The sequence below is a fragment of the Bos indicus x Bos taurus genome, chromosome 13, assembly GCF_003369695.1.
Source record: "Bos indicus x Bos taurus breed Angus x Brahman F1 hybrid chromosome 13, Bos_hybrid_MaternalHap_v2.0, whole genome shotgun sequence".
NCBI lineage: Eukaryota > Metazoa > Chordata > Mammalia > Artiodactyla > Bovidae > Bos > Bos indicus x Bos taurus.
In genome coordinates this window covers 29,675,355-29,777,026 of record NC_040088.1, presented here as the reverse complement: position 1 = coordinate 29,777,026, position 101,672 = coordinate 29,675,355, and the positions used below count along the sequence as shown (strand labels likewise).

Sequence of the window (101,672 nt, the reverse complement as noted above, 5' to 3'; positions counted from 1 at the left end):
ACAAATTAAGAGATACCACACTACACCAATTTGGACCGCTAAACTCCATATATATGACAGTATCAACTGGTGCAAAGTGAGGAACAACAGGAACTCTCCCTCACTGCTGGTGGGACACATGCACAGCCACTTTGTAACACAGTTGGGCAGTTTTCTCCAAAGCTAAACAAGCCTCACTTTGGGATTCAACAAAAGTTCAGTTCAGTTCAGTTGCTCAATCGTGTCTGACTCATTGCAATCCCGTGGACTGCAGCACACAGGCTTCCATGTCCATCACCAACTCTGGGAGCTCACCCAAACTCATGTCCATCAAGTCCATGATGTCATCCAACCATCTCATCCTCTGTCGTCGCCTTCTCCTCCCTCCTTCAATCTTTCAAGCATCAGGGTCCTTTCCAATGAGTCAGTTCTTCGCATCAGGTGGCCAAAGTATTGGAGTTTCAGCTTCAGCATCAGCCCTTTCAATGAATATTCATGACTGATTTCCTTTAGGATTGACTGGTTTGATCTCCTTGCAGGAGATCAATAGTGCTTTCAGTATTTAGAAAACAGCTTTGAAAGTCCATGCCCAAATGCAAACAAGATTGACTTATGCATAGCAGCACTATTCAAAATAGTTAAAAACTTGAAGAAATCAGGATATTCTTCAACAGATGAGTGCATAAGCAAATTGGGGTATGTCAAGGCAAGTAGAGAAGGCAATGGCACCCCACTCCAGTACTCTTGCCTAGAGAATCCCATGGATGGAGGAGCCTGGTGGGCTGTAGTCCATGGGGTCGCCAGGAGTCAGACACGACTGAGTGACTTCACTTTGACTTTTCACTTTCATGCATTGGAGAAGGAAATGGCAACCGACTCCAGTGTTCTTGCCTGGAGAATCCCAGGGACAGGGAAGCCTGGTGGGCTGCCATCTATGGGGTCGCACAGAGTCGGACACGATTGAAGTGACTCAGCAGCAGCAGCAAGGCAAGTAGAATATAAGTGTTAGTCACTCAGTTGTGTCCGACTCTGCAATCCCATGGACTGTAGCCCGCAGTTTCCTTTGTTCATACAATTATCCAGGCAAGAATACTGGAGTGGGTTGCCATTCCCTTCTCCAGGGGATCTTCCACACCCAGGGATCAAACCTGGGTCTCTTGCATTGTAGGCAGATTCTTTACCAGCTGAGCTACAGAGAGGAACCCAAACAGAATATGTCACCCCAAAATATGCCTCTCTGGTGTAAGGATTTTTAAGTCAGCTTCACAAAAAAAAAATCTCAGAAAACTAAGTAGCAACTGCCCTTTTATGAAGGACATTTTCAACAAAGAAATCTCCATATTTAAGGGCTATTGTTCTTTGCATCAAAAATACAAGGATAATTAAAACTCAAGTAACTAATCAGTGGAGAGGTCCCAACTTAAATCTGCAAACAATCATACCCTTCTTTACTGTGTTTTGCATAACCTGCCATAACGGACTTCACCTCCCAATGCCTTTCTCCTGTTTTTAGCTGAAGATATTATTTAAGGTGATGGCTTTGGACATTTCAGGGAGTAACTCAGCTTTACTTGTTAGCAACTTGTATGCAGGAGGTATTTGTTGTTGTAGTTGTTTTAGTCACTAAGTCACGTGTGACTCTTTTACAACCCCGTTGACTGCGGCCTGCCAGACTCCTCTGTCCATGGGATTTCCCAGGCAAGAATACTGGAGTGGGTTGCCATTTCCTTCTCCAGAGAATCTTCCCCACTCAAGGATCAAACCCATGTCTCCTGTATTGCAGGTGGATTCTTTACCACAAAGCAGCCTGTGAAACAGCACTTGGATTATCTCTTTAGTTACAGCATCAAATACATATGGCACTGACTACGTACAAAATATTAATCTGCTCCAGTACTAAAAATTATTATCCCAATCATGCTCATACTGCTGCAGTATCAGTGAAAAGCAAAAAAAGAGCAATGAGTTTTTCTCCTTTCCTTTCCTGAGCACAAAGAAGATAGAGAGAACAGTGAGCAGGCCTGAACATTCCTAGTTCCTAACTCTGAATGTGTGTAACTGAGTTTGCTTTTCTGCCCCCTAACTCTGCAGGAGCTACAATTCACATTTTTTCCTTGGACTCTATGCTAAATACATCCCCTATCTGGTGTTCACCTTTACAACACCCTTCCCCTTGTAGTTACGTATCAGAAAGAAGGCTGCAGAGCCACTGAACTGCCAGACTCAGCTACTGGGTTACTGAAGCCAGTTTATGACTGTCTTTGAAAAAACTGCAAGAGAAAGAAATAGAGATCCCATCACCTTTGTTTCTCATCACCAACTCCTGACTGTGAGCCCCTGCCTTATATAAGTACCTAGATTCTTCATGAGGTGCCACCATTCTTGAGGCACGAGCCTACTGTTGCCCTCTCTGCCAGCTGAGAATTAAAGCCTCCTTTCTACTTCCTCCCAACTCTGTCTCAATTTCAGTGGGGAGAGAAGGCCAAGATTTTGGCCAACAATACCACTAACCTGATTATCAAAAATCACATAATCTGAATTAACATCACCACTCACAAGCCTACTCTTGCTTAAACAATTCAATGATAACAAAGTTCCAAAAGGAAAGCTGAGGTTCTGGGCTTTGGCTTGAGACAGATACTGGCTTGGGGAAAATAGCATGTTCCATTCACTGACAGCCTACGGCACAGCCGAGGGACATGAAGGCCAAGGAAGGTTGACTTGAGTCAGGAGCTGCAACCACCTGTCCAATGCCCTTGCAGTCCTCCCACAACAGCAAGAAGCCCTTCACTTGCAAAAGCCACAGACCTCACTCATGTCCCTGGTGGTGGGGGCACAGGAGGCACACCTGCCCCCGGCTGCATTCCTCACCCAGGCCCCAAGAACAATATTGCTCATTTATCCAGTCTCCTCCCTACTTTACAAAGAGCAGAGACTACATGCTACAGTGGTAAGGAAATTCTTGCTCAGTGACGCCGTGGGAGGCTCAAGGGTTACTCCATTTCATGGAATCCAGGATTGGCAGCTCTCAGAGCCCACATGGGTGCGTGTGGCTCCCTAAGACCAGCAAACTGCAGTGTGAACCTCCCCTGGAGAGGCCCAGTTGCTCCCATAACTTTGAGTCTTTAATGAGTGTCAAAAGTCTGTAACAACTGGGAGGCCAAAGGATTGCAGGGCCACAGAGCGCTGGATGGTTGGTGTGAAGGGGGATACACAAATGCTTAGAGTATTAATGTCTCTCTTGGCAAGCCACAAGGCTGTGAGGGAAAGTCTCTCAACCACGAAGATGCTGGTAACTGAAACATACTGGACCACAACTCTCGGACCCGACCTTAAATCTGGACCATGGCCCTGGCCTGACCCCCAGCCAACCCTACACCTAAACCCCACCCTCACCCCTATGGCCCTATAAGATATGCTGCCATTGTCCGATTATCTTTTATTTAATATTTTCACGATATGGGAAAATCGTACCAAAAAACTAACCAGACACTCTACAGACACCTATGTTCACATAGTCTGACTTTGTCTATTCAGACTTCCTGTGTTTAATTACAAATCAGGCCCCCCAAGAGTGCTAAAATGGTACAGAATTCAGCAATAATACAGTGAAAGAAAACACATGATCCTAACTTTTTAAAGCTTACTTTAAAAGATTTTTTGAAAAAAAAAGTAGCCAAGAATTTTAATTCCACACAGGAAACAAAAGCAATTCCAAGAAGGCTAAAGTGTCTTAATGACCTTTATTGGAATCTTTTGAATATCAGCTCATTAAAGTCTTCGTTTCCTATTTCTTGCATTAATCCCCTGAAAGCTCCAGACTGGCAAAAATATTAAGTACACAGCTGATTTCTATACAACATACTTAATATATATAAATTTATTATTTGTTTTGCACATGTCTATGGCTTTACTACTTTCAAGACAAAAGTCACATATAAAAATACAGACTACTCAAAACATAAAAGTCAGCCAATGTCTATGGTTTACAATGCAAAGCTTGCAGACAACACAGACTATATATAATTCATCTGTTTGTGAAAACAGAAAGCACTCATACTGAACTCTAGAGAAAGGTGCTGATACATGGGGAAGCTCACTGATGACTCTCTTTTATGTTTATAATATAGATCAACACCAAATTATTTCACATATACTCAGTATCTATCTATCTATATATATTTTTTAACCAAATTCTGGTGTAAAAGTCACAAACCAACATGTAGATACAAAATGTTAGGAAGGGTTTAACATATATAGGGGAAAATAATGTCTTATGCATTGTAAAGAGTTTTTACAATCCAGCATGAAGGCAAATGTGGTTGAAAAAATAGGGAAATCCATACACAATGATAGAAAAAAATTCAGTCAAGCCACCTAACAACACCAGATTTCAGATATCACTTATTTAACATTATGTCCAAAAATGTCCATGTGCTGCAGAGGTCTCTACAAATCAATTAGAATAATGTCAACAAGATCTGCAAACAGAAGCCTTAGCAAGTAAACATGACTCATGCTTCTATCTCTGAAAGAATGAGGCTTGACTTCCAGTGAAAGGCAGGTAAGCACAGCAATGAAAAAGCCTTCTTTATAATAGCTTAACTACCAATTTAGGGCACTGTACACATTTCCCCAGCTATGCGTGCACAAAATATTCTATGATAAAATGATTCAATTTTTTTTTTTAAAAAAGCATAAATTAAAAAAAAAATAGAACTCAGTGAAGCTAGTGAAACCACAAAGGCATTGAACTCCAACAACATTTCAGAAGCTAAGGGATAAAATTAATCGTAAAATCTGGATGATCAATCTTCCATCAGCACTATGATTTTGGATTTACTATTAAGATTTTATACTAGTCTTTGGATAAAATTGCCAAGTCTGACAAGAACCAATGTTTTGGAAGAAGCAGTGTCACCTGTAAACATCCTGCCACCTGACTAACAGGATGGCCTCTGCTTCAAGACCCGGGACGTGATAAGACAGGAAGCTCTCGACATACAAGCCTGGAGAAGACGGACTGCACGTATCACTGCTGAGTGAAGCCACTCTACTTCGACAGAGCTACTGATCACTTATGTTTGTTCTTAAAAAAAAATTACAAAACTAACCAATCTTTTTCTCCAGAATTATAAAAGATAAAATCTATGAGTCAGTACTATAATGTGATTACAGAAAAATAGCCAACAGAAGAAAAATCCACGGCTGTCCACATCATTCCCAATCTACTTTCTGTAGCCAGTACCTTCCATGTGCTCTGAGGACAGAGCCTCAGAAACTGTCACCTCAAAGCTGAATCAATGACCATCTCTGTCACTGTGGCACAAGCAATGCAGCTTCTTTCTTAACATGACACTGATTTCCTTCTTCAGGACTTTCTTTGATGGTATTACGCAACACCGGTTCTTTTAAAGGTAACAAAGGTATCACAAAAAACTCCTTGGAAATCTTCTGCAATTCCACAAAGAAACCTGGCAATTTCATACTTTCATTCCTCCCCCCATCACAATTTTTCTTTTTCTAAACTACAAGTGACAACTCACATAAGATTTCATTAATTTACTTAAAATAAGGGAAGGCTTTTCCGTGTCTCCCCACTCGAGATAACTGAAAGATTTAATGAAACTTTCACTCCATTTCACTTATTTAGTGAAACTCAGTGCCAATAATTAAAAGGTTGATACTATAAAATTCAAACTTGGGCACAGGCGTGTCCCACTCAGAAAAGATTTTATACAGTTAAAAACTTGTGCTTTCTGTCTCACATTTTATAAGCAACACAGGTTAATTTCAACTTCAGTTTTCCTTTTTGATGCAGTGTCTCCCGTGTAAGGAACAGTGTCCCAGCAGCCTCCACACACAGACCTCAGTGATCCCTGAGAGCGGGAAGTCAGTGCCTCCTCCAGGGGACTCTCGCCCTCCTGAGAAAACATTCTTAACTTGTGCACTGTGTTCACGGAAGTCAGACTGAGGGACGAGCGCTCTAGAGGACAGTCAAGGACAGACGAGCTGCAGAGAGGAGCCCCTCGGTCCCCAGTGCGCCTGCTCCGGTGGCCCTCCAGGCAGACTGGGTCTCCTCCCCTGAACCACAGACCTACTTTTCTCTGTAATAAAGCAGGTAGTACTTCAGGGGGTCTGGCAGAGGGAGGCTCAGGACCTTCTCACGCAGGAAGTTCACCGGGGCCTCAGGCTTGGCGTCCGGTGGGGTGGTCGCCTCTTCTTCCCGCCGCTCCTCCTCCAGGTCTCCAGAGCTGTTGTCATCAGAGGGGTTGGAGATCCGACTGGCAAAGACCTCTTTGTCCAAAAAGACAATCGTTTCCAATCGGCGGCGGCGAACTCTCCTTCGTTTAAACCTGGGAGTGTTCTTCAGTCCATTTCCATTTTTGTTCACTGCTTCCTGGTGAATGACCTTCTTAATGGTGCCCCGGATGGCGATGCGTGCCAGGTCCTGGAGGCTGCGAACCGCCAGCGGTGCTGCGTGCAAAGAACAAGACTCAGCCTCACCTTCGTGATCACAAGGTCTAGACAGCTGAGAAAATTATAACCTCATCTTCATTCACTGGCATATTTACAAACACATGACAAGACCAGGAGACGGCTGGAGACAAATGTTATCTGTGCTTTAATTTGCATTCATATGGTATTTTTCACAACATATTTTCAAATAAACTGGCCCTTAAATCAGATAAGAAAAGGAAGCAGCACTGCTCAGATAATCAATCAGTGGAAGAATCAGAACCAGGGTTATAGGGTTTGGTCCTTTGGCATCTGGCTTCATTTCTCTATTTGCTGTGTTCACTGATGCATTCTCTCATCTAGCAGAAATACAGAGACCACGGGCTCCAGCATTCTTTTATCTATTTTAGTATTTTCACAGTATTTCAGAAATTTAAGTATTTGTTCCTTTTTTATTAAAGTAGAGAACAAGCAGTTCCAAAACATTTTTAGGAACAAAATTCCCAAAGCACATCAAGGAAAAATAAAATCTGGTAATTAAATTACATGGCAATATAAGGGTTTTTCTGAGGGGAGAAGAATTACTAGCGATTATGTTTTAAATACATTAAACTGAAAATGAGCTTCACTTTCTACCCCCCGAACCTAACTTCTCCAAAAAATAATAACCCACACTATAGAGAGGGCTCCAGTTGCCTGCAGTGTCTCTTACCCAAACCACAGAGGCCCTCACAGAACTGGCTCTGCACTCGCGGCCCCACAGGGACCCCAGGCTCCTTTGTCAGCACACGGGAGGGGCCCTGGCACTCACCTGCTCCTAGACACCCCACCACAGCTCCTGTTCCAATGCCACTCGGCGTTCCTCCTGCTGTGACCCCCAAGGATGCCTTTTCAGACCTCCCGACGGCCAGCTCTGGCCTCCAGCTCACCCCAACATGCCACTGGTGGAAGCCACCTCTTCCCCCTGGCCCCAGCCTCTCCTGCTGCCTCTTCCTCTTCCACCCAGCCTGGCATGTTCCCTAAAGAGGTTCCCCTCTGCTTATGCCTATTGATGACTGGTTTGACATCCATCCCATGGCCTCAGGTAACACAGAGCAGCCAGAGGCTCCCTGGGTTCCAATCCAAGCCTGACTGGGGTCAGAGCCTCCCACACACCCACCTTCACAACATGCCAGCCAGCTCTGACTCCCATATCCTTCCTCAGAAAGGCCCTGCATGCCTCCTGAGTCCCTGACACTCTGAAGCCCAGCATCTTAGCTTTGGTCTTTATCTCCTGCCTGGAAAATCCCAAGGGTCTCCTGACTGGCTCCTGCCCACAATCTGATCCATCCAAAAGCTGACCCTCATCAACGTGACTCTACTAGTCTAGGAACCTCTGGCCTAGGAGATACAGTTACAAATAACTGGAAGGTTCACTTCAGGAACCCTAAATAGCATCATAGTTGTTCACTGGGCCACATTTGCTTTGAAGCCCTGGCCTTAAACGCTGCATCTCTGGTGCCCTCCACCCCATCATGATCCTGTCCAAGCGTGACCAAGACACTGGTCTCAGGTCCGGACTGAGCCCTCACCTTCCAAAACTCTGCAGAGGCTCTGGACAGCAGTGCCCTCCCCACTGCAGGTCACATCTGCCTACTTGTTCTGAAGGCATTTTCAGGGAAGCAAGCACTCAATAAAGTCATCTTCCCCTGACCACCAGGGAGTCCAGAGGTGCCACATCTTTTATTTAAAATACGGGACAGGCTCCACAACCTACATGATGAACTCAGGTCTAAGCACCTGCCCAGCCAGTGCCTCCCACAACCTGACTGCACACATCAGGTCCTCCAGCTGAGTCACCTGCCTCAGCTCATGCTTCTCTTCTATTTCTTCTCTTTCTAGAGAGCGTCTTCTCACCCTTGAATATTAAGCACAAATGACCTAAAATAACTCAAAATAAGCTAAAAACCGATTATAATTTTTCAATGATTTCAAGTGATTTTTAAAAAACCACTTGTAAAACTTTAAGGCTTCAGTGAGTGGAAAAATGGTCTTTAATATTAAAAGGTTCCTGATGAATTTTGTTTCTCTCAAATTCTGGAAAGAGTAAAAAGATTTAAAAGGTAAGGAAGAATCTCTGCACTCACGTAACTGGACGAGCCTCGACTTCCCGGACTCGGACTGGCAGGGCTGGATCAGCGGAGCAAAGGAGACAGCCAGAATCTTCTTGGTTTCCCAAGCAGAAGGGCCAGTGCGCGTTATCTTAGTCAGCTGTCCCAGAGGTTAAAATGAGAATATTCAAAAGATTTGACTACTGGTAGTTTATATCTGGACTTCCCTGGTGGCTCAGACGGTAAAGCGTCTGTCTACAATGCAGGAGACCCGGGTTCGAGCCCTGGGTTGGGAAGACACCTTGGAGAAGGAAATGGCAACCCACTCCAGTACTATTGCCTGGAAAATCCCATGGACAGAGGAGCCTGGTAGGCTACAGGCTACGGGGTCGCAAAGAGTCGGACACGAATGAGCGACTTCACTTCACTTCACTTTCACTTTATATTTAAATATAATCACTCCTATATACAATCTAAAAATCACAGACACTAAAGATGAAAACACCCGACAACACAGGCCTCTGATGTGACATGACCAGAACGACACCTAACTCAGCGATATTCTTGCAAAAGTGCTCCAGTTCCTAGTACAGAAGTTAAGGAAACAATGAGAGAAGGAATGTGGGGAATCTGATAAGACAAGCTTCTTATAGACTCTCCAAAGAAGTCACTGTTGTAGGGAAAATATGGGGAGACCAGGGCGATCCTAAAGTAAAAGTCATTCAAGACACAACCACCTGCAACCTTCAACTAGACTGAGTCCTGGCTGCTGTTCGTGGGCATGGCGGTATAAGAAGAGACCATCTTGCGCCCACCGAACAGCAGCTACCATCACAAATCAGCGCTGCTTCCTCACAGGTGAGTGGGCCACCCTGGATGTGGGTGCCTGGCCTCACTCTCGGAGGTGCACATCGATGTGTCTAAAGTGCTTCCAGGGATGCAGCCCCCATGGGACACAGGGCTGTCTGGCTGACATGCTGCAGTGTAGGTCAGCCAGATGGTTCCTGTGAACCACAGTACAAGGAGCACCACGAGAACGCGACTGGACAACACGGCCACGCATGTGCTCCATGACTGTGCCAGGTTCTGAAGGGCCTGAACAGCTCACAGTAGGATTTCTGGTCAGCTTTGACAAGCCACGATGATTGCGCTCTCATCTAAAAATATCTAAGCTAGCAAATCCTCTAAACACTAAGACTCTGTGTCCTGGATCTCAGAACTAAAAGAACTAAGTACCCACATACCAGACAAACATCAACAACTTACCACATTCCTTTATACCAGCAAAATCTTTTTGCAAAAAATTTTTAAAAGGAGAACGTCTAGTTATAATGGACGTGAAATATTTGAATATAATCAGTAAACTATGTGTAAACCTGTAAACAAAACTATAAATCCCTATTTCACGTTTAAGTATTCAGCTGCATGAATACTGAAAAGATGCCTTCAATCCCTCATTCATCTAGATGTTAACACAATGTATTTCTGCAAGACAACACAGACTTCTAAACTCATCCGTATAAGTAAATACGTATTTAAAACAATACTCTGAGAAAGAAAAGCAAACACAGGGACGTCTGGCCCTATCCTGCAAACTACTAAAACAGCAATAAGAACCGGCTCCTGGCGACCTGCCTCTGAAATGGCCAAGGTTAAACAGCCTCTGGTCAGGCGCTCCTGCAGGAGGTCACAAATTCAGACAAAACCAAGGTAATGTCTGTGCAGGCTCTTCACAGCAGCACTGTTTCTAACAGTGAAAGGCTAGAAAGAATTCAAATGCCTATCCGAAACAGCCACAGCCTTATACACCCCTATTCGAAACAGCCACAGCCTTATACACCCCTATCTGAAGCAGCCACAGCCTTATACACCCCTATCCGAAGCAGCCACAGCCTTATACACCCCTATCCGAAGCAGCCACAGCCTTACACACCCCTATTCTAAACAGCCACAGCCTTATACACCCCCATCCAAAATACCAACAGCCTTACACACCCCTATCCAAAACAGCCACAGCCTTATACACCCCTATCCGAAATAGCAACAGCCTTACACACCCCTATCCAAAACAGCCAAAGCCTTATACACCCCATCTGAAACAGCCACAGCCTTATACATCTCTATCTGAAACAGCCACATTCTTATACACCAACAAAAATTTTAATAAACAAAACAGAGATTAAAAAGACTTTCTAGCTATAAGGAACATCACATTTTTAAAAAATAAATGATGTATAAAACTTAAAATTATCAGCTCTCATATGTATGAACGGGTGGGTGGAGTGTAAAAGTGTGTACCCTCACTGAAAATTTTTTTAGCTTCTACTTTTTTAAGGAAAGATAAACCAAAACAAACAAAAAACAAGTCACCTACAGGTGAAGGGAGCAGAGAAGAGGGGACATACACAGAATAAAATTCTGAGTATTGCTTGCTTAGACTTTGGAATCTTATATAACTATTTTACAAAGTTGTGATCCCCAAAATGGCAACCTCTCAAAACTGAAAGAAAAGAAAACAAACGAGCAGTTCTTTGGGGCTGGCGCCATAACTTCACACAGAGGTGTAATTCCCAGTAACTTAAAACACAGTAATTTAACGTCTCTAGTGGAATATAAGGACAATACAGTGGGGTCCCCAAGCCACTCCCTGACAAAACAAGAAAAATCCTGCTCTAGTTTCAGAAATCAAGATTGCTGCTGATGACACCATACATTACAGATAAACAGTAAGCCGGGTGGTTGGGGATCAGGACTTTTGGTTTGAGAAAAAAGTGCTACTGATATAACACTAAAATGTGAGGAAAAAAAACCCTGGTCCTGATCTTGATTTGGAAGTATTGATATGAATTCATGGTGTCTTTTCTCTCCAAAACATCAAAGCAAAAAAAAAAAAAAAAAAGTGTGTGTGCTGGGGCGGTGGGTGGCGGGTGACTCCCAAGCATTAGTGGTCCATCGGAAAAACGAACACGGATCCACGATCGCCTTCAAGATCCCAACTGTGGTGTCTAAACACCAATTCCCACCAAACTGAAAACGAACAGGGATTATTCATTTTCAGAAAGAGTTAATTCCAAGTTTGTGGTTAAAAAAAAAAAAAGTACACAAAGTCTGGAACGTCTTCTTACCAGAAATTAACAAAACCATCAAAGATTCTTGAGGCTGCAGAGCCCAAGAGCCAATGTGGAGAGGCAGCCATGGCCAAAGCGAGACAGTCTGAACTCTGATAAGGGTCACAATTTTGCATGAATTCATTTTGCTAAAAAAATCAAGCAAAACCTCACTGGTCACTATCTTTGGCAGATGCCAGAAAACCAATTATTGAGAAAAACTGACAAAGGTTAATAAGAATCAGATTTATCCTGCACTTCCTTTTATAAAGTATACCTCAGGGTAAACAAACAACTAACGAGGGTGTTTCTCTCCCCCTGTATATTCTGGCTACTAAATGAAGAGAAATGACAGAACGAGGAGGTATCATTCTATGGCCCTTAACAAAACAACGGATCAGGGCCAGTCACACTGCTGGCATCAGAAAGAAAGAACAGCCAAGATCTTAAACAAGGAAGGACTCTGTAACCGCTGGCAAGTATTCAGGTGTCCTTTCTCTTCCAAAATAAATCAAATCAGAACCTAGGCGACTGGACCCGCCCCACCTCGGCAGTCTCTCTAGCCTGTTTACTCATCTGCGAGAGGAAGGGATTTGTAACAAGAGTTACAAGAAAAAATGCCTGTCAACTCCCCGGAACAGACCTCAGCAAACAGCTGAGTGCACAAAACCACCGGTTACAAGAGGACCTGACCTTCTCTTCCAGCGGCATGACCAGGATGCCCCCGACCTTGAGGAGGCTCTTCATGTACTCCTCATGTTCCTTCTGCACGCCTGCCCCGCAGTACACCCGGTCATACTGAGAACAATCTGGAGAAATCTCCAGGCAATTGCCAGTAACAAAGGATGGTTCACAGAAGTCAAACCTGAAAGCAAAAGATGTTTTCCACAACTAAGTATATCATGTCATAACAAGTCTATATAGTAAATCTACATTAAACATAGGTTATGTTTTCACTGTACAATCCCACAGCGACATAATAAAATTAAGAGTCAGAAGCTGGGATATCAGACTTCTGAAAGAACTACGTGAGTAATAAACAGAACTCTAGAAATTCCAAAGAAAATATTATGAAACTCAGTATCATAAACACAATCCAAGCTTAAGTCACCCAAGCTCCAGGCATATCACTATCTTTGCTGTTATGATTATCTTATTATCTTTCATCTTCATTATCTTCTACTATCCTATCTTGCTTTTATATCTTATTCAAGATCCACTAACAGAGTAAAAAGAGAAAAAAATATACTTGGTTTTTCTAAAAATTTTAATCCCTAAAATAAGAACTTAAACGCCTTGTTTTAAAATGGCAAGAGCTAGTTGCGCGGTACATTTAAAGACAATTGCAACAATTCCATTTCAGAAACAAGTACATGATAAAATGCTATCTCTATTGGAAACATGAACATTAAGAAAAAATGAACATTCTATTTCCTTCTCTTACACTGGTGATAAATTACCTTTATTTAGGTGTCATAATTAAAAAAAAAAACTTAAGGTCCTTAAAAACATAAAATATTTTTAAAATAACTAGAACATACACACACATATCACTTAGTCACCTGCCACACTTTAACCACAACTGCCAGAACATGAACAGTAGTGAACTGATTTCTTTCCACTTAATCCAAAGTTTAAGTTATAACTGACACCCAGACCCATGGACAGTTTTGGTCTTACTTGTCAAAGCTGTCGCTTGTCCTGATGAAGAAGTCCAGCTTCTGCTTCGCATACTCTGTCACATCTGAATGGAGTTCTACCCCGTGATTCACTCCAAAAGGGCCTAAAACGTTTCAGAATAAGAAAACATATAGAAACAGGACAAGAACCCCTACTCTTTATTTCTATTTCATTGACTGCAACACATTTGACTGGACATGTATAATTACAGAAATTCACATTTATTGGGCCAAAATCACCCAATCCATTCTTTAAATATGCAGACTAGCCTCTGCTCACCACATCATCAATACTCCTTATATGGCACTACCAACTCACAGCTTCCTAGAGCCTTGACCGTTCTGTCCTCAAACTTTTAAAGAATCATCTGAAAAGGTAAAATGGCCAAGGTCTGAAACCAAGAGTTACAAGTGCCACTAAACCAGTGAATCTTAAAGGTAATCAACCCTGAATATTCACTAGAATGACTGATGCTGAAGCTAAAACTCTAATACTGTGGCCACCTGATGCAAAGAGCCAACTCACTGGAAAAGACCCTGATGCTGGGAAAGACTGAAGGCTGGAGGAGAAGGGGACAACAGAGGATGAGATGGTTCGATGGCATCACCAACTCAATGGACACGAGTTTGAGCAAACTCTGGGAGATAGTGAAGGACATGGAAGCCTGGCGTGCTGCAGTCCACGGGATCACACAGAGTCGGACACAACTTAGCAACTGAACAACACAATGAATTAAAGAAGAAACGTGTCTTTGCAAAAGAAAGTGGACACGGGTCTTTTTTCCAACAAAGGTCTCTGCAAACACTCAGATGTGGTATTTAATTCTCACAAAATAGTTTTAATCATCATCAAAATAAAACTGTAATTCCAAAGTCACAATGAAATATTTTTTAATCAAAATAAATTTATCAGGGACTTCCCTGGTGGTCCAGGGGCTAAGACTCCACACTCCCAATGCGAGGGGCCAGGTTCCATCCCTATTCAGGAAACTAGATCCCATATGCCGCAACTAACACCCAGCACAGCCAAATAAATGAAAGAATGAAAGAAAAGAAAGAAATTTATCAATAACTGGAACTAAAGTTATGGGAAAAGTTAGGAGCCCACTTAATAATAAAAGTGCTTCCTCCACATACAAATGCCTCTGGGTTAAATCTCAGTGAGAACTACTGACACGAAACAGCTTCATTGAATCTCTGGGTTTTAAGAATCCATTTGTATAAAGGTCAAAACAGGCAACACTTATTTGTGTGATGGAGGTGAGTATACTTCCCCCTGGAGGGGGTGGGGTCCTACTATTGGAGGGGTGGCCATGGGAATCTCTGGGGCACAGATTCTACTCTGCATCTTGTTCTGGGTGGTGCTTACATGGAGGAGGATGTAAAAAGTCACCAAGCTTCACACTTCATACTACATTCATACATGCTTCATGCAACTTTGTCAAGTTACTATGGATAAGTTATACCTTGATTTTTAAAAAATCTGCATGAGAAAATGAACACGGCATGTAGGGCTTTTATTTAGAAAACATACATATAAAGCCACAGTGTAACACTCAACCCTACATCCAACAGAAATACTGGTAAATGCAGCCATCTGTGCACTGCACACACTTCTCTGCTTCCACTGTTCACCTGGCCCCTTCCCAGTGCAGCAGCTCCCCCAGGTGCAGGCTTCCCTGCCTCTACCAGACGACTCACCCACTCTCCTTTCTCAACACCTCCCACACAGAGTGGCTGCTAAAACCGCCTATCATCAAAACACAGCCTACTTGAGAAGTCACATTTCCACTGTTTATGACACCACATCCACATTACTTCCTGTCCAATCCCACTGCTCTCTTGGTCACTTGCCAGAGATCAAGAAAACATGCATTTACTTCCCCCTCATCATATTCTCATTAGCCCCTCAGCTCTGTTAGACTCTTACTGAGGACAAGAAACTTCACACCAAACAAAGTAACGACACATATCCCCTGACCCACTCCAGTAAAAAGATGATTGAAAGAGGAGGAAGTACGGGACGGGTCAGAATGGTGGTACCAAGGACACAACCCTGAAGCTGGTCCCACAAGGCCCCCCAGGCACAGCAGCTCCCACGTCACACAACAACGTCAGGTTAAGCTCACAACTGCTGTATCTCCCCCTGCCCCCTGCCATCCTGCCAACTGGAACCTCGAGAAAGGAGCACCCTCAGCAGGGCAAGGAGTCGCAACGTAAGCACAGCAGAGTGGCACAGAGGCAGCAGGGCAGAGAAAATCAGGACCGCGAGCCACCTTAAGTCACGTGAAAGACTGCAGGCCCTGGGAGACCAGCAAAGTCTTCACCTCGCAGTGAGCAGCACGAAGCTGAATCAACCCCAGAGGGAGGCCTACGACACACGGAGTGAAAACGGTCCAGGGCCTGTGTCCTCCTCCCTGCAGATCCGAGACTCTACCCGTGAAATCAGACCCTCAAGTTACCGCCTTCAAATACATCAAAGCGGCACGCAGTGTCCATTACGACCAAAAACACAGCTTTCCTTCCTTCACAACTCTCCTCCCTGTCATCCAGCAAAACCCCCAGAAAAGAGAAAGTGGGGGCTCAGAAAAGACAAGTAACAACATCCGTCATGAGCTGTTTCTTTATGACTTCTAGAGAATGTCAAATGTACCAGGTCGGTTGAAGATGACTTTAAGTCATCCTTTCCTAAGCATTTCATTTTTAATAGCATTTCCAATCTAATCAGGTTGATAACCCTCCCCCTCCCCCCAAATACCACCTTATCCTTAGCTCCTCCAATTTCCAGCTCCAACAGCGGGAATTACAATTCACTAATTCCAGAATGATGAAAAACCTGAGCTCTCTTTGCAAAGCAGTCTCAATCCAAGACAAGTTCAAAAAGCATTTAGCCTAAAAAAAAACAAGAAAACAAAAAACTACACATTTAATAATCCGAGATATAGCCCAAATTTATATTTTATAGCCCAAAGTCAGATGATCAGAATCTCAAAACTTTACCAAATTCTGAAGTATATGAACTTATAAAGCAACCAAAAATTTCATTCCATACCCACAAAAGCAACTGTGACTACTAAGATTTTCTAAAGTGCCTGTAATAACCACAGAGAAACAATGTTGTAATGTACTGCTAATGATTACACTTGACTTTTAAGCTGTTATCACTTGAAATCACCAATATACAGAATCTTACACTGACTTGATAACAATGTTAAGATACCTAAGCCAAAAACTTAAGATATTTAGCAAACCTTGTCAGTTCCAACATCCACGCGTACCAAGACCCTAGCAACCTCGGGCCAGCCGTGTCTTCCTCCACCCAGGGGCACCAGCCCACTTCCTCCACAGTGCCCTTTCCTAAAGCACAGAGCAGCTCCTGGCCTTCCTCTCGCAGAACTGTTCACCCGACTCTTGAGTGAAAACAGACACCTGTCCCCTACTACCGCATTTAACATGAGGTAGGAATCTTTAAAATCTTCAGTAATCAGATAATGATGTTTCAGTATTAAAACGGTCAGCTTCCATGTATAATCTCACAACTTATTTGTTTGAGCAAACAGGCTAAATGGCTTCAAATACCATAACTTGTGAAATCTTTCCTACCCCTGGAATACATTTGAAAATAACTTACTAGTATTAACTCCTTTAGTATTAAAACAACAAAAAACAAAAACTGCTTGGAAAAACTTTAACTGCCAGGGACTTTAAAGTTAATTATTCCAGTTTAGAGACAATGACAGGCACGCTGAGTGATTATATTAATCGAGAAATCACCAAAAGGTCCAGATTTATACAATCTCTAGGTCCTCTGCTGTCCAAGAGGAAGCTGTGCTGGTCAGATGCTGGAGGTACAGGTGGGGGCAACAGGAAGGCTCCAGAGGGACTCTTCTGTTCATCACGGCAATTTCTCCATTAATATCATCACTCTCCAACCCCTGTGTGGATACCATGATGGCTGGGCAGGCCAAGGGCAGTTACAACTCGGCCCCCACTAAGGACAAACTGCCAGCAGGCTCTCCCTCCTGCACGTGAGACCGAGCCAGACTCACCGAGGATGAGCCCCACCATGGAGCTGAGGTAGCCAGTGCCACTGCCCAGGTTCAAGAATGAGAGACCAGGCTGCAGGTCCAGGGCCTCCATCACCTCCGAGTAGATGCACGGAGCAGAGAGGTGGATGTTGCCATGCTTCCACGCTAAATCTTTATATGCGTTCTCTTTAAACTCTTCGAGGTAATAGTCTGCACGGTCAATAGCTCGGAACGCCTGCTCCACCAGCTCAGAGCGGATGTACTGCGCCTCCTTCAGATTGTCTATCAGCTCGTCGTTGTCCTCACCAGCACTCACCGCGCCTCCCATCCTTGAGATCACGCTCAGGCAAAGCTGCAGTTTTAGAATTTTCAAAAGAGCTATTCACATTAAAGGTTAGAGCAGAACAATAAAAGTCCTAAACACACACCAATTTCAGATTCTGAATTCTAAAAATAATACAGATGGAATATACTTACTCAACACCCAGCCCCTTACACTACCTCCCTCCACGTCCAAGGATGCCAGATACAGAACAAAAAAAAGGTTAAATTTCAAATTTAATTATATTCATCCAAAAATAAGTTGTAACTTATAGTATCAACTGAATACAAATGAACATGTGATACCTAACACACAGCTGACAACTTAAAAACATCATAAAAGAATTCAAGACTTTACTAAAAGTCATCATTCTGGAAAGTCAAGCAATTAGGATTAAAAATATCTTGCTTATACATCTCTTAACAAGGATATTTCCACATATGGAAAAATAATTGAATGTAAACATGAAAAGAGGGCAGATATATTTACTAAAAAATCATTCTAAGAGGGATCTTTTTTGAATATTTCAAGTGCTATAGACCTTTTGTAAATAAATCTTTAAAAGCAAAAAAAAAATTTAAATTCAGGTCAATAAATACTAAAAAGGTATTCACTGTTACTTTGAAATTCAAATTCAACTGTTGTCTTATATTTTTCCTGCTGCTGCTGCTAAGTCACTTCAGTCGTGTCCGACTCTGTGCGACCCCATAGACGGCAGCCCACCAGGCTCCCCCGTCCCTGGGATTTTCCAGGCAAGAACGCTGGAGTGGGTTGCCACTTCCTTCTCCGATGCATGGTCCCACACGCCCATAAATATCAAGTCAAGCAAACCATTCAACCTTTGATTTGGATGTTCTCATGTAAAACTTCAGGCCAAAACAACATCCACAAAACTCTCTTCCCCCTGGAATATACTGTGACAAACACCTCATTTTAACAAATACAGAACTGTCTCAAGGCTGCAGCTCAGAAGCAGGAGACTCCTAGAATTCCCTCAACTCCTGAGAAGTAGCTACCATACCACCATTTCACCTCTTCAACAATAAAAAGGACATTTTTGCTCTCTTCCAAACTGCCTTCAAGAAGAAAAAGTAACATGTCCTCCTCTCTGAGTCAAGTACTAAAGTACAGGGTATCAGTACATGCTTCCCTCTGAGCCAACTACAAAGTACAATGTATCCTCATCTGATTCCTAGGGAAAATGATCCTGCATCTGTAGAGGTTTTACTCTTCCTGAACAACTCCAATTTTATACTCACCACAGGCAACTTTCACTTCACATAAAATGGTAAATGCTTTACAAAACACTTGATATTAACTGCTGGGGTGGTGGGGGGGGGGACTGACATCACAAAGGCTGCTATGTTTTCTGAAACAGGATGATGTCCATAATGTTACATTTTTATTATTACAAAGTTTATGCTTGCTTCTCCCTCACAATCCTGAGGACTTCTAACAGCAGAATGAGAATCACAAATACTGCCTCTAGAAAAATTCCATACACACACGACACACACAAAACTAGCAACTGTGGTGGGAGAGCATGCCCCAGGAATGAAAGTTACTGACCACATGCATGAATCTTCAGCTTCTCACAAGGACACAAAGTGTGTGAAAGGTGGGGGCTTAACACAAGCACTCTTCCATTTTATGACTGGAGCAATTCATCTTCATCATCAAGATTTTAAAGCAGAATATGAGACTTCTCAAGTCACTAGGATGGCCCAGTTATTTGATTCTCACCCTGTTTTTAAGTTGTTTCAGAGCCCTTGGTGGTTACAGACCCTAACTCAGCCAGAGAGGATAAAGTGTTAACGAGGTCAAATTCAATCCTGGATAAACTACTTAGTTCTGAGGCTAATGCCTATACCCCTAGGCTAGGACAATCATCTTAAGATTTGGGTCACTGGTTAAAAGTGGAGTCCTGTTTGGTTGCTTCAGGGAAAGGTCTAGCTCTCACACATCCTCCAGGGTGGAGGTGAAAGCCACCTCTTCACCCAGAAGCCCCCAGAGTGTAATGTTCTATCCTCAGAAAGCAAACACCAAGTATATGATGGGTATGTTTCACTGTCTACCAAGTATTTACCCCTTATTTTCAACTTTGCCTCACTTTAAGAGTTTAATCCACATGCAAAGGCTAGCTTTTTAGTAAAAATAACTACAATCTTTTTACAGGCACCACCTGCCAGTCACGACCTCATTTTGGCTTCACAACATTGTGAGGCAACTTGGGACTGAAAAGTTACTTTGCTCATGATCACACACCAGTCTGTAAGGAGAGCTGGCATTCAAACACAAGCCTGTGTTTTTTACCCTACACCAAAGCAACAGGCCAAATCACTATGTGGTAACCTTATCTGCTGCCACTAGTGGGCTGCACGTGACCATTCGTAGGCTCGGATATTTGTTATTAACCTTGTCTGGCAACCTAACACTTCCTCACACTGAAAACAATCATTGTTTATTACTAACCATCAATGTGATCAGCTCTCATGCCACCAAAAACACCAACAACAATCTCAGAGATGGCTTTGACAAACCAAATCTAGACTTAGAATCCACCCTAATCCAAGTTTTCAAAGTAATGGCATATCATTTTCTGGATACTTGACTGGTTACACTTTGCAACCCTTAATTCAACACTCCATGTAACTGGGCACTGCCCAGCAGGACAACCTCACTCTCAGGCTGCTCCTTACAAAACCAACACCAAGGGCACAGGGAGGAGGTGGCTGAGCAGGAGTAGGAAGGTCTCAGACTGGTAGCCCAAGACGCTGTCACAGGGGCCAGTTAACCCAGAATGAAGCTCCGATAAGGGGGCCAAGATTCAAGTCTACACTCATCCAGCTACTTAGTAAGGGCAACATGGACAAAGTAACTCAGGTGGAAGATAATAAGCTAGGGAGAAGAAAGCAAAATCACACCTCCTGCCGGAGGAATAAAGGAAGAAATGGTTTTCATTGTGAAAACCAGAACTCCTACAAGGAATGCAAAGGATTTGTTTTCAAATACTTGAAAGTCTGCCATATACACACTATTCATGGGCCTGAGAAAACCAGAGCAGTGGGACACATATCGGATGGAGAGAATTTCTACTTAACACACAAGAGAGCTTTCTAAAATCGAGGCTGGAAATACAGACACACTGTCAGAACAAGGAGTCTCTCCCGGCCAAGTGCAAGCATAGAGAGGCCAGGCGCTGGTCTCAGGAGCCTCAAGCGTCCTCCCATACGAGAGAGGCAAGTTCGGACTTGAGTTATAGGAACCTGCCGGTCTACCCAACACTAAAAATGCAGTCCCTTACTTCAGCCCCTCCCTGGCCAAAAAGACGCAGAAAACGTCAGCAGGCACATAAACCAAGTGGGGATTTAGAGAAAGGCCTTTTTTGAGGTGCAAACATCAACCTGGGAGAGACAAGCCCTGGCAAACACAAAACACAGGCACCACAGCCAGGAGAGCTCCCTTCCCAACTGAAGACCTCTTCCAGGTCTTGCCTGAAGCCAAGTCACTCTCCCTTAACAGACTCTTGCACCTTCTGAAAAGGCACAACCTGTTTCGAACCTCGGTAACTCTTCACGTGCCGCGCTAACGGCAAATGTTTCCTACTCAGTAATTTAGGGACCAGCTGCGCGTCTGGAGAGTTAAGTCAACCCAAGGGGTGTGAGCACTGCGCACGGAGACAGACCTCGGGACCCCCGGGAACCCGCGCCGGCTGACCCCCGAGAGGGCGGGAAGGGGGAGGGGAGCCGCCTGGGATAAGGAGGGGCGTTCATGCTGGGGTGGGGACGAGAGGGCAGCGGAAAAGGACCGGAAGACGCGGAGAGGAGGAAGCGCCCCCGGGGGAGGGAGCTGGAGCCCGCGCCCAGCGGGAGGGAAGGTATGGCGAGGAGGCAGGAAGGCAGAAGGGGCCGAGGAGACGCACCGCCCCCCTACCCGCGCAGGCCGGGCCGAGAGCCGCTACAGCGGCTCTACCTCCCGCTTCAGCCGAACCGCACCTGCAGCTCCTCCACCGCCCCTCTCCCGGGAGCCCCTCGGCCCGCCGCCTGCCGATTCGCAGCGCCGACCTCTGCCGCTGTAAACATCCGCCGCCCCACTGCGCCTGCGCGCGTAACGGCCCTAATGCGCGTGCGCCGCGGCCCAGCGCCTAAAGGGGCAACCGCGCAGCTGGAGTTGCATCCTGAGATTTCTACCCGCCCAGCGAGCTGCTCGAATGCGGAGGTCAAAGGGCAGCCGCAGGTGAACGCTGTCACTTCCAGGCCCCAGCATGGGCCAAGACCCAGCTGTGAGCACGACTGGCAGGGCTCACACCTGTGGAAATGACCTTCCAGGAGGGGGCCGACAGGTGAGGAAGAAATGAAAACAGAGGCGATGGACAGTAACTGGCACGGTAGTGGCTACTGTGGCTTGAGTGACCCGGAAGGGACATTCGAGCGAAGATCTGCAAGACAAGAAGCATCCAGCTGTGCCAAGAGAAGTCCAGTGGCTTCAGGCCAGGGAGAGCTGAAGTGGCCAGGAGCCCCTGGCGTGCCCACCCCTGCTAGGGGTCCACTCCCATACCTGCTCACCCACCCTCACGGGCGTCACTGCCGCCTTCACCCGCGCCGCATCTTGATCAGCCCTTCCTGGGAGAGTTGTCCCAGCGTCAGTCAGGATCTTTCTGCGTCTCAGAAGTCGCCTGCCCAGCGTCCTGGCCCACTGGCAGATCCTCCAGGTTACCTCCCACAGCCACCCATGCAGCCCTGGGGCCTTCTGCCCCCTGATGCCACCCATTGTTGTGGGCTACCTGCCTGGCCCTCCCAGTAGACTCTGTGAGATCTGCCTCAATCCTACTTTTGCTCAGCACAAACCTCACATAGGTTTTCCAACTAGTTTTTGGCAACAGATCCCTTTGTTTAGACACAGCCCTGTATTTTACCTGTTTTTCTACAGCTACAGGCGTTGCTGCCTGGGCCCCTCCTGCCCCCACTTTCCTCCCCAGACTTGAGCTCCACTCAGAGCATAGTTTTCACCACTTTCCATGGTTCCAGGGAAGGCCTGCTTCCCTTGGTGGCAGCGATCCTGAGGTTGCTGCCAACACTGTGACACTCTAGCTCTCTGACCCTTTCCTCCCCAAGTGCCTGTGATTGTCTGCAACAGAGGCCCTGAAGCCATCCTTGACCTCTCCCTGCTGTGAGCAGATACCCCCTCCATACACCCCAGCCTGCTTTGGCCTTGCTTCCCTCGTGTCTCCTACCAAGGCCTCTTCACTGGCCTCCCACCTCACATCTCACAGCCTTCCCTGGGCTCTGTCCAGTGGTCTTCCTAATATATATGACAGATAACGTACCATCAGTATTAGTCTTTGTAGAGCGTCATGCTGAGCACTTTACAGAGCTTATTTCCTTGCAGTGGATACTAGCATGCCCTCCAGAAAGGAGAGGAGCAGCCCGGATGGCGGGAGTTGGCCTAACTCACTGCAAGGCCCCGTGGTTGTCCTCCTGGACATGGACACCTGGCAGAGGAGCTGCGCTGTGATAAAGGCCACGTCACAATTGTGTCCAGGCACAGGCCAAGACCAGGTCCCTGTGCCACCAGCGTGCCCTCTCCCGCCCCACAGCAGTGAGCCCCACTCCTCTGTCAGCACAACTGAGCTTCCCTCTGCCCTGCCACTCACCGGTATCACTGGTTTAGATGCCCCTGCTTCTTGATGGCATCCAGCCCATGCAGTTTCCCTGCCTATAAAAGAAATGTCATTGCCCTGCCAAGGCTACCCAGACACATCAGTAGTTGGGTAAGCTGGGATTATTCTTGGTCCCAGGGGTTGGGGTGGGACCACTCATAGGGAGTGACCCCGTGAAATCCCAGACACTCCACTCTCAGACCCTAGTAAAACAGAGCCCCAGGCTCTCCCTCTCCCACTCTGACCTTGCTGTGTGACCCTGAGGTTTGTTATGTACCCTCCAGGACCTGTGAGTGATAAATCTTGTTCCTCAGAATTCCCTCATGCATGGTTTTTGCTGAAGTGCATCCAGTGATCATATACGAACCACAAGGGGCAGTCCAGCCACAATTGCCCCAGCAGCAGGAGTAGAGGGGATGTCTCTGGGGCTCACTACAAGTAATACACACCCAGAAAGTTTTAAGGCATTCCTAGCTGAGATCATTACCATCAATAGGCTGGTCAGACATGTCAGAGTGAATTAAATCCAAAGTGAGCAGAAGAAAAGAAGCAATACAAATCAGAGCAGAAATAAATGAAACTGAAAGCAAATCAATTGAGGAAATGAGTGAAATCACAGGTGGTTCTCTGAAAAGATTGATAAAATTGATAAGCCTCTAGCCAGGCTAATCAAGAAAAAAATATACAAATTATTAATTATCAGAAACAAAATAAGGATCATCACCATGATTCCTATTAACATGAAGAGGATAATAAAAGAATATTGTGAACAACTCTAGCTTACAAATGTGATAATTAAAAAATGAACCAGTTCCTTTTAAGACACAAGTTAACGAACTCTTACAAGGATATATAGATCATCTGAGTAGTCCTACATCTATTAAGTCAATAATTAATAACCTTTCAAAACAGAAAGTACCAGGCACAGATGGATATACTGGTGAATTTTACCAAATACTTAAGGAAGGAATGATATCAGTTATATGATCTCTTCTGGGGAATAGAAGCTAGGTAACACTTCCTAACTCTTTCTAGGAGAGCAGAATTGCCGTAATACTAAAACTAGACAAAGACATTACAAGAAACAGAAAGCACAAACCAGTATCTCTCAAGAACATAAACATAAAAATCAAATGTATACAAATTTAATCCAATATGTATAGAATGAATTACACACTATAACCAAGTAAAGTTTATGCCAGGGATGCAAAGCTAGTTTAACATTTCAGTGTAATCCATTACATCAATAGGCTACAGAAGAAAAAGTCTTAGGATCATATCAATAGACACAGAAAAACATCTGACCAATCCAATACCCATTCACTATAAAGACTCTAAGCAAACTAGAATTAGAGGGAAACTTTCTCAACTTGATAAAGAACATCTACAAGAAACCACAGCCAACATCATACTTATTGGTGAAAAGATACTTTCCCATAAAATGGGTAGTAAGGCAAGAATGTTCTCACCACTTGTACTGTGAGCTCTAGATAATCCGGTAAGACAGGAAAAGGAGAAAAAAGTATACAGATTTGGAAGGAAGAAATAATTGTCTTTGTTTATAGATGACAAGATTGTCTACATAGAATGTACACCAAAATCTATTAAATATAAGCAAATAAAAACCTCCTAAAGTCATAAATGATTGTAGCAAGGTTCCAGAATACAATTTTAATAGACAAAAATCTGTCTTTGGAATGTCCCTAGTGGTCCAGTGGTTAAGAATCCAACTGCCAATGCAGGGGACATGGGTTCAATGCCTGGTCTGGGAAGATCCCACACGTCTTGGAACTACTAAGCCCCACGCACTGCCACAACTGAAGCCCACAAGCCGCCGAGAGCCTGTGCTCTGCAACAAAAGAAGCCACCACAGTGAGAAGCCTTCACACCAAAACTAGAGTATCTCCTGCTTGCCACAACTAGAGAAAGCCCACAAGCAGCAATGAAGACCCAGTACAGCCAAAAATGAATGAATAAGTCTTTAAAAAAAAAAAATCTCTCTTTCCTATTTACCAGCAATGGACAATTGGAATTTGAAATAATAAACATGATAACATTTACATTAGCACCCAAAAAAAAAAAACCCTTAGGTATAAATCTTACCCAAAAAAGTACAAGATGGATAAGAGACAAACTATAATACTCTGATTAAATAAATTAAAGAAAATCTAAGTAACTGAATAGAGATTCCATATTTACAGGTAGGAAGACTCAATGTTGTTAAAATGTCAATTCTTCCCACTTTGATCTGTAGATCCAATGCAATCCAATCAAAATCCCAGCACACTATTTTGTGGATATCAACAAACTGATTTAAAGTTTATGTGGTAAGGGAAAAAAAGAGAATATCCAACACAATATTGAAGGAGTAGAATAAAATTAGAGGACTGACATTGCTCGACTTTAAGACTTACTTTGAAGTTACAGTAATGAGTAATGAAGACAGTTGTGGTATTGATCAAAGAATAGACAAATGGGTCAATAAAACAGAACAGAGGGCTCAGAAAAAGATCTATACAAATACAGTCAACGGTTCTTTGAGAAAGGAGCAAATCAACTCAATGGAGAAAGGGCAGTCTTTTCGACAAATAGTCCTAGAATAGCTGAAACACACACAGAAGGGGATCTGCACACAAACCTCACAGTCATCACCTTAAAGTTCTGGAAGAAAATCGGGGAGACCTTCGGCTTGGCAATGATATTTTATATATGGTATTAATGACATGATTCATGAAAGAAAAAACCAATAAAGTGGATTTCATTAAAGTTCAAAACTTCTGCTCTGTGAAAGACACTATTAAGAGAATGAAAGGATAAGTCACAGACAGAAACTATTTGCCAAACACATAACTGATAAAGGACTTATATCCAAAACATATAAAGAACTCTTAAAACTCAACAGCAACAAAAACTAAATAACCCAATTAAAAGATGGGCCAAAGACCTGAACAAACACCTCAACAAAAAAAGATACACAGATGGCAAATAAGCATACAGAAAGATGTTCAACATCCTATGTCATCAGGAAATGCAAATTAAAATAATGAGATATACTCCACACCTGTTACAATGGCTAAACCCCAAAACACTGACACCACCAAACGCTAATTAGAATGGAGTACTGGGAACTCTCATTCATCTCTGGTAGGAATCCAAAATAGTACAGCCTCTTTGAAATACACTTTGGCAGTTTCTTACAAAGCAAACCAGTCTTATCATTAGATACGGCAGTTTCCTTGGCATTTACCCAAAGGAGCTGAAAACCTGTGTACACACAGAAATCTGCACAGGAATGTTTATAGCAATTTATTCATAATTGCCGATTTTTGTACACAACCGTGGTACATCGCAACAGTGGAATATTATTCAGCACTAAAATGAAATGAGTTACCAGGCCATGGAGAGACAGGGAGAAACCTTATATATGCTTATTTCTAAATGAAAGAAACCAGTCTTAAAAGGCTACAGATTGTGTGGTTCCATACATACTGTATAACATGACATTTTAGAAAGAGCAAAACTGTAGAAACAGTCAAAAGATTAGTGGTTTCCAGGGATGGGGTGGGGGGAAAGTGAAAGTGAAAGTCGTTCAGTTGTATCTGACTCTTTGCAACTATACAGTCCATGAAATTCTCCAGGCCAGAATACTGGAGGGGGTAGCCTTTCCCTTCTCCAGGGGATCTCCCCAACCCAGGGATCAAACCCAGGTCTCCCGTATCGTATCATAGGCAGATTCTTTACCAGCTGAGCCACAAGGGAAGCCTTTGTGGGGTAGGGGGAAGGGAGATAAATAAACAGACCACGCAGGGTTTTTAGGGCAGTGAAGCTATTCTGTGTGATACTGTAGTGGTGGCTATAGGGCATGTGCATTGTCAGAACTCATAGAATGTACAACACCATGATTGACCTTAACGTAAATTGTGGACTTTAATAGTGTATCAATATTGGTATATCAGTTGTAACAATGTACCACATAAATGCAAGATGTTAATAATAGGGGAAACTGTTTGCAGGGAAGAAAGGATATATGAGAAGTCTCTGTACTACCCCCTCAATATTTCTGTAAACCTAAAACTACTCTCAAAAATGAATTATATTAGTTTGTTGGGTTTTTTTTAAAAAGGAGACAATTTTTTTTTTTAGAAATACAAAAGCTAGAAGCAGCAGACCCACACAGGAAATGATAAAGCTAGTTTTTCATACTGAAAGCAATAAGAGACGGAAACACAGATCTACACAAAAGAATGAAGAGCTCTAGAAATGATAATTATGGAGGTAAATATGTAAGATTATTTTCTTAGTGCAGCTCAGTCCTGGATAAGGGTGTCACCTCTTACTTTACTTACTGCGGTGTTGTCTGTTTTTACTATGGGATAGAATTGCTTTTGCAATTACAGTAACTAAAATACGCCTCCCACTCTTCACGCCCCAGCCACCAGCCTCACTTCCGATACCTCCCCAGGTGAAGGAAGGGCTCTCACCTACTCTTGGCATCTTGGGCCTCTAAGTGAGTTTACTGCCCACAGATGCATCAAACTTCACTGCAGGGGGTGGGTGGGTGGTCAAGGTGGGGACCACAGCCCAAGTGAACACTGTTACACCTGGACCATCTGGTGATCAGAGAAGTGAGCCAGGAGGGGTCCACACCCTGGTTTCAGGCCACAGCGATGACAAGATGCAAAATTGACCACAAGGCGTCGCCACTGTGTGCTGAAAGCATCCAAAGTAGGTTGTGTGAAGAGAAAAAAATTTTTAATCTTCCTCATTTTAAGCCATTTGTAATGAAATTAACCCGGAGAAGGCAATGGCACCCCACTCCAGTACTCTTGCCTGGAAAATCCCATGGACGGAGGAGCCTGGTAGGCTGCAGTCCATGGGGTCGCAAAGAGTCGGACACGACTGAGCGACTTCCCTTTCACTTTTCACTTTCATGCGTTGGAAATGGCAACCCACTCCAGTGTTCTTGCCTGGAGAATCCCAGGGATGGCAGAGCTTGGTGGGCTGCCGTCTATGGGGTCGCACAGAGTCGGACACGACTGAGCGACTTAGCAGCAGCAGCGGTAAAATTTACCACGGTTTTAGACATGAGTCGAAGCTTCTCTGCTATTTGTCCTATAAGGTGACCGCATTTTAATTTTGATCTGAAAATACTGGTGAACTTACACGTATTAACATATGTAAAATAACTGGAAAGGGATTCTTAAAAATAACGTCTCATCTTAAACCACCTTAAAAAAAGGTTAGAAATGCCTGGGCACAGGGAAGGAATCTGCAATGATTACTTTTCTATGTCCACTTGACTAAGTTATGGTGCTTGGATATTTTGTCAAATACAAGTTAGGTATTGTTGTGAGGGTATTTTTAAAATGTGGTTAACATTTAAATCAGTTAATTTTGAATAAAGCAAATTATCTGTCAAAATGTAGGAAGGCCTCATCCATGTATCTGGGGCCCTAAGAGCAAAGATGGAGATCCCTCCCCACCCCTCCACTCCCATCCCTATCCCCCATCCCCTACTCCTGGGGCCATGGAAGAAGGGATTCCGCCTCCAAACATCACCTTTTCCCAGGTCTCCAGATTGCTGGCCTGCTCTGCAGATTTCAGACTTACACCCCCACACTATGTGAGCCAGTTCCTGAAAACACATCTCTCTTGATATACAGATATAAATGTAGGCCTACAGAAAGAGACACAGCTGATACAAATATTACCTCTTGGTTCTGTTTCTCTGGAGAACCTTAGAACTGGGTCCTTCCACAGAAGAGATGCCAGACCAGGTCCAAAAGCCTGTCTGCAGGATCCCTGCGATGGAAGCACACCCCCCCCCTCAGAAGCTGACACCCCCATTTCTTAGGATGCTTTTCCCAGGTTCAAGGGTCCCCTCCCCCTTAGCCAGCCCCTTAGCCACCCCACACTATGTTTTGTGACTCATGAGAGGGAAAGCTTGAGGGGAGAGAATGAGTGAGTAACAGCCTTAGAGTCACGGGCTGGTCTGGAGAGAGCAAACTCCAGAACCTCTGGCTGCAGCTGTTGGTGGACAAAACCAGGTACTAGGGAAGGGCGACAGCAGCAGACAGCTTCAACCTGTGGTCACCAGGTGGGTGGCACAGCACTGCCCCGGGTGGCACCTGCAAGCCCTGAGCTTAGCTGGCCATGGTGATCAGATAGCAGGGGTCTGACCTTGGAGCCAGGAATGGTGGCTGGTGCTGATGGGGTTGCAGGAAGGGGAGGTGGGCTAGAGGTGTTCACAGAGTGTCAGAAGTTGTGTGTGGCCCAGGGTCTGGGCTCCCATCACTCCCTCACACACCCCTTCAGCAGCATGTGCTATGAACCAATTTATAAAGAAGGAAGCTGAGGCATAGAGGCCGGAAGTATCCTGTTCAAGGTCCCCAGGTGTGAGGTGGGCCTGAACTCACACCCTGAGAGCTGACACCTGTGTAATGTAAAAAGTTGGTTTGGGTTTTTCATAAGATGTTATGAGAAATCATGATATAACCATATCAGAAACCAGGAGCCCTCATGAGCGGGTCTCACCCAGCACTCCTAACTCACCTCCATGTGTTGCTCCTTGCACCTGTCCAGATATGATTCCTGGGCCCTCCTCCAACCCACTGAGCATGAAGTCTGTGCTTGGCTCCACATGACCGCACCAGTCCTGACCCTCAGCCTCTGCCCAAGCAGCTCAGAGGCTCCAGGTGACACTCCATTTAAAGGGTTCATGTGATTGAACAATGTTTGAAGGTCACCAGTTCTGACCCACGGCTCCAACACACGGCAAGGTGTTGGTGGGGGGTGGGGGGGGCAATAGAATCCCCTGCCCCAACACCACTGGTTACCCAGGGGTGCATAAGCCTTGTGGAAAGTGCCCCCAGGGCACCTCCAGCAAGAGTGAGGAGTGTGGATGGCCTCTGGAGCAAAGCTCCGTGGGCCGGGGGTGAGCTTTGAGATCTGGGGCAGACCACCACCATTATTACCCTCTCTCACAGATGCATCTGAGCTGGCTTCCCAGGGACCTGCAATAGAAGGGCTGGGACGTCCAGATGTTTCAGAACGGCCTGGTCGCCACTGCAGTGAACTCATGTCTCAGCCTGTACGCCCCCTGAACTGACAAGGAAACTGCCAGACAGAGGGGTTGACTTGCCCAGGGTCTGGACTGCTCTAGTGCCATAATCACAGGACACGTGGGGACCGTGAGTGGGGACGTGTCCCCTCTGCACTGAAGAATCTGGAGAGGGCCATGGACCAGGTACAGAAACCCCTGCACATGCACATGTCATTTCTCAATTTCAAGTTGTTCTGGACTCTAAAAGGCCCCAGTACTCAGCACTTCACAAAGGAAATGTGTCTGTAGGTCTAGTCATGATCCCAGACCTGAGTTTGGTGGGAATCACGCAGGACAGACCTTCTCCTCGACCCAGGGTCAGCATAGGGGATGGAGGCCAGGAGCCTGCCATACCCTCCAAGAATAACGTGAATGTGGAGGGGCCTCCGGGGAGGGTACAGTGTGGAAGCAGTTCTAGAATAATCAGGAAAGTTCTGGAAAATGTGGTCCCAGGGCAAGGACCATGTGTTACTCCTCTCTGCTTATGACCAAAAATGTGTGCATTGGAGGAGACCACCTCATGGACAAGCCTGGCCACTGTGTGGGAAACCTATGGTCACTCCAGTGACAGTGAATCCTCACTCAAGAACAGAAGAGGGGCCTCTGGGCCTTCCTGTTCATGAGGCCACTCCGGCAGCAGATGTGAGCTGCCTGGTGGCCGCCACCATTCCCAGCTTACAGCGAAGGTGGACCCTCTCCAGGAGGATCCCGAGAGCAGATCAGAACATGTGGCTGGTCCGCCCTCCTCCCTTCGGAGGACATGGACTGTGTGAGCCTAGAAATAAAGCTGCAGACCCTCTATGTCCAGGAGGGGCCGCCTGAGGCTACATCACCATCTTTGTCCAAGACACAGAGGTCGGCTTCCACCTGGCTCTTCCCACACTGCCCTGGGCATCCAGGTGCCTCAGGCCACATTACAGACATGCTGATCTGTAATGAGCCTTCTCCTCATCCTAGGAAAAAAGACTCAATCTGTTATGAGCTCAAGGTGACAGGAGACAAACACTGTCTCTTTGTGGCCACTCTCGCTCAGTCGTGTCCGACTCTTTGCGACCCCATGGACTGTAGGCCACCAGGCTCCTCTGTCCATGGGGATTCTCCAGGCAAGAATACTGGAGTAGGTTGCCATGCCCTCCTCCAGGGGCATCTTCCCAACTCAGGGATCGAACCCAGGTTTCCCGCATTGCAGGTGGATTCTTTACTGTCTGAGCCACCAGGGAAGCCGCCTTCACATTTTAAACCAATGCTATTTACAAATCAGAAGCACTGATTACTTTCCTCTCAGGCCCTCAGCATCTGGAAGGAGGGACCAGAAGGCGGGGGGCTGAGGCTGGAGTTCACCCTGGAGCCCCCTATCAGGAGGGTTAGGCTCAGGGTCTCTTGCTTGATGCTCCAAGCAGGTCTGGAGACTTCTTAAACCTGGGGCTTCTGCCAGGCATGACTCCCACCTTTAAGCTGCCCCAGCCAAGATGTCCAGGGACACAGCTGGATCTTCCTAATTCATAGCTTGGGCCCTGGGCCCTCCTCCTGCCCAGTGCGGCCATCCTCCTGCCCACTCTGGCCTGACAATGGGCACCCTGATCAGCCCTCCTGCAACAGGTAGGACATTCAAGTGGAGACCCAGAAAGTGCTAGGCTGGGAAAGGCAGCCTTAAGGAACAGCGCAGGCATTCTCTGCACATGGCACACTGCTGTAGGGAGGGTGAGAAAGAGAGGGCAGAGGCCAGGGGGTGACCCAGGGCCACCTCTGCAGGGTGCAAGGGGACAGGTTGGAGGAGGGCCCAGAGACCGAGGGATGGGCAGCCATAAAAGGTGTCGGGAGGGGTGAGGCCAGACTTCGGCAGCCCACACACCCTTGACATGAGGGGACAGGGAAAGGGGCGAGGCTAGTGGGGGCAGAGGGCTGGGGGACAGAGGAGACCGCAGGGCCTCTCCCAAAGGCCAGCTGCCAGCACTCGTAGGATGCCTACAGTCACGGGTCACCTGGCCCTCTGTGTGGTTTAACCTGACAGGCACTTGGCTGATGTGGGGACTGGAGTTCTGTCGGAGAAGTCACGTACCATTTCGAAGGAGGAGCAAAGAGAAAGGAAGCGTCTATAACACTGGCTGACCTTTATGGCAAGTTTGGACCTATATTGCCCAATGTTAGGAACCCTCCTCACCCACAGCTTTAACAGCCTCTACAGAGCCATTAGCCTTAGGGGCACAGTGGTGAAAGGAAGAAAGTCTCTCCTGCAATCAGGCAGCCTCCACACACAGCCAGGTGTTCTCCACCTGTGGGTCCAGGTAAGGAGGGCAGGTAGACTCACCTATCTACCTTGGCACCCTCTCAAGATCTGGCTAAACTGACAACTTTTAAGGTATAAACTGGCAGGAATGGGAAGATGGAAGAGGGGACAACAATGTGATTTAGAAGCCAAAACACACAAACGTGTAGCGAATGACTTCTAGACCCAAAGGCAGGATTACAGCCAGAGTGTGGGAAGTTCAGGACCGAGGCAGTCCACTCCTCAGGAAGCCAGAACTGGCAGATTCAGGTGATGCTGGAGAAGGCAGAGGGGGCCTGTAACAAAGATGACTGGCACTGGGGAATGTTCCCCTTCCTCCGGATAAAGCCTTGAGTTGTACTCTCTGGAAAGTGTAAAAGAAGGGGCTGCAGGCTGGGAGAGGAGGCCTGGCTATGGATGAGGTCCCCATACCAAAAATAAGTCCTGAGCAGCATATGCCAATGACACCAAGACCCTCCTCCAACCCTGGAGGTAGACCCTTCAAGCAAGAGGTGGAAGCAGCTTTTGGGGGTGGACAGCTAATGTCATCATCAGACTGCAGAACTATACAACCTCCTAGCATCACGGTGATGCTGCCTCTGCTTGAGCCCCAGGGGGGCTACTGTGGTCCCTCTGCCCACAGCATCAGGCACAGACACCAGTGGGTGAAGGCAGAGCCCCATTCAAGCTCAGTCTGCTGACCCCACAGTGAACAAACCCTCCAAAGCCCAGGACATAATGGTGGATAGAAGCCGAGAGCTTCCAAAGGAAAGATACTGAGGACCCAGAACCCCGAGACCAGGCTCCCTAGTACATCCCAGAACTCTGGCAACTGAAACAGAGTTGGGAAAAGCTACAGGTCTTACAGCCCCTCTGTGCCATAGGTCTTCAATATCAGGGTCCTACGCACCAACATTCACGCTCAAGGTGCTCAGTGCTCCCTCTCCAGCAAGCCCTTCCTCCGACCCACAGGCCACATCCCACACACAGCTTCTCTGAGACGTCTTCCGGGATCCCACAGCAGGGGGTGCCACCCACGTTCCAGGGGCACACCCTTGGTGCACCCAGCCAGCCGTGGGCCGGAGCAGCTCTGAAGGGCAAAGTTGAGTCCATCCTGGCTGGAGCCCAGGCCCAGGGCCCGTCCCGGGTTGGTTTGGAACTGATCTCTCCCCGGCTGCCCTCTCACCATGGCCCACCTGTCCCCAACTATGCACAGAAGTCTTTACTGAGATGCGGCTAGTGGAGAGAGCCCTGCTCCAGGCCTGTCCCCACCCCCCACAGCCCCTTGGTCCCCCTACATATGCATACTCACCTGCTCTGGAGGCTGACCTCCGGGGCCCTCTTCCCAGTCATGCCGTCTTCCTGGGTCTTCAGACCAATCAGGCTTCACAGAGCCCACTGGCAGAGCACCCCACGATGAAGCTGGCTGGGGGCCAGCATGGCAAGCACACCTGTGCCCGCACACTGCCGCCTCCACAGGCATCGGTGCTTCTCAGGTGCTGGAGGCCTCGGAAGCACGCGCTGAGGCCACACCCCGTGGCTCTGGGCAGAGCTTCTGGCTAAACTGGTGCAGGGTTGGGGGCAGGCAGGTGGGTCCCCTGAAGTGCAACATTTCAGAGTCAGGAGGCTAAGCAGCCCGCTAGACACTTGGCAGGGAGCAGGCGGAGCCCTGGGAGAGGGTGGGAGCAGGACGATGCAGGATGGATGTGGCCATCCGCCCGTTCCTCCAGTCCTGGCCTCTGCTCGTCATCTGCCATCAGGCAGCCAACTTTCATGGCCCCAGAATGCTGTCACCCCAGCACCCATGGATGGGTGCTGACATGGATGGGTATGACCTGGACCACCAATCCTCCATGCCCTCCAGGAGCCCCTCCTCGAGGCTGCACAGGTTTCACACTCCCCTCCATGCTGCCACCTTCTCTGGTCTCCACAGCCAGCGCTGGAGCCCTCCAGATCCTCAACCATCCAACTTGGACAGGGCTTGGGAGTAAGGCCCAGAATTCCTAAAAGTCTCCCTTTATTCACAGGTCAGGTGGGGAGCTCCAGGTTGCCCTCAAGAGCTAGATGCCCAGGGAGGTCAAAGCATGTTGACAGTTCAGGGTGAATGTTGACTAGAAGCCCCAAACCTGAGTCTCACCTGGGAGAGCCACAGCTGACACAAAAGTGTAAAGCAGTGAGGAGCCACTGCAATCATAGCCGCCTTCACATATGGCTGAATGCAGGAGCTCTGAAAAACCACCAGAGAGGTCTCTCTGCCTCCCCCTCCCACTTCCACTTGTCTCTCCCCTCCTGTCAACTCTGCCTCCCTTTGGAATGTCCAAACGCTCCCCTGCACAGGGCTTCCTCCTGAAGCCAGGAGAGGTGGTCTGGGGCAGCCCTCATTTCACACCCTCCAGGCCAACAACGCCAGCAGGAAGACTTCTTCTGACCCTAAGAGAAAACTGTGATTCACACACGCGCGGTCTGTGACTCAGACCTCCAGGGAGGGCGGTTCCGCAAAGGAAACGTGGCTCCCGCGTGTGCATCACGGAGGACCCGCCCACCGCCCTCTCTCCAGGAAGGTGACCCCCAGAGCTCCCGGGACAGTGTCGGCGTCCCCACCACAGACACGGCTCCCACTCACAGTCAGAGTGGACTTTTATTAGGAAATCACCCTGCAAACACACTGAGAAGTGCTGTGCTGTGGGGTCAGCGTTTCCTGAGGAAGGAGGATCACAGTATCAGAGCTGTCAGAGGACAGGAGCCTAGAGCCGGAGCTGCTCAGGGCGGCCTGCAGCCAGCGCCCCTCACAGCGATAGGACTCAGCCATCAAGAACCGGCACACAGACGCAACACAAGAGACACGCCAGAGCACACAGCTGCACTACACTTAAATAAACAATAAGCACAGAATGCCATTTGCTGTCGTCCGTGCCTGAAACAAAAGGAGCCAAAGGGATGAAGAGAACCAAACAGTCTTTCTTTCCATTGGACCAAAGGGGAAATATCCCCAAATTATCAAAATTCCTCAGTTACAAAATACTTTTTAAAAACTCCATTATTAAAAGAATAAATAACAAAATATATAAAAAATAACTCAGTTGCATCAAAATCATAACTAGAGGTTACAGCAAGATTTTTTGTGGCCCTTCTCATAGTCAAATAGTTAAGTTTGCTTTGATTTCATTTACTTCCCTCTCATACGTCCTGGTGTGGGGTCTGGGTTAAATAGTATAAAATTAATAAATAAAAATGTTAAATAAATAGCCAACATTAACATAAGAGGTTGTGAATATAAATACTTACATTTTGACAAAATTAAATAATTTACAGAATAATTAAACTAACTACTTTCTCATTTCTTCCAGGAAGTGCAATTTCTCTACTTTTAAATACTAACTTGGAATCGCAGTCACAGTTGGCTTGGACTCTATTTACATGTTAGGAACATTGTGTTTTTAACACATTAAATCAAAATTTATCTTCTTTTGAATCTCAAATGGATCTAAAAAGAAGTGACACCTTGGTGGTTTCCAGTCAGGAATTTATCGCCTGACCTTGCTGTCACTTCCCCCACCTCGGTAAAGCTCAGCCATGACCCGGTGATGGGCAGTGGTGGGTCACAAGCCAGGTGGGCACATAGACAGCCAGAGGTCCTGACCTTGACCCCGACCTGGGTCTAAAGGCTGCAGCCTTGAGGGAGCCTGACCCTGAGCGCAGGGTCTGCGGGCTCCACCAGCGGTGCTTCCCTGTGGAACCAGCGCTGTCTTCAGGGGTTCCCGGGCCAGCTTCCTCCAGGCCTGTTCCTAACCTACCCTCTGGAACGCTGCTCTCTTCCACGCTTAACATAAAAGTGAATTAAAGGACAACAGGAAACACACTTGTCACAGCGGCCTCACCGCGTGGGCGCACTGGCCACTCCAGGCTGACTCGTCACACGCACCACCCGCCCGGCCAGGCTGCCCTCTCGGCCTTGACAGACAAAGGAATACTGTGGTTGCAGCTCCAAAACTTCCCTGAGAACCTTGTCCGTGAGTTTCCATTGGAGACTTCGAGCTTTCAGAAGCAAAAATAAATCACTTTGTAATACTTCACGCCCCGCACTCACATTGAGAGGTCAAGGCCTCTGGCCTGGCGCGTGAGTCACATCGAGGGAGATGAGGATTTCCAGGCACTCCTCCGGCTAAACGCTCCCACCCCCTCGCCGAGGCCACCCTGGGCTGCCAACGAGAAGTCGCTGTGAGTGGGAATCTCCACTGGGAGGGCAGGGCTAGGGAGGTAAAAGATAGAGGTGAGTCGGGGTGCCCTGGGCGCCCCGAGTCAGCATGGTGGCTCCTCACACAAGGAGGCCTAGACCTGGATGCCCCTCACGGCCTGCTTGATGCTCTCGAGGAGGTCCTTGTTCTCGGGGTTCTGGTAGCACTCCTGGTTGGAGTACATGTCGGTGAGGGTGCTGACATAGGCGTCAAAATTCTGCTCACATATCGGCTCCTGGAGAACACAACTGGTTTAGCGAGGCCCATCCATGCAGGGGACCCAGGGTTTCCAGAAGCAATGGGAGTGGATGAGGGAGCCTCAGACCCAGGAAGCCCACGCCGCCAGAGATGAGTGCACAGACCCACCACAGGCAGCACTTGGGCTGAGACTACCATGGCGCAGGCTACCCAGGATGCGACAGCCACCACGAACAGCAATCTGCCTGGTGTGGGGCCCTTCCAGAAGCAGAGGGGTGCCTGCCCTCCCCGAAGCCCCAGGATATGGGTGCCAACTCAGCTGGGGAGGCCACAGGGCTGCTAACTGCTTACCATGTGCGGAAGGCGGATGTTGGCAAGACTTTGGATGAGGGCCTGGCTCAAGCCCGACAGCTCCAGAAACAGGGCTTCGTTCTGCTCCTCGATGAGTTTGTTCTCCTCCTCGATGTTCTTCAGGCTTTTCTCCATGGACGAGATCTGCCAGACAGAGACGGGAGCTGCTGCCTGGAGTGTCCTCCGGGGAGCAGGCCGGGCATGCCCGCTGGGCCGTCTCATGTCCCTCCAGGAGAGGGCAAAGAGGCAGGAGCCCTGCCACAGTGAGGGTTGGCAGTGCCCTGGTCCCTGGGTGGAGGGGGGGGACACGATGACCTGAGCTAGGGGCTGGGGGCCATGGCTTTCTGAGCCCAGCTGTCCTGTGGGGTAGAGAGGAGCACAGAAGGAGACACTGGGTTCATGTCCCAGCCCACCACTGGCTTCCTGCTCTTCCTCTGTGGCGGAAACACTGTTCCCACCTGGTGGAACATCCCCACCAGAAAGACCAACCAAGTGCCTCATCAAAACCATGAAGGCAGCAGAGCAGACCACTGCCACTCTCAGCTGAGTGGACCAGCACATCAACGACCATCCTGGGGTTTCCAGCACAAACATGTCTTCTCTGGACCCAACAGGGCACCAGGAGGGAGTCCGAAAGTTCTCCAGGGGCTCCAAGGCTTCCACATGCAACAGCAGAGGACAGAGAACAACTCCACTGGGCTGTCTCACCTGCTCTGGGTGCTGCAGGCACCACAGGAGTCTCAGAGTGTCAGAGCCCTGGGGGCAGGGTGGGCAAGAAGCTCACCCCGGGGCCTGGCCTGGAGCAGACATGCTTGGGAGGGCAGCCCCCCGCCTCACTCAGGGCAGAGGCAAGCTCATCAGTGTGGACGGCGCCTCAGGCCATCCCTGGGGCGCAGGAGCCCTTTTAGGAGGGGCTGGGGAGGAACATCACATTCTCCTTACCCAGTGACAAGCCTTTGGCTTTAAAAGGTTTGAGTAGAGGTCCTGAGCCTACCTTCCCCTGCCCGAGCTCTCCAGCAGGGCACATAATGCAAAACTCCCTGGAGGGGAAAGGGGACTCTGAGTCCTTCCAAAAGGACTCAGTGAATAATCTCTCTATAAGTAGGTGGGTGCTGGCCAATAAAGAGAAACCAGAGGTGCTTTCCAAGGGTGCTGATACTGGGAGATGCCTTGGACTTTGAGAAGGAAAACAGCAGGGAAGAATGTGGGGAAAGCCACCCAGAAGGGCGTCTCGGTGCCCAGAGACAGCCCCTGTACCCCCTCGCCACTTCCACTGCCTCTGAACTGGGGGGACGCTGCACGGCAGGACAGAAATCCCTGCTGATCCTCATCAGCTGGTGCTATTTTTACACCGGCTTCTGGGTAAGAGGAGGTCGGCATAAAAGCCTGTCTGCCAGAGAAAGGGGGGGCCACAGAAGACACAAGGACTCCAGCATCTCACACTTTCCCAGTCCCCTCTGCCCTCCAACCCCATTGGGCCAGGTCACCTCCTTGTCCCTGGGGACATGGCCATGCATGGCTGCTCCTCTGTGCCCCTATCTCCGCTCCAGCCCCAACTCAGCAGCCAAGGAAGGGCATGTTCTTTTCAAAATAAGAATTTCACTGTTTTTTGGTTTGGTTTTTTTTTTTTTTTTGAGTGTTCATTTTGGGGAACTCAGGGATAGGACACAGACTCAAGGCAATCTGTAACCCTGTCCCTCAGCACAGCAGTTCTTCTGGGTCAGACCCTGTGCGAATTGCTTTCCTTGAAATGCATTCTTCTCATGACAACCGAATAGGGCAGATTCTCCTATTATCCTCATCTGCCTGGGAGGACGTCAAGGCACACTGGGAATAAGACGTCCACCAGGTCACTTAGCTGGTGTATGGCCCTGCTGGGCTGGAACCCAGCTCCAGTCAGGTTCTGATGACCCACGCTGCGGTTCTGCTCCTACTAACCAACAGGATAGTGGCTATCAGCACCTCAGGACTCCTGATGGGCGGAGCACGTGCTGAGCAAAAGCTTGATGAGGGGCTAGGCCCCCACCTACCCCCACCCCCACCCAGAAGAGAAGGGGCTGGACGGGAAGGACATCCTGGGTTTCAGGGCAGGTGGGGGCAGGGCAGGGCAGCACCACCCACCTGGGACTGCAGCTGCAGCATGGCAGCCTCCATCTCAGAGTTGGACTCGTTTAGGTCTCGAATCTCCTGGTTCAGCTGCTTGATCTCCTCGTCGTTGTCCAGCACTATCCCAGAGAGAAACCTCAGTTGTGGCTCTCACAAGGCGGGGAGGGGGTCAGTCAAGGCCTGCTTTCTAGATGGGCCTGGGGAGCCCTTTCGGAGTAGAAGCCCCAGTGACTCGTGGCCCACATCTCAGACTGGGAAAGTGGCTGCGTGTCAGCTGTGTGCCTCCAGGCCCTGGTCTTGGTGGGAAAACAGATACCTTCTGGGCAAGCGTTAATTGCTAAGTTAAAAATGGAAGCTTTTCCAGATGGTGCTGGTTTCCTCTGCTTCCCTCTCATGAAGCCTGAGAACACAGGTCCACGCACCCCGAGAACACGGCTTCTGGTGCTGCCAATAGGGCTCACCAAGCCCCAGGCTAGAGCTATGATGGCCATGCTGGGCACAGGGCAGCCAGAGGTTCTGAGCCGAGGTGAGGGGCCCTGGAAGCTCAGCTCAAGAGTTCTGTCTCCACCACGACTCACTCCAGGAGGGGCTTTGCCTCCTGACCCATCTCTTGCCTAAACCACCCGCCCACTTAGGTCCCAAGACCACATGCAGGGGTTGCAGGGGGCAGCCTCACCATCACTCGTCTTGAATTTCGTGCCAAGAACCTCATCCCCTGAGAGCTTTCCCTTCTTTCCTGCAAAGGTTGCTCTGGGACAGCCAGACAAGCTGGAAACAAAGGTCATGCATGAAGACCAATCCAAGGTCATGCCTCACAAGCCAGTCTAAGGTCACAGGTCCCAGTGGGAGCTGGACTGTTGGAGGACTATCCTGTCTGGAGCATTGCCACTCATCTCTGGTGTCCCGGTCCTGGCTCCCGGCCCCCCACTTTCTCACTCCTCCAACAGCGCAGGCCATTCCCAGCTCAGGCCCCTGCTCTGAAGGTTTGTCCCCAGAGGCTCAGGGCAAGCACCACCTCTCAGAAAAGACCTCCTCACCCCTGCCTGCTCTATCTTCCCCACAATGTCCTTCACCAAACTAATAACATATTTGTTGGTATGCAGTCTGTCTCTGCACCTACCCTGACCACTCAGCTCCAGGAGAGCTGGTTGTCATCTTGTTCTCTGATATTTGATGTGCTTTTAGCAACAGCTTGTGGAATGAATGAGTTAATTAATCTTAAAGGTGGAGAGGTGAGGACAAAAAATCACAGAAAAAAGGTTTCTGACAGGACCAAGCAGTGACTTGTGTGGCTTCCCAGCACGGAGAGGAAAAGGGCTGGTGGGGCAAGACCCTCAGCACCAGGGGCAGTATCAGGGCAGGGCAGAGCTGGCCAGTGCTGCCCGGGCCCACTGCCCAGGCATGGAGGGGTCCCTTGTAGAGCAAGGAAAGGCCTGGGCCCCAAGTTCAAAGACAAAACCCCAGTAGGAGGGACAGGGCGTGAGCTGTGATGCTTTTCAGGAAAAGCCTCAGCCTGCTTTAAGAAAGTGTGTCCCAGACACAGGGGGGCTCCGCTCTCTCTTGCCAGAAGGACTCCATGGGATGTATAAAGGGGTCTTAGGACAGTAGACACCTGGGTGACAGGTCATATAGGCCGTCACATGGTCCCAGCAGGTTTCCATGGCTTCCCCAGGTGGCTATCAATTTGGGTCTTTTTCCTCAAGAAACTACTGTTCTCACCTGCGCCCTGGTCTGGCACATCCCTGGGAGCCTGGCCACAGTCCCATGGCTGGGGTCTCTCCTGGGTGACAGAAGGGTGGGGGTGGGGACAATCACCTGCGGTGGGTGAGGAAGCTCCCATTGGCGTGACCAGAGCCGTCGCAGCCCGGGGTGGGGCAGGCAGGCCCCTCATTCTTCAGGGACTTCCAGGAGAAAGACGAGCCATTGAGGGAACCCTCTTTCTGCCTCCGAGCTGCCAGTGGGCAGCCCGACGCGCTTCTGTGAGAGGCGTACTTGCCACTGATGTGACCAAGCCCCACACAGCCTGGAACCGGGCACCTAGGCACAGAGAGGTCAGAGGTGAACACTGGGTACTGGAGCTGGAAGAGGAGCCCAGAGACCCCGCCAAGCCAGACCCTGAGACGTGCTGGGGTCCCCTGGACAAACTAGCAGAGGGCTCGCACTCCCTCTTCAGCCTCAGCCTCACATCCCCTGTGTGGCCTGGGGGCCAGCAGCCACCTTCTCTCCCTGTCCCTCAGCAGCAGTGACCCTGGGGGGCCTGGAGCTGACTCTTGGTGGCCTCCTGGTCCACACCTAGACCTTGCTGCCAGCATCACTGTGTATCACCCCAGAGACCACTTGCTGGGAGCTTGCTCTGAGCACCAGCCTTTGTCAATGCTTTCTACAGCCGCAGACCCGAAAGTCACAGAGAACCCAGTTCACAGAGAGGTCCCTGGGATACAGACAAGTCATAGGCAGGAAGCCCCCAGAGGTGGCAAGGCAGGGGGTGGTGCGCTGCCTGGTGACCCCCACACTCTGCCCTCATCTTGAGAGGGTTAACAGCCTGGGTAGGAAGGCTAGAGGTCCCCAAGCAGCAGGAGGAAATAAACTTCAAGTGGCGATGTTTTTTTTCTCTTTTCTCTTCTAATCCTGTGTTGTCGTGGCAACACCTGGTTCTGCCTGAACTGAACTTTATCTCAAACCTTGAGCTCACCAATGTGTTTTTCTTATGGAAATGTTTTCTTAGGCTACGTTAATGAAATTATGTATTTGCTTGGAAATCTGCCTTTCTTCAAGATTCATGTCAATTGTTTTATGGCCAGAGATGACTCCCCTTGTGCCATTCTATCTCAAAATGCATGTTGTGGGAGAGGCCCTGGTGCAACTCTCAGTCTTGAGGCATTTCTTTTATCTGATTAGCAGCTTGCCAACAGGTATACAATGCCTTGCTAAAAACTAGCAAGGGGGCACTCTTTCTGTCCCCTTTGATGTTTGTGTCAGCCACTTTCTCTATCCATTTTATACTTTAATAAAACTCTGCTACACAAAAGCTCCGAGTGATCAAGCCTCGTCTCTGGCCATTGATCGAATTCCTCTCCTCTGGAAGCCACGAATCCCAGTGTCATTCATGGCTTGCAGCAGCAACCTTTCAGTCTCAGAAGTGGCCTCCTCAGCTGGGACCATCCTCACCTGTCCCCTCTCTTGGCTCTTCTTTCTTATCTAGCCCAGCCACGTGGGCCCAGACATGAGGGCTGTCCAATGAGCTGGTCCAAGACCACCGGAGCCCCAGTCCAGAACAGAGTCACTACCAGGGGCCTCTGCAGGGGGCTTGGGGAGGTTCCATTCTGTGTCCACCCCCCACACTTGGATACCTCCCAATTGTGTGGTCCCAGAGGACTCCTAGGCTGGGCCCCTCTGAGGCGCCTGTGAGGCTGACGTCACAGGATCAAAAAGCCAAGTGAGACGCGCCTCTTCAAGTCACTACACAGATGAACCCAGGCTCTGCTTTCCCACTCTCTTTGCAGAACCCTAGCTTTTATCTCAGGAAGGGCTGCAGGCGCCCCCAGGAAGTGCACTCATGATACGGCTGCAGTAACACTGCTGGTCTCTCCCTCCACACCCTGGGTCCAAATCTTCAGTGTCAGGTGACCTCTCCTTAAGTCGTGTAGCCCACCCAGGGGACCCCTGGTCAGAGGCACAGCTCTTTGGTCAAGTGCCAGTGCAGCTGGGGACAGTGGGGCCTCTCCAAGGTGATGGACATGCAGCTCCCAACCTCCACATCGCAACCTCCATAGACTTTAATGGTCAGTTATCTACTTGTGGCCAAAGGGATTTACCACAAAGCGCTGACCCGACTTAATCTCAAAAGCTGCAGACACAAGATGTCATAAAAGGGACCCTGCCTCCACCAGCCCCTACACATCACAGCCACTGCCTGCCAGCCACGTCACTTCAAGCAGTAGGAACTGGAGCACTGATTAAAGTTTCTGCTGCCGTCTGCACTTGTGTAAAGACGCTCATCAATTATAAATATGGGTAAAGTTTATGGCTAGGGAGGAGGCCCTATAAAACAGAGGCGCTACATGGGTGGCCTCTTCACCTTGCCATGGAGCCATTAGAAACTTCATCCATCCTATAAATGCTGAACTATTTCTAGAAGTCACATTCTCCACTTGGCTGCAAATCCTTGAGTTTCTTTTTAAAAAGGAAAGTTGACAGCACATCAGGAAGAGGAAAATCACTTTTGCCAGTTAATGTGAAAAATGCTGATCTTGATTTTAATCCTTTGCAAATGCAGCACAATTCACTTATCACACCAGCAGGATCCCTGCTAAATCCATAACAGCAATGCATTTATATGATCACAGGAAAATTCCTAGATTCTAGGAAGAAAAAAATATTCTTTATCCACCCTCTCATTTGGTAGGCAGCATTCACAATACCAACAACCAGTATTTTGCATTTTTGATTTAGTATTCATTACAGTTTTACTGTATAAATTAAATAAACAAGTCTGCCTTATTACAGCAAACAGCTGGTGGGGCTGTCCTCTTTGAAGGGCATAACACTGGTCAATTTGGCCCCTTCTCTGTGGCCAAGCAGATGTTTGGGCCACAGCTGGGCTGATCTCTCTGGAGAAGCCAGCACAACTCCGGCCAGGTCGAGCCCCTCTGCAGAGGTGAGAGCCAGCTCTCATGGCAGACCCGCTTCCCGTGGACCTGCCCAGCCAAGCTACTCGAGTCCCTGGGCCACCAGGCACCAGAGTCATTCTCTTCCAGTCCTCACCTGCCTGCTCTACCCAATGTCAGCTCTGAAAGTCCTGGGCAAATTGGGTGGTGGGTCACTCTGCTTGCACCTGTGGCACCTGCACGTGGGGAGCTTGAGGGGCAGGGTCCCTTCTGGAAGGACAAGTTTGCCGTGATACCAGCCCCACCAGGTAAGTCCGGGTCAGGGTTCATGACAGGGCAGCAACCCCCAGGGAGAAGGTCAGTAAAGGTCAGGGACACTGTTCACTTAAGGCCCAGGGTGTCTCTCTCCTCCCAAGAGGACTGTCGACTCCCAGTTCAGAGGGATCCTCCCAGGCCCCCTCACTGCACATCAGCTCCCAGCAGAGGCGTGGGGACACAAAGATGCACACAATTCAAAGGCTCCCTGTCTTTCTAACCACCCTCTCCTCCTTGACTCCTACACTGACCCCTCCCACCAGACCAGAAGCCAGACTAGGGGCAGGCTCTAGTGCCCGTGAGTGCCCGGGGTGGCCCACGCCCTGAGGCCCAGGCCCAGATGCCCTGGGTGTACAGGCAGCAGGGCACTCTGCCTCTCTCGTCCCATCAAACACCACAGACCTGAGAAGTCCAGACAGGAGCCCACACATGCAAGTGTCCTCCACATAATGCACACGGCTCCCACCTGCAAGGGTGTCCCTGTGTATGGCCTGAGCACATCCGTAACAATGGGCATTGTCACAGCTGTATTAAAGCAAATAGAGTCTAGAAGGAGATTTTAAAATTATAAAATACAGGGAAATCCCAAGTCTGCACAGCAGCCAGACGGCCAGTAGGACCCCCACTCACTTCATCAGCTCAGGGTCTTCCTTGTCATCCTTCGCAGGTGTGGCCTTGGCTCCACTTTTCTTGGCACGAGGGCAGCCTGACAAGCTGGTTTTACAAGAGGAAAAAATGTCACAGTGGTTTAAGGACAGCAACTTCTCAACCCACCTGCCTCCCTCCACCCCTCAGGTTCTGTGGGCAGCACGGCCATGTCCAGGAAGCGGCCCCCAGCTCCGGCCAGAGGGGATCCCGATCAGCTCTGAGAACATCGACAATTCAGACTCGAGGGAAGAAACAGGCTGGGGTGCAGTGGCACTAATGTGTCACTTGGAGCCTGGAACCTCATCAGCCTGAGGAGACCCCCACTCTGCTGGCCCGGCGCCCAGGGCACTGGGGCAGGCTCACCTCCGGTGCGACGCGTAGTTCCCCGTTATGTGGCCTGAGCCATCGCAGCCGGGCGTGGGGCACCTGTGGAGGACAGCGTAGCTGAGACCAGGGCTGCAGAACTCACTCGGCCGCAGACCATACTTGGCCCTCGACAGCCCCACCACTGAGGTCTCACATAGTCATGACCTCCAGGCCTCAGAACTTGGCACCCAGTCTCTCTAGGGGGACCAGGAGGGCCAGGGGAGAGAGCACATTCCTCTGCAGGATGGTGGGCTCCCAACTTGGCCTCCTGCAAAGGACCAGGCTGGATAAGAAGGCTCCAGAACACCTGTGAGCCTTTAAGTGTGCTCTCGGGATGCAAACCTAGCACCAAGGATAGGCTCATCCTGCTTGAGGTTGCTGGAGAAGGACTGCCTGTGCTCACAGACACCTGTACCGAGCATGAGACGCACCACCCCCAGCCCTAGCAACGTTGGGGCATCACCCCCGCTTGGCAAGTGCCCAAGGTTTTCGAGAGGTGGCTGGCACCAGTGGAAGGGAGCTGGGGAGGCACAGAATGCAAAAGTCCAAAATGTTTGGTGAATATATCATGTTGAAGGTAGAAACCCCCTTTAATATACCAGCTTGAGCTATTTTTCCGAGTGTCCAGTGACAAAACATGGATCAGTTTCTGCTGGCATCAGAGCACTGGTTCCCAGCCCTGCAGGGCGTCCTCAGGATGCCTCCTCCAGGATGGGCCTGCCGCTCACGCCTTGTCCCTCGTGAGGGCCCAGTTCCATCCTGTGTGACCCAGCAGGACCCTGGTGCTTATCTGCCATTTCTGGCTTCATCCTCACAGAGAGAGAGAGCTGTGGAGCCAAGGCCATTCCTCAGCACAAAACTGACCCCAGAGGGTGGCAGGGCAGAGTGCCAGCTGGGGCAGGATACGGACACTCAAGTTGGCCTGTCAATCAGTGGAGGCTGCCTTGCGCCCAGGCTCTGGCATGTCCAAGGCCCCTCCTCTCCATCCTCCTCCCAGATGTCCACGGGCCGACACTGCCACCCCATTAGGTTGGCACGGTAACATGGAGGGGCTAGATGCCCGGGAACCTCCTTCCTAGCCCCTCAGACCTTCTTGAGGTACCCTCTTCGTCCCTGCCCCAAGGGCCACCCATTGAGGCTTCCCTGGCCTGGCAGTTGGCAGGAGGCTCAATCTCCCTCCTGTCGGGCTTTGGGGTGACTTAGACCCCAGTGAGATTATGATGCCCCCCACCTCAGTCATGTGTGGTCACATTTCAACCCACATCTGGGGCAAGGAGGCTTCTGTGTTTTAATGGAAATCACCCACCACCTCCATCCAGGTAAGCATCACCCGTTCAAATGAACCCCAGCTGTTGGGACCGCCTGCTCTGACATTCTGCGTCTCCATGTGGCCTAAGGTCCTCAGGCTCCAGCTGCTCAAGAAGGTCCTCTGGACTACACTGTGAGGACCAGGGAGTCCTTTGCACAGCCCTCTGCACTGAGGCCCAGGCCCTGTGACACCCTCTGCTAGGACAGTGCTTCTCCCTGCTCCTTCTCAGCTGCAGAACACAGGGCTCAGCGCTGTAGGCAGTGGCCAGGGTGGTAGGTTCAGAGCAGCCCCCAGCCTCTGTGGCTGTGAGCAAGACGCTTGTCTGTGAGTGACACCCTTGCAAGGTGCAGCCTCTGGCAGTGCCTGGGAGGGGGTCTTGGTCAGGGGAGAGACTCGGTGAGAACACACACATGGGGGCACTCCCATTCCAGAAAGGCAGGATCCCCCCACCTTCCTTGCCAGCCTGACGTCATGGCTTTTCCCTAAGAGTCGTGTCCAAGCGAAGATGATGTCATGTGGCTGGAGAAGCAAGTGTCTGCACTGGCCACTGGCAGCGCCGGCCACCATCTCTTCTGAGCGCACTGTCTGGGCCAGAGGATGAAGCCAGGCAGCATGGCTCACACCAGACCTCACCCTGCCTCTATCCATGTCCCGTGGCTGGGGCAGGGGCTATCCCCCAACCTGTGCAGAGCTCCCCCATCACAGTCCAGCAGGGTGTGTGGCTGTGCTCATAAGCCCCACACAGGGAGTAGCCCATGTGGCCCAAGGCACCCAAGTCCCCAGATCCTGACCACATGGGACACTTGGAAGGGAAGAATAAATGCCCTTGGAATGTGATCAAAACACAGAAAACAGTCTGCGACTGTCGCTGCACTCAAGTGTTGGTGGGGGCCACCAAAGAAGACTCGTTTGCGAGGCATGGCACGGGTGCCTTTGCCCCTCTGCGGATGGGTTACCTTCACCCGACACTGCCACAAAGCTGATCAAGGTGCCAGACGCCCACTGCGCAGGGGAAGGAGAGAAGGACACGGGGGAGCCAGGCCACATCCACGCTGTGGCCTGAAGCAAGTGAGGAGTAGCCTCCACAGGAAGACCTTTCAGAGGGAGTCGGGAGTGATTTTTTTCATACAAGGAACACTTTCTGTCACCAACTTCCAAACAAGTTTGGGTTACAGTTCTTCACAGGCTCTCCATCTCAGAAGGGCGCTGACCCTCCCTATTGGCCACGTTTCTGGACCCAGACCAAGGGCCAAGTCCATGTATCACTTCCAGGAACCCTGACCAACTGCTCTGCAGGTAAAGGGCTACTGAGGGCATGCGGTCACTTCTAGAATTCCACCACCCTCAAGCTGGAAAACCACAGAAACTGATCAGTTAGAAAAGTAAGTTGAATTGGAAAAGAAAACAGGAGAAAGGATCGTGAGAAAGAAGAAGAGAGGAAGGAAAGAGGGAAGAGGTGGGTGGGGAAGAGCATTCCAAGCCCACAGGCCTGAGGGTCTCATTGCATTTCTGGAGTTGGACACTTGGGGTCAGTGAGTGCATGTGTGAACCTGCCTCAGAACATGCTAGTGTCAAAGCTGATAAACTCCTGGAAACATGCTTCTGGTCATGAACTCTGCCCAGCCTCACCTGTGGCACTGGAAGACCGCATTGGTAAAACAGGTAACAATACGCTTCTCCTGGCTTCTAGGACCAGACAGGCTCCCCAGAGCCACAGAAGTGAGGCTGGCAGGACCTGCTGCTCAGACAGACCCGGAGCTTCCTGCCCGTTTTAAGTCAGTGCAGGTCCGTGGAAGCTTCCGGCAGCCATCGCTCCTCATCTTAAAGGCACCAGAGCCCCAGATCAGGCTGAGCCGGTGAAACCTGGCCTGGATGCAAGGCCCCCAACACAGAGGCCCAGAGTGGGAGAAATCCCCTGGAGAGGGAGTGACCTGAGGGGCCAAGAGGGGGCCCTCCTTCCACAACCTCGGTTCAGCCTAGGAGCACAGGGTCAGCATTATGTGGCTCAGGGCCACACTAGCCACGATGTCACAGCTCAACTAAGGGCATGAAATCAAAGGCCATCACAATCCCCAACTCCAGCCGCAGAAGGACGCTGAGAGCCAGGAAACCTCTGGGTGTGTGCTCCTCGCTTGAACAAGGCTGTCAAAGTGGCTGGTGCCACTGGGATGCCCTGCCCGGGTGTCAGGGACAGGAGGAGCAGAAGCAGAGAGCAGGCACGGCAAAAAGGAGGGGCGAGCATAGAGGTGAGGCGTGGGCGGGGGTGGGCACCAGGGGCCAAGACAGAAGCAGCTGGAAGGGGTGAAGGAGGAGGGACAAGCACAGAGTTTCTCGGCCATCACCAGCATCCAGTCCGCTTAGCAAGAGCTACACAGCCTGCAGCCCTCTGAGCCACAACGAGACTTACAAGCCATGGCCAGTCCGGGACTTCTCCCAGATCTCCACAGCAGGGTAAAGCAGGCCCAGACAGCAGCCCATCAGGGGTCCTCAGGAGAGTGAGAGAATGAGCCGGGCCACCAGGAGCCAGAGGCAGGTCCTACGTCCTTTTGGCCCTCCCGACCCTCAGCCCTCAGAAAGGCTGGCAGGGCCGAGGGGAGCACAGGACCCCGTAGCAGCCCTGGGCCTGAGGGGACAGGCAGACAGCAGTGCTCAGAGCAGAGAGAGACAGGCAGAGTGGCGAGAATCCCAGCCAAGCAGAATCAGCCCGTCCATGGCCCTGCCTCTCTGCCCCATGGCCCTGCGCCTCTGGCTAGGGCCAGCCTGGTGCCAGAGCCCTCGAGAAGGCTTATTTGGGCTGGAGCCTCATGAAAGGAGTGAGCAGAGCAAGGAAGCCACCCCAGAGATGGGAGGCCAGGAGGGCAGACATACTTGAGGTCAGCAGAATGGGCAGCCATGAGGTTTCTGAGGCTCTTGTCAGCAAGAGGGCAACCAGAGAGGCTGAAAGAGAAGAGATGGGATATTGGGATGAGCCAAAGAGGGGGAGCAGAGCAGCAGAGGGAGAAGACCCACCACACAGCACCCAGGCCAGGCGGACCCAAGCGGGGGACGAACCTGCGGTGGGAGGCATAGTTCCCAGTGATGTGGCCACTGCCGTCACAGCCAGGGGTGGGGCAGCTGGACAAAAGAAACAGAGCGTCAGATCAGAGAGCGAGGCACCCTGCCAGACCCGCCCCCGGGGCTGAGTCCACTCAGGGAGGGCGGCGGCACCTGCTCCCTGCCCGTCTCGGAGCAGACCCTTCGCCTCTGCCTCTCTGACTGCAAATTTCTCCCGTAGCACTCAGCTCAAGAAGGAAAAGGGACCCAAAGTAAAGCTCAACTTAAAGTCGAGATGCTCTGAAGCCCTCACACTGTGCATGCACACGTGTCCACGCTTGTGGACAGGGGGTGGGGGGTGCCTTCCTGATGTGGCGGGGCCTTCCCCGAGGACAAGGCCCCAGCCAGAGCCAGCTACAGGGCAGGAGGAAGCTGGTGGGGTTGGGGGCATGAAGAGGAATCCCAGGGACAAACTCTGAGCAGAGGTGAGGGCTGGATCACCTGCAGGGCAGGTGTCAGGCTTCTCACTGTCCCCTAGGGGAGGTGGTGTTAGCCAGCAGCTATCCCCCCTCCAGTGGCGTCTGGTTAAACTAGCTCTGGCTGCCAGGGCTGAGGGCACCGACTCTGAGGCAGAGCTCGCCGAGGACTGGCACTCAGTGGGGGCTCAGGAGGCGTCCACCCCCCTCAGCCCTTGTCTGCTCTGTGGGCCCAATGAAGGCTCATCCTCGCTCTTTATCACCCTGAAGGAGCGGGTTAGAGGCCAGCATGGTACAGGGGTGAGGGGAACCTCCCCTGTTGTCTGGCCCAGGAAGGTCCTAGTAGAGGCAGCTCAGCCTCTGCCCACCAAGGTGGCAGGGCAGGAGAATAGTCAGCGCAGGGCTGTGCAGGGGCCGGCCCGGTCATCACAGGCTCCCACTAGGGTGTTCTCCTTTCCAGACTATAGAGGTCCCCTGGGGGGTCCTGTCGTTCAAGGAGGGGACTTACGTGAGCAGCTCCTTCTTTATGTCCTTGGAGAGAAACTTCAGCTTAAAGTTGGCCAGGGTGACCTCCCCGGGGTACTTCCGCTCCTCAAAATTCTCCTCCGACACTTCCTGGTCATCTGCTTCAGAAGAAGCAAAAGAATGGGCTGCTGGCTCTGACTGCAAAAGACCAGCAGGGAGATGTTTTAACCAGCTGGCGGGGGCCGGGCGCCCAGCCCGGGGCTGAGGGAGAGGGGCCTTTCAGAACAGGGTCCACAGAGGCATTTTCTGGAGTCTCCTGTCTTATGCATGCAGGAGTAAGACATACTCCCAAGATGCAGGAAGCAGCACCCAGAGGGGCTGGGGTGCTCCTTCACTTCAGCTGCTGTGCCTGAGCTGACCCAGGAACAAGGAGACACGGATGCCACCCAAGGCGGCTGCTCTGACACCCTTGATAGCCTCTGGCCTGTGTGTCACCTCCAGCCACCCACCCTGGGTCACCTCCTGCACACCAGAGTGCACACCGAGTGCAGCTCCTTTGGGGCCGTTACCACTGAGGGTGTGTCTGTTGACATGCTATGAGGATGAGTGGAACAATGTACAAAGTATGACAGAAATAATCACAGCGACCTTAGGGCCTTCTGGCCCTGTGGGCCCAGCCGGCACAATGACCTACCTGACTGCAACCAGCACTTTAATAAGCACTTTGACCTCAAATGCAGGGTCTGGAAATGTTCAGTCGCCACCCAAGAACAGGGCACTATGAACACGGTGGTGAACAAGGACATTCCCTCCATCCAGGGCAGGGAAGACGTCCACAAGAGTCAGGAAGGTCAGTGCCCTACAGGTCGGTCTGTCTGTAACGGACCATTAGCCCAAGTGGTGGATCACGATTCAAGTCTCAGGACTTGCTGTGTGTCCCAGGCACATTGTCCAACCTCCTGGGCACCACACTTTTAAGCTGGAAACAGTAGCAGGCCCTCCCAGGATGTCTGGGGCTGAGATGAAGAAAGGCCCGTGGCACCATGCGATGCTGTTGCTACTGTTAATACTGAACAAGGCATAGCTGTGTGGACGAAGAGCCTCAACTTGAGTCCAGCCTTCAGGAGAAACAAGGGCCTCCCAGACTCACAGGGGCAGAGGCAGCTCCAGAGCATGAAGCACATCCCAGAGGCCCATAGACACAGGGGCCAGGGCTGTTTGGGGACATGAGGGGGCACTGCTGCCAGAGTTGGATGGGAGGTGATGCTAAAGGCTGGGGCAAGATGGTCAAGGAGCCTTGGGCAGAGCTAGAAGGAGGGTCTGAACGGGGAGTCCAGACCACAGTAGACGGACTGGGAAGGCCTGATCCAGTGGGTGACCCAATAAGACAGGGGCACCTGTGCCCAGGGCACAGGGGAGGAAAAGAAGGGCCTGGGGGTTAACTGAGGCTTCCTGCCAGGGAGTGGATGGTCGACGATGGAGCACAGCAGCAGGCTTCCGTGGCCAGGCTCCCCAGGACCTCTGAGACCCAGGTCACCTACAGATGACACAACTGTCCTGGAAAGGGGTGAGGATGTTCAGAGGGCATGGGGAGGTGGGGCGGGGCCGGGCGGGTGGCAGAGGGAAGTGGCCAGAGAGACCAGCCTGAGCTGGGGGCCAAGGAAAGGGGAAGGACCACTGGGGGGGTGGAGGGGAGATGAGGCACAGGCACAGAACTGAACAAGGTGACAGCGGATGTGGGGACACAGCCTGGTGACCCCAACAGGAACAGAAGGGCCCCACCGGGCCTCAGACTTGGCCCCACTCGCAGAGAGAAGCCCTCCTGCCAGCCCCCGCTGACCCTCAGCCAGCCTCCCTACCCCAGGGGCTCACTCTGAGAGAAGTATCCCTCTTCTGAGCCCTGAGATTGAGTTGCTGCCATTTGACTGAGCCAGATGACCCAGACCTGGACCAGGCGGCTCCTCTATAAAGTAGGGGTGCCTGTGAGGCCAGTAGGCGGAGGAACCTGGCCACCCCTGAAGATGAAACTGTAGAGGGGGTGGGTTCTCACAGTAGAATCCTCACCACCACTGCTCCTCCTCCTCAGGGATCTGCCCCCAGCCCCGCCTGCCAAGGGGCTGGCTCCACCACACACCGCCCTGCTCCCCACCGGGCTGGCCCTGCCCTCCTCCAGGCTGGCCCTGCCCAGACACAACCATTCCAGAGGCTTCCTGGTTCTGCTTCAGTGTCCCTAGTGGTAAAGAACTCCCTGCCAATGCAGGAGACGCAAAAGACTCGGGTTCAATCCCTGGGTCAGGAAGATCCCCCAGAGAATAGCACTGGCAACCCACTCGAGTATTCTTGCCTGGAGAATCCCATGGACAGAGGAGCCTGGAGGGCTACAGTCAACGGGCTCACAAAGAATCAGACACGACTTAGCACACATGCAGGGACCTGGCCCCCTTGCCCTCCTGGAAGTGGGGCTGGCAGACAGGGGAGGGCTGGGAGGGACCCCTCAGGCCTGTCCACACTATGCAGAGCCCGCCTGGAGTTGCACCCTCAGAGCAGAGTCCTGCTTCCTGGAAGCCCCCAGTCAGCCCCACCCCGAGTGGGTGGAGTCACCAGGAAGGGACTGTTCCACCAGCCCCCAGGCTGTGGATGGGTCAACACCGAGGCCCGGCTTGCCGCTCCTTAGCAGTCAGTACTGCTCTGGGTCTCAGACCACTGGCTGCCAGAGGCCAGACGTTTTCTCCTGCCTCTGTCCAGGGAACCAGGGGCCTGCAGTGTCCTGGGGATGGTGAGGAGAGGCTGCCACGAGAGTTCAGGGTGTCCCTCATCTGGACAGCAGGCTGGTGGGAGGCCCACGAAACCAAGGAATTTGAGGCCATTCCTGAAATCATCCCCCGAACCGCCCCTGTCCTCTCCACACTCTTGGAGAGCCACACTGCTGCTGACCCCTAATTCTCCAGAGGTGAGAAGACCACCTCCCTCTTGGAGGGGACAAGGCCACAAACTGAGCCAATGGTGAAAACACCTCCAGGAAGGTGGACTTAGCTGCCCGGAGCAGGCAGAACCCTGTGTGGAAAGGGGTAGGACCCACAGAGCCTCTGCCTGGAGATTCCAGCGTGTTTATGCCAACCCTTGGGTAAGGCAAGCTGACCGCCAGCACCTGCTCAACCCCTTCTCCTCCAACCATCCAACAGCTCTGGACCTCCCACCTGGACAGCACCCACCTCCTCAGGCTCCTCCTCTCGTGGTCGGCTGGGCTTGGTGTAGTCCAGAGGCCGGTCCCACTCATCCTGGCGGGAGGCGTGGCTAGACGGGGGTGAGGTCAGGGAGCTGCTGGGGGCGCTGGTACTGCTCTGGCGCTGGCAGGCGTCAGGTGACTTCACGCCAGGGCTGCTGCTGCTGCTGCTCCCGCTGGGGAAAGTGTTCTCCCGCCTGCGGTGCTTGTGCATGCTCAAGTCCAGGGTTCCGTTCTCATCCACCTCAATGTCCGCGGCCTGCATTGCAAAGGTGACATCTAGATTAGACACCATCCCTTCCCACATGTGCCTTATTTTCCCTCCAAAGGGAACAGGGCCAAAAAGAAGAGAAGAGCCTCTGAGAAGAAAGTATCCTGAAGCTGACTGAGTGGACTCACTCTACCCACTGCCTCAAGGCCTCCAGCCCATAAAACCAGCCCCTGCACATGGCCACCTGTCTGGGCACAGGAACACGTGAAAACTAGTGGAAGCCCGCATCCCGGTAGATGCGGGAACAGGTGTGTACAGCCACTTGGCGCCCTTAGGCACAGCGCGTGGTGCTCAGGGAGGTGGACCCATCCAATGTCTTTGGCCAGCAGGGTCAGTGGTCAGGAGGGAGAAAAGGAAAGAGTGGTACTCCCCTTATAGATGCTGGGTTTGCTGAGCCTGCTTTGTGCAGGCTGCATATAGTCCTGACTGCAAACCCCACCCGCCTTCTCTGCCTCAGAAGGAGCTCCCAGCAGGGGCCTTGCCCACCTTGCTGGGCAGGTCCTGTGGCTTCGTGCTGAGGTTCTCAGGCATCTCCCAGCAGCGCGTGGAGAGGTTCAGGATGGCAGTGGCAGCCATGTGCGCGGCCTCTGCATCGTGGGCGTAGTCGAAGCCTGCAGAAGAGGATGAGGTGCAGGGGCTGGGCCTGGGGGGAGAGGCCTTTGGGAAAGATTTGGCTGCAAAAAGGGAACAACAGCAGGCTGATATACAACGTGAACAGGAGGCGGCCACAAAGACACACAGGGGAGCTTTAGGTGGCTGGGGGCTTTGAGCACAGCTATGTGGAGGTGGGCCCAGGGCTGGGTCACCCACCCACTGCCATGAGCTTGCATACCCCAATCTGCCCCCATCCTTGTCAGGTACTGAGAAGGCCACTTCTGTCTTGACCATAACTTGGGCAGAAAGGGCAAAGACAGGCTAGCATCCTTGATATTGCAAACAAAACAAGTTATCTATTGGTGAATGCTTATTGAGAGACTAAAGTCTGTAAATAGGAAGAGTGTCTACAGTGTCATTCAAGTAGGCAAATTTTGTCACAATATCTCAAAAGGATGATTTTGGTGTCACCTCCTCAACAGCCACAGCTTTAGTAAATAACATTGTTGCTCAAATATAATGATGCCAAGAGTTGACTCACTGGAAAAGACCCTCATGCTGGGAAAGACTGAAGGCAAAAGGAGAAGGGGGCAGCAGAGGATAAGATTTAGATAGGATCACCAACTCAACGGACATGAATCTGAACAAACTTGGGAATTAGTGGAGGACAGAGGAGCCTGGCATGCTGCAGTCCATGGGATTGCAAAGAGTTGGACAGGCCTTAGCTACTGAACAACAGAACATGAAACATGAAGGCATAAAATGTCATCTTTTCTAGTAACTGTGCCGTAACCATAAGATCACTCTCAGGTATGATTTCTGAGTAATCACGATATCACCAGCAAATTTCCAGTGCCCCAGTATAAGTGGGTGCCTTGCATGAAGCCCTCTCCTAACAAGTTGGAGAGATACCTGCACTCCAGCTGGCCATTGTATTGATCAGTGTTTCTAGTATGAACTCATAGGAAACTCATCATTGCTGATTTTGGCATCTGAACATCCATCATGAGCTGCCGGTTCCAACCTTATGTACATCGGGGCAGTTTTCCATTTTGTAGGTATTACGCAAGCTAATTGGCTTGCAACTCACAAATTAGTGTAATAAGCGACCAAAAGAAGACAGGGGACTTCCTTGGTGGTCCAGTGGTTGAGAGTCTAGTGCCAATGCAGGAGATATGGGTTTGATCCCTAGCCTGGGGGATCAAAGATTCCCCATGCTGAGGAGCAGCTAAGCTGGTGTGCCACAGCTACTGAGCACATGCTCTAAGCTGCAACTACGGAAACCCGCACACCTAGAGCCTGTGCTCCGCAACAAAAGCCACCAAGTGAGAAGCCCGTGCACTGCAACAGAGTAGCCCCCGCTCGCCACAACTAGAGAAAGCCTGCATAGCAACAAAGGCCCAGTGAAACCCAAGTATAGGAATAGTTTTTTAGAAAGACAGGAGAGCTTGTTCTCAAAGGTTTGTAGGAATGAATTTTGTTAGTGCAAGCACCCAGAAATTTTGTTGCTAATATTACAAATGGCACACTGTATCCAGCAAGATGGTCCCTGTCTGAGCATCTTTTGGGTATCCAGGCTCAGCACAGTGGCTCTCCCTAGACCTCCACCCTTGAGCTGGAATAAACTGCCTGGGAAAGGACAGCCGGGGGAGGGCACACCCACAGGGTAAACCATGTCAGCGATGTTGGGCTTAACTCTTTGGACATGCACACCATAACACACTTGTTTTTGTTTCAACGTGTAGTGAGGAGACACATCCAGTTTGATGCTGAATGTGAAGGCCACAACGTGGGTGAGACCCAGACTCTGAGAAAGTCACCACGGTAGACTGGGACAGCTGGGGCCCCAGATGGAGAGTCCCTACATGCTCCTGGGGAAGGGTTCCTCCTCCTCTGCCCCTCAGACCCTACACCTCCCAGAGCAGTTTCCCCAACTTACATTTAAAGGCTTTCGGTGAGGTTTCGCTGGTCTGAATCTTTGGGGCAAGCATGCGCTTACCAAAAACCTGAGCATCAAAACTTGCGTAGTCAAAGGTGACCTTGGAGAACTTCTCCAGCTCCTTGGCCAGGTTGGCCCTGGGTGTGGTGGGGGCCACGCTGGGCCGGTAGCTTCCATATGGAGGGACCTCAAGCTGCTTCACGAAGCACATGGGCCTGGGGTGCAGGATGGAGATGAGAAGGATGAAGACAGGACACAAGGACCCTGTGCTATTCAACCCAGCACCCTCTGCCATAGCCTAGCCCAGCCATCCCTCAGAGGCCAGTGTGGACTGAGACCCAGGCAGGCCCTCCCCTGCCCGCCACTACAGGTTGCCTGCGGGATGTGCAGGAAGAACTGCCATGGGGAAGAAGCACTAGGAGACTTGAAGTAACAGCACATATCCCCTTGCAGACAGCATCAGCCAGAGGAGGGGAAAAGGAGAGCTGGTTTCTGAGCCCTTGGCTGGGAGCCCCAGAGGAGCATCTTTAGGGTCGTGGGCAGTCAAAGTGGAATTCTGGTGGTGGAATAACTTGTTAATACAATTCCCCAGACAGGAGGGAGCTGGAGCACCTGGAGGGGATATGGGGGTGTTTCTGAGAATCAGCCTCAGGGCACAGGGGCTCCACTTTTTGAAGGGAGTGGCCTAGCCCTTCCCTGTCCTCTGCTTAAAGTTGCTTAAGATGCCCCTGGAAGGGCTGCTGCCCAGTTAAGGACAGGCATGAAAGCACTGCTGCAAGCATTCAGTCACTGTTACTGGAGCTCTGGAAGAGCTCAGATTTTTAAATGTACAAGAGATGGTGTGGAGACACCAGCCTCCACAGCCCAGGGGCCGGGGCAGGAGCGAGACCAGCAGAAAAGAAAGGCCATGGGGTCTGTACCATTCCAGTGAGGGGCTCAGAGAGAAGGAAAGCAGAGGAGGCGTCTAGAGTCAAGCAGTGACTTCACTCTGGAAAGGGTGGAATTAAGAAGGACCAATGGAGAGGCCCCGAGGTGCCAGGCACTGTAAGAATTTGAGCATGACCGGAAAAGAGGAGCCTGTTGCCAAGAAGACCCTGGAACCACGATAAAGCCAGCTCTGAAGGGCCTTGGGAAAGCGAGGCCACCAGAGCACGAGCAGGCTCTCCTCCTCCACTCTGGACTGGCCAATGCAGCTGAGAAGTTGCTGGCGAGCTCTCAGCTACCCTCAAGGGAAGATGAGGCCTAAACTTAATGGCTGCGCCTTACAGGGCCTTCCTGGGACAAAAGCCCCTCTGGTCCTCATTTCTCATGTGTAGGAAAAAGGCTGTAAGCCCCCTCAACCTTCCAGGTTCCAAACAGCAAGTCAGTCAGTTAAGAGGACAACAGAGTCACAACAGGGCTTCTAGTTCCTCTGGAAGAGACAGAGGGAACAATCCGACACATATCTGAGTCACTCTGCAGAAACTAAGACACTTGCCCAGTGGTGACGACATGCCGACCACAACCCTGTGGACCCCAGACTGTTGGAATCGTAAGGTTGAGATTCTTGAAACATCACCTACCACCTCACCGTCAGCCAATCAGAAGAAGGTCCACAAACTATTATGCATCTCGAACCCTCTTCCCTCACACTGTCTGTAAAGACCTCACCAGAAAGCCAGTGGGAAGTTGAATGTTCTGAGCACCAGCCACCCATTCTCCTTCCATGGCTTTTGTAATAAACTTTCCTCTGCTCCAAACTCCAACCCAGTTTTGGTTTGTTCGGCCTCACTATGTGTCGGGTAGACAAACCTGGGTCCAATAACACCCCTCCGGGTCTATGGCTCATGTCACTCACCTGAGGATCCGATCCGAATTGGAGCTATTCTTGGAAGGCTCTCCCGGCTGTGGCTGTTGCTTCTCATGAGATTTGGCTAATTTTTCGGCAGCAGCAATGGGACACCCAGACAAACTAGAGACAGGATAGGAGGACAGCTGAGCCCTTCCCCAGGCCCCGCCCATCTAAGCCAGGAGCCAGACACCAGCAGGTGCCCAGGGAAGGCTGTCGTTCCTATAGAGGGGGCTTTCCCCCAGCTCTGTCCTCAGCCCTCAAAGCACCTGCTGCTCACTCAGTTTCTGTTTTTGGAAATTCTAAGCCAAGACACACAGAGACAATGCATCCTAAAGTTCTTCAAGGCTCTAGACAAAGGTCTCTCCTCTGGATGGATCTGGGGGATGGGCCTGCCTCTCACCTTGCTCCTCTTGCCTCACCATCAACCAGAGCTGCTAAAATTCTGTCACCCACAGGCCATGAACTGGGTGCTGACCCTGGAGGACACGGACACCAGGGTCACAGCAGAAGGGCACAGGTCCTTCCCAGGAAAGCACCTAATCCAAGATACCATGGATACGGCTTCGACTGTTCGAACTAAGAAGCTGATCGACCAGAGGAGGTGACATCATCACAGCAGTGCTGGGGAGTTCAGCCTCTTCTCAGTGATTGGACCTCAAAGACTCTGGCCGTCCTTTCAGCTGAGCGTCACTCACTGGAGCAAAGGCACCTACTGCCACAGCCACAGCTGCCCAGGGCTCGGGGAAGCAGTGGCCAGAAGACGGCAGACAACGGAAGCACCAGGGTCTCAGCACCCCACTGAGCAACCAGGCTTAGGCCCGGATGCTGAGGCTGTGCCCTAAGCAAGAGCTAGTGTCCAGAGGCTTCCCGAATCTCCACAGGGCAGGGTCCCCACTCGGCTCTACCCCAGGCTGCAGGCACCCATTCCTCCAGGCACACTCTGGTCTCTCAGGATCCCCTCAGAGTGGCACCAGTGACCACCCCTCCAGGTGCTGCTCTGCGCCCACCAAAGGTCTGTCCTGACCTTGCACTCACCCCAAAGAGCAGCACACAGAGGGACAGGGCAAGCCTGAGACATGTGCCAGGTTGGGGCACCCACAGCATGCCCCCGCCACCGCCCTCACCACGTCCAGTCCAGCCCCATACCTTCTGTGCGTGTTACGGTTGCTGTTCACGTGGCCCTGGCCTGTGCAGCCAGGAGTGGGGCACTTGAGCACGTTCTCGTGCATGGCCAGGACTGCAAGACAACCGGGGGGAGCCAATGAGCACCTCTCTCCATGGAGCATCCAGGAGCCCCAGCCTCAGCTCAGTCAGAGAACCCCTCCCACGGTGGCCCTGGCTCTCTAGGGCAGAAACCAGTTCAGCCTTACAATGTCCCTCCTCTCAACTTACTGCCCCTCACACAGAAGTAAGGACAGCCTTTTTCCTTCTGAGCCCCCAGCACATAGAAAGTGGTCCCTCCCCAGCTCCAGAGCCCAGCCTCCCCTCCTGCGTGCCCGTGTCCATGGCCAGCTTCCTGGGACCCTGACCCAGGCTGCCATCTCCAGGTGAATCACTGGACCCTCCACGTCCCCATGCTTGTAGGGCTCAAGTATGGGCTTCAGGACATGCCGGTTCAGAGGGACAGGGCTCTGTGTGGCCATTCCCCAAAGTGGGCACCATCCAAACACCAGAGGCAGCCTGAGCCATGCAGAGCTACTCACTCTCCGGGGGGATCCTGTCCTTGTGGGGACAGCCAGACAGGCTGCGGTGGTGTGGGTACAGCCCAGTGACATGGCCGGTGCCATCACAGCCTGGTGTCGGACACTTGATCTCACGTTTTTCAGTTCTTGAGGGATCTAAACACACAGGGCCTCTGGGTCAGAGGGCAGCCAGGAAGCTGGGGGGTAGTGGTGAGCAGGGAGGGGGTAGTGCAGCTCACAAGCCTTCACTCTGGCTATCCAGAGAGGAGGATGACCAGACCGCCCAAGAGCCCTAAAGGCACCAGGGCTGGACAGCAAGGGGATACTAGAGGGGCTGTCCAGGGTGTCTAAGTGGAAAAGGCCATAGAGGGCGAAAACCCACAAACAGTGGGACTGCAGCCCTTTGAGAAAGACCACCTGGATGGCGGCTGGTGCCCTCTGCCCTGTCCTGCTAATGTCCTGCACAGCCCCAGGCCTCCACAGAGAAGTGAAGCTGTGCAGCAACACCCCTGCCAGGACTCTTCCTTCATGTTGACACAAAAGGGGGAGACATAAGCTAAGTAACTCACCCAAAATGAAGTTGCTCAGTAGTGTCCAACTTTTTTGAGACCTCATGGACTGTAGCCCGCGAGGCTCCTCTGTCCATGGAATTTTCCAGGCAAGAATACTGGAGTGGGTTGCCATTTCCTTCTCCAGAGGATCTTCCCAACCCAGTAATCAAACCCAGGTCTCCCACATTGCAGGCAGACTCTTTAAGGTCTGAGCTACCAGGGAATCAAAGCAGCTAATAAAGGCTTAGGAAGAAACTTAACCCCAAATGTCAGCTACTGACCTCACTAAGCCTTTACAGGCCAGAGAGGTCACTGTAAGTCTGGGGCAGAAGGGAAGACCTCTCAGGACGCACATGGTCCCCAGGGCATAGCCAGTGACCCAGGGAAACTTCCAATGCAGCTATTATCCCCTTTGGTAGAACACAGAAATCACAGACCATGCTCAGAATGCCCACCCCCAGGGAGGGCAGGGCCCCTGGGGGCTCTGCCTGATTCAAATGGGAGGAGGTTGTCCTTTGACCCCCAGGCAGGCAGAGGCACCCTAAGGGGCTCATAAGCCTCTCCCAGGCACCGCCCTCCTGAGTTCGCTGCCACTGGCCTCTAGGGCTCTAGCACTGGCCTCTAGCCCCTCTAGGGCTCGTGGGCACCTGTGTCTCAGCATCAGGATCCCTGAGGACCAGTGCCAATGCCCTTATGGTGCTCCCAGCCCTGCCTCTGCCTCACCGACCACAGTCCGTGTCTGTCTGACCAACACCCCCCACCTCCCATGACCCCCCAGCCAGTGAAATCCTCAGGGCATGTCCACAGGTCCCGGGCATCCCTGGGAGCCCAGCCTACCTTTGCTGCAGTAGCTCTTCCGGGCAGCGTCCAGGGGCCTCGCTGCCTTCCCCGGCTCGCCCGGGCCCAGTGGGCCTTGCTCGGCAGGTGGGCATCCCGGCTCACAGACAGCCCGCACCTGCTCGGCCTTCAGGGCAATGGCCTGCTCCAGGAGGCCCAGGTTGCCACGGGTCATCATGTCGTACATCTCCGACTCGTCTGTGACCGCAGACTTCTGGGAGCGCGAGTCCTCGTCTTTGCCGTCGTCGGACCGCACCTCCACTAGGACGGAGTACCCAGGCTTGGGGCTGGGAGGCACCGGGCCCCGGGGTTGAGGGCTCTTTGGGACAGGGACGTGGGGGGCATCCTCCTGGCAGATTACATCAGGAGGGGCCTCCTCCTCGTCTTCCTCGTCCTCCTCGTCATCTTCCTCCTCATCATCATCTTCCTCCTCCTCCTCCTCCTCCTCCTCTTCCTCCTCGTTGCCCAGGATCACTTTCTGCTTACTGGATGCCTCATTGGCCACACTCTCCAGAGACTGGGGACCCGGCTCCTGGGAGCGCTCACTGGTGACTTCAATCACCTCCTCCACGTCCTCCGGCTGGATGAAGTCCTCCTTCTCCCCCTCGTCACTGGTGGCTTCCTCCTCAGCCTCCTGAACTAGGCCTGGCGTGCCCACCTGGCCTGAGTCTCCACCAACCAGGGTCTCTTCAGCGATTTGGCCCAAATTTAGGAGAGAAGTTGCAATGATTTCCTGATAGCTGCTGTAGCTGCCCTTGGAGGAGCCCGAGGGGCTGCTGATGGGATTGGATGCAAAATGTGCCTTTACTGGGCTCCTTCCTACACAAAATCAGAAACCATATGGTAGGCACATGGGAACGGGGGTGGGGGGGTGGCTAAGAGTCACCTGGAGTGTGTCTCCAGGCCACTGGCTCCAGTTCCTTCACCCCACTCCGCCACAGCCAGAGGACACCAGATCCCAGAAACAGGATCGATGTAGCCGTTTTTGTCTGCTTGGAGAAACCACTGCTGTACTTTTGAAACTAAGATTTACAATGATAGTTTTGATTAACAGTCCTCCCTGTTATGTGCACTTTTTAAAATCAGGCAAATCTGTGTTTCATAAAATGGAGCCTACAGAATGCATAAGATCTTTTAACACTGTTTCATAATTGAGAAGCAGTAAAAGCTGTTTTTAAAGGTTAAGTCATTTCATCGCCATGGCTGAGATGCAGTGGGTGCTCACCACACCCGGGCCCCCTGGGTGATGGATAAGGACCCCAGAATGTGAGAGCCAGCCCGCCTGCTCCCCCTTCAGGAGGGCTGAGCCAGAGCACAGAGCTCCCTCCTGTGTAAGGAAGCTAGGAGGCCAAGTCCCTGACCCGGCACCCTCTCGGGCACAGCCAGGTCCCCAGCAGGGAGGTGGGTTGCAAGAACTCTCCCTACTGTGGCTCTAAAGTGAAGTAAGAATCCAGCTCAGATCCCAAAAGGGGAGAACACCAGAAACATGGATGTATTGGAGGGGAGGGTTTGGGCCTCCGGCCTCTGCCACACCCTCAGGACCCCACAAGTCTGCCAGGGTCTCAGAACACAGACATGCCCCACCTTCACACTAGTGATTCCCAAGAACTGGGGGCCATACAGGGAAGAAGGTGACAGCAAGGAGACCCCTCAGTTCTCACTGCCCAGCCCAGCTTCCCTGGACACCCCCACCACCTCCCTTAATGCCAAGCAGACCCCTGCCCCCCAACCAGGTGGCTCTTTTGAGGCCAAGTGGGGCGGGTCTGTCCAAGACCACCCCATACAGACCCACAGCCACATCCATCTGTCCGTCCTTCTGTCACACACGCAGACAGACACACATCCAAATGCACAGTGTTCACACACAGACCCTGAGCCCCCAGAGCCGGCCCCTCCCCAGGAAGTCCCAAATGTTGGACAAGAGGCACTTGTTCTCAGCAGGGCTTCCTGGCTCGCGGGAGCCCTGCCCGCCCACAGGCTGCGATTCTCCGGGGCCACACTAAGCGCCTTTATTCAGGGGAGACAGAGCAACAAAGCACCTTCAGCTGGCTCAGGGCGATGAATCTCCTCCTGTCCCGACGCCTCGGCCTCGTCCTCCTCCACAGTTCCTTCCGATTCATCGGAAACAGAGGCGTCCTTCACCTCAGTGTCCTCGCTGCCGTCGCTGTCCACGCCGTAGCCCTCGTCCAGAGCCAGCTTTAGCGGGGGTGCCTTCCGCTTGGACCCCAGGTGCTCGGCCTCGGGGCCCTCTAGCTTCCTTTTCTTGGCCAGAGGGCAGCTCTGCAAACTGGAAGGGAGGAGGCCAGGCCCCCCCTTCAGCATCTCCCGGTCCCCCGACCTTTCACCCTCTGCGGCACTTCCCCTATCCTGAAAAGTTCTCTTTGCCTCTCATCACCTCCCTCCACCAAAATCCAAAAGCGAGACTGGCATATCGATGTGTTCGAAATTTTACAGTAAGTGTCCACATTAAAAAGCACCAGATTGTGTTTTAAATTTCACTTCCTGCTTGCCTGGGGACCCCTAACCTCGGGGGGCCCTGTCCACGCCAGAGTCACCCGCTCTGGGATGGCTGGGGATGGGGGCCGGCCCAGGCTACTCTGCCCCGTGCCCACCGCCCCCAGGAGCACTCAGACCTTCCTTTCCCACCTCCAGACCCTTCCCACCCTCATCCACCCCCTGAACTGGGTACCACAATCAGAGGCCCCTGAGGTCCAGTGGGACCCTGGGACCCCCAGGAGGACAGCAGTGAAAACGGTCACCCCACCATGTGCTGGCTCTGTTCTGGGTTTGCCCACAAGGCCTCCTCTGGCCTCAGAGCAGCCCCACTGGGGAGACACCCAGAAAGGCTCAGGGTTGCACAAGAGGCCACCGGAGCTCATCAGTCCAGAGCAGAGGGGGACAGTTCTAGACCCCTACAGTTCTAGAGGGTCGCAGAGCAGGAGAGGAGCTCCACCCTCCACAGCCAAACCTCTTTCCCAGGAACCCGTTGAGGGCCCGCCAGCTCCTCACCTTCGGTGCCTGGAGTACTTGCCACGGATATGCCCCGAGCCTGTGCATCCAGGGGTGGGACAGCTGGGAGGAGACAAGCAGGAGCAGTCACCTGGGGGCGGCCCCGTGTGGCATGGGGACAGGGTCAGAATCTCAGGGCCCACCCCAGACCATCCCCCCGGGGAGTAGAAGATTGTCTCCAAAACAGTTCATCTTAGGACGGCTGCTTGCAGTTCGCAAAAAATTAATGAAATAACTCACCCCATTTAAATAAATGAATGGCTCATTACAGTTTCATGAGTGTGTTTAATTAAAGCTCTGTGTGTATGAGATCAAGGCAGGATTCCTTTGTCCACGATGAGTCTCCCCACTGCAGGCAAGCTGCCACCAGGTTTTTAGGGGGCTGGGGAACAGGGCCCTCGAGGTGCTCCTGGAACCAGCACCCGAGTCTGGCCCACGGGCAAAGCATAAACATGGGATTCTCAGTGGCCTTCACGAGGCTGTGAGGCCTGGCCAAGGCTGCCCTGGGCTGGCTCACTGAGGCGGCACCCACAGACAGAACAACTCCACAACATGCAGCCTTGACCTAAGTCACAGGATCCCGATGGAGGTAGGCGCGGTGTGGTGGCAAAGACCCCACTCCAGAGCCTGAAGCCTGCTGCAAGGGAGGTGAAACCATGAGGGCGGATGACCCAGGAGCTGCCATGAGACCTCAGGGGCGGGGGGCTGGGAGGATGATGCCTGGCCTCTAGCAGCTCACACCCCGGGGACAGAAGCAAGAGCCCAGGAGTCCTGCTCCTTCCACAACTTCCGTCTATCCACCAACCAGACTCTGGGAACCGCTCATCAGGGCTCGGCCCACCGCACCCATCTCCCTGCGAGTCAGCTCCCCAGGACTGCGAGGCACTCAAGGCCAGTGTCCTGTGGGCTTGGGGGTATGTGCAAGGAACCAGGATAGCAAGGAGCTGACATCACCCTTGTTGTGGAGCAGCAGATGGATGCTGGTGAGATGGAGAGGCCGTGGTGGGAGGAGGGGGAGCCCGAGCTCCTCCTGGGAAGGGTCACTCCAAGGTGCCCCCCATCCAAGGATGGACAAACTTGTCATCACCAGGTCTGAGCCCCCACCTCCGATCAGGCTCTCCTGGAGCCAAGGAAGGAAAGTTCTGTGGCCAATGACACCTGTAGGCTCCTGGGGCCCAGAAGAGTACACCACTGTGGCCTCTGTCCAGACACACTGACTGATCACCCACTTGACTACAAAGGACTATGGGGCCCCACCAGCTGGCAGGCCACCCTGATTGATGGACCAGCGAGAAACAGAACTGTCTGTTCAAGCAGAGCCCTGTCCCCCAGCTCATCGGCAGCCTTTGGGAGAGCCAGGGTCTCTGCAGGGGACGCACCCTGCAGCCCCCCATGATGGCGCCACTGAGGCTGATCTCCTGGCATTTAAAAGGAGAGATGAAAGGAGACAGGGTGGAGAGGAAGAGGAAAGGGGAGGGGGGAGGGGAGCATGCAGACTTTACTGTGATTTCCTTTCCAGACCCAGAGGACTTCTGCCGCCCACGGCCTCTCATTCTGAAATCCATGCCCCACACTTGCTGCCACTTTCTCAAGTACTAGCGTTAAGACTCCACAAAAGCTCCTTGTTATTGGGGATTTGAAGCTGAGGTCCCAATTAGTCGATTAATCAGAGTTAATCAGGCAATTAGGTGCCAGCTGCTGTGGTACTGGCACTACCCCCAAACACATCACCTGCTCAAAGCCACACCTCCGCCCCCCAGTTCAGAGGCGCCTGGCTTCCAGCCCTGAGGGCCAGCTCCTCCCAGGGCAGCAGGCCAGGCGTGCGCCCACATGTGCTGAGCTGCCAAGGGGCACTCTGGGAGAGGAAGCGGAAGAAACCGCTCCCTACGTGGCAGCCAAGAGAGCACCCGTGGAAAGTGACGTGAGGCCAGTCAGGGCCCCAGGGTGCAGTGTCAGCAGGCCACCTGTGAGCACCCTGTGCTTGTAGGGTCCCTCCATGTGCTTGGGGCCAGAGGGTGGGGTGAAGCACCAGCTCTGGTCCAGGCCTCTGGAGCTTAGCCCCCCAGCATGGGGGATCCTGCTGAGCCCTCCCCTGACTTCCCAACCTGGCTCCAAGTGTGGCAGAGGCGCTCCCGGAGGGCCTGCCCTCAGTTAGCACTGAGTGGGGTCGGGCAACGGCCCAGGGGGCTCTGAACATAAACAGTAAGTCTCAGGCCAAGGCAGAGGAGCCCATCCCATCAGAAGCCCTGTAAGGGACTGGATTCCCTCCGGCCCCTGGAGGCAGGTAGAGGGCTCCCTACTCCTCTCTGTCCCCTTAGTGGGAGCTGGCTGGTGGCTCAAGGAGAAGGCCCTCTGGTGAGGACAGGCAGGCTGGGAACCAGGGTGCAGGCAAGACAGATAGGCATCTCTCATGGAAGAGGAAGACGCCCCAAGGGTGCTCCGAGAGGGGCCCGCCCACTTCCTTCCCTCCTATCCTGCCTCCTGCAGCTGTGGGACAGCAGATGAGTCCATGGAGACAAGGGACAGGGTCTACTCGTTCTCCACTGGCACAAAGGGAAAGGCCAACAGACCTCTCATCTTCTCTCAGGGACTCGCCTCAAATCAGAGCAAGAACTGACGGGCTACGGGTGGGAGGGGGCAGCTGAGAGTCCTGCTCAGTCCTGGCTTGTGTCCTAGCAACCACGATGCGAGAGCAAGCTGCTCCCAGGGTCTCTGCTTGAGCAGAGGAGGGGGCCACTGTGGTGGGGGAGGGAGCCCCACAGGTTCTGGGTCCACAGGTTCAAGTCCCTTGTCCACAAAGTGAGTCCCATGGGGACAGCTTCTCCATGACCCATCCTCCCACCAGGTGATTCCGAAAGCATTCCTTTGCCGTCCCAGGGGCAAGTCTGCTCCACGGGTCATTCTCCCTGTGCCAGCATCCACCACGAAGGCCCCACCACAAAGGCTCCGCCAGAATGGGGGCTCAACTGCTTGTCCCACCACAGAACCTGGTGTGCCCAGAGGAGGAGTCCGGCTTGCAGCGCCTGTCCCTGCCCACGGGCTGAACACGCAATCTCAGTGCATTGCTCAGGCCTGAGAGGCAAGTTCCAGGTGGACCACATATGGCTCCTTAGCACAGAGGAGCCACTTTCCTCTGAGCATCGATTCTTCGAAACAGGAAGGATTGCTGAGAACATTTGTCGCTAGAACATTTCTCCCCAGTTTCCCCATCAGATTGCATACGGGTCTCACCCTTACCAAGTAAACAGGGTGAGACCACGAGATCAACAAAAGTGGACAAAACCTGGATGGTCACACAATCCCTTATGCTGGTTGTGTACAGATTTCAAAACAAATCTATTTTGGGGTCACTTTGGCTTCAAAGTGTCAAGAGAAACCTAGCCCTTTGGTTTGCCTTTCCAACTTCCTCCCTTACTGTATCTGTTGCCAAATGTAACACTGTTACTGAAGCTCAAGTCCCGTGTACAGCCTCCTCCCCCTTGCTGTCCCCAGGAGGTCCTCAGGTGAACATCACATGGCCCCAGGGGAGCAGCGCGTCCTCCGGGAGACCTGCTCTCCAGCCTGTGCTGCTCCGAGCAGCACAGGCCCCAACCCTCCAGGCAGCTCCCAGGGGCCTGGCTTGGCTTCTGTCCCCACCCATCCCACCCTCCAGCCGTGCAACCACAACCAGTCTTTGTGTAGGAGGGTGTGTGATTCAACTCTTCTGACTGCATGAGCTGTTATACTCTGAGCCTCAGTTTCTCCACTTCACACGTGGGGCCACACCACCCCCAGCCGGTGCTTCCATGAGAGTCCCTGAGCTCAGACGGCACGGTGCAGCCACTGCAGCACCTGCCACCTGTGGGGCTCTGAGCACCCCTCCCAGGCCCTCTGCCCTCCCGCCTCCACGTTACAGCCTCAGAGGCTAGAGACACGCTGGCATGTTTGGGGTCCTCATATTCCTGACTGGCAAAGGCCAACCACTTGACTACTGTCTGGTTAAGAATAAGGTGGGCCAGCCCCAGCTGTGCTCACTGTCCAGTGAGAGACTTCACCTCTGAGAATATGGATGTGGCCAATGCCCTAGGCCCGCGCAGCTCTGTGGAGTCACTCCAGGCAGGGGCAGTGGCCCCACAGAAGAGCAGCCCCTCCCTCAGTGTCTAGAAAGCTCTGTCTGTCTCCAGCCACCAGTCTGGAAGCCCACAGACCTGCCATCAGGGTGTGGGTGTCACGCCTGACCCCACTGCATGGGCAGAGCAGCCCCAGGGGCAGGAGGGAACACTCAGAGTCCCTCCATCCCTCCAAGTGGCCTTGGGCAGGTTACCTCAGTCACAAGTTGAAGTCTGGCCCCCGCTCCCAGGATGTTTATAAAATTGGACCAGGTACACTGGGGCCCTCCCTTCCTTCTCTAGTGCTCTGACCCAGATGCGTCACCACGACCCCTCTTCAGAAAAGACGGGGTATGGGAGGCTGCTATTATTGGCCACTCACTGGACACTGTTCACTGGATCTCTGCTTGGGCAAAATAGCCCAGGGCTGGCAGGCAGACCTGAGGAGAGCCTAGATCCACAGAGCCTCTGGTCCAAAGGCCAAGTGGGTGGTGCTGCGGGCGGGGTGTGGTCTCTCTGGCCTCCCTAAGCCCCTCCCCACGCCCCACACACAAAGCCTTCAGCCAAGCCCAGGACAGATGTCTGCAGACAGGGAAGTCTACCTCCAAGGAAGAGGGCCGGCCCCTCCTGCTTCAACCAGCAAAGCCCTGTGTGTCCGTCTCCCTCCTGCTCAGGATGTGCCCCGAGAGACCGGCCCGGGATCTGGAAAGTCACAGAGCTCAGCCGACACACAGGCCACTGCTGCTCTCAGTCCAGTGGAAGACTTGGGTGTGGGACACCCGGACCCTTGTCTCTGGTCAAGGAACCACTAAGACAGCACCTTGTTGCTGGCTGAGGACCACGGTGCCAGGAGGTCCTGGGGACCCGCTGTCAGCACCTCTGTGCCCCCATGCAAGGCTGGCTGCATGGTGGCACCAGGACACGGGGCCAGAGGACAAGGCAGGGCGAGGACGGCTGGACACAGGCCAGAAGGGGAGCTACCTTGTCACAGAAAGCAGGGGGCTCAGGGGCAACTGGGCAATTCGAAGTGCCTGGCAGGCCATTTTAGGAAAAAGGGGGTCACCAGCGAGCACCACATCTTACCTGAGGTCGGCTCCTGTGGGCTCCAGGGGAGCTGAGTGAGAGAAGGAGAAACAGGGAACTTGTGTGCAAGTAGAATTGAAAAAGGCACATTGTCCTACAGCACAAGTGGGCTGAAGCGTGGAGGCAATTCCCCTTAGACCTGAATCCCATGTTCCCCGGCCCCCTGGAATATCCTCTGGGGTCTAGTGAATCCACGGTCCCCCAAGCCGGTGCCCCTGCCAGATCCTCCCTGGGGGCTCCTGGATTTACAGACTCAGACAGAGGCCCCACACAAGACAGGCTCTGTGGGCCATCCAGGCAGGACAGGGTCTCTTTCCTAATTGCATGTAGAAGTCAGTGTCTGGTTAGAAACCCCCCAGCAGATAAAGCCAGACAAAGAACAGAAGGTGGCCCAAGAAACTGGTCCCTCAGGGATGGGCCACTGGGCAAAAACTTCCGGAGTCTGACTGGCAGACACAGGAAGCTCAGGGCGCCCAGCCCCTCCTTGAAGGCCACCCATATACAGGAGCAGCATGTACCCCGTGGTGTTGGGGAGGTGAGGCTTGCCAAGGGGTCAGGGCTTGATCCCTGCAGAGCAAGAAGGGCCTCCGCCCCTCTCCCCACCCCACTGCCAGTTCAACCAATGACATCCCCACCCCCTCCAGCACGAAGACTAATATCCTGGGAGCAGAGAGACTGGTGATGCAAGGCTGGCGGCCTTTCCTTTCCAAACAGAGCAGGTCTAATGCAGCTTTGTTTCCCCCTCTGGAGAGCTAGGTCTGCTCCTCATTTCCATCCCCACAGGTACCTCTGGCCCTAAAGCCTCCCTGGTAGCCCTCTTAGGCAGCCCAAGGCTGAGGAGCCCTGAAGCCACCAGGTACCTGAAGCCCCAGGTGCCCAGAGCAGGGGAGGTGCATCCCAGGGCCGAGGCACTGCTCCAGGACTCTATTCTCCTGAGGACAGCTGCTGGGAGTGGCATTTATAGCTTCAGGACCCGGGACTCTTGGCCAGAGTCAGCTGGGAGGGGAGGGCAGCACTCACCTCGGAGGGCCTTGGATCTTGTACGAGCTCTCTTTTCATCATTTTCTAAACTCATCTGCAAGTAAAAACAACCGTGCTGTTAACAGGACCCAGCAGAACCACTGCTGTGTCTGCAGCGTGGCCTACGCCATCGTCTGGCTCCAGCGTCGCTGGTGCCTGTGAATCTGACCCAGGAGACAAGGAACGGCTCACAGGGCAGGAACGAGCTGAGAACCAGGAGCAGCAGGTGAGGCACGGTGCTTCTGGGAGGAGACCCCGGGCCCAAGCGTGCCCCCACCGCCCCCCCCAGGTTCACGCCTGAGGAGGAAGCCTCGCCCACTAAACCTTTGTTACCGTCACGATGTCATAACGCACGGTCTCCTGGTGACAGTGCCCGCCACAGACTCTGACCCCACTGCCGAGAGCCACCCCACCGTGCTGAGAACCCAGCTTCCACCCACAGTTGATCCTGGCACACAAGGCCTGTCTTGTTAGAAACAGGCGCCTGGGACCTGAGCGGAACTCCACGAAGCTTCGAGTGGACGGCTCCCACTCTCTACTGGGTGCCATCCAGGGAGATCCCGGGGACACAGCCTGAGTTTGGGGACCTGGCCACTCCTACATGAGATGGGGTGCTCCCCACAGCCAGGGGTTTTCAGGCAACACTGCCCAGTGGAATAGAGTGTCAGTCACCCATATCATTTAAACTTTTCTAAAAGCCACCTAAAAAGCATAAAAAGAAATGGGTGCGATTGATTTTAAACCTTACTTGGCCCGATCTATCCAAAACATTATCAACAGTATCAATAGAAAAAATTATGACTAGGATTTTTGTTTAGTGCTAACTTTTAGAGATCCTGCACATCTCCTGGACTCACAGCTCATCTGAGTTTGATCAGCCATGTGCCACGGCACTGGCTCTGGGGGTGGGAAGGAGTCAGGGGTGAGAGCCAGGCTGGGGTAGGAGTGCAGGCTGAGGGGTCATCTAGACCCAACCTGCAGGTCACCCTCCCAGAGATGCCAATTCCCCCAGGAAAGAGTGAGTGGAGCCCCCGAGGGGGGCTGGTGCCCGACATAATCCAGACCCTGGTGTCACCCAACCACCTACCCGAGCCAATCAGAGCTCCCGCCCCCCATTCTCTGCCCCAGACCCAGTTCCATGGGAATGCTGCCCACACTGTCCTTCAGGGAATGGAGGCAGAACCCTGGGAGGGGAGGGATGCCCCCAGGAGCAAAGGTCATCACAGAGAATCCTCAGCCTGGGTCTGGGCAGGAGGTAGGAGGGACTTTTACCCAGCAGGTGTGCCCTGTGGCCAGGAAGGGGAGGAAGCCACCCCCACCCTCCTGCCACTGCATGGCCATCAGAGCAAAGCCAGATGCCCAGAAAGGAGCAGCAGAGAGGGGCTTTGTCCCCAGAAACCAGCACAGGTCCAGCATCTAAGGTCCCACCCAGGAAGGAAGAGAGGGACCTTTCCCATGGACCCCCAGTTCATAAGTTGGAACTTGCAAAGTGAGCCCCCCTGCCCCCACGCAGCACGAGCATACATGTGATTTGTTAAGGACAAAAAATCTCAACTTGGGGTAATTCTTGCAGCCGTCGATTGCAGGCAGTAGAGCTGAGAGCCATGCATTTACAGCCTCCCGACAGCACGGAAGACAATTACTATAATTTCTATTTTTAAAGCGGAGGTTCCCCATGGACCAATGGCTCACATTTAAAGTGAAGAGAGGAGCAGGTGTCAAAGGGACTTCATTACATTTATGAGCCTTCAAATGTCGTCTGCGCGAGCCCGGCGCAGTGGCTTCCGATGCAGCGGCACAAAGGGGCCGAGCTCTGATTGCCCAGCCACTCTCAGCCGAAATGCAATCTACACCTCTTTTTTTGTCAGTTTTCCCAAGAAAATTGGCAAGCATTCTGCTGGGTTAAAGCGGGCCTTGGCAATTTGGATTTCCTGCAGATAAATTATTCAAAGAGCACAAAATGGAGAGGGCTGCAGGATGCGTGCGGGCTGCTCTCACACTGGGAGCTCACGTCGACGAGCTGACAGCTGTGCCATTCATTCTGCCGAGCACCTTTCCATTTGCAATTTATCTGCATCAAATGGTCAATAAGTAAGAAGTTCTCCTCAGTGCACAGAGTTTTGATGTAAAAGGGAAAAAAAAAAAAAACTGAACTAAGGGAGGAAGAACTAGGGTTAGCCTTTCAACATGAGCATCAGCTGTAAGAACCAGAAGCCACATCGACGTGCAAGCAGGTAAACCTCGATTTCTGAACTCTGACTAGCTCCACTGGACTTACCCTGCTTTCCTCCTCCAAGGGCGGCTGTCCATGTCCTCTGGCCCGCAGCACCCGTGTGCCCACGTGTCGGTGGGCAGCACTGCTCGGCCTGCTGGCTGCACCACCTCTGCCACCACGGGAAGATAGGCTAGGACAATGAAACACTTCCCAATTTTTGACTGATTTATTTTTGAAAATTCTTCCCCTGTTCCAAGAACAAACCAACCCTGCCTGTTTGTGAAAAGCCCTCATGTAGCTAAGTGGCCTACTGCCTGGAGGGTGAAAGGCCCCTGTCCCGGCCAAGCAGCCTTAACGTCCCCCACAAGGGGCCAGAGGCCTTCTCAAGGACAGGTCTGCGCTGTCTGCCACCAGCTGCCTGTCCACAGCTGCCCTGTGCTCCCCAAACCCACTCTTTGCTCTGGTTAATACTTCAGTCATTCTGGCTTCAGTAGGAAAACTACAGAAGAACAATCTGCAAACACTAGCACTAGCCACATCTCTTGACCAGCAAGAACGGTTTCTTTGTCCTTCCTCCGAACCTGCCTTATTGTGTCACGAGATGGTCTCACTCAAGAGAGTGGCGATGCTTAGTTCTGTTTGTTTGTTTTCTTATTTTTAATTTTTTCTGGCTGTGCCACGTGGCACCTGGGATCTTAGTTCCCCAAGTGGGGATCAAACCTGCACCCCCTGCAGTGGAAGCCTGAAGTCTTAACCACTGGACCACCAGGGAAGTCCCTTGCTTTGTATTTTTTAATAAATCACGTAAGCTCTTCTTAAATGTAAACAGCTCTCACATGACCAGCCCCTTTAAGACCTGTCCCGTGGCACCCTTGCCAAACCTGAGTTCCCCGAGCTGGACGTTTACACACTCTGGGACCAAGGTCGTGTTGAGTGACCTTGAACCAGCAGCTTCTTGGGCTGTGATCGTGAGGACTCCAGGAACACACAGGACAGAGTGGGCTCTCCCCCAGGAACATCCAGTCAGGCCCAGAGGGCTTTGCACCGAACTTCACCTTTTCCCCAGAGGGTCTGCCCACCCCCTGCCTAGTTCAGGGACCTGGCGGTGGTTTCTAGAGGGGTGCATCCCCCATCCCTCTGTCTGTCTGTCTCTCTGTCTCTCTCTGACTCTCTCTTTTTCAATCTCTTTTCTTCCTGGTTCTTCCCAGGCCTTCACAACTGAAGAGCTTCCCATCTCTCCACCCTAAACCATGTCCCTGCCCATCTGCACACAGCTAAGGGCTGGACAACAGACTCCATGCTGGAGCCTGGCCCTGTGTGGCCCTGGACATCACCTGCCTCTCCGGTCCCTGCAGGGGGCCCTGGCCTGAACAGCACCAGCTATGGGACCTGAGGCAGTGGGTGTCTCACTCCAGGGAAGGGGGGATGTCAAGAGAAAGGAGCTGCTCAGCCATGAGCCCGGGCAGGGGTGGGGAGGCCCCATGGATCAGCGATGATCTGAGGACGTTTCAGGGAAGGAGGCCTCAGGAAGCAAGTGCCTCTGACCCACAGAGAAAGTGCACCACTGTGTGGCCAGCACCTCTGGGGGGTCAGGCCTGTGTCCTCCCTCTTCACACCCCCTCTCTCACTCTCCTTCTGTGCCTGCTCATCTCCATCTGAAATAAGCTCACTGGTTCATGTTTTTGAGGTCAGTGTCTCCCTGCAGAGACCTCATTCACTGCTCAGGGTGTATTATGTAAGGTCAGACAAACAGGCAGACAGACAGACAAATGGGGACAATCGGAAACGTCTACTGAGATCCTGGAACTGGGGGAGGTGGCCAAGACCATCAGAGCAGAAACCAGAGCCCCGAGTCGCAGGAGAGTCCAGGCCCCTGAGGCCACAGAGGACCCACGCTGGCTCTGGGCTGGAGGAAACAGGCCACGTTCCATTTTACTTAGAACACATCCAAAAGCCTGCAAAGCTGGGGAATTAGAATGAACTTGGGACAACTTTTTAAACGTACAAGATTATTTGAGTGACAAAGTCCTTTTTCCTCTGGGAAGACCCAAACAAGGAATTCTGCTGACTCCCGAGACCAAGCAACCTGCCTAGAAGGAAGGGATGACTTTGCAACGAGGAGGGTAGAGATATCTAACTGAATGAAACCAAGGGGTGCAGGGGGAGGAGGGGGCAGAGGAGGACATGATCTGGTCCCGTGTGCACAGCCAAGAGCGCCTCCAGCAGGCACATCACCACTGCACAGCCTGGGGGCAGAATACTGGGCATATCCACATTCCCACATCTGGGGAGACGCTCCCCTAAGGACATAAGAGCAGCTGTCAAGTATGTCCCTTGCTCCCTCTCCCAAGCCTTCCAGCAGGATCCTCCCCAGCCCCCAGCCCAGGCAGCCCCAAGAGCTGCCTTCTGCTTCGAGAAGTCCTACTGTCTCAGGGACCTCCCCTTCAGCACACATCCTGCTCTCCATTCTCTGTCAGCTGAGGCTAAACCACCCAGGCACACCCCTGCACCTCCTGACAACTGCCACAGCACTTCTGGTTCCTATCGGTGTCCCGCCCTTGGGAATATCCCAGTGTGTATCTGAAATTCTCTGACACTCCACCCATTGTTCAATCCATAAGCAGCTGCATAGACCAGCCCTCTCCTTGGATTGTAGAAAGGACACCCCACGGAGGATTATTTAATACCCATCTTGGGAGGGACTCTCCTGACATCTCTAAGCATGAGATCTCTAAGTATGAGATCACGGCTCACTGTAACCCCTACATTAAAATTATAGCTATGTAATAGACATCCTGATAAAGCAGCCTTGTCTGGGCCCATCTGTTTAAAACTTCAACATAAATGGAATTGCCAACTTCTGAGGGGTAGCAATCTAGCCACATCCAATGAGGCTGGTCAGAGGGCACACCGCGTGCTACCCCTTCCCCTGTCAGGAGCATCCACTAGGGGAGGCAGTAAGGAGGCCCTGCTGAGCACCCATGCATTCACTATGCTCCTGGGTTGCATATCTCTAGCCATCCACTGAACACCCATAATCTGGGGCCCAAATACTTCATTCTTCAAGGTCAAGAAGGGGTTGACAAATACCTACCCTTTTCTCCTTAAGTTAAGAAAGAAAAAAAGCCCAATGCCCAGCACTTTGACAAGCACACAACAATTCTGTCAGCCACTTCCAGACCCACCTATGAGCTGTCCACATGCCTGGTGCTGAACTCAGAGCCCAGGCAGCTGTGATTGCCTCCCACATAGGACTTCTCCAGCCACGAGCTCCTCAGCTCCCCACTTCCTTCTCAGGCCAGGCCTCTGTTGTATGTGTTCTGCCCTCTTGTGCCCCCACCCCTTCTCCACCTCCTCAGTCAGACGGTGCCCCTGGTGCCAGGCCCACAGTCCCTCCTTCTCTGGCCCACTCTTGGTCTTAGCTTCTCTGCTCAGAGCAGTAACTAGGGCCTTATCTGCCCAAACTAGAGGAAATGACCATAATGGAGCAGCTGTGAAACGCTGGCCCTGGGGGAGAAGCTGAGCACGGCCACTGAGCTTTTTCCCAGCAGGTCCCACACCCTGCAATCTTGTCACACCTGAGCCATAGGCAAGTGCAGCCTTCCTACCCATCACATCCACAGCACCAACCACTGTGGAGACAAAGCACCCAGAGCCCCTGGCCTCAAATCAAGGAGCTTCTTGGTCATGTGATGTCTGAATGCTTGGGGCTGGATGGGTGAGGTGAGTGCCACTTTCAGTCAGATGCAAATTTAAGGGGAAAACAAAACTAGATAACAATTTAATGCAGCATTTTAGAACATCCGCCGCTACTGCTGCTGTTAAGTCACTTCAGTCGTGTCCGACTCTGTGCGACCCCATAGATGGCAGCCCACCAGGCTCTGCCGTCCCTGGGATTCTCCAGGCAAGAACACTGGAGTGGGTTGCCATTTCCTTCTCCAATGCATGAAAGTGAAAAGTGAAAGTGAAGTTGCTCAGTCGTGTCTGACTCTTCGTGACCCCATGGACTGTAGCCTACCAGGCTCCTCCATTCATGGGATTTTCCAGGCAAGAGTACTGGAGGGGGTCGCCAGTGCCTTCTCCATCTTTTCCCCTAATAAAATGCAATTCCATTCCTCATACCTTGTTCATTGAAAACACACATCCTACTTTCCTACTATATACTGAAATTCTTCCCTAATTACATATTTAAATTATAGAGTCCTCAACTCTTAAAAACCTTAATTTCTAGTGAAAACTGAGAAAGTAACCAATTATGATGTCTTCTAAATTAATATTCTGTAGATTGGTGAACATAAATGCCTGTGATAGTTTCTAAGAACATTTGCTTTTTAAAATATCTATTTAGGAAAATTATTTATGTATTTATTAGAACATCTAAATCAATGCAAATGTTCCACGAGGAACAAAAGAACAACGATTTAAATAAAGACTGCGCCGGCATTCCTGGCTTTTCCTTTTGCACCAGACTCAAACATGGCTCAGCAAAGCACTGATGGTCACACAGGGATAAAAGTGTGAGTGGAGGAGCCTGAGGCAATGCGAGGACAGACCCATCCCTGTACATTTCAGTCCCCAGATTCAGGAGGAAAGTGTTGGGCTTTAAGAGAAAAAATACAAGCACCCTCAAAAGAGGTTGCCACTTCAAACTTCACAGCCCTGCCTGTCTGTACTCTGGACCGCCACTTCTTGGTGGCCATGCTCTGGGTCATGGCTTGGATCCCTGATGGAGAGTGTGTTCATGTCAGAGTATACGAGAAGTCAGAATCTGAGATCTGGGAAGGGATGCCCACCAAGCCTGTTGTCACCCCACTTCCATCTTTGAGGGTCACCTGAGCCTGGGGACCTGGCTTTGCCAGAGCACGTCATGGGGAGTGAGGACATCCAGAATTACAGGCTTGGTGCAGCTGTAAGAACATGTGATATTTGGGCTTGGAGCACCACCGGGAAGTGGAGACTCCGGGCCACCTCCACCAGCCAGATCCAGGCAGGTATGAGCAGGGCACCACAGGCCCCATTTGGGAAGATGGCAGTAAACCAAGCCAGCAGACCTCAGGAGTTCCTGCGGCGAAGACTGCCCAGGGAGAGCAGAGAGCAGGGAGTGTGTGCCTGGGGAGCCGCATATGATGGGGCCTCAGGGCAGAGACTTGGCAGACGGGACCTGCCGTCACATTTTAGTTTTAGCCTACTCGGAGTCACCTGTCTTCCTTTAATGTTAAAGTGTCCAAATCATCGATGGTCCTAGCCCCCACTTACTCTTTGCCTAAGCTGGACTGATAACAACTAGACCAAAAGTCGCCCCCACACTCCACGCTGAGGAGTTAGAAGGACTCTTGCCAAGACCCAAGGGCCCAGACCCTGGGGCTGCCCTCCGAGTGCCTTACCTTGCCACGTCCGCCCAGGAAGAGTCTCGGGGTCCTACAGTTGTCGGCCTTGTCTCCGTGTGTCCACCTCTGGCTCAGAAGCTCACCCCGGAACTCATTTTCTGAGAGTCAGAAAAAGAAAACCTAATGAACGCCAGCTCAAGGGGAGAAATAGAGAAACTGGGCCCACTCTTGTACACAGCACTTGTACCGCAAAGACACCCAAGGTCACGGCCCCATGGCTGCTTCAGGGACAAAAGACAGGAGCTCTTTGGGGAAAATCACTCTCTGTTTGGGACATTCCTCAGAGGCTTCTAGTGCCCACACCCAGAATCATCATCAAATAGGCTGTGGCACTATTTTATGGGGCATGTCGGGGAGTGGGGGCACATTTCCTCTAACATGGCCACTCCGAACAGGGGGCTGGTGCCAGTCAGGTGAGGCCCAAAGCTTTGCCTCTGCTTTGCCCAGGTGGCCAGCATCCTTCCTCTCCTTCTGTCTGCCTCTCTCTAGGGCAGTACCTCCAGTTAATATTTAATTCCTCACATAAATTCACACGTCAAAGCAGAGGCTAAAGCATCATCTGGACCGGACAAAGAAATGCATTGTGTACCTATTCCCTGAACGGCACTCCCTGTTTCCATGACAACCAGCTTTCTACAACAGCAGCTTTCAAAGGAAGGTCACGAAGTAACCAACAATAAAAACAGGAAATGAATGTTCCTGCGTTTTTCTTCTCCTTGGAGGTGAGTTTGGATCTGCTGAAGGCAGGTCAGGCTTGGTGCTGTCACACCCCTCATCTTTCTTCTCACATTTTCGACGTGCATTCCCGAACACTATTTTCCTCTAACTTCACTGGTCCTGTCCCGGGCAGCCCTGTGGCTACGGCCACAGTGTCCTCTTGTCTGGAAATGCCTCCATCTATTAAAGGGCCTCCTGTGACTCCAGTAGCACAAACAGAGGGAGGCAGATGGGTTGGCAAACAGCCTAATGCATCACCTTCAGAGGAATGGGTTAAACCACCTGCTGTGTGTGCCTACTGCATGCCTCACCCTCACTGAGCTGTGGGTCACCTGCAGGGCCCTGAACTCACCCTGAACAGGCGAGCACTGAACTCGGCCTGAGAGCTGGGAACCGGACATCTTGGGCCAGGTACCTTGTGGTCGTCAGCAGACAGCGAGAGGAAACAGGCTCACCCACACCGTGGCAGGAGTTGCCTAGGGCCCTGGATCCCTAAGAGGTGTGCGGCAAACATCGAGGGTGGTGAGGAGGGAGCAGATAGTCCCTGTCAAAGGGGAGGGAAGGGAGGAAACTCGGGAGATGAGTCAACAAGGATGGCTCAGGTCATGGGGCACATGCCACACTTGAAGACAGGGACGAGGACCCTGCCCCTCGTGACAGAGTGACAACAGAGGCAAGAATCCCCAGCCACAAGTGGGGTTCCCTTTCCACATGTGCCTCCCATGAGAGGCCCGCACCCTGGGCTGATCTGCGAGGCTCTGGTGAAATTCCCCGTCATGGTGACATATGTAAACAGTGGTTAACCCTGGCAGGCCTCCATGGGAATTGGAGGGAAGGGGCAACCTGAGATTTTTGAAAGGGATGGTTCTCTCCTTATAGACTCTCAGCACGTGTCTGAAAAGCGCTCCAACCTCAGAGAAGCCCAGAAGTTTAAGAGCCAAGTCTGTGCCAAGGGCCCTCTGTGTTCTGCTTGCTCACAGGGGCCTCTTTGCTCTCTCCCCGGGAGAAGCCCTGTTGAGGGAATTCTCCCCCTCACCCACATTCCCTGTGGTCTGTCACGTGTCCACAGCCCCACACCTGCTCAGGCCTCACACAAGGGCCTTGAGGACACCTGCCCCAGCACCACTCCCTCACAACAGCACTGCCCCCAGGATGCAGAAGACATTTGCAGGAGGCACACAACACAAGAGCAGAACTATGTCACAAGGATCCATGATTGATGGAGTCCTTCAATCAATCCTTCCTTTTCCTGGGAATCTTTTGATAGCAAACCACAGTCACTACAGTAAAATGTGACAGTGCTTCTCCTTTGCTGGGAGAAACCAGGGGCCCTCTTGGTCTCCCACTGGGCCCACATATGTCCCCACCACAGACCAGACCCCTCGTGTACAGACACAGTCCACCCGGCTGCCACAGAGGTGGCACTTGATGTCCCCCCACCAAGCCCAGACTATGGCAGAGTCCCCAGGCCAAAGGAGGGCCCTACACACAACGGGGGGTGCCAGCCGGGTGCCCCGTCCAGCAGTCGTGCTGCCGGCGGACATTCAGCCCATGGAGGCAGCCCCCACGCCTGCACCTGCCCTGCTAGCCACCGTCTCCATCACAGGGTGGGAGGAAGAGCCATCGGAGACTTAGAGCGCCAGACACACAGGGACCGCGAGGAGGGCTGACTCTGCCCTCGTATCAGGAGTCGGCAGTGAGGAGGGTTTTCTTTAAGACCCCTTGCTTTGGGCTAGGAGGTCTCTAGTGAGTTCTGAACCCCTGCTCCCAGACACACAGAGCAAAAGGGCCGCATGGGAGCATGTGGCAAGGACAGCGGCCTTGGCCGTGATGTCCCTTCAGGACCACCTGCTCCATGTTGTCCCAGCATCTGACCCCACCTAACTCAGTTTCACAGGATTCTGGCAGACAGACAAGCTCAGAAAAGCCACCAGGGCCCATGAGCAGCCTCATCAGAGCTGCAGAGCAGGGCATCTCCCTCCTGGGGCCAGAGTCCCAAAGGACGCCCACGCTCAGGGCCAATCAGGGTTGGATCAGGCATCCCCAGCACGTGCCACTTTGGCATGCGGACTGTCTAGCTCTGGAAATAGAGACCCTGTGGGCTCACGAGAAACTCCTGTCGAGATGTCTTCAGGGTCTTCACTAGATTCTATGTCTCTGGTGACTTGCCTCTCATCCAACAAGCAAAGGGGGAGCATCTTTGCTTGGAGGGAGCCCACATCTTGGCTCTCCCATGCTCTCACGGGTGGGACCAGTCAGACCCTGAGCCCCTGCCTTCCTCTCTCCCCACTCTGTCCCATCCTGGCTGAGCCCACCTCTCCCCCCAGGCTTGACAGGCTCTTCTTCCCACTGCCAATTAAAGTGTCCTCAGGGACATCCCTGGTGGTCCAGGGGTTAAGGATGTACCATGCAGTGCAGGGGACACAGGTTCAATCCCTGGTCAGGGAACTAAGATTGCACATGCCACAGAGCAACTCAGCCGGCTCAGCCAGCACGCCACAACTAGGGTCCATGCACCAGAGCAGATCCCTGTGACACAACAGGACCCCTCATGCTGCGACTGGGACCGGACACAACCAACCCCAGAGCAGATCCCTGTGACACAACAGGACCCTTCGTGCTGCGCCTGAGACCTGACACAACCAACCAAGCAATCAACAAATAGTTAACAAAAAAATCTTTTTTTCATAAACAAGTGTCCTCGGAGTAGCAACCAAAGCCTGTCTTCCTCTCAAATGTTTGCTCATCCCCCTAATGGCCCTTCCCTGGGGCTTCTCAACTCTTCAACAAGCTTGAGGCATCCACATTCACAGAGCTCAATCTGTCTGGATTCCACACCCCAGACCCCGGGCTCCACATCTCCACACCCTTCACAATCCGATCTCTTAAGTGACCCCCAGCGATCTGACTCTGGCCCCACTCCCCACGCCAGCTCACAGCCCTCCACCAAAGCAGCACCCTTGGAAAGTCTCCGTAAAGTCCTGGTCACCTGCCCATCCTGCGCCCACACCCAGTTCCTCCTTCCTCCCCCGGGGTGCCCCCGCCCCATCCCCAGCCTCTCCTCCCTCTGCTTGGCTGGCCACCTATCACCTCCCCCTCTGACTCCTCCCCTCCCTGCTCTCAGTCTTTGGCTCCTAGTCCTGGCCCAGAATTCTGCCTGTTATTTTCTGAATTTCACCACTATCTGACCACTTTTGGCCTCTCAGGCTGTTTCATTTGTGTCCAAAAATTGATAAGCTAATTCTAAAATTGATATGGCAGATGACGGGACATAGAAAAGCCAGAATAATAAAGTTGGACCCAACTCATATCATACGTAGAAATTCACATAATAGATCAGAGATCTAAACATCCCAGTTAATACTCTTGGAAAGCACAGGAGTAAATCTTCCTGACTTTGCGTCAGGAGTGGTTTCTTTACTACAACACAAAAATCACAAGCAACAAAAGAAAAAAATGTATGAGCTGGACATGATCAAAGTTTAACACTTTTGGAAGTCAAATAATACTATCAATCAAGTGAAGAGAGGACCCACAAACAGGGAGAGAACATTTGCCGATCACATACCTGATGAGGGAATTTTATCGAGTAGGGAAAGCCACTAGGCCATTCAGGTACGACCTAAATCAAATCCCTTATGATTATACAGTGGAGGTGACAAATAGATTAGACCTAGTAGACAGAGTGCTTGAAGAACTCTGGACAGAGGTTCATAACATTGTATAGGAGGTAGTGATCAAAACCATCCCCCAAAAAAGAAATGCAAGAAGGCAAAGCGGTTGTCTGACAAGGCTTTACAAATAGCTGAGGAAAGAAGAGAAACAAAAGGCAAAGGAGAAAGGGAAAGATTCACCCAACTGAATGCAGAGTTCCAGAGAATGGCTAGGAGGGATAAGAAGGCCTTCTTAAATGAACAATGCAAAGAAATAGAGGGAAACAATAGAATGGGAAAGAATAAAGATCTCCTCAAGAAAAGTGGAGGTATCAAGGGAACATTTCATGCCAGCATGGGCACGATAAAAGACAGAAACTGCAAGGACCTAACAGAAATAAAAGAGATTAAGAAGAGGTGGTAAGAATACACAGAAGAACTATACAAGAAAGGTCTTAATGAACCAAACAACCATGATGGTGTGGTCACTCACCTAGAGCCAGACATCCTGGGGTGTGAAGTCAAGTGGGCCTTAGGAAGCATTACTACAAACAAAGCCAGTGGAAGCGATGGAATTCCAACTGAGCTATTTCAAATCCTAGATGATGCTGTGAAAGTGCTGTACTCAATATGTCAGCAAATTTGAAAACTCAGCAGTGGCCACAGGACTGGAAAAGGTCAGTTCTCATTCTAATCCCAAGGAAGGGCAATGCCAAAGAATGTTCAAACTAGTGTACAATTGCACTCATTTCACACGCTAGCAAGGTAATGCTCAAAATACTTCAAGCTAGGTTTCAACAGTATGTGATCCAAGAACTTCCACATGTACAAGCTGGGTTTAGAAAAGGCAGAGAAACCAGAGATCAAATTGCTAACATTCATTGGATCATAAAGAAAGCAAGGGGATTCCAGAAAAACATCTACTTCTGCTTCATTGACTATGTTAACTGTGGAAAATTCTTAAAGAGGTGGGAATATCAGACCACCTTACTTGTCTCCTGAGAAACCTATATGTGGGTCAAGAAGCAACAGAGTTGGGCATGGAACAACTGACTGGTTCAAAATTGAGAAAGGAGTACCACAAGGCTGCATATTGTCACCCTGCTTATTTAACTTCTGTGCAGAGTACATCATGCAAAATGCTGGGCTGGATGAATCACAAACTAGAATCAAGATTGCCAGGAGAAATATCAACAATCTCAGATATACAGATGATATAACTTTAATGGCAGAAAGTGAAGAGGAAATATAGAGCCTCTTGATAAGGGTGAAAGAGGAGAGTGAAAAAGCTGGCTTAAAATTCAACATTCAAAAAACTAAGATCATGACATCCAGTCCCATCACTTCCTGGCAAATAGAAGGGGAAAAAAGTGGAAGCAGTGACAGATCTTGGGCTCTGAAATCACTGTGGATGGTGACTGCAGCCACAAAATTAAAAGACATTTGTTCCTTGGACAGAAAGCTGTGACAAACTTAGACAGCGTATTAAAAAGCAGAGACATCGCCTTGCCAACAAAGCTCCGCATAGTCAAAGCTATGGTTTCTCCAGTAGTCATGTACAAATGTGAAAGTTGGACCATAAAGAAGGTTGAGTACTGAAGAATTTATACTTTTGATTGTGGTGCTGGAGAAGACTCTTGAGAGTCCCTTGGATGGCTAGGAGACCAAACCAGTCAATCCTAAAGGAAATCAGACCTGAATATTCATTGGAAGGATTGATGCTGAAGCTGAAGCTCTATACTTTGGCCATCTGCTGGGAAGAGCCAATTCATTGGGAAAGACCCTGATGCTGGGAAAGATTGAGGGCAGGAGGAGAAGGGGACAACAGAGGATTAAATGGTTAGATAGCATCACCAACCCAATGGACATGAATTTGAGAAAACTCTTGGAGATAGTGGAGGACACAGGAGACTGGTGTGCTACAGTCTATGGGGTCACAAAGAGTCGGACATGACTTGGCGACCGAACAACAATAAGAAATTTAAAGTACAGAAAGAACTCATACTACTCCAGAATAAAACAAATTAACCTAATTTTAAAGTGCGCAAAGGGGAATTCTCTGGAAGGCCAATGGTTAGGACTTGGCACTTTCTGGGGAACTAAGATCCCTCAAGCCATTGGGTGTGGCCGAAAAACAAAGTGAGCAAAGGATTTGAACAGTCACTCATCCAAAGACAACATATAAATGGTCAATAAAAGCTGCTCATCATCTGGTCATCAGGGAAACGTAAGTCAAAACCACAACATGATCTTACTGCACACCCACTAAAATGGCTATGATGGAAAAAAAAAAACCAGACAATAAGTATTGGGCAGGATGTGGAGACACGGGAGCCCATGTACCCTGCTGGCAGGAGGACAGAGTGGCACTGCTAATTTGGAAAGCAGTCTGGTGGTCCGTCAATGTATTAAACATAGACTTACCACAGAATCCAGCAATTCTACTCCCAGATACAGATCCAAGAGAAATGAAAATACATGTCCACACAAAGCCCTGTACACAACTCTTCATCACAGGTTTATTTACGCTAGCCAAAAAAAAGGAAGCAACCCAAATGTCCATTGATTGCTGAATGGACAATGTAAAATATGACCAAATGGTATTTAGCAATAAAAAGCGGGTGAAACTCAACACCATCAGGCTCAGTGGAAGAAATCAGAGAAAACGATCACATATTGTACCGTTCCTCAGTTACAGAATGTCTCGAAATGGCAAACCCATAGAAACAGAAATTAGATTAGTGGTGCGGAGTCTCGGGGGAGGGGCAGTGAGCCTCGCTCCCCACCTCCCACCCACTGCCCGCCCCCGGAGACTCTCGTAAGGGAAGAAGGTCTGGTGGGTTGCCTTTAGTTCTCCCAGCCTGGCTTCTGTGAGCCTGTGATCTGGGGCCCACCAGGAGAGCCAGTTGCAGCCTAGGTAGGGCTGCATCCAGGGGTATAGCCAGAGGATGTGGAATGGGCCATTGGGGGCAGGGAGAGGCATCTCAGACCCCACCCCACCCCACAACCACTTCTGCACAGCAGCTGCACCAGGACCCAGAGCACCACACGCATTCCCCCTCCACCACATCAGGACCTCCTCCCACGACGAGCCAACCAGGCAGACAGGCCCTGTGTCCCACCTGTGTGTCTGGCCTGGAGAGGCCAGCCTCCTCAGCTCTCACCAGGTCTCAGGCACCCTTGGAAGCTCATCACCCCGCCCTAAAGCCGTGCAGTGACCACACCCACGGAAAGTCTGGGCCCTGAAATCCGGTACAGTTGTCCCCATGTCTGCAGGGTCTGCATCCGTAGAGTCAACCAACATGGATGGAAAACACTCCCTCCAAAATTCCAAAGAGTTCCAGAAAGAATACTTGGTTTGCGACAATTTGCACAGCATTTACATTGTGCTGTGCTGTGCTGTGCTGTGCTTAGTCGCTCAGTCATGTCCGACTCTTTTTGACCCCATGGACTGTAGCCCGCCAGGCTCCTCTGTCTATGGGAATTCTCCAGGCAAGAATACTGGAGTGGATTTCCATGCCCTCTTCCAGGGCATCTTCCCAACCCAGGGATCAAATCCAGGTCTCCCGCATCGCAGACAGGTTCTTTACCACCTGAACTACTAGGGAAGCCCACGTTTACATTGTAGTAGGTGTTATTAGTAACCTAGAGATAAATGGTCTGAAATCTAAGGACAATGTATGTAGGTTACAGGAAATACTCCAGCATTCCATACAAGGGACTGGAGCATCCATGGACTTTGGAATCCTGGATAGGTGGTCCCGGACCCAATCCCCCGTAGAGTCCCAAGGACAACTAAATAAACACAGCTCCCACTCAAAAGGAAAAATTCTCTCCTACTTTCATCTCAACCCAACAGAGTAAAAACCCTTCCCAGACTGTCTCAAAAGCATGCTTCCCACTGGACACTAAGAAAATTAGCAAGGGACAGGAAAATTATCTACAAGAAAAGCAAAGCTTGTATGAGAAATAATCTGGTGTGTGTGATTGCCCTAGCAATGAAAATAAATGAATAAAGATGATTCTCAGCATCACGCAGGCAGCTGGCAGCAGCAGAAGATTCTGGTCCTGAGGCTGTGAGTCCTGCTGGGTCTGTCCTGCCCCACATCCCATAAACCTACGGTCCCAGACAAATGGGGTCCCTGAAGGCCCGGCCTGGAGTGGAGTGTAGGGTGTCCTTCAAGAGCGAGTGTCGGAGCCTACAGACGGGGCAAGTGCATATGGAAGGGTAAGGAGCGGCCCAGCACAGAAACTAGGCTGATCAAATAAGAAGCATATTAAGGAGCCTGATTTCTCACAGCGGTGAAGAAGGAGTTACACATGTGGAGAGGGAGAAATCTAGAATGTATCCTGGGGGGAACTGGAGTCAGAGCTGTCAGGATGAACCTGTGCTTTTCAAGAAAATCTAGGTGTGTGTGCATGTCACACACACGTGCATTGAAAGTCTGGGAGCGCGTCCACACTAGGTCCAGGGGTGGCTCCAGGCTCAGGTCTGGGAGAGCTCAGAGCATCACATGCACATCAGACACGGTTGCCAGCACTGAACAATCTTAGCATCAAAGTAATGATTATAATCCACTGGATAAAATAAATCGTCAGTCCATTCAGACATCAATAAAAATGAATAAATTGGTGGTTTGAGGAAGAATTCGGCATTTCCCCCTAAAATAACTGGGTTGGCCAAAGAGTTTGCTTGGGTTTTCCGTAAGGTATTAGGGTTAGTGGAAAAACTCAAATGAACTTTTGGCCAACCCAATATTTATTCATCGCAAAGGGGAAAGTGTTGTTGCAGCTAGAGACACTGGGATGGCAACACCCAAACCAAGGAAAGAGCTACAGTGGGTGTCGCCAAGACAAGTCTTGTCTGACCAAGACCAACACACCACGTGGTCCTGAGCCCACTGTTGAGACGCTGTCGAGGACCAGACGACCCAAGTGATGAATGGTTCTAGAGAAGAAGTTCTCTAGAACTTCTTCATTGGAAACCCCTCTGGGTGAAGAGCACAGATTGGTAGATATACCTCCAGCGGGTCAGAAAAAAACTGTTTCGTATCTGAAAAGTTTCTGTGAATTCGAGATTGTTTCAAAAAACATTTGGGACTTCCCTGGCGGTCCAGCAGCTAAGACTCCGAGCTCCCAAGGCAAGGGACTCAGGTTCGATCCCTGGTGAGGGAACTAGACCCCACGTGCCACAACTGAAGATCCCATTTGCTGCAATTAAGACTCGGCACAGGTAAATAAATAAATATTTTTTAAAATAGCATGGCTGGGGGTGAGATTTCAGTAACAGACAGTCAGTGGAGGCATCTGTGATGAGAGCTTGAAGCTGAGCCCCAGGGTCTCCTCAGGGCCCTCCTGCTTCCCAGGTCCCAGGACTGTTCCTAGAAGACAGCAAGGCTGAAAAGTCCTGGGTCAGGGCTGGCTTCCCAGCACCTGCTGGAGAGCCGGGGACAGCCAGGGCAGGGTAGGCCCTCGGGGGAATCTGACAAGCCTGGAAATCCAAAGGGGAGTGGCACTCTTGCCCTGGACACTGCGGGTCCTGGGCGGGAACAGGCGGGTGGGGTGCTTGGCGCCCCCAGAAACGCTGACCTGGGTGGCCCCTCCCCCTCCCCACCCTCTCCCCTTCTCTGCTCCAGGCCTGTCTGTGACCTGGTTTCCAGGGTCTGGAGGCAGCACTGGAGTACCACCCATCAGATCAGCTTTTGGCAGGAAATGCAAACAGGACTGATGGGGAAATGAGGGCAAGTTTTGCTTTTTCTTTCTTCTTTTTTCTTTTTTTTGCTGGAATTCAGAGAGAAGTAAAATGAAGACTTGCTGAGTGGAGCAAAGACAGACCTGCTTTTGCTGAGTTTAGGTGAAAATGAGAGGAGAGAAGTGGGGGCAGGGGAGTCGGCAGTTCCATCGCTCTGCACGTTTCTCATTATTTTGCTTCTAAATCAGCCTCGCTGGTGCTTTCTCTATTCAATAAAAGCCAAACGCAAGCCACGTCCCCTAATCTCTCCAACAGCAGCTCACTGCTGAGAAAATAATATAGATGTAACTTCCAGCATCGTACACTTTCTTTTCCATTTATATGCAAATAGTGACCTTTCACCCAGGCTGTCTCAAAGAAGTGTTTCCTTAAAAATGCAAATAGCATGTTGCAGGCTGACTGTGGCTGAGTCTTTCTTATATGATTATTATTATTTCTTTTAAACTTACCCACGCTGTAAAAACAACAGCTAAACAGCCGGGCAGTAATGATGACTTTTCAAACCCCATCACAGGACTGGCTCTCCAGGCAGCCTGTCAGGGAGCCTGCCAGCAGGGGAGGGCCTCCAGATGATGAGGGGTGGGGACCCTCGCAGCCGCAGGGCGGGCTGAGTGTCCTGGGAGAGGCACAATGGTGGGAGCCAGGACTCGGGCGCCCAGGCAGGTGCAAGGGAGTGGGAGCGTGGGCGGCAGGCTGTGTGCTCCAGGCAGGCGCACAGGATTTCTCAGAAAGCCTCCCCACACAGACGGAGTTCAACACCAGGGGTCAGGACGAGTGATCCCGACCTCAACCTCCATCTGGGCACACACGCCTCACCCGGACGAGGAGTCAGGGGCAGGCAGCTCATGGGAAGCTCTCTGCCCTCCCTCAACCCCTGAGGCCAAGAGGAATGACCAGGACAGGGGGCTAGAGAAGCCCAGGAAACAGGCACAGCACTGCTACTCGGTGCATGGGGGCGCTGGGGGCCTCTCCCCACTCCCCTGACCCACTGATCGACCAAGTCAGGACGCAGGTGGGGAGGAGCCAGGGAAGGTGTCAGTCATGGCCTGTGCCCACCCACAGCTCCCATGGTCCCTGAATTTTCCCTGCAGGAGTCAGAACTGTCCGGCCCAGGAGAGGGAAAATGGCCACTTCCTGGAAACCACACACTTTACTTAGGCTCTTGCAGTTAACTCGACTAGAACGGGCTCTCATTGTACAAACAGAATAAAACCAAGCTGCTCCAGGGTCCCTTGAGGCCTGTCTCTGCCCTGGCTCATGTCCAGTTCAGAAAGAGAGGGGACCAGGAAGGAGGGTAGGAGGTCCAGGCAGCTCCAGGGCCTCGCAGCCAGAGAGAGGGATTTCTGACAGTAGTTCACTCTCCTTCTCCTACCCCCATCCCTCTAACTCCAGACATGGACTCACTCCTGTCTGGGGGAGGACAGAGAGCTCGGGGGGCTGATGTCATAGCCCCAGACCCAGGGCTCCGAGTGGCCCCCGTACAGTGGCTGGATTTCGGGGTAGGCATGGCCAGCAGAGATGCCCACCTATCAGCCTCCTGCACTGCTCAGGGACAGCCCCCTCTCTCCTGCCTTTAAGTGAGAAATATCAGGGGGCTGCACACACTAGCTTCCCAGTTTGAATGGGCACTCACAGTACACAGGACGTCAACAAGGCAGAATGTGGAAAGAATGTAAACCACACCGACCAGAGGCAGCTGCCTCCAAAAGGCTCTGGGCAGTAAGGGGTCGATCACCAGGAGGGGGTGTGGTGGGGTGGGAAGAGCCCCTCCAGGCCCTGTGCCCTCAACCCGCACCCTCGCGCTGACACACATGCTCAGGAGCTGTCGGAATGCCCTCTGGGACGGCATCAGGGCAGGAGTGGGACTCTGACTGTCACAGCAGAGCCCATTCCGGGTCCCCCAGACACCAGAGGTGCAGGCTGAGCATGAGAGCGCAGGCCTCCCACACCAGGCAGCAGGTTCTGAACCCAGAGACGCAACGTGTAACTTGCAGCTGGCTCAGTGAAGCCAGGACCCAGAAGTCTTCACTCGTGTCATCATACACCACTTTGGAGCCTTTGAGGGGGCTACAAAGTTTGCCAGCTGCAATTCAAGGTCAAATCCAACCCGCTTTTTCCTCTCCCTTTGGGCTGATGTACTGACTTCAGGTCTCCGCGGGTTTCTCTGCCGGCTTCAGTGGCATTTCCGGAAGCATCAGAGCCTCAGGATGACGGAAGGCGGGTGAGCTCACAGCTCCTCACGACGCTCACACATCATGAAAAGTGCTGCTTTATGTGTGTTGGGGGAGGGGACCTCACAGCTAACCTGCTCTGGTGCAAAATGAGACCTCGGGAAGCTAGGGTTGGGGGCTGGGCTTCGTGAAATAAAAGGAGATACACAAAAATCTAAGTTATTTAGCCAGAACACAACCAGATCACTAAAAGGTAATAACAGAAACACCCCCTCCAGGGTGAGGGAGGTGGGAGGGGGGTTCAGAATGCGGGGACACGTGTATACCCGTGGCTGATTCACGTTGATGTATGGCAAAAACGACCACAATATTGTAATTATCCTCCAATTAGAAATAATTAATTAATTAAAAATAATAAAAAGAAGGGTAAATAATAATAAAGAAAGAAACACCCCTCAGCCTGGACAGCGGAGTCTAACTTTCCACCCTGGCTGATAGCATATCCACTCAGATTCTGGAGGGAAAACTCAGAAGCGGACCCTTAGGTAGCTCTTCTTCCCACCTGGATTCAGAAGCTTCTCTGGCTGTGTCCAGTCCAGCACCGACAGCCCAGGGCCTGAATTTACAAGGGCATCCAGGCCAGTACCCGTGTGTGGACCAGAACCAAGTGTGGGGGCACTGGATGCTGGGCACCCTGAACCTGGTGGCCTGCAGGCCCCCCTCCAAGGCAGGTGGGAACACCAGCAAGGCTGATGCAACGCGATAGCAGAGGTGTTTCAACAACGAAACACTTAGGGCATGACTGGCTCCTGGGAGGGACACCAAGGGACCCGTATGGCATCTGTTTGGGGCTGAAAGAGGAGTGGAGGTGGAAGGAGACAGGAGATGGGCCAGGAGTCTCAGCGTGGCCTGGATGGGGGATGGAGAATCAGGTTGGAAGACAGACTATGGACACCTCCCAGGCAATTGGGAAGCACCAAGAAGGGCAGTGAGGGCCAGTGTGGTCCGGATGGCCTCCTGGGAGGTCTAGGGTCCTGGGAAATCAGGCCATGCAGGTCTGGAATTCGTATGAGACACTGCACAATTACACATGAAAATCACTGGTTAACAAATCAATTTACTGCTCAGCAGAGTCCAGTGAGCAAGCAGGCCGTTCTGAACCATTGGGTCTGGGACCCCTAGGACAGTCACTGTCCCCGAGCACCTCAGTTATGTCACAGGTCAGCTCTGAGTCTGTGAGATGCCTCATGGCAGCCCCTTCACTCAGAAAGCACTGGGCAGCTTACGGGGAGGACAGTGGCTGAGCCACTTTATACCCTGTAGTCAAGTGAAGACTGAAGAGACTCAGCCTGATGTGCAGGAAGCTGGGTCCCGCCTGGGCCTGCACCTCAGGGTGTCTGACCGGCTCAGGAAAAGCGGGCACAGGAGTGAGGAATAACGGAGCAGTGAGCTCCTGCCCCCTTGGACAGAAGCTGGAGGGGCAGGAGGGCCCTAGGTCTGGAGTCTGAGCCGAGAGAGATGGGGGTGCTAAGTGCAGGCTGAGGGGAGGGCAGCCCATCCAGCTTGGAGCCCCGGGGAGCTCTCTCTCAAGCTGCTGCTTTAGTGTGGAGTTTTTAGGCCACGAAACGGGAGAAAAGGAGAGGCCCCAGGTGGCTTCCACTGGAGCCCTCAAACCCACGTCAACCGGGATCAAGGTGTGAAGCCAGGCGTGAGGGCTTGTCTGGCGGCAACTCGGCCAGATGGCACGAACGGATGGACACACGCCGCGCCCTGCCCACCACTCTGAACCCCGCAGTGCCTAAGGCCTGTCCCCGGCACACCCCACATGCACGCGGCCCTGCTCCCAGTCTGCCATCCCGAGAAATCCCTCACATCAGGCATGTCCGCACAGACCCACGCGGCCCCTCCAGGTGCCTGAGCAGCGGAAGGGGTTCTGGGGTCTCAGAGCGCCAGCACTCGGGCAAGGGCTCTGGCCCTCCATCCGGGAGTAATCCTGATGGAGGCAGGTTACACCTCCTTAGACTTACTTTCAGTGCATCTGGTTAAACTAACACTGCGTTTACAAACCATAAATAAAAATGAAAGAGGAAGGGAGGATGGACACCTAGACGCAGGCTCTGACAAGAGGGAGGCCGACCAAGAGAACGGTGCTCCCTGCTGGCGAGCAGTCTCCACTCTGCTCTCTCTGGAGCCAGCCCAGAACTCGTCTGAGAGCAAAGCTTTTATAAGTCAGGTGGAAAACGCCTCCCGGTTTGTTTTGAGGGTTTTTTAAGCAACATTTGGGGAAAATTCAGCCATCTGTGAAGAACAGGATGTACACTGAGGATCCCAAATCTGGCCAGCGCCCAGGAAGGGCCCAAGAGGGCGGCGGGGTCTCCAGGGAGCAGGGCGGGCATGGGGGCAGCTCAGGGCACTGCTCCCACTCCCGAGAAACAGCGTTTTCCACCCAGGCTGACCAATCTCCTGATGACACCCGCTCCCAAAGACTGTCCCTGTAAAATTCCTGTTAAACTACCTCTGTAGACAACTAGCTTCTGGTTTATTCATGAGTGAGCGTACATGGAAGGAGGAGATAGGAGGGTTGGGAGCTGGTGGGGGGAGGGCCCTGGCCAGGCCCCCTCTCAGCTCCCGGGCCCAGCTTTCCACAGGGTAACAGCCAGCAAGAAGCGTGTCTAGACGGGTCTTCCAAGCCCAGGATGGCGTTTCTCTCTCTAGTACCCAAGGCTCACTGGTTGCCCAATCCCCTTCTCCGAAGAAGTGGGGGGTCAGGTGACAAGGCAGCCCCCGCCCTCCCAGCCGCCGCCCTGGGCCCTACCTCTCTGTCCACTCCAGGCCTAGTGCTGACCTGGGTGTTCTGGTCGCTTTGGGCCCTCCTCCCTAGCTCAGGCCATTGGAGGAGGGGGAGGGTGTGAGCAGACCCTCCCTCACTCTCTCTTCACCAGAGTTGAAGTGCCTCAGCCCCCACCAGTCATCAGGGCAGCAGCCGGAGGCCTAGGGGCACTTTTCACACGCTCTCAGTCTGCAGGTCCCTCATCCTGCCCTCTCTGCCCAGTGCTTGGCCATGCTAATCAGCATTCCAAACCATGCAGCCATCGCCCAGGCCAGGCACCACCAGCAGGGGGGTGGGCTGCACACACACACACCCCAGGCCCCCCAAGCCAGTTACCAGAGTTGTCTCAGACCCCCTGTGCCCCAACTCCATCACACAGAGTCACCTGGGTCCTTGTGGGCACATTCAGTGACTCCAGGCCAGAAGAGGACAGTGGGGTCCGGAGAGGAAGACCCCTGACTCTAGGCAGCATCAGAGAGAACGTCCACCCCAGCCAAGGCCAGGGGACAGGCCAAGCTTCATGCAGAAAGGGTGGCTGTAGGTCAGCTCCCTGGTGGGGTCTGAGTGCCCAGAGCATGCTCCTGTGCCAGCATTCTCTCTGCTGGCCCCTCCCTGATGCCTATGGGCACAGACAGAACTTTCCAGGACAATCTTCTGTGACCCCAGGGACAGAGCTTCTTCACAACCCCAAAGACTCTGCCCATTGTGTGGGGGCATCTCAGATCAGGTCCTCCTCCCTCAGGCATCAGAAGCATTTAGGGTGACAGGTGACCGCTACTCCTGCCAGAACCTTCCAAGAGAGCCTGGAGCATTGGCTCCCAGTATTTGGAGCTGCCTCCAGACCTGTGGGAAATGCCTGAGGTCACAAGGACCACTACATCCCCCTCTGACCTGCCTACTTAGGTAGCCCCTCTGCCCTGGGTGAGTTCCCATGCCCGTGTCTGGGGCCATCATTCAAAAGGGCCAGAACCCAAGGAGTTGCAGAATAAAAGGCCTCCATGGCCAGCTCTGAGGCTCCGCTCAGCCCCTGGATCAGCAGACACCCTTGTGAATGCCCAGGAGGTTGGGGCCCCCATCTCCAGCTCTGCAGGACAGAGGGGTCATGAAGCTACTTCCTTCTCTTTGCAAACAAACTGCCCTGTAAACCCTAAGCAAGCCTTCTCTGCACAGCCAACAACTCCGGTCCAGCCCTCCCCACCAGCACCACAAAACTCCAGTTGCTGCTCCCCCGTTCTTTTGTTTACCATTAATCAGCAGGGCCATATGGAAAGATGTGAGAGTCACAGCCACAGGGCCAGGGCGGGGATATTTGGTGGTGAGGAACCTGGGCCTCTCCCCAGCACCTGCCCGGCCTCCCTGGGCCAGGAGGCCAAGTCCAGGCACATCCACTCACCCGAGACTGAGGTTTGCCTTCTCCAGGTTCGCCCCAGAGCTCTCCTGCCTTTTGTTCACTCAGCCACTAGCCTCAGTCCTCAGGTCTCTCTGATTTTTTTCTTTTAACCACTGGGGCAAAATTTCTCAACTCCATCTCCCAAAAGGATAACAATCACGGCCGTTATCGCCATTAAAGTGACACAGTCTGATGGCTCAGGACCGAGCCCATACCCTGCTACCAGACCCTCCTCTCAGAGGTTTTGTCTCAGAAATTAAAGCCCAACTTTACCAGCCAATGATGTCCCTGGACGCAAAGGTAATGCCGAGAGCAGAGAAGCCCTCTGTGACTTAGAAGGAGCAACTCTCGCGACAAGGGCACACACACCATAACCCAAGAGCTGCTGGCGGCTTGTTTATCTTCCTGATTCACAAAGAGGAAAGTGAACCCAGCGGACAAAGTCCACGGCCCAGAACACATCACCTTAGAGGCAAAGACATCATATCTTTCAAGGCTCACACAGACTTCTTGGCTAAGCCTGATTTGTAGTTTTAAATACAAAAATCCAGTTACTAACGCCATAAACACACACACTCGTGACCCCAATCACATAGCGAGAAAAGGAGCGTAAGGGAACAGTGTGTCTATCCCACAGACACGCACCCTTAAGTTTAGAAATACGTGACACGCGAAGACAGGGCGCTCACATGACCATCTCTACTCCGTCTTGGGTGGGGGCACAAACGCGGTCCGGACGGCGTCCCTGCTGCAGAGCGGTCTTTTGCCTAAGGAGCCAGCGTTCTCCCAGGGAACCCAGCTGCTAGGTCCCCTGGCTGCAGATACAACTGTGTTCCTCTTCCAGAAAAGCACATAAAGTTTTCGTCTCAACACCAGGTCCCCCAATGTCTTTTCTGTCAGACGCACAATGTGTTCACTAAATTCTCGGAGAAGCCAAGCGCGTGAGCACGCCAAGGAGGGACAGAGAACACGGAGGAAAACAGCCGCCGGCAGACCCAGGAGGAGGAGAAAGCCTCGGTCCAACAGAGCGGCTTTAAAAAGCCATCATCAGACCTGTTCTTCCAGCAAAGAAAGCCTTCATCTTAGAAATTAACTCTGCGCGCGCCCTCTCCCCATCTCCACCCGAGGGGAAAAGCCAAGCACTGGGCATCTGCCTTTGTCAGCAAAAGAACATAACATTGACTTACCTTTCCCCACAGCTATTGTCTGTCCTCTTTCAAAATGACATCACGGAAAGCAATCATGAAATTTACATGGGGGGTGCGGATGGACGGGAGGAGAGGCGAGGCGGCTGCCTCGCTTCCAGCGGTCACATGTGGGGAAGCCTGTGTGCGGGTTTCAATTAAATATCTTCTCCCTTTAGTGTGCGAACTCCTAAGCCAGCTGAAGGCGACGTCTCATTTACTTAATGACCGCTCTCATTAGCAGCGGTGGCACGGGCTGGCGGAGAGACTCCTTTGTAAATACGCTACCCATGAACCCTTGGGGCTCCAATATATCTGTTTACTCTCCGAGGTGAAATAAATTTACAGTATAGCATCAGAAAGATGGATCTGCTGACGGGGAGCGAGAGGTGCCCAGGCCCTCAGAGCCCCTGTCTCCTGCTCCAAGCCTCAGCCAGCAGAAGGTGCCCGCGTTTGCCCACACTGATTCATAATTAATATGCAGCACGATTTGGAGTTTTTTATGCAAAACACACAAAAGGGCAGTACGCGTCACAACCACCAGGCTCACCCCCCTCTGCTTTCTCCACCAGTGGTTCAGTCCAATAATTCCTAATAGCAGCAACCGGAATGACAGATGCCCTGGGTTAGCACGGCTGCAGCGAAAGTACTTTACAATATTTATTGGTGGTTAGGAATATGACCTACCATCATAAAGAGCGGACTGCAGAATTTATTACTCAGATGAGCCAGGAGGGGTGCACAGTGGCTCATCTGCATATCTAAGTATCAGTGACTTAAATGGATATGTATATATTGTTTAAGTGCGTAAGGTTCTTATGGCCACAGACCAAAAAAGAGTCATATACACAAAGAGCAGGTGAGGAAAAGAGACTTTGCCTTTATCACACGTTTCCTTTTTGTTTCCAGTCTGAAAATCATAAAACGCTCTCACAGAATGCCTGAGCACTCTGGAAAACACATGTATCCTATACCTTGAAGCCTCTGAGTTTTTCCCAGCCAGAAGGAAGCACACCACTCAAGTTCCATCTTTTTGAGTTTTTTTTCAAACTGCCTGCAAGGAGCTAGCCAATGAAAATCAGGAGAGAAAAAATTGATAACACACACAATGGAAGTGCCCACACACTCTTTAAGTAATCCAACTGTCTACTTTCTTAGGTGTTAGGCTTGATTTTTTTCCCCACACTTAGGGATAAATGTAGGAATTTCCTCAGTGAGAGTACCCAGGAGCTGGGAATTCTTGCTTATTATCTGAAGTCCCTCTTCTTACAGACAAAGCTAGCAAACAATTGTTCATTATCATAATCCAATTGTCAGAAACTGCACTGTGAAACACGACACATGCCGAACTCCAGACACTTGCACAGAATGGGCTGTCACAGGCCAGGGAGACAACCAGAGAGACCCGTGGCCCAGAAACTCAGTGCAGAGATTGCGACAGACAGCAAGTATCGGGTTTTGGTATGTTATGCGGGAACACAATGTGTGTGTCCCACGTCAATCAGCACTGAAGGGCTCCGGCCACCAAAAACACGAGTGAGACAGAACCAAAACATTTAGCTTTCTCTAAGAGAACGTTTTTGAAGGGCAGCGAAAAACCCTTCCGCAAGCAGTTACTTTCAACTTGCAGAGCTGCTCCCACATTGCATGTAAACCAAGGAGATTCATGCTGAAAATAAGTATGTTCAGTTCTTACACACACATTATTCTCAACAAATAAAAGACAAAATGCACTCAAAGCAATCTCTTAATTTGAGCAATTGGAAATAAAGGCAAGCCCTCACTGGTCAAACTGAGGATGAAATATTAATCAGCCAGATGAGAACAGCTTGTGGCCCCGGCCACAACTGCCTAACGTTGTTTTTATTCTTTCCTAAGCTCACACCCATTAGCATAGAAGGACACGTTCAGTTAAGAGCTCTCTTGAAAAGCCATTTCCTGCCTCCTCTGGACACACTGCAAGAACTGGGATATTTTACATCCCAAACCTTTGGCATTCAGAAATTCTATTAAACTCTTATCGGCAGACTGCAGGCTCAGACAGCCCTGCGCGCTGTTGTTCCAGGCTGGAGACAGAATCAAGGGAGAGCCAGTGCTGAATCAGCCGATTCCCCCACAATACCCAGTGTTTCATGAAAGCATGTAATTCAGACATGGAACACTCAGACGCAGGAAACAGCAGCAAGCAAGAGGTAACATAGGGAGAGATCAGTGTGTGTGACAGAAAGACCTGGGATGGCAGGTAACAGACTGCATCCGCTCACACACTCAGGAACCTGCAGCTCTTACACCTGCCCGCTGAACAACAGGCTCCCTAGGCAGGCAGCCTGGTGGTCCGGAGTGCGGCCTCTGGTATCCACCTGAGTCTGCTCAGGGAGCGTTCCAACGAGCTCAGCAACTTCAAATTGCTGCCTGTTCTGAGAACCTGGGGAGAAGCCCTGGGAGCCTCCCGCCCAACCCCAGGAGGTCACTGTTGCAAGAGCCGGTTCAGAAGACAGGTTTTGATGAGTAAAGGTTCAAAATCTCCCTCCCACTCCACCAAGAGAACAAAGGAAGGGAGCCAGGAAGGGACTTAGCCGCAAGTTTTAAGGTTTCGCAGCTTTGTCAGCCTGAGTGGTAGGGTCCAGACGCGCCTGGATCTGATCAGCACGTTGGACAGCGCTCCCTCGCCCGAGGGCTCTTTGTTCGCGCAGTCAGGACTGGCACTCGACAGTCCCCGAGCCTGGCGGGAGAGGCGATTCCAAACCAAGTCTCCCAGCCTTGCGTGTAAGTGACAGCAGCAAGGTGTCATGAAAACTTTCCCTCTTACACAAGGGGAAACTGTCAGGATTTTTTTAAATCATAAAATATTTCCTTTGCCATAATTAAGCAAGGAGCGCATTGTTCCTCTAAGCTTTATTTCATAAAAGATCTGTGAGGAGGACACTTGTAATTTTAAAATTTGGAAGATCCACAGGGAAGCAACCTCTGCTTGATTGGAGGGTTCTCAAATGCCACAGGGGAGAAAAATGAGCAGATTTGCAAAAGCAAACTTGCAGCACTCGCTTAGGAAGTGTTTTGTGGGAGCTGGGGAGGCAGGCTCAAAGATGGCTTAGCTAGTAAGATCATTTCAAATAAAGTGTAATTACTTGTGCAAATCTGCACACACACATTCCAAGTGTCAGTTCATTTGCTTCATAAAAACTCTTTCAAGTAATTTTGGTCTAAACTTTCTGCATCTGTAATTGGCACCACCTTCTCCGGTGACCAGCTGGGGGTGAGAGTTTTCTTGTTTCCCTCTGAAAGCGTCCCTGCAGATGGGCGCCCGCCTTAAAGCTGCAGACGACAATTAGGGCTGTTGTGTGTGGAGCCGCGATGGTCAGCATTAATATTGTATACGAACAGCTGAGGGCGAGGGGGGGCGCTGCCCCAGGCAGGCTCTGGCAGATGGAGCAAACAAAACCGAGAACACTCTCACCAGCATCCTGGGCTGACTCACACACACTCTGGCTGTACCATGGAGAGTGAGTGTTTCATGCTGAGACAGCAAACACACCAACCCTCTGACACTGTGTGCACACTTACACACACAAACACACACTTGATCGGGAGAGTATCACACTGTTAAAGTCTCCCACACACACAGTAACTTTGTGTGTGATGGAAACACAAGCACCAGCGGCCCCAGTGAACCATTTGCTGCAGTGAGTCCCGGGTGGACAGGCAGGTCACACACACACCCCCACCCACTGCTCCCCCCACCTCCCACAGACAGGGGGCCTCCACCTCCACGGGCTCTGCAAGCCCCTCCATCAGTCTCTGAGGGCCCTGGCCTTGCTCTGAAGGGAGCATGTGTCTGTCACCTCCTCAGCTGCCCAGAAAAGAGCACTGAGAGCTGATGGGGACACACAGCTAATTAGCCCCTTTGGCGTCTTGGCAGAAACCTGTGAACAAGCCAGGGGAGGGGTACTCGGGGGTGGGGGTGGTGGGGGGTACGCACCCAGGAAGGTCCCGCAGAGTGTCATCTTGGCTGAGCGGGCGCACCTCCACTCAGAAACTTGTCCGGTGCGGTCACTTCATGCTGCAAAAGTTGTGACACAAACTTCTGTGTCCAGGGCCCTGGAGAGCTCCCTTCTCGTGCAGCCAATCGGGGGCCAGGGAGCAAATAATCACAAATTGATGCCCTGCCAATGAGGCTCCATTCCCCACACAAAGGGGCCCCAGGCCCCAGACAATGAGCCCTGCCTGCAGGTGGGAGGAGGCAGAGACAGCCTCTTCTCACTAAGGGACCAATAAGTGAGGGAGGGGAGGGGCTGTCCTGAAGGTGCTCCCCTTAGCCTCCCCCTCCCCACTTTCCTGCCTCACTCTCCCCTATCCCTACCCCTCTTCTTCCTCTCACTTTCCTCTCCCTCCACTTCACCCCAGACCAAGTTAGGTCAGAAACCTGGCTGAAGACCACTCAGGACAAGTGGGAGGGGTCAGGTCTAATTGGCCTTGACCTCCCCCAACACAAACATTGACTATGAGGGGGCATGCCCTTGTGGCCCCTGAACAATGAATGCCCCACCACCCAGGTGCGAAGCTTGAGGGGCGGAGGGAAGGTGAAGAGAGGACCAGCTCCCTCAGGGATGGAGGGTCAGGAGGGGGACCACAGAAGCAGGGCGGGTCGGAGTACATGTGGGTGGGGAGTGGGTTAGGCCTCTCTGCGGTGACCCCTCATGACCCACTCCATGCCCGTGACCCTTTGATGCCCATGGAAGTCTTTGGAGCAACAAGTTCAGCCATCACCAGACCTGGCTGAAGCCCCCCAGCTTTCCCTGATGCTGGGTGAAACTCCCATTCACCCCTCAGGTGACAGCTCAAGTCTCCATCCCATCCTCAGCCTGAGTACTCCCCTGTCTGTGCACAGCTGTCTGCCCCTGATAGGTGAGGCCCATACAGCCTGTGGCCACACTCAGGTTCCATGGGAGGCCCAGGAGATGGGCCTGAGAACAATCCCCTGTAAAGGTGGGAAGGGCAGATGAGACCCAGGGCCCCTCTGACATTCCTCAAGGGCAGAGGCCTCAAATCTGGTCCCTGGGGTTGTGGACCCTTCTTTACGAAGCCCGAGAGTTACAAGCTGGAGAGATGGGTGCTGGGGCCGGACTTCACTCTCCTGAAGCCAGGAGGAGGAAAATCTGGACAGAACCCAGGCTATCCCACGTTCCCTCAATAGCCCTGTGACCACCAGCAAACAGCTGTCTCCACGCCTGTTGTTAGGCCTCCAGTGAGGGCAGCTGGGCAGGAAATGGACAAGCATGTGGTCCTAGGGGGAGCTGCGCACGTTAGGATACAGGCTGGGGGAAGGACCAGGCTCCTTGAGGGTCTGTTGGGTCCAATCAAGGGACACAGGGGACTCCAGAGTTTGGCCTGAGCCCTGGGAGGGGCAATGAAAGGAGCAGACAAGGGAGAGCAGGTGTGTGGGAA

The 101,672-nt window shown here is 51.8% G+C and overlaps 2 protein-coding genes across 10 annotated transcripts; both read right to left on the bottom strand.

The window, feature by feature from the left end:
• Positions 1–3,703: 3,703 nt before the first annotated feature.
• On the bottom strand, positions 3,704–34,100 carry PCMTD2 (protein-L-isoaspartate (D-aspartate) O-methyltransferase domain containing 2). Of its 3 annotated transcripts, none has more exons than XM_027559253.1 (6): positions 34,004–34,100; positions 17,364–17,694; positions 13,316–13,418; positions 12,329–12,500; positions 8,565–8,688; positions 3,704–6,456 (listed from the first exon to the last, which is right to left on the bottom strand). In XM_027559253.1, the coding sequence occupies exons 2-6, from the start codon at positions 17,668–17,670 to the stop codon at positions 6,077–6,079; spliced, it is 1,086 nt and encodes a 361-aa protein (XP_027415054.1). In that variant the 5' UTR covers positions 17,671–17,694; positions 34,004–34,100; the 3' UTR covers positions 3,704–6,076. The 3 variants fall into 3 exon arrangements, with proteins under 3 accessions (XP_027415054.1, XP_027415055.1, XP_027415056.1); XM_027559254.1 differs by lacking the exon at positions 34,004–34,100 and adding an exon at positions 21,660–21,770; XM_027559255.1 differs by lacking the exon at positions 34,004–34,100 and adding an exon at positions 21,598–21,756.
• A 1,210-nt stretch (positions 34,101–35,310) lies between these two features.
• MYT1 (myelin transcription factor 1) lies at positions 35,311–96,680 on the bottom strand. 7 transcript variants are annotated; one of them, XM_027559250.1, is made up of 23 exons: positions 96,231–96,680; positions 78,528–78,628; positions 70,929–70,983; positions 69,909–69,939; positions 64,738–64,800; positions 63,768–64,015; positions 61,729–62,547; positions 60,362–60,496; positions 59,805–59,895; positions 58,665–58,778; positions 56,828–57,042; positions 54,781–54,968; positions 54,013–54,282; positions 50,844–50,998; positions 49,878–49,940; positions 49,695–49,763; positions 45,515–45,577; positions 45,134–45,217; positions 41,397–41,618; positions 40,258–40,349; positions 39,597–39,700; positions 37,476–37,619; positions 35,311–37,161 (listed from the first exon to the last, which is right to left on the bottom strand). In XM_027559250.1, exons 3-23 carry the CDS (start codon positions 70,981–70,983, stop codon positions 37,021–37,023), a joined length of 3,366 nt encoding a protein of 1,121 aa, XP_027415051.1. In that variant the 5' UTR covers positions 78,528–78,628; positions 96,231–96,680; the 3' UTR covers positions 35,311–37,020. The 7 variants fall into 7 exon arrangements, with proteins under 7 accessions (XP_027415051.1, XP_027415053.1, XP_027415052.1 ...); XM_027559252.1 differs by having other exon boundaries at positions 54,781–54,905; XM_027559251.1 differs by lacking the exon at positions 96,231–96,680 and adding an exon at positions 95,689–96,196.
• Positions 96,681–101,672: the final 4,992 nt, after the last annotated feature.

What these genes read in the sequence shown, in the direction of transcription:
- PCMTD2 (XM_027559254.1), bottom strand. Translation starts at nt 21,746, where the DNA reads ATGTTTACAGCGGCAGAGGTCGGCGCTGCGAATCGGCAGGCGGCGGGC. An exon ending in ACAAGCGACAGCTTTGACAA is followed by an intron (nt 12,501 to 13,315) that starts GTAAGACCAAAA and finishes TTTTGCTTTCAG; the next exon opens with GTTTGACTTCTGTGAACCAT. An exon ending in GTCGAGGCTCGTCCAGTTAC is followed by an intron (nt 6,457 to 8,564) that starts GTGAGTGCAGAG and finishes CTTTGCACGCAG; the next exon opens with CACCGCTGGCGGTTCGCAGC.
- MYT1 (XM_027559246.1), bottom strand. Translation starts at nt 79,648, where the DNA reads ATGTCCGGTTCCCAGCTCTCAGGCCGAGTTCAGTGCTCGCCTGTTCAG. An exon ending in AAGATCCAAGGCCCTCCGAG is followed by an intron (nt 69,940 to 70,928) that starts GTGAGTGCTGCC and finishes TCTCTCACTCAG; the next exon opens with CTCCCCTGGAGCCCACAGGA. An exon ending in GAAGAGCTACTGCAGCAAAG is followed by an intron (nt 60,497 to 61,728) that starts GTAGGCTGGGCT and finishes CTGTGTGTTTAG; the next exon opens with ATCCCTCAAGAACTGAAAAA.